General features: G+C 40.2%; 2 protein-coding genes across 5 annotated transcripts; one reads left to right on the forward strand and one right to left on the reverse strand.

The window, feature by feature from the left end:
* Positions 1-12658: 12658 nt before the first annotated feature.
* On the forward strand, positions 12659-31402 carry ASIC5 (acid sensing ion channel subunit family member 5). Its single transcript, XM_061582936.1, has 10 exons — positions 12659-12698; positions 13459-13765; positions 19158-19389; positions 20917-21039; positions 21713-21862; positions 25059-25206; positions 26689-26745; positions 27910-28078; positions 30359-30450; positions 31212-31402. Exons 1-10 carry the CDS (start codon positions 12659-12661, stop codon positions 31400-31402), a joined length of 1509 nt encoding a protein of 502 aa, XP_061438920.1.
* A 9799-nt stretch (positions 31403-41201) lies between these two features.
* On the reverse strand, positions 41202-118656 carry GUCY1B1 (guanylate cyclase 1 soluble subunit beta 1). Of its 4 annotated transcripts, none has more exons than XM_061584461.1 (14): positions 118512-118656; positions 117740-117813; positions 81373-81473; positions 80713-80831; positions 71458-71655; positions 62952-63182; positions 61983-62099; positions 61597-61730; positions 60468-60665; positions 57975-58212; positions 47898-48038; positions 46719-46873; positions 45891-46017; positions 41202-43274 (listed from the first exon to the last, which is right to left on the reverse strand). In XM_061584461.1, exons 1-14 carry the CDS (start codon positions 118512-118514, stop codon positions 43251-43253), a joined length of 1860 nt encoding a protein of 619 aa, XP_061440445.1. In that variant the 5' UTR covers positions 118515-118656; the 3' UTR covers positions 41202-43250. The 4 variants fall into 4 exon arrangements, with proteins under 4 accessions (XP_061440445.1, XP_061440446.1, XP_061440447.1 ...); XM_061584462.1 differs by lacking the exon at positions 118512-118656 and adding an exon at positions 116303-116450 and having other exon boundaries at positions 117740-117814; XM_061584463.1 differs by lacking the exons at positions 117740-117813; positions 118512-118656 and adding exons at positions 116303-116450; positions 117040-117057.
* Between the last annotated feature and the right edge of the window lie 6796 nt (positions 118657-125452).

The raw sequence follows: 125452 nt of genomic DNA on the forward strand, positions 1-125452 counted from the left end.
GATGGATCTCCAAAGAACACAAGAGCCCTTTCTCCCTTTTGTGTTTGCAACTTTAATTTTCTTTTACTTCATAGTAATGTATTATTCTAAAAGAATCAAGGTACAGTTTTACATGAAACAATTATATAAAAAATATAGAATACAAATGCAACTTAATTTTAATAATGACTTTGTAAAATCTGAAATAGCATTCATAGCTAGAGTACTTTCTCATCATTTCATTTGCTAAGGCTTTAATTTCATCTGAATAGATAGTATTTCTGTAGGAGGTTCCTTTATTTTTCCAGGAGATTCCTTTATTTTACTATTCCAGGAGGATTCTCTTTGCCAGGCCATGACTGATATTGTAGTACTATCCATAAAAGTAGTATGATTATGGTTAAACTAGCAATATCGCTCAGAACAATTTGTATGGAAAGTCAACCCTATGAGCCTTTGACAACTATCAAGCTGAATCTTAGCTAAAATAGACTTTGCTGCATGATACTCCTCTGAAGTAGGAATGAATGGACCAGCCTGTTTCTGTTCTAGGTCTGTTCCACAAGTGTTCATTCATAAATGTCTTTTACCCCATTTCTGCCTTAATCAGCACGGAAATTCATATTTAAAACATATTTTAATGTATTTTTCTACATAAAATGCACATTTCTAAACTTATTTGATCCCCTGCTGGAAGGGTGGGATATAAATAAATTAATAAATATGCATTTTAAACCTTTTTTGAGCTGAGAACTGCATCGCAAAATCTGAAGAAGTTTGAAATCCAAAGGATAACTGTTCCGTTCTGCATATAAATCTGGGAGGTGCAGATCACATCAGTTTATATTGAAATTTGCAAGAGAATGAATTCCTCAGGCATCTATATTCTGAACTACATAAAAACAAACACAGACTGATTTCATTAAACCAGTTGCTCCTAAATTTCCTTACTAAAAGGACCTACTAAGAACATTTCACATTTCTTCTGAACCCACCTACTTATCTGGAAGGCTATTGCAAAGAAAATCAGGATAGGCATGGAGGATACTAAGAGTTGGTGGAGAAGAACTGTAACTTTGTTGAATGGATCAATATTTTAATAGCCTACGCTTTGGATACATCAACTGTTGTGTCCCACAATTTATCTAATGTTAGATAAAGTAGATCCTGATTTAAGACTGGCCAAAAGCATGAGAGCAAAAAGTGTAAGTCTTTAAGACTTAATCCTTACAGTACTGTATAAGATGAAAAAGAACCATACATAATAATTTCTAATATAATTTATCAGGGGGGGAAATTGTAGGCTACATTTCTAGTCACACATATATTTAACTATAATAAAGGATTAGATCCAGACTTAATCATACTTAGAGTAGACCCACTGATACTAACAGGGCTTTTTCACTTAAGCCCCATTGCATTTAATGGGTCTGCTCTATATATGGCTTCATTTGAGATCCAACTCATATATTGAAATAAAGATACCAAAATAAAGAAAGAAAACATACTTACAGTTTACTCTTAGTTTTGTACTTGAAATTATTGTTGTGTAGCCTATTTCCTTATAATTTGGTTCATAGTATTGAAATGGCATTTTAAATGTGGCTATAAATTGTTTGTACACTATTCAACAAAGGGATTTAAATTTATAATAAAAATAATGCCATGTTTATTTCTTTTTCTTTTGTTCTTACATAACATATTGAATTGACCATAAGAGCAAAATCCCATATTTTTGTCTTCCAGAGACAGAGAAAGGTACATGTTGAGTTGGAGAGAAGCATGAAAACTAGGAATAGCTTTGAAAAGCTTACAGTCAGGGGTATCACTGGTGGCTCAAAAAAATGTAAAAAATGAAGAAATCTCATAAAATCTAATGAGACAGAAAAATATTGTTACACTGTTTTGTCATGCAAGTTCTGCTTCTTGAGGTTCCTCCCAGGCTATGGTCTGAAGGCACATAAGACTAGCTCCCTGCTGAAGCTAAGCAGGGTCAGGTCTGGTCAGTGCCTGGATGGGAGACCACCTGGGAACCATACGTAAGCCGCCTTGGGTTTCATGAAAAAGAAGGGTGGGGTATAAATGTAATAAATAAATAATAAATAAAATAAATAAATATTCTTCCTATAGATAAGAAAAGAATATATTCAGTTCCTCAGAACCAGGGCTGTGGAGTCGGAGTCGGAAGCAATTTTGGGTGGAGTTGGAGTCGGAGTTGGATTCGGTAGAAATGTACCGACTCTGACTCCGGCTTCAAAATAAATTTTGATTGACAAATTTTTAAGAATATAAATTCAAAATGTAAAAGAAGCTTCCCATGAAGTCAGCTGTAGTTGAGCATTTCACCATAACTCAAAATGGAAAATATTTTGTGTGTCAGTGTGTGACACAGGACCCAGATGAAGACAGATGCTGTGATGCCTAGATCAGCGCATATTCAGGCAGCAATAAAAATGCTCCTATGAGAGCTTACAATTTAAAAAGACTTTTACAGCCCTTTCCAGGCCTATGGAGTTGGAAGCAATTTTGGGTGGAGTCGGAGTCAGAGTTGGACAGTAGAAAAATAGAGGAGTCAGAGTCGGAGTCGGAAGATTTGGCATACCGACTCCACAGCCCTGCTCAGAACCCCAGTTCCTCAAGCTGTTCTGGAATAAAATTTTGTTGCTAAATTCATCACTTGCATAATGTTGCAGAGTACAGCATGATGCTTCAGATTATGATTGGCTTGGGGGGGACCTACTATGGAGAATGGGGTCTTGCTGACCCATGAATTGCACTGGACTTCATGGAGAATGTTTGCTTAAAGAATCCACTAACTTGGATCCAAAACTTTATGCATACCTTGTTTTTATGTACACCACTTAGAAATGCAAGTGATTAAGCAGTATATAAATGTTTTAAATACATAAATAAATAAAACGTCAGAGCAAATGTAAAACAAGAGGAAAGAAGAAAGTGAACCGAAACTGGGTGTTCCCATAGTGCTTTGCTTTCTGTGCTATTAGCCAGAATGGAAAAAACCATCCTTGGAAATCTGGGTGCATATTATATGGTTCAGTGAGTGAGGATTTGATTTTCTTTATTTTGCTTGTTAATATGTTATGCTACATGCTTGAATAAACCACATGCATTTACACAATATTGAGTAAGTTGTGTGTCTCTGTCTTTTTTCATTGGGATGAAAATAACTTGTATTTGACCCTGTCAACGGAGGGTCCTACAGGGAAAGACTGTTGAAAGAAGGAGCATCAAGCAACCCTAGAGGAACATGGCACTAGAGCTGAAGGACAGCTTAACCTGCGGGACTGGAGGTAGATGCAGGATGGGCCTGTTCTTATCTGCCAAGATATCATGTCCTGGCTTTGGCCTTTGCAACCTTGAGCATTTCCAAATGGAAAAACAGACACAGGCACAGCCTGCTACAAAAGTGCAAAGGTTACGTCATGGGCACAGGCCTCTCCCGTTTCAGTAACCAGGCTGTGGCTCAGGTCAGTTCCTGGCTTGTCCTCCCAGCCTTCCTATAGCATGGCCTCTTGTCTGAGTGCATCTTGTGCACACCTTGTTCCTTGGTTTAGCTCCATCTATGCTACTTTCTCTACAGTGATTTGGGGCAGATCATGATAATTTAGAAACACATTTTATACAGCGCAGCCTGAGGCTGTATCATCATCATAATCACAACTCCATTTATATCCCGCCTTTCCTCCACAGAACTCAATGTGGCATACATGGTTTTTCTCCCTCTCCATTTTATTCTCACAATAACCCTATGAGGTAGGTTAGGTTGAGAGACTGTGACTGGCCCAAGCTCACCCAGCAACGTTCATGGCTGAATGGGAATTTGAACCCTGGCCTCACAGGTCCTAGTCCAACACTCTAACCACTACACCACACTGTCTCTAGTTCACTGGCATGGGGAATGTGGGGGGGGACGAAGGGGAAGAAAGATTCTTAACCTTCTCGTATTTTTCTCTGAATATTGCCACACACAGCTGATTTAGAAATGCTAATGATTTAAGCAGTATATAAATGCCTCAAATAAATAAGAATAAATATAATTTTAGCCCTGCTGGAGAAGAAATATGAGTACCGGTGTCTTGAGGGGTGTTTTACAGTGGACAAACTGCACAAGGGGGAAAGGGCTATGAAGTCTCCTTTCCCTCGTGCCCCCCATGCCAGTTTTCCACTTCAAATTACAGCCTCAGTACTGGAAAGAAAAGTTCCCCAAAGAATCTTAGAACCACGTGTAATGTGTACTTTCACCCTCAGTCCAGGCTGCCTGGAATGTGCTCAGTCTTTCATTTATTTAGTTAAGGCATTTATATGCCACTTAATCATCAGCATTTGCTTGTTCACTACCTAATCACACCAGACAGCAGGATGGTATAAGAGGAAGAACAAAAAGAACAAGAACAAAGGGAGGGGGGGATGAGGCATAAGAATAAGCCAATGTGGGGCCCTTTTTGCTTTTGCCTGTGAACTGGAAAGCAGCTTACGTCTCCTGTTATTGGTAGTGCAGAGATTGCAAAATGGCAGAGAGCAAACAGCTGGTTCTGTGTCCCTCCTTTCACTGTGGGCCTTGAGCCGATGCCCAGGTTGCCCAGCCTCTGACAGTGGCAATGCCTGATCGGACTGCCTGGATAGGTCACACAGCTTCTGATGACATCAAGTTGACTTCAGACCAAAACAAACCTTGGATCTCTGGTCAGCTGACCAGTTCATTAAGTTAAAAATGAATAAAGGAGCCTCCTTCTGGTTGAGCCAATAGGAGCCATGGTAGTCCTGTATTAGCAAAACGTAAACTCTTAGTATATTTAAACAAGACAGCTGGAGCCTGATCTTATCAGAACCCAATTTAGGCTTCAGTCCTATACACACTTATTTGTGTAAGTCCCACGGAACTCAATAGGGATTACTTCTGGATAGGAGTGCCTAGAATTGTGCTGATAGTGCCATAAATACTTTTAAAAAATCTTGCTGAGGTGAAATGACATTTTGTAAAAAAAAATCCAGCTGATTTTTTCTGTATCTTTGGCTCCCTTTTACTGATTTAGAATTTAGATGATAATGATGAATAATAGTAAACAATTTAAAAAGTGTCTTTTAGGATAAAAAGTCTCCCAAGGTGGCTTTCAACAATCGGTATACAATGTAAATAACAATAAGCTTCAAAATTAATGAAGCATGCTACTAAATATTAAGAGCAGGTAAGAACCAGCAATATAAACCTATCAAACATTACATACACTTGTGTAATCCGTCACAATACTAGCACCCTTGTTTCTAGTGAGTAATAGAGACCATGTAGACATTTATCAGTGTTTTGAACAATATGTAGCCATCTCATGTTTGAAACCAGCAGTTCTGGGGGGAATAGCATGTCATTACCATCTAATTTCTACTTCAGTTCAAATTCATTTATGCTTCAGCCATCCTTTAGTGGTTTGGAGGCCATGGTTTCACTATATTGACAAATGTGGCAGTTGAGATACTGTTCACATCCTAAAAATATTGAAACCATGCAAGTGTGAAGGGATATGTTTCCACAAATCATAATTTTATACAGCTAGAGAGAAAGGAAAGGAGAACATCAGCATGACTCAGCACATTGACTGAATAGACTGGTGCAGGAGAATGCAACTGAAGACATAATTTGGCCTTTTTATCCAGAGATCATACTGCAGATTGTAACCCACATGTCCTCATCCGCACGTGTCTATGAGTCTACATGTGTACAGGAGGACAAACATGTGTCTGAGTTTTGAACCAAGAATCACAGTGCACCACAGATAGGGATGGAAAGATCTGGCAATTTCACTTCTCTCAGTTTCTCATTTTTCCAATCTTAAATGCAGTTCTCCACATTTCTGCAGCAATTTGCAATCTCCTCGTGAAGATTCTCCAGCATTTTAGTGTGAATTTCTCCTGATAAACACATTTTTGTAGGCAGTTTTGACTAATGTACACATTTTAGCAAGTCATTTCTCATCATATAATGCATTTTTATGTTATTTTCACTCATATATTCTTTTTAATGCACACTTTCCCCTAACATATGCATTTTTGTAAACCTTGTTTGTTTGGCCAACTGCACTGCAAAATTTGATATGGTTTCTTTAAATGGGCCTTTCTCCCTCTCTTTTCTGGTTTATCCCATACCCAAAAACAAAAGGGAAATGATAAGCAATATACTGAAAATTGTGAATGAAAACATCCTGGCTTTAAAAGTTGAATTCCATAAATACATTGTAACACCAATCAATATGAGATTATTTTAAACTATATTTGAGTATTTTTGTTAATGTTGTATGATTTCCATATGATGTTTTGACTCTGTTTAATTATGTTTAATAATGGTGTGAAATTAATAATGAATGGTTTAAAAATTGAATGTTCAAATTTGGAAGGATGGTTGTGTTTCAGTTCTCATATTGTTTCAGAAAGTGCAAATTTGATAGATTTGGCATGAAATGTGAACTGAATCTAATTTTTCACCCATTCCTAGTCACACAGAAACTGGGTCTTCATGTACACATTTTGGTCTTGATGGATGTGTTTATTGGTGGCATGGAGCTTTCCTGGTCAGGGCTCTAGAAGAGCCAGTTAAATGGGTGTTTTGGATCTCTTGACTCTATTAGGAACTAGGAAGGGGAAAAGGCATCTGTACATTCCAGGGGTTTCATGCCTCTTTGCATACTGGGTAGAAATCACTGCTGTGATTAATGGAGGACAACTAATAGTTACGGTAACTTTCTTGCCCCACATACTAAAGGTTTTGCTTTTTATTCTTTCTCAGACAAAATGGAGACTCTATAGTCAAGATACTAGAAGCATACTTAAGATGGCAGAGACGCCGAGCCTCTTGGTGACAATAATTTACACATAAGGGTAGGTAGTACCCTGTTGGGAAACAGACAATCAGGTTCTGCTCACATGACATATTCATGCATATAAAAATGTTGATATGGGGAACAGGATCGTCTTCACTGACGCTACTCTGGAACTCCCCCTGCCCTTCAATTCCATGGGAGGACTGAACTGAGCTGTTCATATACGCAACTGTATATGTGATCAGAGACTCTGCCTTTTGCACTTTTTCATCTTCAGCTAGTGTTCTGAGTCGTACTGATGTGCTGCAACTATTGTCATGTTCATTTTTCCTCTCTCCTTTGCTTTATCAAATTTAAATGGTTTGCTGAAGCACATCTCTTCACACTTCAGTCCTGACCTGTTTAAGGATGACAACAGCCCTCTTTTGAGGGGTTCCTAAATATGCTGAACCTCCAATGTGCATACAGCTATACAGTTCCGATCAAACTTAATGCTTGAATGTGTGGACATTGGTGCAGACCCAGCAGACACAATTCCAATCAGAGTAGGATCAGTGGGCACAATACTGTCATATTGGATGTCACCTAAATAGGGCTTCTGTTATCAGAAATTCTGTTTCCCAGCTGCATGTTAGTTTACTTTTGCAACATTCCATTTTGTCTCAGTTCTTAATTGGATCAAAGCACCTGATACTAATTTTCCATTCTTCATCCTTCTGCTGAGCATGCATAGTGTGAAATTAGCCACACCATTCCAGCAATAGAAATCTGGCTCACTTGCCACAGTTGTCACCAGTGATGGAACCACAGGTCCAAACACACGAGAACAATAATCTGCTGTGTGCCAGTAACTGTGGCCATCCGGTGCCTAAAAGGAATGCCTACACCACACTGGCTCACAATGTAGTGCCAAAAGAGACAGCATAATGGACCTTCCTGCTCCTTCAGTGTCTAGAACAGTAAACTTGGGTGTACTACTTTTTCCTCTGCCTGTATCCCTAGCATAGAGTTGTATGCATTTCTCTTACTGGATTAAAATCCCATGCCTTAAGGACACTCTGAGACTGGCACTATTTTTAAGTGGGATACCACTTGTTGGAAACCACAGGAAGGGAGAGTGCTGTTGTGTTCAGGTCCTGCTTGTGAGCTTCCCATGGGCATCTGGTTGGCCACTGTGAGAACAAGATGCTGGACTAAATAGGCCATTGGCCTGATCCAGCAGGATCTTCTTATGTTCTTATGTTCTTTGTCACATACCAGCAGATTCAGATTGCACAATTAAAGTTGATTCAGAGGTCTTGTACAACAAGACCACTCCCCCAAAAGATCGGATTTTTTGCAATAACAAAAGTGACAGGGAATGCACTGGAAAGTGTGATACAACACAGGCTTGACATAACATCATCTTTGATGTTTTTTAAAAATGTGTTTTTAAATTGTTATATTTGTTTTTAATGTTTTTAATTGTTGTAAACCACCCAGAGAGCTTTGGCTATGGGGCGGTATATAAATGTAATAAATAAATAAATAAAAATAAATAAATCATCTAATCACCATGCAAACAAATCAGGATGAATGCTAAATAAACAGGTTCTCTTGAACTGACCTAAATCTTAATTGTAGGCTCTCCCACAAGTACATGTTTGTTGTGCAAAATCCACAAATGAATAGCCATGAGCTAACAGGCTAGTCCCAACTTGCACCCAGGGTATGTGGAGGAGGAACAAGAGCCTTTCCAAATGGATGCCACTGTCTGACAGCCTTCTTCAAAAGTTAACACTGATATTCCTGTTAACTTTAACATCAAAGAATAATAGAATCATAGAACAGTAGAGTTGGGTGGGGCCGATAAGGCTATCCAGCCCAACCTGTCCAACCCCCTGCTTGATGCAGGAATCTAACTTAAAGCATACCTGACAGGTACCTCTCCAGCTGCCTCCTGAATGCTTCCAGTGTGGAGAGTCCACTACCTCCTTAGGTAATTGGTTCCATTGCCATGCCACTTTAACAGTTAGGAAGTTTTTTCCGATGTTCAGTTGAAATCTGGCTTGCTGTAACTTGAGCCCATTATTCTGTCCTGCACTCTGGGATGATCAAGAAAAGATTCTGTCCCTCTGTGTGATGACTTTTCAAATACTTGAAGAATGCTGTCATATCTCCCCTCGGTCTTCTCTTCTCCAGGCTAAACATGGCCAGTTCTTTCAGTCTCTCCTCATAGGGCTTTGTTTCCAGCCCCCTGATCATCCTTGTTGCCCTCCTCTGAACCTGTTCCAGTTTGTCTGCATCCTTCTTCAAGTACAGTGTCCAGCACTGAATATCATGGGGCACTTTGTCAAAGGTTTTGCTGAAGTCATGATATATTATGTTCACAGCATTTCCACAGTCTACCAGGGAGATTAACCAATTAAAAATTATGTCTGGCAGGAGTTGTTCTTGACAAACCCATGTTGGCTTCTAGTAATCACTGCATTGTTTGCCAGGTGCATACAGACTGACTGCTTTATAATCTGCTCCAGGATTTTCCCAGGGATTGATGTCAGGCTGACTAGTATGTAGTTCCTCCTTTTTGCTCTTTTTGAAGATAGGGACAACATTAGCCCTCCTCTAGTTATCTGGCATTTCACCCATCCTCCATGATTTCGCAAAGATAATAGACAGTGGTTCACAGAGTTCTTCAGCGAGTTCCTTCATTTAGGATGCAGTACATGCAGTTCACTGCAGTTCAGTAGTGAAGTTCCATTTCCATATTATTCAGAAGTACTTTCCAACTTTCCAGTGTATTTATTTTATGAAAACTAATAACAGGGAAGTGAAGATTACTTTATACAATTTGTCTCATACAAGTATATTAATTTGTACACATCTATTTATTTTCTGATTTAAAAAATAATAATGAAAGAAATTAATATCATTAAATCCTGGGCACTCCTCAATGTCTCTCCTGCAAGACACATCCATTATTTCTGAAATTAAAATTGTCAAGGTAAAATATTTTGAAAGATGTTACATCATGAAAGTATTAATGTCTATATATGCCTGTCTATAACAGCACTGTGGTTAAGTTTAAATTCTTCCTGTGTTCCCTGAGTATTTTGTAATTTCCGTAGACATGGTGCCCTTTACATTTAACCTCCATTTGTAATTAATAGTCTGCTTTAAGTAAATGGGAGATCCATTTACTCAAGGTTAAGTAAATACGGATAACAGTTGATGCAATATTAATAATCCAATCAGATACTCATTCTCAGTGGGAGGAATAAAGTTCAAGGTTTCACAAGCTACAAACTGGTTTGTAGCAAAGGAAGGCAGCAGCAGGACATTTTAAAAAATGGTACTCTGGGCTTAAAAAGGTATGTGTGTAGCATGGCTTTAGTTCTGCAGAAAGGGAGGCATCCTTTCTGGGTCCATCAGACACATCAGTAAAATATGGTCCAAAATCCTCTCCAGAGACACCTCTCCCAAACTTGACTTCATATTCTATTCCCTTGAAAGAGAAAAATCCCTGAGCACAGTAATTCTAGAAGACTGATTTTTACACTGCATGTTTTACTCAGATATGATTGCTCATGTACAAAACTGCATGGGCCTCTCACCAAGCCTGATGAAACCAGTAATCTGGTCTGCCTTCCCCCAGCCTGGTGCTCTCCAAATGTTTTGTACTACAACTGCCATTCTCCCTGACCCTTCACCATGCTTGCTGGGGCTAATGGGAGTTGTAGTCTAACAACATCTGGAGGGCATCAGGTTGAGGAAGGGTGAATTAAGGCATGCATTACCATGATTAAGTCATTCTTCTCCAGGAAAGGTCACAACTAGAGAACTAACCTGAGCTAGTAGACCGTAACCCTGGCTGCCACTGCCATATCCTTTCGTTGTGTTATTTTGAAATGGATTGCCCTCTCATTCCAGTAAAAATACTTTTAGCAGAAGTTATTCTTTGTCTTCAGAGCTACACTAAAAATTGATTGTCTCATTTTGAGCTCCCCAGGGGAGGCTGAAACGTCAGGACTGACCAATTAGATGTTCAGGGAGCAGGGCAGAATGGTACATTTAGTGTTGTTTGGGTGAAACAAAGGGCATGGGCTATAGTTCTTCAGCTTTCTGAAATAACAGTGTATGCCCTAAATATTAACTGACCTGTGGCTGGAGTTGTAATACACAAGAGCAATAAGAGAAAACCCATACTGATAACCAAACGATTGCAGTGGGACTTCTCTCAGCCATGATAGCTTGGTCAGCTATATCAACTTGCCAAATAGTAATGAGGGTTTTATCACACACTGGGTGCAGAGCTGCAGTAAATGCAGCTACCAAAGTCTGGCATCAGTATAAAACATATACTAATTGAGGTGTTCAGTAGAATGAAGCATTTGCTAGATTAATGAATTAGATCAATACATTATTTCACTCACTTATTTGCCTCCATAACAGGACAGAGATTTGGTTTGCCGGTGGATAGGTACTGTGCTCCCTCTAGTGTTATCCATGGAAATCAACTTTAATGCTTGATTTGCTTTCTGGGAATAGGTGGATGTTTCAGAGAGAAAATCAAAGGGAACCCCCTTGGATCCATTAAGTACAAAATTTGCAGGATAAATAACAAATATAAATTTCAGTAGATCCCATTATCCAAGGTAACCTTGAGGACTATGAATGTACTGAGCACCTTCATCAGATCCCCCCTCATTACAACAAAGATCCATCAATATTATTAATGCTTTTTCTGACAGTCCCACTAGGAAAATATGAACCAATGTGTCTACACCCCTTTGAACAACACAGTATAATTTGGGCTATAGTTTGAGTGAAGACATGCAGGGGCAATGTACCAGCTGCTGCTAACATTGTATTGTGCTTCCTTTATATTTGTGTTGATTGATGAGGTTATAAAAGAGGTCCAGATACTATGTCAATCATATTCTTCCAAAGATTCATCACTCATTCTCCCAAGTCCAGAGAAGGCTGGTCCATTAGGAGAAAGGGGGTAACTGCCCCACCAAGCTCATTCTGTCCTCAGCTAGCCCTGACCTGTCTTCCTCCTTACAACAACCAGTCTAGGAAGTGGCACTGGCTGTCAGTTTCCTCCTTGTCCTTGGTCTCAGTGTTGCCTTTGTAGAACTCAGCAGGGAGGGGGTGGGGGACAAAATGAGAATTAGTGGGCTCTGTCTATCATTGGCTCTGACTCTGCCTAATGTGTCCTCTCTGCCTTGTGCCCTCCCAGTCCCAACTGGCATCAGTCTCCACTGCTCATCCCAGTATATAGTATCGGATCATGATGTCCAAAAAGGGCACGCAGAGGATATTATAAATAGATCCTGTTTCTTCAGCTAATTGTCTGATAGCATCAATTTACAATATCCTCTAAACAACAGAACATCTTGTGATCATGCTGGATAATGTTCAGCAGCTACACATTCTGCAGTCGCAGAAATGGCTCCCAGTTCATACAAATCTCTGTTTTCACCCACAATCACATGGAGAAGTTTGTCGTGGTGGTCTATTGTTTAAAGAGGGGAAACAAAATAGGAAAATACCATTAATTGCTCAAATGTTCCCCCTTTCATTTAAACCCTTTGCATCTTGCAATGACACTTTGGGAAATTAATAGTTTAACATCTCACTTAGTTTTAAATTCTAGCAACTCTCCACTTTTCTCTAGCCTACTATACTTTGTTTACTGGAGTCCATGTGTTTGATCCTGTTCTTTATCCTGAGTATAGCAACAGAGGCAGGTGAATTGCCTCTTGATGTGTATACAATGTGATCCCCACCCCTTTCCTTATTTTATAAAAGCAATTAACTGCCACTCTTCTACAGCTGAAGCTTCCATTTCAAATAATATACTCCCAATGGAGAAGCTTAGAAAATTAAATGGATTTCATGGTAGAGGTATGTAACGATTGCTTTTACAACGCTATATGCCCTTGTCTTTTGGAGATGTCTTTTGTTTCTTTTGGAGGTGATGGGTTTTATTTGATTCATTTTCTGCAGATATAAATACTTTTCTTATAAAAAGAAACACGAGTTTATGAATTGTTTGAGCATAGTTTACAGGTATCAGACAATGGCTGCCATCCTAGGTACACTTGCCCCTTAGGAGTCATGTCCAATAAGATGGGTTGTTGTACTCAGTTTGACAACACATACATGGGGTCGGAGAGTAGACCTAGAAGTAAACAACGAAGCAATGGTACCATCCATTAAAAAAAAAACCTGGGGTAGTAGGAAAGTGCCTATCTGCTTCTTGTAAGATTTGAGTAGAAAATGCTAACTTTTACCATTAGAGTTTTAACTCAGACAATCAAAAAGCAGATCATTATCAGACAATATTCCATAAAGATCTTTTCATATATATTGCTTTGCACAATAAATATTTATTTGTTACTAAAAGCTTTTTTTAACACAAAGGGCAGATATATTATCTCAAGGCTGTGCTTCTTTTTCTTTTTCTTAATATTTGGAGATGTATGCCAAATATGTAAACCTCTGTAACAAATGAATTAAATCTGGCAATGCAACAGTCCGTTGTGACTTTGTTCTGTTAATGGGATGGTATCCTAGCTGGTGCAAAATCCACCCTGAAGGATCTTTTTCATTTGGTTTTGTAGGAAACCTGTGCCAATAATTTTTCCTCTTGTCAAATGTTAAGGATTGTTGGAAAAAGCCAGGCTCTATTTAACAAGAAAGCCACTGCCATCTCTGGAAGAGAGGAAGAAATATGATTATGAATTTGCAACTTCCACTTCATTCCACGGGGTGCACAATATTGTTCGTACCAACAGCAAGACACGTAAGGCACTGTGGATGTTAGTGGTCGCGGGCTCCATTGCTCTGGTTACCTGGCAAATCGGCTGTCGTTTCAACAATTACTTCAGCTGGCCCACCACAACATCTGTGGTAGTTCAGTATGTGGAAAAAATTGAGTTTCCTGCTGTAACTTTTTGTAATCTGAACAGGTAAGTCACCCCTCACGTCTTTATGCCATATATTCTTTGATGGTGCAGATAATATGCGTGAGTCTTCCATATAGGCCTGTAGTCGGGGGGGGGATAGGGGTGCTGCTGCCCTAGAGCTCTGCTTCACCCACCCACCCTAGGATTTTTTTTTTAGGGGGGGGAAATTTTTTTTTTTTTAATTGTGACATGATAAAATGAAAACCTCCATTTAAAGACTGATGGCTTGTTTTAAGAAGCAATTTAAGAATAGGACACTCTGAAAAATTCCAAGAATAAGGCAGGGTAAGTGCACAACAAAAGCCTCATCTGGAAGACCCCGCCCCCAAGGTCTGCTCAGTCAAGACTTTCCCTGACTTAGGGTGGATTTTTCATCATCACAATCACCCTAAGTTATCCTGAAAAAAGAAAGCTTGTACAATAACATGACCTTTGAAGAGTAAAATATTACACCTTTGTATTATGAGCTAGAGTTAGATTCACTAACAGGCAAAAAACACTTGCACTTTAAGAATGTACCTATAACCCACAGATATTTCTGTAAAACTTCAAAAAGCAGGGAAATTGGGCAGTTATAGTGAACACCAGGGGAGCAGGAGACTTTACTGCCCTACAAATTTGTCAAAATGCAAACACAATTTGAGTTGGGCTTTTACAGTGCAATCCACTTCCTGTGTAGCTTGGAAGGATTTGGTAACATGTGCCTCTAAGCATATGGTGAGTGGTGGCAATACCTGCCATCTCCAAAGATGGAGAATTACATTTTTGTATGTTTGTTGGTGTTCTTCTTACTTTGCTTCTTTCCTGTGTTACTATTGTTTCTACAGAGAATCTAACCTAGAAAATTTTGTTTCCCTCATTATTCATCCTAGAAATCTGTGTCAAATTTATTTTTATTAATTTCAAAGGCTTTTTATTGGTCAATGCCATATTATGGTGAAGACAGCCTTTTGTGTTTCAAATTGGAGGTTATGTTCTATTTCTATTTTGGGTGATTTAACAGTTCAGTCCAAAACTGCAGTTTGATGTAAAATCAGACTGATTACAATTTGTTGCTACTTCAGGAATGACTCTAACTGTTGGAAAAAACAAACTTGGCCTGCCCAAGATGCATGTTTTCAGCCTGCTATGTTTAAACCACTTCATTTAAGGCAAGGTGGGCATGGTCATTTAAAAACATAGAGCACATCTAGAATTTTGCTAGAATATATTTCACCTCCCACTGTTTTATCTTGTGCAAACTGAGACACTCCTGATGTCCAGTGGAGCCTATTCTGCAGTGCCATTATTCCACAATTATTTTTGGAGTTTATTTAGTGTAAATTTTGCGAAGAGTTGCTGTACTTAACATATTCACAGAAATAGAAGCAAAGAAAAATTATTTATGAAACTTCACTAAAATTGACTATCTGAACTATGTGAACTGTATCTTAATATTGTTGCTTCCTTCCTGCTAAAACAAGATCACAGCACATATCTTGTTTCTATCCTTTGGGCTGCTCAGAGGCACATGTTACCAAATTCTTCCAAGCTACACAGGAAGTGGATTGGACTGCGAAAGACCAACCCAAATTGTGTTTGCATTTTGACAAATTTGTAGGGCAGTCCAATATCTCAGAGCAGAGGTCAGGTCTCCTGCTCCCCTGGTGCATTCACTATAGCTGCCCAATTTCCCTGCTTTTAAAAGTTTGATAGAAATATCTGTGGGCTATAGGTACATTCTTAAACAGCAAGGGTTTTTTTGCCTATTATTGCATTTCTCTGCTTTTTAATCTGGGAGGTAAGAAATGGGATCCTGGGCAAGTCTGCTGATGATGGATCGATCATTTGCATGCTTATTGTGTTCAGTGGGATTTACTCCCCTGCAATCATGCTTAGGATAGGTGAAACTGACCACAAGGAATTGGGAGGGGAGGGAGGGGTGGAAGGGCAGAGGAGAGGAGGGGGAGGGGAGCAGGCAGGAGGGGGAGGGGAGGGCAGATTTGACCATTTGCATGTTTATTGAGTTCAGTGGAATTTACTCCTGTGCAATCATGCTTAGGATAGGTAAAACTGATGGGGGGAGGGAGGGCTGCAGTGGGCAGGACAGGAGGAAGAAGGAAGAGGGGAAGAGAGGAGGAAGGGAGAGGACTGGGGAAGGAAAGGCAGTCTGATCATTTGCATGGTAATTGAGTTCAACGGGATCTACTCCCATGCAATCATGGTTAGGATAGGTAAAGCTGACCATGGGGGAGGAGAAAGGGAGGGGAGAGGGGAGCAGAAGGTGAGGGAGGGGCAAGGGGAAGGAGGGGATTGGAAGGTGAGGGGCAAAGGAAGGAGGGGAGGGCAGGTTTGATCATTTGTATGCTTATTGAGTTCAATGGGATTTACTCTTGTGCAATCATGCTTATGATAGGTAAAACTGACCATGGGGAGGCAGAGGGGGAGAGGGAAGAAAGGGATTGGAAGGGGAGGGGAGGGAGAGGGAGGGGCAAGGGGAGGGAAGGAACAAGAGGAAGGGGATAAGAGGGAGGAGAAGGAAGGGTGCGTTTGATCATTTGCATACTTTTTGAGTTCAGTGGGATTTATTTCTGTGCAATCATGTTTAGGATAGGTGAAACTGACCTTGGGGAGGATCAGGGAGGAGAGGAGGAGGGGGAGGGGAGGAGATTGGATGGGTAGGCACTGGGCAGAGGGGAAGACCCTTTCCTTTCCAAAAGGAAAACATTGTGAACAGTATCATTGCTTTTCAGCGATTCCCCCACCTTTTTATTCTACAGCAGGCACATGTAGTCTCCCACCCAAATTTAAATCAAAGCTGTCACTGTCCACATCCACACAAGACCTTTATTTCACTTTAGACTGTCATGGCTTCCCCCAAAGAATCCTGGGAAGTGTAGTTAATGAAGGGTGCTGAGAGTTGCTAGGAGAAGCCCTGTTCCCCTCACAGAGCTTCAATCAGAGCAGCTGACCGTTAAACCATTCTGGCCACTGGAGTTCTGTGGGAATAGGAGTCTCCTGTCAGAACCCTTCACAAACTACACTTCCCAAGATTCTCTGGGGGAAGCCATGACTGTCTCAAGTGAAATCAAAGTCTGGTGTGGGTGTGGCCCCCTGATTAGCCAAGCCCAGCAGCTGTGAGTCTGGCTTTTAGAACACTGACAGTTGGTTCTTACTGAGCATACCCAACGTTGTAATAGATTTCATTGCAAAAGAAATTAAATTAATTAAAAATCAGCCAGGTATTTTTAAAACTTTTAAACTCCAGAAGTTGAAGGTCAGAGTATAGGGCAAGGTCAGTAATAAGATTACAGGTACTCTGTGAACATGGCTGATTTTTAATTAATTTCAACAAATTATGAGAATTCTGACAGAAAAAAGTCCAAAAGCGGTCTAGGTTTTTTTCTGTCTCTTTTTACACTTTGAACTCTCGATTCTCTCTGGCTGTTTTGTGTATTGCCATGAAAATTTAGAGGGTTGTTAAGCAAGCATTCCTGAGTTTAGGATGATAAGTTTTGTAAGTTTTTGTTTTGAAATGAGCTTGTGGGAAGAATCAGAATGGCATGGGGGTATTTTCAATTTAACATTGCAGAATGCAAAAAATCCTCACTGGCTATAGTCTACAGCTACTCTCGTGGCTGTATAATTCCACCCTTTGGACTTTCCTTTGCTCTGCTTTTCAGTTTTAGTCTCAGTTGTGCTGTCTACCCAACCAGCAATAAAGAAGCAAGTTTGTTTGCCTACAGTAAGAAGTGAGAGTTTGTTTATTGTCATCTTGGGAATTAAGATGGGAAAAATGAGGAACCGAGGGAAGCAAAATTGAGAGATCTTTCCATATTTGTACAGCAGAATTATTGCTAAAGGTTGAAATAAAGAGATAACTTTAAGTGATCTAAAAGAATGGCTTTTTACTCTTTTAAAGCACTCAAGGCCAGTGCTAGACATGAGTGGGCACTTGGGCACCAACTTGCCCCTGGGTCCATGGTAGCCCAACACCCTCCATACAGGTGCTGTGGGGCTAATAAGCTTGCCCATGCATTCCACCAACTTCTCACGTCATGTGAATAATGTGTGTGTGTAGCATAGATGCCTGACATCAAGCAAGATGGTGTGGGGGGTGTCAGCCTCTTAACGAAGTGTCCACTGCCATCTTGGTTGATGGCAGGCATGCACACACAGCACACACATCATTCACAGGGACAGGAAGGGTACGTAAAGCATGTGGATGGGCTTATTGAAGCCTGCACTGACTGTACTGGGGCTGTGCCTGGGAGGTCCCTCTCCACAATCTGGCAGGATTGGGTTGCAGGACCTGACACTGCCATGGATAATGGAATGGGAGTGCTACCCTCCCACCCTAAGGAGGGCCCTTCAGAAGCCCTTGACGAGGGCCTGACCTGGCTTCCCTCTGGCACCGGCCCTGAAACCACTCGCTATACTTATAATCATAGTGGCTATTTTTTTCTTGGTAACTTGATGGCAAAGGATGGAAACAGCCCTAGAGGAATAGAAATATTTCTGTGAGCTAGCTGGCCGGCTGGACACCTAGACTGTAACAGGCCTAATATTTTATTTTCCCAATATGTGCAGCTCAGCATGAGGCATTTTCAGGGTTTCTGGACAGAAAAAACAACCCAGTAACCAGTAAAAAAAAAATTCCACTTGCTTTCCACAATTAGTTTCCAATTGCTCAGTTCATCTTTTATGTAGCAGCCAGTTAAAAAGTTTTCCTTGATTGTCCAACAGGAAGGAAAATCTAAAGGCCAGGAACAAGACAAGAAAGAGAGAATCTCAAGGAGGAATTAACAAACACCCTATAATATTTTTTTTCTCTGCCCTTCCCTAAACTTCTAGTATGGACAAGTTTGTTTTTCAGGTGGAATCTAAAACTGAGCTATCTAATGCAGCATCAAAGCCAAGTTCAGGAGCTCACTGTCTTTATCAAATTAGTTCAATTCATTAAAAATCAGATCACAGGTGCAAGGGGACTGTAGCTATAGGCAGAGGTGAGCTTTTGAGACTGGTATTCCTGGGGATCTCTCAAAAAAGGGTGAGCCAATTCAACAGATTAAACTTCATTCACATAAATTAATACACACTCTGGATGGAGGAGGAATGACAGGAAAGGTCACTGCCTTCCCCTCACATCGTCTCCACCACTCAGAGAGGGTGTAGATTGGTTGGTGCTATGTGCTTCTCCCCCCCCCCAATACCCCACCTAGAAATGTGGCTGCCCCATCTAACAAGGAACGCTGGCTACAGGGCTGCTTCCATACAACTTCTGTAAATTGCAATGTTACAGCCAAAGGCCTGCATTGGGTTCCTTACTCAATTTTTTTAATAAGCTTTAAGAGCTGCCTTGGAATTTCCCCCAAGAATTCAAGGCTTACACTGCATTTCTGGTTTATGCTCACAGATTCCAAACCCAAGCAGTAGCTAACCTGAGCATCATTTTCTTCCTATGGAGCATAGTGTCTGGAGTACTACATATGTTCAGTACCAAATACAAGTTTGGCCAAGAGCTAACAGATTTCCTTCAAGGGAATCAAAATTTCAGCATCAAAGAATTTACAAGGAATAATGGCTTTTATCTCAACGACAGCACATTACTGGATTGTGAATATTTTGGGAAGCCATGTTATCCAGAGGTAATATTTTTGCTTTTTTTATAAGAGAAAATATAGATATTGTGATAGATTTGGGAGCAGGGGCACTGGGGTGGAGAAACATACAGATAACCTTGGCCACAATCTAATGATCTGGTCTGATATTAGAAAATACACCCATCATTTCATATGGAAAGGAAACTGCATTTATGGGTCTCACAATACAAAGGGCTAGATCACATACATTTTGCTGGGAGCTATAATTATGATAAGAATTTTCTTCACCTCAGGCTTTCCATAAGCTATGAGTGACCGTTTGGAAGTACAGTTCCATCAGTACAGATGTTGAAATATACCAACTGTGAGCCCCAAATACCAGCAATAGGTCTATAATTGCTTGCTTAGGACGTTATAAAGCTTAGTATGGCAAAATTAAAAAAGGAATGCTTCCAAAAGTCTAATCTGAATTTCTTCCCAGATTTTAAAATTCTGAATTGCTTGATCTGGTTTTAAAGTGGCAAGAATTATTCATTGTTTTGTTTCTTCGTTTCCAAATTCTATACACCACATTTCGCTGTGCAGTTTACATCCGTTTCCAGTTAGAAGACCATTCAGGGCTTTCCTTATTCAGGACTTTACCATCAAGGGTGTGCATGGATAAAACGCCACAAAAAGCATAATTGATGTCCTAAATCCAATATGAGAGTTAAGCTCAAGCCCATTGAAATCATCAGCATGCCTAACTCTATGTTGGGTTTACAGTAATGTGATAATGCACTTTGTTATATTAAGATTATTTTTGCATGATGTTTGACCAACATGCAGGAGTGCATTTTTGCATCGGTAAACATTGCACAAAAACAGAACATGGAAGCATCATTTGTACAATTACATCAAGACAGGGGTTTTTTGTTTTTGTTTTGCAGAGTTTCATAGATGCTCATGGACAAAATGTCAGGAGGAGATGATGCATAGGCACTGAAAGCTGTGACAAACCACACCTGTTCAGAATTAATTGTAGGCATTCTTCCAGTTTAATTGGCATTTAATTCAGGGCAAACTCAGAGTGAACCAGAAGGGAAAAAATGGGGAATATCTTTATAGCCCTGAAATAAATCTTTCATAGGGTTTCCTAATTTGTTTTAAGGTAAATGGTGAGAGAAGCATCTGTCATATAACATCAACAAGCACTGCTCTGATCTGGGGCTGCCCAAAACATTTTGCTGCTTCAGGCAGAACAGCAAATAGTTCCCAAGAGGCCAGTAAAGCTACCTGTTACCTGAAAATGAAAATACTACGCACACCTCTTCCTGCATGGCAGTAAAAATACGATAATAAATAAATAACAATTTGCTGACCCTTAATGACACCCCAAACTGAGGCAACCTCCTCACTCTGCCAGTTCTCACTTCAGTTAAGCCCTAGGAACCATTGGGCTGTGGGCTGGATTTCACATTTTCATCTGAAATAAATCTAAAATCCAAATCTATAGTTGCAATATACTGTGAATATGCTAATTTACAATTAGGTAAGATAATTTAATTTTTAATTTTTCTTTCTCCACTGAAGGACTTTGAACATGTCTTCACTGAATATGGAAATTGCTTTACCTTTAATCATGTTAACATTCCAGCAAAAAGAAGAGTGAGTGTCTCTGGAAGGGGCTTGAGTTTACTTTTTGATATCAAACAGGTATAGATATTCAAAATATTTCTGCAGCAAAATCTTGATGGTAAAGAACAGCATCTGTGGGTGACTGTAATGATAAAATATTATTTTATACTGTGTTTATGGATATGTTTATGGATATGGATATTGTTTATGTATTTTACTTTGTAAATTAGTTTGATATGTCTTTTTATTGCACCTTGTGTATTCTACTGTAAACTGCTTTGAGATCTTTTAGATAGCAAGCAGTCTATAAATGGAAATAATAATAATAATTATAATAATAATAATAATAGGTCTTTTTTTAAAAAACTCCCAAAATTAGTGTCACATATACAAATGTTTACAAGTTTCCCACAAAGTCAAATTTCATGAGCAAAACTGATCATTTATGAAATTCACAAAATGTAATTTGTATTCTGAAAATTAATTTGTGTTGAAAGAATTTGAATTGGTGTGAAATTTTGTTTCAGCTTTAATCTGCAGTAGAGTCTGATGATAAATGGCATGAAGATACATAGTAGATTACAAAATAAAGATGCTGTGTAAATAATACTGTTATTTGCTTAATGTGAATTACAGTTGTAGATTATTTTTTATCAGGGTCATTCACAGATCAAGGCGATAACTCCTTCAAAAGTGATTTGAAATTTATCCCCTCTATTTAACTGTAAGTCTTCAATGCTTTATGTACTAGGCGCAGTTCACTGATGATCCTGCTCTTGGTTTTGTTGATGCCGGAATAACTTTTGCTATCCACTCACCTAAAGAACCTCCTCGATTTGATGGTTTAGGTATATCTACACCAGTAGGTATGCATGCTCATGCTGCAATCAGACAGGTGAAGGTAAGCATTAGAGTAGGATATGGAGAAATAGAAGTAAAAGTATAACTAGCCGTTTAGAATTCTACTAAATTGCATTTGCAGTCATCATCTTAATCACAATTATTTATATATCAATATATATGGCAGCTTAATAGATGTGCAGTCCTATGCATGTCTTCTGGGAAGTAAGCTCCATTGACTTCAGTGGGGTCTCCTCCCAAATAATTATGTGTTTGGTTGCATCCTTAGTCTGCATCCCTATGCACAATTACATTGATTAAGTCCCACTGAAATTAGAGGGTCTTACTTCTTTTTTTTTTTTTAATAATTTTTATTCAAATTTTCATAAAACATAGAAAACAAAATCATAAAACATTCAAAGACAAAAAACAAAACAAAACAAAAATGATTAAACAAAAAAATAAAATAAAATAAAATGTTGACTTCCCATTTGTCACATATCAAATCAGTTATAGGTCTACAATATATAACAATCCTGTCTCTTAAATCATATTATAAAATCACTTTCCTCCAGTAGTTATCTTAATTAATCATCAAATCTCATAAACATTACTTTATTCTTTCCACAAAAAGTCAAAGAGAGGTTTCAATTCTTTAAGAAATATATCTATCAATTTTTCTCCAAATAAACATGTCAATTAATCCATCTCGTTAATAATTATAATAATCTTATTGTCATAACCATAGTCCAAATAAACATTTCGATTAATCCATCTCATCAGAATCTGTTAGGTCCAATAATTTCAATAGCCATTATTCCATTATCCCTATTAGTTCCATCTTCCATCTTCAATAGTCCTGTTAAGTCCAGTAATTTCAGTGTCCAATCTTCCATTATCAGTATTCCATAATAATCTTGCTGTTGTAGCCATAGTCATATAATAAGAGTCTGATGGGAATTTCCTCTATCCCAAATATTTTCTTGCCATCCATTCTGAATAAGTTGCTGAAATACTGTTGTAAAGTCATATCTGTGTTCTTCTTTTTTACAAAATGCACTGGCTCATCTCTTAAGAGTTTTTCCATTGTCACATGGCTGCAGTTAATTCCATAGATTTTCTCTATATCAAGCTCCATCACATCATTCCAGTCCAGAAGATTATCCAAGCCATTGATAACTTTATCTCTAATATCTTCATTAATTTCTTCAGAGATAATGTTAAATTCCAAACAGTAGATTTTATTTCTAAAATCCATAAACTCCAGATCTTTTTCCAATTCCACATTTGTTCCAATCTCCAGGGCTTGTATCTTCCCTTTATTTTTTCTTTTCTCATCTCTGATCTCATTCTCCTCTCTCACAGGGTCCCCTATTTCTTTAAGCTCCTGCGTCATTTTGCTCAGTTCAATTTTCAGCTCCTTACTACCCTGTCGCAGGGTTTGTTTCGTTATCTCAATCTCATCCATTATTTTCTGAAACATAATTACTTCCAGATTCTCAGCCACTTTCTTGATTGCCATTTTTAAAACCACGAAAACAAAGCAAAACAAAAATAAAGAAGAACCACTTCTTATTTCAGCAACAATTGGGTTAATATTCCAGGCTTGATGACATCACAGTATAAACAGAGCAACCTGCCTTATCTCTCTTGTGCAAGAATGCAAAACAAATTTAGTTCCCAGCATCAAAACAGTTAGTGGCGTCGTGAAGAAGCAGATTCGTCAAAATAAAATAGACCAAAAAAAGAATAGTCCCAGACAATATAATATTCCTCGGAATAGAAATCAGGAATAGAAATCCCTCTTCTGTTTATTATCTTTAGAATGCACTTCCAGGACAGCTTTTTGCGACAGAAACAGAGATAAGCTGTTAATTTCGTGAATAACAGAGAAGAGCTATATCTCACCCAGAAGTTGTCCAAAGCCGATCAATCTGACAAATCTCCTTTTGCTGCAACAATTTAAACCAAGTAAAAAAAATAATAGAAAGAAGGGTGCTTGCCTGTTAGTCCGTTCTCTCTTTGAAGAAAAGATAAACGTATCGCTTAAGCAGATAGAGCTTGTTAGAAAGTCCGTCCGGCATTGTTGGCTGGACCTTATCTCATAAATTAATGAAATCCAGTCCTCCCAACAAAAACAGGCTTTGAGGTTGATCTCTACGTTTCTCCCTGCCCGGGAGAAATTTCATCAGTCAGGGAAGGGTGACTTCGCTTGTGCCTGCTTTTGGGACGGGCTCCCGCCTCAAAAGAAGCTTATTCAGATATAAATCAGTCAGAACATTTTTTTTTAGAGGGTCTTACTTCTGAGTAAATTGGTCTAGGACTGCATTGTGGAACTCAGTCCTACCACAGCCTGATGATTATCTGCCTGTGGTGATGATGTTGAGGTGGGCTTTTTCACTGGTGGTACCACTGTGGTGGAATGCGCTCCCTGTAGAAAAACAAGAGGCCCCTTCTGTACTTGTAATTCACCAACTCTTGAAGATGCATCTGTTCACACAGGTATCCACTTGACCCTAGTCTCTTGTTTTAATGGGATTATTTTATTGTATGTCTTAACAATGGACATTTATATTTTAATGTTTTAATGGAATTGTTTTAATTGCATGTTTTAATTATGGTGTATCTTTAATTATTGAGTATTTTAATAAGATTTTGTCACTAGTTTTTATATATTGTATACTGTTTAGAAGCCTAGTCTGGTATTTAGTAGTATATTAATTATTTAATCAATTAATAATAGTTAATTATCCAATTGCACAATTAAATCTATTTATTTATTGTTGGTCCCAGGGCAGTATATTACAACAATATTAAAATACAATCTTAGAATCAGTTGAAACAATTAATCCTTGATTATTAATCATTTTAAAACTAAGCCAAGAGGATAAATGATAAGGTAGATAAGGAAGGGTAAAAAAGCAGAGTACAAACTTCATTTAATATAGGCCTCCAACTTAGCTTCCTGTTCTATGTGGAAACTCCAAGGTATACTTGAGCTTCCTACCCAGAAAGCCATTCCCATACATTTCAACAATCTGAGGGTCACAGTCTTCTCTGGGAGTTGTCCTACAGAACAAGCAAGTTTACTACAAAGCTTTGAATTTATTAAAGTTTGGTTTTGACTGAAAAAGTTTCTTTTACAGCAATTTGCATGTGTGTAGTGTGTGGGGTGGGTGGGCCATGTTCAATTAAAACATTGACAGTAGCAATGGATATCATTTTTCAATTAACTCATGGCATCTCTTTCATTCAAGACAATTATTCAGGAACACCCTTGGGGGGAATGCAACCCAAACCTCAAGCTTCAGCACCACAAGATCTATAGCACCTATGGATGCATACAAGAATGCAAGGCTCGCCATATACAAATGTGGTGTGAATGCTTACCATTCATGCTCCCAGGTATAACTTGGCAGATATAACTTCCTGTATTTATTTAGGGTCGTCAAAGAAATCCAGCAAGATTGTAGGAATCACAATTTGGGGGACATCTTTAGCTCAATGTGGGTGTTCTGCTCCTGTGTAAAACCTACACACATACAGGGAGAGTGGGAATGGCCATGCTAAGCTCTGGTCCCACCTCATGGAGCTCAAAGGTCTGAAGTGGCTTGTGGAAGCTTCCCCACAATTTGGAACCCTTATTATGCTTCACGCTGCTCCCCAGGTTGTAGGGCGATAGTGGTAGAACTTAATGTTCTAGTCCCACTGTCCCTGCACAACATGACGTTTTATGCACAGGCAGAATGTCCAAATATGATACTGCTGTTGAGTTTTTCCAGATCCACTTTCAGTAAGGGCAAATGGTGTTCAATGCCACCATCAACAAATCAGGCCTGATGCTGTCTGGTGCTGGCTATGAGAGCTGCTTGGGATCCAGCAGGGCCTGAGTCAGCTCAGACCCACCCTCACAATGGCCTGTTTGGGGGGGTTCTGCTGGGCTTTGCCTGCAGGAAAACTGCTTGTGGGCCACCTGCCTGCCCATTTGGCAGGCAAAAGGGGAAGGTCTGCACTGGTGGAGTCATGGTGGCAGCAATCTGCAAGAGGCCAGCTGAGCTGGCAGAAGGAAGCAGAGGGATGCCCCCGCTCATTCCAAAGCAGCCCAGCGTAAGGGGGGGTTGAATTGCACTCTAAGACAGAAGTAATATAAACCAAACAAATGGTCCTCAAAAGTACCATCTATAGGTTGTAATAATATCTGTTGTTGTTAGAATTTATCACCTGCCCTTTACCCTAAGTCTCAGGATGGGTTACAACAATTCAAAATACAACATTAAAAACAGTTTAAAACAAATCTATATTACATTGGCTGCATAGCCTATATATTTGTTACAGATTCTACACTGTAGGTTAGTTTCAAATATAGGACTTTAATTTCTTAAGAAATCACAGATGAAGAAAGAATCCCACAGCTGAGGATGGAGATGGGCAACCTGTAACCAAAGGGCCTAAATTTATGCAGCTTTCAGCCTAATTTCAAAAACCCTCAGCAAGCGATCATTTCAGACTTGGGTGAACATAGGGTGGGTTATAAGAATATGAAAATACAACATTAAAATCAAAACTATATTATCTCAGCTGTCAAAGGCCAGGGTAAAAAGAATGCCCACCCTGGCTTAAGATATGAGTGTTTCTACATGCTGTATACCTGTATGGCTCAAACTCAAAGGAGATGATTGATGAGCCTCAAGCTAGGCTGATACAGATATTCAGTTCTTCTTGTTATATCATGGAGGTGTGACTTGCTGCTTCCATACTTTGTGCCTGGCAATGAAAGTATTGTTTTACCAATTCTATTAGTGGAGAAAGCAAATGTATGTTTTGATACCTTTGTCTTTGTGTTTCTCTGTTTCTCTCTCCTACTTATTCCACATACCTGTTGAAAAGGAAATGGCACAGAATGTGACTTGGAAAAATTTTACAGTTGTGTTTCTCCTGCACTGTGTAAGTAAAACTGAAAACAAGAATCTGAAGACTAGAGCATCATGTTACAGTGATTGTGTCTGCAGTGGACAACCTGCTAGACCAGGGGGCTTGTGTTGTCACCACCTTGTGGAATCCCAATCACACAAAAGCATCATTCGCACCAGGACATGACTTAGTTTTTCTCAGAATGCTTTCAGTGCTCCTAGCTGAAAGTTGTGTTTAGACAAACCATAAATAACTAACCCTAACCGTGGTTTTCTAAATGCACCCTTCCCATCAACTGTATAATTTGGTTTTCATTTCAGAAATTCGAAATGCTCTGGAGCAAGGGTCTGTGCACCCCCAGTAGTTCTCAACCTTCATCAGGTGGTCCATGGCATGTCTGTCAAAATACAATTAAAAATCTTACAGTACCTAACACAGTGAATTACAATTATACAATAGACAGAAAAATCATTAAGTGAGCCACCAAGACCCTCAACATTTTTCAAGTGGACAGTGAGGGGGGAAAGTGTGGGGACCACTGTTCTGGAGAATTCATAGAGAAATAGAGGCACTTATTTCTAGTGGAAATCACATACTACGATCTTTCTGTGATTTATGCCAGAAAGTAAGGCTGCTGGTATAGATTCAGCTTTCCACCAAATCTTGCAATTGATAAAATATCCTAGGCAATGGATATGCTTTATTAACTCTTTTGCTTAGGATAATAAACCCAATCAATGTTGGTTGTTTTCATTACCATTCTTTGCAGATAATGCATGGATGTAGACATCTGTAGTCATAGTGGGGGATCTCAGACCTATTACTTTTTTGGGAGCAGCTTCCCAGCCAGGTCCCTATGTATGAGCCATTCAGCATAAAAAGAGAATGTGTTAGCCACTGAGAAGAGTCCTTATCCTTTCATGCTGATTGGAGCCAATCAGAATGAAAGGAAGTGAGTCAGTCACTCAGAAGACTCATACGGACATCTGTTGCAGTGGAGTGTGGACTCGCAAGATGACAGGGAGAGCAAAGGAGATGAGGGCAAGTGGAAAGGGGGTCATGGCTATGAAGGTGTGTGGAGTGACTGTCATGAAGGGACCCTGCACTTCTGAATGTGCTACTACACTACTGAAGACATGTGAGAGTGGCATTTTCTTTTGAGCAGGCATTAATTTATGAAATTGGTTCCCATTTTAGATAACATTGAACTCATGGGATTGTGTACAGTAGGAACACATAATTCCACTTGCCCAGTACCTTGCGAGGAAACAGATTACCCAACCACCATTTCCTATTCAACTTTTGCAAGTGAAAAGGCCTTGAAATTTCTTTCCATCAAGCTGAAGAAAGACCCAAAATATATCAGGTACTTTTCTTCTTAATTGTTATGCAGTCAAGAAATGTGTTTTTCACCTGCACATGAACAATCTTTATTAATGTAACTGAAGCCTCCTATACTAAGAAGATGCTGGCTGCTTTGCTGGATTCAAAGAATTACTATAACTTCAGATTTCTTTTATTATTTGTTTCTTATACTTATATACTGCTTAATACTAAAACAGTCTCTAAGTGGTTCACAAAAAGGACAAATATTACATAACACACAATGAAACGGAAACACCACAATACAATATAACACAAAATTAACAATACAATATAAAATAATAAAATCCACCCCAAAGCAAAAACATAGCAGCACATTTGGAAAACATTGTAACAGCCAAGAATCCCTTCCCTTTTTGCCCAATATAATCCAGTACAACTTCTATAAGGGCACTACAGAGCCTTGTGGCACCTTAAAAACTCTAATAGGTTTATTTTAGCATAAGATTATGCTATGATAAATGTGTTCATTTTTAAGGTGTCAGACTCCTTAAAATGTTTGTAATCTAACCTTCCCTGATAGGTTTCTGCCGGGCCCTGAAGACCTGGCTGTTCAGGCAGGCCTATGGGATCTCTGGGGTGGGTTGTTTTTAATATCGGTATATTAATTATTGTTTTGGTTTTCATTGGTTTTTATTGTATTTTATTATGTGAATGTACGTCGCCTAGAGTGGCCATTAATTCGGCCAGATAGGCGACTCATAAATAAAATTTTATTATTTATTATTATTATTAAGCATCACTTTTCTATAGATAAGGATTTCTTAGATTATATCATTGGTATGGTGTCTGATTTTAACAACACTGAAAGCAGTCATAGTAACGATGGTGTTATATTAATCTTATGAAGGCCAAGTACATGAGATATGGAGGATCTGTCTATAGTACTCCTGATTTAATTTTTTTTTAAATATAAAGCAGCTGTAGGGGGCTACAGCTTGGGGAAAAGTTTTTAACCCTTTTCCTCCTGTGCCATTTCCCAGTCTAACACCACCAGTAGTAGCTCTACTGATAGGAAAAGTAGAGGAATGGACTCCCACTGCCATTGCTCTGATCAAAATCGCATCTGATTTTAACTAAAGATAGAAATGCTATGGATCTTCCACATCTTGTGCAGTGGTGCCTTCATAACAACATTTTTATTTAGCTCCTTTTGACATTTGATTGCTGTTCGCAAATGGGGCACTATCTAGCAATTACTCACTGGAGCATGACAATTTACAGGAAAATGCCTCTGTTCCCAAGTGATTAACCAGTCAGAATCAAACAAACATATTAATGAATGTACACCATAAATGATCTAATAGTCATCAATTGATTTTTAAAAAACTTAAAAAGGTAGTCCCAACTATTTACAGCCATATATCAAATATGTGTATTAGGAGTGCCTCAGTTACATCAGGAAGCCTAAACAATGGGATCCATTAGCAGGGTCATTAGGTAATTATAGTGCAACATGTTCAGAATGGAGAAAGTACTCGCAGAAAGGAATTATAATGTCAATTTATCCTTCATTTTTAAAGCTAGGTAATAATAGGGAAGTTTGGTTTGTCTAACACTGTTTAATAAGCAAACAGACTTTAATGGTTCAATTCAAAATTCAGAAAATACTGCTGGATCAGAATTTCAGATTGCTATTTTAATAACTCAAAGCATGTCAACAACAATCCTTTGAATTGAGTTTAAGTATTTACTACACAAATGGTGTCATTCTTCATTGATATTTAGTGATCTTAGGAACATTCATATATTATGAAGCAACAAACGAGGATTGCCCTAAGTGTACACTCAACAGCTTCCACATGCATCTACCTGAAACCCATGTTCCCAGGCATCTGTTTGTCAGATTCACACACTATATTTTTAGATGTATACCTATTTTGTTTTTTTTAAAAAACATTGCTGTGTACCTAAAAAAAACAAGGAAATGATCCAGTCTGCCTGTTCACTTGTACTCTGCTCTGTGGACATTGACCACCTGCTACCAAGCCCTTCTCTCCACTGGGAATCTTCCCATGTATATAAATCTACACAGGACAGGTGCTCATGAAGGATTACTTAAACTGACCTCATAATATGTGAAGAGGCTCTGAGTACACTGGTATCAACTTCTAAGTTATCTCCCCCTGCCCATGACTTGGGGTCACTGTAATTTTGTTTAAAGAATAAATTATGTTGTTCATGGATGGGGATGGCTAGATTGATGATGATGATAAACAATAATGTGACAACAGCATAAAAAAGTGTGTCTTATTATCCCTAGGAATAACCTTGTATATATTGACATTAAGTATCATGATTTGAATTACAAAATGACCCAGCAGCAGAAGGCATTGAGTGTGTCTGAGTTACTTGGTAAGTGACCCCAGTGAACATTTTTAAAAATTATTTTTTGTGTGATCACAGCAATGTAGTAATCATTGACACAGTTACTTATATTCTGCATCACACTGGTCCTCTCTGTTTTCCAAATAAGCATCAATTGGATCATGATGGGACATGATGTATAATTATCTTTGTCAATATTTCTATATAATATATTTCAATTTGCTTGCTAACAGAAAAGTCAACTCTTATGTTACATTCAGTTGGATCTAGAGCAAGTTTCCAATAGGCGTGTATAGTCGCACTTAGATCTCAAAGAACCCCAGTGGGACTTAAATTAGTAATTTATTTCAGTGGAATTGGGTTGTGGAAGTGGTCACGCTGGTAAATAGTTTCATACTGAACCATACATTATATTCAATTTAGGAATGGATGATATCCAACATTGTGCAAGTGGATTTCTGCTTGTGCAATGGGACTTCCCCTTCCTCTCTGTCTCCAACCCCCTCTCTAAATCTGCTCCAGAGTATCTCCCAACCCTCCAGAGCAGATTTTGAGCAGCTGCATGAGTGAGGACAGGAAGTCCCACTGTGCCAAAAAAAGTACTTTCAATTGGTGGGCAGCCACAGTTGACTATCACCCCCTGTGTCAGTGACTTCAAGACTGAAGATGAAAATCCTGGTCCTATGCATATTTACATAGAATTAAATCATACTGATGTCAATGGGACTTTTTTCCAAATAAACAGGCACAGAACTGACAGACTGATCTGTTTATTTCTTTCATTGCAGCTGATGTTGGTGGCCAACTTGGTTTATTTTGTGGAGCCAGTATGATTACAATAATAGAAATTGTTGAATATATTTTCACCAACTTCTGTTGGGTGTGTGTCTTTCTTCTACTGAAAGCACCCGAAGTGCCCAAATGGAATACTTCAGATCAGAATCAACAAACACATAAGAGAAGAATACAAGAATGTTAAGGGCTTGCAGAAAAGGAATGAAAGTGTCAAGGGCTGCAGAAAAGCAAATGAAAGGTGAACCTTTCTTTTCTATAAATGACATTCATTCTGAAGATAATGCAAGAAAAAGTAGTATTCAGTGCACACTTATTTCTCTTATGCAATTTCAAGGAGGGAAGGGAAGGGAAGTTTTTAAAATGATAAATATAGGGCTTGCTCATTTTGGTAATCTTTCAAACACTGCAGCACCCATCAAGACCGCAGACAAGTTTCCTCGTGCACACTAGAATTCACATCGTTTCATATTTATGTCAGTGGGATTCAGGCATGCCACATTTTCACAGAATTGCACCTAATGACATTCTCACACCCCAATTCATAATTGTTCACTTAAAGTTTTTTTGGATAACTTTCAGAGGAAACGGGGGTTGAACTCTCCTAAGCTTGGAAAGACCCTTCACCATTGCTGGCCCTCTAGCTGCTAGTTTCCCTCTTGCCATCCTCTTTCCATCAGTTTCTCAACTATCTTACATTATGAGGGGAAGCAGACAAGCCTGGTGAAAGTCATGTACTCACTCTAAATTGCCACGGTGCCTATCTCAAATGAAGGCTTCTGAGCATGCCAGTGATGACGGGAGCCCTGGGAACTGTATTTTTTATTCCTCCATAGAAATCACAAGGCCAATTGTACAGCTAAAGCACATGCCACAACTTGCATGCATTCTGCCACTAACAGGCCAGTGGATGCTCAAAAAAAGCACCTCTATCTCCGTACTTCGATAAGCAAGTTTCTGCTCGTTCAACAGTCAAGATAAGCTTAATATATAATCATATTGTAAATCCCTGCTAATTAGATATATAGCCAAACACATAATAGGCATAATAGGCTTGTATAGGCATAATCGGCATAGGACTGTACATTTGAGAATGTGTGACTATAATAATGAAATACATAACTTGATAAAGGTGCAAACTGGTAAAATAATTGGCTGTGAATTTTGCTGCTTTTCGGAGAGTCTCTGCTAATTTTCCCATGTGAAAGCCAAGCTGGTCAGTATGTCACCTTGAATAATAAGCTGCAGACAAATAATGCTTGTTGTTGACTGTGGGTTATGATTCTGCACAAAGAGAATGGTCTGGAGCTAGGAATTTAGAGTTTCCCCCTAAATAGCTCCACAGTCTCTCAAACACTATATCCTCATCCTTACAAGGAGACACAGAGCCTCAGGCATCACTACTTGGTGACTTTTTCTGCCCCTGCCTTCCCTTGTATCTGAGAACATAAAAAGCTGCCTTATACAAAGTCAAACCATTGGTCCATCTAGCTCAGTACTGTCTACACTGGCTAGTAGCAGCTCTCTCCAAGGTTTCAGGCATGAGTTTTTTGCCAGCCCTCCCTGGAGACACCAAGGATTGAACCTGGGTCCTTGTGAATGCAAGGCAGATGCTCTAACACCGAGCTACAGTCCTAAATATCACAGAAGTGCATCACAGTATTATGCCTAGCCTCAGACAGCTTGAGTTGTCCTATTTCCCCTTGAATCGGCGACAGCAAATCCTTGAAAAGCTTCTCCTAAAGAGGTTTTCTTGATATATAGAAAATGGGGTTGTGGGGTCAAAGGGTATTGCTTCAAGGTAGGTTTGAGCTCTAGGGCCAGTCTTTACTCTGAAGCAAGTGCATAATATAAAGTATAATCTTTAGACATTATAAAAAATAATACTGTAATCAAGAGGAAAAATTACAGGACATGCCTAACACATTTCACATGATGAGAAAACACTTTTATTAAATATAATTTAAAATATATAGTACACAAACACCAAGAGGGAAATAAATAACAGAGAGAGTCTGTTTTAGATATGGGCATCGCCAGTTGCAATTTATGACCAGCAGATGTCCTTCTTACCTTCCTCTTTTTCAAGAGTAAACAGAGGTATTTTCAGGCAAAGAATTATCTTTAAAGTGCACATTATTCATGTGTAGTTTTATGTGCTCACTACTGAGGCTGCAGTTCAGTGACACAAAGGCTACATTGTTCAATAAAGGAAAGATTGTGACCAGCTGATCTGTGTGCCTGTTCAGTCTGCTGTCTAGGTGCTGATGGATGACATCAAAGTCCCTGCTCTTCCTTCTTTTAGTTTTTTGTCTTTAAACTGGACTTGGATTGAAACACCCTTCAAAGAGGAGACTTCTTCAGACAAAGGACTGTAAAGCTGGACCCATGGTCACCTTACATATAGTGTGCCCTACATATAGTGTGACAGGTCTCCAATGTCATTCAGAAGAGGTGGCGAGACAGTGTTGCCTGAACTCTCTGCTTTCACCCTGAGAAAAGTGACAACGTACAAGGTAGTAGAATTGATCTTTGGGGGAGCAGAGTAGCAATCATTTTTCTTCAAATAAATATCTGTGAATGATCCAGTGGAGTCAATGAGTTTATGTGAACAAAACAGTCTAAGTATCCTTGTTTGTGTTGGCAGATATTGCCAGATAAATCCTGAGATAACTCTTTTTCGTGCAGAAAGTCCTAGGTTTAATCCCCACTGTTTTCAGAAAGGGCTGGGAAAGATTCCTCCCTCTAGCAGGCCACTGCCAATCAGTGCAGACAATACTGAGCTAGATAGACCAATAGCACCAAGCTATGTAGCATTGTTCCCATGGGGCATTCTGTTCCTAATGACAAAAGGTATGTCTCAGGGTTATTGACAACAGCTAAAGAAGTGGCTAATTTTTTTTCTGTTAAAAAAACAAACAAACCATAAGCCACCTCATCTATAAAGAAAAGCCCATCATCACTTGAAAGTCATTTGATTCTGCATCCCCTATGCCAATACACTTTAATATTTTTTAATGTTTGAGACAAAAAGTAGCATCTTGGTTTGGCCTCTGAGAGACACATTCCTTTTGAATAGACAGATGCACAGAGACTGGAGGCAGGAGAATGGCACAAGTCCCTCTGGAGTTGGCAATCTTATCTTACCATGCATTGAAATGCTTGAGAGAGCAGAAATGGGTACAGTATTGCTGACCGAATGATACAATACTACCACCACCCCACCTAAGTTCATGTTTGTGTGTGTGTATTCCCATCATTTGGTGGACATCTTGCAAATTATAAAAATGTTTCCAGTCATCATAGGTATTTAAAACACTAAAGTTTCAAAATATTTCCATGATTCAGATTTCACTGGAACTATTTTTAAATAATTAGGTAATACTTATAGGAACTCATTGTCTGAGAGTGGGTGACATTTTAATTGTTTTGATTTGAATCCTAAACTATTTTATGATCAGTTTAGAATACCAATATATATCACATTCCTTGCCAGAATCCACACATAAGAGACAGGCTGGATTGATTGGTAAGAAAGAATTAAGCTAGTCTCTTCCAGCAAGGAGGAAACAGCTCTTTCATATTTCCCTACTCTTACATATATGTGAAACATGATATATTTTATTGATATCACAACCATCAGTCCTCTTCACTGTGATCAGTGTGGATGGGCAGCTAACAAAAAGCAGGCAGCCAACTGAGCCATTTAAAAAAATCTTTCTGCAGTCTCAATGCCATGACACTATCAAATAGAGATTTTTTTAAAAAATAGAACCTGTGTTTGATAATGCAGTGTAAATACTAAGTAGGAACTGTAGCATATCACCTCCTTTCATAAGAAAATAAGAAGAGCCTTGATGGATTAGGCAAAAGGCCCATCTAGTTCAGCACTCTGTTCTCACAGTGGCCAATCAGATGCCTATGGGAAGCCCGCAAGCAGAACCTGAGACCAATAGCATTCTCCCGACCTGCGATTCCCATCAACTGGTACTCAAAGGCGTATTGCCTCCAACAGTGATGGTAAAACATAGCCTTATCCTCCAAGAATTTGTCTAATCCTCATTTAAAGCCATCCAAATTGGTGGCCATTATTACCTTTCCTTTAAGACATTCTTTCTTCTGATGAATTCTAAGATCTTTCACAAACAAAAAAGGTTTAAGCCACAAGACTATCAGTTCCAGAGAGCACAAAGACTTTGTTCAACACCATACAAGTGACTCAGAAGATGACACGGTTCCTCAAACTGAGCATGAACCAATAACTATTCTTAGACAATATTTTATTGCTCTTACCCATTAGATTTTTATTTGCATCCTACAATATCTCCACTGATCCAGGTGCATGCAAGGAATGCAAGCCTCAGACCCACTCAGCTTCAGAGACAGATTTTAATCAGGAACATGCTCAACTGTCTTACATTGGTCTATCTGGTTCATACAACACTCCAGGATTTCAGGGATACCAGACTCAACTGGGACCTGCTGCATCCAAAGTAACTACACCCCCTTCAGATCATTATTTGAGGATGATGGTGTGTAAGACTTTTTCATACTAGCAACTGGCATGGCCTTCTTGTTTGCCAACCGAATTCTCTTGCAAACCCTTAAGGACTGAATGGTAAAAGGAAGCCCACATCATGACACCCTCTTAAACTGTGGAGTATGCTAGGGCTGTGCAGAAACTGCCCAATCTGGGGCTCTGGATTGGACAGGCCTGCCTTGTGCCGCCCTGGGGTCCACCTACCCCACCCCGTATCTAGGCACCAATCAATTTGGGGATGGTGCTCATGTTCAGTTGGTCTCCTTCCCTCCCCCCCGAGAACTAGAGATTCAATCCTGTGGGTGTTGCTGTTTCACGAGCACCTTCTTTGCTGGGAATCCACTTGCGAATGAGCAGGAAACTGCACCACACAGGATCAAATCCTCTGCGTTGCTGCTAGTTTGCGAGAGGCTTCCCTGCAGAGAATGAGCAGTACCCTGCAATCTGCAGGATGAACCCTCTGCTTGCAAACTGGTAACTACCTTCTCCAAGGAAGATGCAGCCAGTCATGTAGGTCCCTCTTGGTGTGGTTTTTCTCCTTTTTTCTGCCTTTCCATCCTCTTGATGCCTCACCCCCCGTCAACAGCCCCAGATCCCTCTGGGCTACCCAGCCTGACCCATAGTGATCTGAGGCTGTCTCTTCCTCACTCAAGCAATGTCTGGATCCCCCCAAATTGGCCTGATTTGGTGTGGAACTTGGCTGAATCCAATGCACAGCCCCAGTGTATACACCACCTCTTGAAATGTTATGGAACAGCAACTTTGTGCCATAGCTTAGCTAACTCAAGAACTCACACAACATAACCAGTTTTCAATGGACCTTACTGTTAACTGATCAGTTAAAATAAATAAATAAATTGGAATCCAAAGGCCTGCAAGGTTCCTTTCCCACATAAGCTATTTACGTACTCTGAAGTGTTTCTCCTGAAAGTTTGGGTAGCTTCAAGACAGACATCTAGTCAGAAATGTACATTAGGAAAATCCCCTTGTTATAAGTGCAGATGCTATAGGACTACAGAAAGGCTGTTCGGCAATATACAAGACTTAACTCTAGAACATTATCCCTTTCAGATAATACTTTCAGATTTCAAACAAGCCAGTCTCCAACATACTCATTTGTTTATATGGATGATTTCCACAATTTGTAATAACAGCACAAAATCTTAATCACATCATTCAGATGGATTTCATGTCAATTGAATCACAATCAGCGTCATGTGTACCCCCCCCCAAAAAAGGACTCACCACTTCAGAATGATAGGATGCATTTCATGCCAATTTTGAAGGGCAAAATCTGTATATGAGAATTGGTTATGTCAGCAAAGTTATCCAGCAGAAGTACACATCAACTAACTGTGACAAGAGCATAATGACAGCTCAGACAGGTCAGCTGGACAAGAGCCAACATGCCTATTCCAATGTGTATTGATTTTCCTCCCCTTTCTAAGATGACAGTGTGCTTTAAATAGAGTGTCTGGGTTTTTTTAACTGATATTTTTGGCTGCATTAATTATATAAAATGATGGCATCATGCCAATAATATACCCTTCCTTATTTGGAAATGAACATTAAAAACTGAGGAGTCATTTTTGTTTTGCTTAACAGTCATCTTCATTGCATCTGCCTGATCTCAGTTCAGAACATCAGTTCTTGAACATACGGCTTAATGTGGTTTTTTAACAGAACTTCTTGAGAACAGGAAGGAAATGACCTTTTAAAAATCACATATGTGGGGAAGTGATAGTAGTAGTTTTCAGTATCAGGCTTCATATAACCACTACACTTAACTTGCATTTTCATACCAAGAACCTAATAATTACTGGAGAGCCACATATATACCAATTAAAAAACAAGCATTCACAACCTCCCCATTTTGTGCAAAGCACTTCCTTTTTCTCCCATGTCTGTGGAGTTTTAGCTAAGACCTAAACCAAATCTGTGAAATCCTGGTGTTTTGACACATCTGTACAAAACCCTGCATTTAGCCATTTTATTTCTAAACTTTATACCCCACTGTTCACTTGCTGATCAGCATTCTCAGGGCAGGTATTATATGTAGACTAGTAGCTATCTGTGAAATTTTGTAGAAATGAGGGAAGAACCCACTTCAGTTTTTACTGTACCATTAAGCAAAGAAAGGCAGATGTTGGATGAGTTGAGAGTGGTGGCAGCCTTCCTTTGGCTCCTCCTCCTCCAGCTGTTCCCATCCTTGTCTGGTGCTCTAGTAGCACCGATTCTTGCTTGTTGCTGGCTGGTGGTCTCACATAATTGCCTTCTCGTAATGTGTTACAGACAGCACCATTAGGAAACACCCCGAGGCACAAGCAGGGAGAGGCAACCAGCTCTGGTTACACCCTCCAGTAGGCACTGTACAAGTGCACACACTGCTCTGCTTATGGGATGCATGTTGGCACCAACGGTGCTGCATTGCTGCATTGGAGCAGGCAGCTAGCAGGCACCAGGCACAGCGATGAGCCAATAGTAGTCTTGGAGAATAGAACTGAGTGTGCCACATGGCCTGCCCTGAGTCCCCTAAGCTACCTTGCTGCCCTCAGATGTGCCAGAGGATGCTGTCCTATCACCACTGTTAAAGTAAAATCCAACTTCCAGTTTGAGTAGTTTCTATTCTTGGCATGAGAGTGCAGGGCACCATCTTCTCTTCTAGCGGGAAAAGGTCTTTGATCAAACAACATACTTTAAACATGTCAGTTTGTGTTTTGTTTATATGAGAAGGGCAACATGATTAGAACAGATTGAACCGAGCAGCTCCTGCAGGTCACCTGATAGCCCAGTCAGCATTTCAGTCTGTGCCATGTTGCAATGAAGCTGATTAATAGTGTAATTCTATGTACACTTACTTGAGAGTTAGTGCCACTGAACTCAATGGGATTTATTTTTCAGCAAACATACATATGATTATACTGTTTGCCCTATTGATGTCACAGTTCTGACTGTTGCAAATAAGAGATCAAAATTAGAGCTCTGGCCATCCTTTTTTCAAAAGAAACTTAGTGACTGCAGGAGCATGGTCATAATTAGGAAGTGTGTAATAGATTTGCACCAGTGCAGAGCTTGGAAGATTACTTTTAAAAAGTAATAAATTACAGTTACAATTACATGGCCCAAAAAAGTAGTAAATATTGTTACAATTACAATTGCTCTGAAAGTAACTGATTACTTTACTTTTTCTCAAAAGTAGTCACTATAATTACATTTCAGTTACTTTTTAAAAAAAGACGCATACAAGGTGCTTGCCTTGGCTGCTGCACATCTAAGTAGCCTAAAACATAAAAAATAAATACACACATACAGAGGTAGTAGAATAATTCTTTTTATCCATAAGATAGCAGTGATGGTCTCTCCGCTGGTAAGGGAGGTGGGAAAGGTGGCAGAGGCCACTACTCAGATCTTTACATGTCAAACCAACTGCAACCCCCCCCCACTCAGCCAGCAAGCATAATCTCTGTCTCTTAACCACCTCCCAGACCCTGCCCTGCCACCAGCTAAGGGACACTCTCTCAAACAAACATTTTCCCCTGAGAGGCAAAAAAGTTAAAATACTGCAAATGCAGCACAGTAGCCAGAGCGGGTGGTGGAGGCAAGTGCAAACACACTACACACACACACATTGTCATCTTTCACCTCCACAGTTCTTTATCTCCATTCTGCTGCCGCCGCCTCCTCCTCCTTTATCCATGTTCTTGCCCTCCGGCTCCTTTTCCCCTCCATTCCATTCTTCACCATCACCATCCATTTTTTTAAACTTGTTTTCTCCACTGCACCCCATCTCACTCTCCAACTCTTCCCTCGTCGCCTCCTACCCACTCACAGAGCATGAGGGAAGAGCGATGCTGCACAGAAAACCAGTTTGAGGCACATGATTTTCATGCACAAATCAGAGGAGCAGAAGAACTCCCCTGCTTCTCCGCCCCCTCCAAGTAATGCCCAAAAGTAATGCTGGAAACATTACAATTACTCCTAGTTCTATTACAATCAAATTGTAAAGGAATTACCCACTCGTTCCTCAAAAAAGTAATGAATTACAAGTAATTCGTTACTTGTAACAAATTACTTCCAAGCTCTGCACCAGTGTTAATAGAACCTTGGAGCTGGAAACTTTACAACTCTTCCTGCACCCACCATGATCTGTCTCAAGTAACTACCCTGCGTTGCTTTAAAGGCTTTGAGTAATTGTTATATTTGTTGATAGCAGCTATTTCTGGCATCAATCAGCTCTGCAGTTTGGGTGGAATATTATGGACTGCAGAGCTGGAGGAAAATACAATATACTCAGCTGGTCAAGCTTTTATAGAATTCTTATGACAGGTTTTTGTTTGTCTTGTCAGTGTGGCAAATCATAGCATTTGGTTATAATACACGTTTCCTTTGGAATATAAAGTACAATGTAAATATGAACCTCATCCAACATAGCATGCAAATGATCATATAATTCCCCTCATCAAATGGACACAATGCAATCCTATGCCTGTTTATGTAAAAGTAAGTCCCCTAAGTGTGTTTGCGATTGCAGCCTAAATGAACAGCCCAAAGCTTCCCCTTCATAGAAGAAGGTCCATAGGTCAGTGGTAGAGCATCTTTCCATCAATCCTGGCATCTCCAGGTAGGGCTGGAAGAGAACCCTCACTGAAATCCCAGAGAGCTGCTGCCAGTCAGTGTAGACAATACTGAGCTAGATGGACCAATGGTCCAACTCAGTACAAGGCAGCTTTATCTATTCCTATACAATGCAGGGGTGGTGACAAAGAATGGGTCGCACACACCTTCTTCCTTGCTTAGCAGAACATCCAAATATACTCTAAAACAAATTTGATATGGTATATGCTAGCAGGTCCAACAGCCATAGATCTGGTCTATGGAATTCTTGAGATTGCATGGGCGCATAGATTTCTGTTGGTTCAGCTATCAAAATCTCAGATCTACAATGCTGTACAGCCCACAGATTTAGTGAATCTGAGATCTAGCCATGTGTTACAACAAGGGTGAGCAACCTTCTATAGCCTGAGGACCGCATTCCCTTCTGGGCAATCTTCTGAGGGCCACATGCCACTGATGGATGGGGCCAGAGGCAGAAGTGGGCGGAGCAACAAATATACATTTTTACCTTTGTACAATAGGCTAGTTTCTATACACACTCACACCCCTCCACTTGTTACTCCATTCAGGGAAGCAAGAGGCATTATCAGAGTTCAAAGACACATTCCAGCCAGGCAAAAACCCATGATATGTGAATCTGGGCCAGTGAGGCTTGCGGCCTCGGGAGAGAGGTATGACTTGGGAAGAGTTCCAAGGACCAGACAGAGAAGCCTAGAGGGCTGCATTTGGCCCCCAGGGCCTGAGGTTCCTCCGGGTTACAACATACGTAAAAAAGATAGACTGCATAGATAAGATTACAGATAAAGTGTATTTATTATATCATTTCCAATATTAACATAATTCTCCATTGTGGGGAAAACCCCTTTCAAACATCAGTGAGAAAAAGCCCATAATTTAAAGACCTTCCTGGTACACATTAACATAAAACATTTATACATATATTTTGTGTTGATAAGATATATATAAACTAGGTACTGACAAAGTTTATACATTACATTCATATTTATGTATATATACATGTATGTACACATTTATATTTTATAAAGGCATATTTAAAAATATGAAATAAATTGTCAATGTATTATTCTTACAATATATCGAAACTGATCGTATCAGTTCTGACAGGTTTAGAATACAGGATAATCAGAAGTTCATAAAAATACAAGTGCTGTTCACATGGAAGTTACATTTACGCATGTCTATATATACGAACATGTGACAACTCTGGATAATCAAGGTTATTTATATAACAATGGACATCTGTGGTTTTTTAAAGCAATAAAACAAGGATAATTATAAAAATGAGATAAACAGAGGCTCTGCTTGATGACCATCTCTAAAACATGTCTTTCACTTATGAGAAATTAGTAGGAAATTAATTTTTTGCCTCTGAACTTGACCCAAGGGAGCATTCTGACCAGATCCTTTGGGGAAAAGATTTCCAAAAGAACTTTCAAGAATTCATAGCAGGTTCTGCACTGTGCTAAGCTTAGACACATGCTTCTAGTCACTGGCATGTTACAATCATATGTGGTATGCTCTACAGCAGACCTTAGAAATCTTATGCAAGTTACAACTTGCATAGTGCATATATGGTCATTTCTGCTGTTCTGCCACTGCTGAGCTCAACCAAAGCAACAGGGCAACTGAAAAGGCTGTATTGTAGAAGCCTCCGTTTTAAAAATCCTAGTGCATTTCAAGGGTTCAACGCAGGTCATTTTCTTCAATCTTTGTTGTATTATTAGATACTTTTTTGGCAGCTACTTGATCCATTCTGTCTTGCAATGTGTACCTAATCCATACTTTGTAGGCTATAGCTGTGGTTTCAAGGTCATATTACACATGCCTATCCATGTCATGTAGGACATAGCCTTTGTCAAAGTGCAGAACGCTCAAGATCTGTGGATTATTATAGGTTCCCTGATTTCAGGATAAATTTGGCTGCCCCAGAGTTCTGCATTATTCTGGCACTCAAAAGTTGGGCTTCCAATTTTTTTTTGAAACTCTCATCCCCCACTCTACTACTACTACTACTACTAATAATAATAATAATTAATAATAATATCATTATGCATGATATAAAATGTTGTCCAGCAACATATTATGCAGGTATGCATGAATCATCTTTACTACTAGTAGTCAGTACAAGGAACAGAAGATAACACAATGAGATTTAGAATAGAAAGTGGCTCACATTTCCTACTATAACATAATATTAAACAACCTACCCTTCTCTTCCATATACAAAATGCATATGTTGCATCAGCAGACAGTCAGTACATAGCAAAAGAGCAATCAACAGCGGATTGAAGCTACCTTCTAGAACAAATGGCAATATTTTACAATAGCAGATTGGAGGAAAGCAGATGGATTTTTATGATAAGCTTGACAACAAAATGCCAAATCATGGCTATAAAAGTATCAGTTCTCTGAGCTCATGATTCTTGCTATCAATTAGAATTTCTTTCCTTGAAAAAACAGTTGTGAGTCACACCACCATAAAGATTGTGGTGATTAATCACTAAAGATGGAGATGAGAAGCACATGTGTGAAACACTAGATTCCTTATGGTTGGCAAGAGCACATGTAGCTAAAAAATTGTCATTATGTTAGGTTTTAAGATAAAGAAAGGGAGACGAAAGATCTTGGGATACACATACCCACAAAAGGCATATTTCAGTATCACCAGCAGAGCAAACAAAAAGCAGCAAGAGAGCCCAGAGGAGCCTGGTGAAAATGTTATTGTTTGGCACAAATCAGATGAGCAAATGGAAGAGACAAAAACGTAGCAACAGCAGTCACATCTAATTATTACCACCCTACATTAGTGGCAGGACACAATGTTCCACTCTGTTCTTTGTCCTCTTGCATTTTGCCTGGCTCAGTTAGCATCGTGTGTTACTTCCTTGAAGGCATGCAAGAAAAGTTTGAAAAGGAAGGAGGTGAGCTTATGGTAATAATGGGTGGTAAGTTAGGTATATACTTACATGGGTGAATTGCAAAGAATTAAAATGGTGTTCAAGGAAGCACACTTACTATTGCTAGGCCACAATCACACATTTTATGTATCTTGGTAGTGACACAAACTCATTGTTAGCCTTGAAAGTTACCCTCAAATGCACTTGATGGTATAAAATTCCTATAAAATAAGAAAATATCTCCTAATTCTGGCTTCCAACTGCCTTGTGAAATCTAAAACACTGAAAATGTATCACATGGAAGTCATGCAGCTATTAGAAGAAACGTAACTACAGAGTTCCCCATTCCTATAAAACTGGAAATACTTACTCCACCTTGAAAGTATAAGGATTGCAAAGATCTTGAGTATTGTTTATTTATAGTATTATTCTTACTAGCTGCATTTATAAAAGTGATTTTATTACTTGTTTCTTGACAAGAGAAGAGAGAAGATATATGGGTTGGTTCAATAAAGGGGGTGAACCTATTGTTATATTTTTAAAGAAGAGCTGTTTATTGAAAATGTGGTGGTTGCTATGATGCCATTATAGCCAAAGCATGCTAAGGAGCCAAGATGTTGGGGGCTGTGGCTAAAAACTACCAGACTAACTTATTATTTGGACAATTTATATACCACTTATATTCAAACAAAACTCTTAAGTGATTTACAACCTAAATTGAAACATCTTAACCTAACAGCAAGTAGAAACCCCCCCCCCGAGAATTTCTACATTTTATAATTTCTACACTCTAAGTTCAGACTCTTAGGAGGAGGAAGGATTGAAGAGCCACAAGCAATGCACTCCAATATTTGTGCCAAAATTCCATTTTAAAAACAGATATCAGAAGGTGACATTAGTGGGTTGTATTCAACTATGTCCTACTCAGAGCACACCCACTGAAATTAATAAACCTAAGTTAGTCATGTATGTGGGTCTACTCTGAGTAGGACTAACACTGAATACCAGCCACTGACAGACACACCATGAGCAATGCAGAGTTAATGCAGTTCTCATTTTTGCTTATGGGACTGCCTGATATGAAATCTTCTCTTCTTGCTTGTTTTCAACAAAAAAATTACTTCTCATCCTGATTTGATATTACCTTCTCTAAAATGTATATTATTGATCATTTAATATGATATGGAACCCCATGCTGTCTCAGTGGATGAGAGTGTAGATTAACTACTTAAAGCAATATTAGTTCATCAGTAAGGTATCAAAAACATTAGGACTCCATTGGCTAAATTTTTTCTTTACTTTGCAACGTAATGTTTACCCTCTTCTAAATGATGCAAGTGTGGGGGCTATTTTGCAGCTCCTTTATTTAATACAGTACAAATTACCACTAAAAATAACATTTAAGATTTACTTGCCCATATATCCCTAGCACCTCCTGAAAATAAGCTTGAAGCTGGAAAAAGCACTTTTGTTTTTAATTTTTGGTCCAGGGATCCATCACCCATGTACAATGGCTACATTGTGGGCAGAACAATTCCATCTCCCAGTTCACCATGCTGGAGGGGATTTGAATGGAGCAGGTGTTCCTCCACCCAGACCTGGCAGGGAAGCCCTAACAGTGAAGAATGCCCCAATGCACAGGCAAAAGCCACTACCAGCAGCATCAACACTGGTGCCATCCTCATCAGCAGTAACCAGCTGAAGCACCCAAAATGGCCTGGACGCAGGATCCACTGGATCTTTTGTGGATCCTGTTGCTGTTACATAGCAGCAATTGGCACAATCCAGACACCTTCGCTGGGCCAGACTGGGAGATTGTACTGCTTCATCAAGCCCCTTCCCAGCTAGTCAGCAGTTAGGATTGCACCCAGAGCTTGGAAAAGTTACTTTTTTGAACTACAACTCCCATCAGCCCCAGCCAGCATGGCCACTAACTAACAATTAGTTAGGTCCTTTAGCAAAATTACTGTTGCTGTTAGCAGGTTACTGTTAGAAGCTGTATAGTAAACCCTGTTCATTAGGAAACCATATTTACTGTGCACTTCACCACTTTAAAGTAGTTTATTTGGAGTGAAATGTTTTCAGCATTAGGGCTGTGACAAATAATGGCTTTCAGTTCCGTCAGGCTGAAGTGCAAATATGTTTTGGTAAAATGAAACTATTTCTGAAAGCAAGCCTTACGAAGGGGACATTGTGTGTCTGTTATAGGCACTGACAGCAATATTGTTTTTAAGTGAACAGAAGCAAGACTAGAAGCTTGAAATGATATTGGATGCTACTGCTAGGCACAGACCGAATAATATCAATTCGAGTACAGTAGGATGTAGAAAGTGTGTAAGATTAATATTAGGAACTTGACACTCCCTCAAAGACTTTTTAAAATATAAAGCCTAGTTTCTAACAAATGCATAAACACCAGGAACAAATTAATCTGCTGTCAAAATAACAAAAATATTAATACAACATTTTTTTAAAAAAATGGTTAATTCCTTCTTGGGGATATTCAGTTTTGCAAGTAAAAATGGGTCTCATGATTCTGACTCTTCATATGTATTCTATGGGTTGTGTTGTTTTTTTTAAAGGCACTTTTTGATTTGTCATACCTCTGTCTCTGTGCACTTTCTGGACAAAAACCAAACTTGCATTGGCTCTTTTTTACCCTTCATGGAAACAGGACCTCTGTGTTCCAGGTGGAATTGTGGGTCTGAATTTTCTGGAGACATCAGACATCTGTAATTAAAAATAGCTATATCAAAACCATTAACAACAAAAGATGCCTTCACAAACTACATCCTGGCCCATACTTGCAATAGTTCTATAATGTAAAGATGGTGGAATATGTTTTAAAGAGCCTTCAACAACCAGAGTATCTGAAAGTGATTATCTTCTCCCCCTCACGGAATAATTACTTACGCTAACAATGCAATCCTATCCCCCTGATCTTTGCAGTTGGAGGGGATTAGGATTTGGAGGAGGTAACCTTCTGATGGCCTCTGATGACAGGGGTAGGGCTCGGGCCACTGTGGAAGCCCTCAGTGTGCCTGGCTAGATGGGGAACTACCATCAGTGTTTGGTGGTAGCCTGCAAGAAGGCCAGAAGGCCCAGTAATTTTGGATCCAAAGTCTCATGGGTCAAGAGGTTCACATTTATGTGCCTCTAAACTCTGCCAGCCTACCCCACCGTCCACCCTGACTAGTGCAAGCCATCAGGGCTTCAGATATGTCAGTTGCTCTGCTGTTCCACTTTGCCCCCCAGCTCCCCAGCCAGGAGTTAGGATTGCTCTGTAATGCAAGTGTTTTTCATCCAAGCTGCTGATATAAGGAGCCATCTCTAAAATGAAAGAAAAAAGTGAATGCATTGCTCTGAGAAAGATAATTTAAAAGTTGTTGCCTAGTAATTCATATAATCAATCCGTAATTTTCCTTTCTCACCTGTAAGTATATTCAGAAATATTGATCCTCCCTTTCTCTCCAGTAGTTTCTGTTCTGCTTGTTAGATTAACAGTATTTCCAAAAAGACAATAACGGGGCATCCTTTGGCCAATGACACCCGTAACTACTTCTCCTGTGTGAATGCCTATTGTTATCTTTAAAAATAAACAAAAATATAAATAAATATTCACAATAACAAAAAGAAAATGTTATACAGAGTGCACTGCAAAGGCCATGTCTTAATTTTTTTCTGGTTTTAAATTGTTTTTTATGTATTGTATTTTATTTTGTCATTTTCAGACTTTTAAAATTGTATAAAGCAATTGATATATGAAATGAATAAATAAATACATGCAATTTCAGGAATCATTTTGTTTATTTTGGCCCCAGGAATAATTGCACAAGTACTGGGTGGCTTTCTTAGCATGTGGGGGAGATAAATTTAGCCATTGTACAACCAAGCTATCGCCTGAGTGCTTGTTGTGCAAAAGGGCTCCAGCAGAGACACAGTATCCCACAAAAGACAGGACAGGCACCCATGAGATACAACAGGCACTCCCTATCTGCATGTTCCGGAAACAACTTAAGACATTATTTTTCTGACAAGCTTTCCCAGCTAGATGAATAGGTCTCTGCCATATCATTTTTCAAAACTATCTGCTGTTGTTTTTTGTGTTGTTTTTAACTGTTTTAGACAGTTTTATTGTATTTTACACATCACCTTGAGATGTGTGTGGTAGATGATAAATAAATAAATAATATTAATAAAAATAATATGGACCAATGTTTCTGTATTATCTCATCCCATATTCTCCCACTGTCCCCTTCACCTATTCCAGGCACTAATATTGAGGGAGGGAGACAAACCACCATTCTGAGCATGACCCAGATCACCAACCTCAATATATACTATCAAGGGGGAGGGGGAGCATCAGCGGCAAGGGTGGAAGGAAAGGCAGAGTAATTCTCACATACAAGTATGTTTAGATTCATAGTATCCATTAGCCATTCATTAATACATTCTGCATCAGCGCCCAGGACTGATTTTGCAAATTGCTACTATTTTGTCCCATGTTTTCTAAACTTCACATATCTGAAAGTTTGCCCTTGAATGTGCTGAGAAAAGCTAGCGATGAGCTAATATCATATAATAACTAATTGAGAACCTCAGTTACTAACCTGTACAGACTCTCCATCAACTTGAACCTGTCCGGCTATTTCCATCATATCCAAAGCTAAATGGCAGATAGAACGTGCATGATGAATACATGGCTCTGGCAAGCCACTTACTGTCATATACTTGTCTCCAACTGTCTCAACCTAATGAAATGTGAAGTTGGAAGTTATTCCATTTTCTTGGTTACAGGGAAGCACTGGGTTGTTGTGAGGAAGGGTGAGATATAAATCAAATAATAAATAAATAAATAAACATAGTGCTAGTTTTTTAAATTTTATTTATTCATTATTACTATTATTATTATTATCTTTATTTATACCCCGCCATTTTTCCAAAACTGGAACTGATTGAATTTATATCCTGCTCTTCCTCCCAGAAGGAGCCCAGGGTGGCAAACAAAACACTAAAAACACTCTAAAACACCTTAAAAACAGAGTTTAAAATGTATTAAAACAAAACATCTTAAAAACATTTTAAAACAAAAAGATCTTTTAAAAAAAGCTTTAAAAACATCTTAAAGAGCAATTCCAGCAGACACAGACTGGGATAAGGTCTCTACTTAAAAGGGTTGTTGAAAGAGAAAGGTCTTCAGTAGGCACCAAAAAGATAACAGAGATGGTGGTGCCTATCTAATATTTAAGGGGAGGGAATTCCAAAGGGTCAGTGCCATTACACTAAAGATCCACTTCCTATGTTGTATAGTCCTGATAAGATGGTATCTGCAGGAGGCCCTCACCTACAGAGCACACTGATCCACTGGGGATACTATCTATCTGTCTGTCTGTCTATTACATTTGTATACTGCCCCATAGCCGAAGCTCTCTGGGCGGTTTACAACAATTAAAAACATTAAAAACAAATATACAAATATACAAATTTAAAAAACACTTAAAAAAAACAATTTAAAAACACATGCTAAAATTCCTGGGAGAAAAGTCTTGACCTGGCGCCGAAAGGATAACAGTGTTGGCACTAGACACACCTCGTCAGAGAGATCGTTTCATAATTTGGGGGCCATTCCATAATTTGGGGGATATAAGATGTAAGATGATCTTTCAGGTATCCTGGTCCCAGACTGCATAGGGCTTTGTACACCAAAAGCAGAACCTTGAACTTCTCCTGGTAGCTAATGGGCAGCCAATGCAATTCTTTCAGCAGTGGGGTGACATGTTGGCAACTGCCCCAGTGAGCAGTTGCGTGGTCACATTTTGCACCAGCTGCAGCTTCTGGACCAACCTCAAGGACAGCCCCACATAGAGCACATTACAGTAATCTAGCCTGGAGGTCACCACTGCAAGGACAACAGTGGTTAGGCTATCCCAGTCCAGAAACGGCTGAAGCTGGTAAAAGGCACTCCTAGCTACTGAGGTCACCTAGGCCTCTAGCGACAAAGATGGATCCAGGAGCCCGCCAGACTACAAACCTGCTCTTTCAGAGGGAGTACAACCCCATCCAAAGTAAGTAACTGACCAATTATCCTAACTCAGGAACCACAAACCCACAGTGCCTCTTTCCCCTCATCCAGCCCACCACTGAGTCCAGGCACCGGTCCAGGGCTTGCACAGCCTCTCCCAATTCAGTTGTTACAGAGAAACAGAGCTGGGTATCATCAGTGTACTGCTGTCACCTCACCCCAAATCTCCTGATGACCACTCTTAAAGACTTCATTTAGATGTTAAACAGCATCGAGGACAAGATGGTACCCTGCGGCACCGCACAGCACAACGGCCAGGGTACCAAAAGACAATCGCCCAATGCTATTCTCTGAAAACTACCCTGGAGACAGTATCAGAACAAATGTAAAACAGTGCCTCCAATACCCATCTCACCAAGTTGGCCCAGAAGGATACCATGCTCAATTGTATCAAAAGCTGCAGAGAGATCAAGTAAGAATAACAGAGTCGTACTCTCTCTGTCCTCCCAATAACGGTCATCAGAGCAAAGTTGCAGCAAACATTGCATTGGACACTGTGATGTTCCTGTATTAATGTATATATGGTAAGTGTTGTTTGTATAGAAGATACATGGTAAGTGGAATGAAAGAGGAGGGGGGAGTTAATGAGCAGTAGAATGCTGGATGATTGGCTGAGTGTTTGGATGGCTTAGAGTACAAATGGAAGGATGACAGTTGAATCTGGGTGGACGTTGGTGGGTTGTTGGGTGGACGTGAGTGGGTTGTTTTGGTGGAGTTTGGAGGTGGGTGTGAGTTGGTGTATGTCAGGAGAGTGCGGAGAAAGAGGGAGGTGGAGTTCAGATTAGTAATAAGTCAAATATCACAGTAATAGATGAAACCATAAGCTTGTAGATCATTATCAAAGTTATCTTGTTATTAATGTTATTTAATAATTTATTTATTATTTTATTTTATTCAGCTTATATCCCGCCCGACTAGCAAACAGCTCTCTGGGCGGCAAACATAGAAACATATACAATAATAAAATTACAAGATCAATATAAAAGTACATCATCTAAAATACCAATTACAACATTTACATAAATAACTTAGATTAAAATGCCTCAGAGAAGAGATATTTTTATTTATTTTATTCAAATAAAATACTATTAATAAATACTATTTTGGTTTACCAAAGGCCTGATCCTTGGCTGGGGTTTCACAGACCAGAAGGGAGGGTAAGGTAATAACCAAGGCTGAAGGGAAACAGTAACAAATGGTGGCAGCGGTGAAGAGGAGAAGATAACATTATAAGTATCCAGAGCAACCCCGAGTTATGAGTTATCTGCATTGATACAAGGGGGTTGGGAACAGCATAGGCACGCAGTCACGAATGTAACCGGATAGACTCAGGCAAGGTCTCTGGGAACATTGGTTGTAGAACGTGACTGGTGGTGCTGCCTAGCAAGGGGATCTATTGAGATCTGTGCTAGAGCGGAGAGAGAAACCATAAAAAAGGACAGTCCAGACTGGTGGAGTCCCTAGTGGTGCCTAGTGAAAGGCAGTAGCCACGAGCAGGTAGGAACCTGACAGGGAGAGCCAGGGAAGGGCGTCACAGGTGTTGGCTGTAGCAGTGGGATACGAACAACAGAGAATCCAGATTCGAATACTAGAGAATCCCTAAAAGTGGTGTGGCAAACAGAAATAACAAATAAAGATTACTTGTGAGAGTGACTGGCAAAGAGTGTGTGGAAAAGAGTGAGTGAACTCCAACACCATGGCTGAATATATAAAAATGAAAAGAGAGGAGCTGGTGGAGAAGTGCATAACATTCAATTTACCTCACGAGGGTAAAGGGGTAGATGAACTGAGGGTAGCACTAATAGCTTTTACAACTGTCCAGCAAAAACAACCTGTCAGGGAAGAGACCCCAGAAGGGTATTCAAGCAATCCCGCTTATATAGAGTACTTGAGAGAGAAGTTAAGATGGGAACGTGAGTTGGAAACTGAGAGATTGAGGAGGGAGGCTGAGGAAAAAGACAAGCATTTGAGGAGAGGGAGAAGCAATGAGCATTGGATGCTGAATTACAGGTGGAAAAGTTAAAGTTTGAAAGAGAGAAGTTTCATTCTGATGAAACAAGGAAGGACAGAAATGAAACTAAAATAAAGGTGACACCGAAAGATTTTGCAGTGTTTCAGCCTGGACAAGATCCACAAATTTACCTCAGCACTTTTGAAAAAGCGGCTCAAATGTGGGGGCTACCTGAGGATAAATATATGCAATATTTATCGAACTTGATCAAGAGGGAGTTGGCAGAGGTATACCAATATTTCCCCTCAGACAAGCCCATCACATATGCCGAGTTTAAAGAGGCAGTATACAAAAGGTTCAGACTGGGACCTGACCATTTTAGAAAGTTATTCCGAAACTGTCAGATCCAAGCAGGGAGGTCTTTTGTTGAACTGGGAGCAAAGTTGATGGATATATTTGGAAAGTGGATGAGTAGTGCCAAAGCTCAGTCAGTGGAAGAGGTGAAAAGCCTCATGATACTGGATCAATTATTCCATCAGTTACCACCAGAAATAAGGCTCCTTGTCAAAGACCGTTCCCCTACATCGGTGCAGGAGGCCACAGAGATGACGGATCACTTTGCCTCCAATAGAACTGGCTGGGTGGGGAAAACATCAAGAGAGTTTAAACCCAGACCATATAATGGCGGCAAAAAGGATGTGGTGCCACAGCGAGTGAGTCCTCCAGTAAAATCTGAAGGGCACAGGACACCCCAGAGTGGATCTGTGTACCCTAAAATGGAGGAGAAATTATGCTATAAATGTGGTAGACCGGGGCACCTACGTTTTCAATGTGAGGTTGCCAACCCCATTAGTAATCCTGCTCAGGCAAGGGCAGTAAAAACAGAACCAAAAGATCTAACAACGAAAAAGGTTCAGTTCTGCCAGATAAACTGGACAGAAGTAAAAGACCTTGATTCAAGTCTGAGAGAGGAAGTGAGTGTGCAAGGGGCAAATTATTGGGCATTGCTTGATACTGGTGTCGCTCAGACATTACTGAGGCCAGATTTAATAAAATCTGAGGAAATATTACCTCAGGAAACTGTGACTATTCAAGGAGTGAGGGGTAGACCAGAAAGCTTACCCATGGCCCTAGTGAAAATGCAGTGGAGAGGCAGAGAGGGAAAATATAAAGTGGGTATTAATGCCCAACAACAAGAGCCAGTGATACTGGGAAGAGATGTAATGGGGGCACAAGGAAAAATATATGTGGTAACCAGACAACAACTTGGCAGAGAAACAGAAGCCATGTTAAAAGGGGCTGAAGGAAACAGGGTGGAACCTGTTTTCAAGCCTACGGTCACCATAGCAACCCCTGGAAGGCCTGCTGAAAGAAACAACTTGTATCAAATGGTCTCTAGTGAAGAGGCAGAGCAGTTCAGAGAAGAACTGAATAGGGATACAAGTTTGAAGCAAATAAAGGAGCAAGCCCTGACACAAAAGATTCCCTTTACTGACAAGCTGAGGAATCAAATTGTGTGTGAGAATGGGATTTTATATAGACTGTGGATGCCTGCTGACAGAAAGAATGAATGTGAACCAGTGAAGCAATTGATAGTACCTAGCAAATACAGAACCAGATTGCTAGAGGTAGCCCACGATGTCCCATGTGCAGGACATCTGGGAATAAAAAAGACCAAGAGGAGATTGGCGGCACACTATTATTGGCCAAATATCTCCAAAGATGTAAAACAACATTGTCTATCTTGTGGTATATGCCAAAAGGTGGGGAAAAGTGGAGTAAAGACTAAGGCACCCTTAAAGCCCCTTCCTATAATTGGACAACCCTTTTATAGAGTGGGAGTAGATTTGGTGGGCCCTTTTTCCAAACCCACAAGGCATGGCAAGAAATATCTATTGGTGGTGGTGGATTTTGCCACCAGGTACCCAGACGCGGAAGCATTAAGATCCGTAGAAGCCCCTGTAGTGGCAGAGGCTTTGTTAAAAATCTTTATGAGGCTGGGTTTCCCTCATGAAGTGCTGACGGATCAAGGCAGTGTATTCATGGGAGAAGTGATGTGGTCTAAAACATCTAAAGACCACCACTTACCATCCAGCCACTAACGGATTGACTGAGAGATTTAATGGGGTTCTGAAGGGCATGATAAGAAGTTATGTTCAAGATCACCCACAAGACTGGGATGAACATTTGGGGTGCTTCTTATTCGCGTACAGAGAAGTCCCTCAGGAGTCAACAGGCTTCTCACCCTTTGAACTGATGTTCACTAGAAAAGTGAGGGGACCTTTGGAACTGTTAAAAAATTCATGGGAAGGAACCCTGGGAGAGTACAAAACATCTGTAGTTGATTTTGTATTAGACTTCCGCACCAAATTAACATTGATGATGGAAGCTGTACAAAAGAATGTGAGTCAAGCTCAGGAGAAGCAAAGTTACTGGTATGACAGAACAGCCAGGGAACGTGTGTATGATGTGGGAGATATGGTTATGGCATTCATACCCAGGAAACATGATAAATTACAGGCTAACTTGGAGGGACCATATACCATAAGAGAAAAGCTTGACACAGTGACGTATGTAATTACCACAGACCAATTAAACAAAAACAAAGTGGTTCATGAAAATATGTTGAAACCTTACCATACCAGGGATGCAAAGGTGTTGCAAGTTACCTTATTCCCTGAGGGAAGTGGGCCTGAACTTCCAGATTTGGTACAGGAAAGCAAAGACAAAGGAGGGGTAGATCAAGTGGAATGGTCGGAGGAGGTGAAAGAAGAAGTAAAGGAAGAGATTCTGAGAGTTTTGAAAAACTATGGAGATCTCTTTAGTAATAAACCTGGTCGAACCAGTATAGCCAGACATTCCATTGATACTGGAAATCATGCCCCAATCAGATCTGTTCCGTACCGTGTGAATGGGAAAATCACCCCCTTATGGAGCAAGGTGGAGGCAATACAAACGTGGCCTATCCCCTTAACTAAAAAATAAGTTAGGGCATTTCTAGGTGTGGCTGGTTTTTATAGAAAGTTTGTGAAAGATTTTGGGGAAATAGCAACCCCCTTGCATGAGTTGACAAAGAAAAAGTGTTCTGAGCGTGTGGTATGGACGGATGAATGTCAGAAGGCTCTTGATCTGCTGAAGCAAGCCTTGTGCCAAGGACCTATATTAATAGCACCAGACTATGAGCAACCATTCATCGTGGCTACAGATGCGTCGGACCTCACGCTGGGAGTCGTCTTGCTGCAGGAGAGAGAAGGCACCAGACATCCAGTGGCGTATCTGAGTCGCAAGCTGACGTCGAGGGAGAAAAACTATTCGTCGGTCCAAAAGGAGTGCCTAGCGGTCGTGTGGGTACTGAACAAGTTGCGCCCATACGTGTGGGGATGAAGATTTACAGTGACGACTGACCATCGGGCCTTGTTATGGTTACAGACTATGAAAAACCATAACACTATGCTGCAGAGGTGGTCCTGGGCCCTACAAGACTATCAAGTGGACTTCCAGTTCATAAAAGGCAAGGACAATGTATTGGCCGATGGACTTTCCAGGCAGGTGGCTGGGACTGCAGTGACATGATGCAGACGTAGGAACAAAAAAGACATTTTCCCCATAAAGACTTGGTTTTATTGTTAACGCGGTGTATGAATCCTAGAGCAGGAATAATACTCTGCCGTTATTTTTAAGGGGGGGGAAATGTGATGTTCCTGTATTAATGTATATACGGTAAGTGCTGTTTGTATAGAAGATACATGGTAAGTGGAATGAAAGAGGAGGGGGGAGTAAATGAGCAGTAGAATGCTGTATGATTGGCTGAGTGTTTGGATGGCTGAGAGTATAAATGGAAGGATGACAGTTGAATCTGGGTGGACGTTGGTGGGTTGTTGGGTGGACGTGAGTGGGTTGTTTTGGTGGAGTTTGGAGGTGGGTGTGAGTTGGTGTATGTCAGGAGAGTGTGGAGAAAGAGGGAGGTGGAGTTCAGATTAGTAATGTCAAATATCACAGTAATAGATGAAACCATAAGCTTGTAGATCATTATCAAAGTTATCTTGTTATTAATGTTATTTAATAAATACTATTTTGGTTTACCAAAGGCCTGATCCTTAGCTGGGGTTTCACAGACCAGAAGGGAGGGTAAGGTAATAACCAAGGCTGAAGGGAAACAGTAACAAATGGTGGCAGCGGTGAAGAGGAGAAGATAACATTATAAGTATCCAGAGCAACCCCGAGTTATGAGTTATCTGCATTGATACAAGGGGGTTGGGAACAGCATAGGCACGCAGTCACGAATGTAACCGGATAGAGAGACTCAGGCAAGGTCTCTGGGAACATTGGTTGTAGAACGTGACTGGTGGTGCTGCCTAGCAAGGGGATCTATTGAGATCTGTGCTAGAGCAGAGAGAGAAACCATAAAAAAGGACAGTCCGGACTGGTGGAGTCCCTGGTGGTGCCTAGTGAAAGGCAGTAGCCACGAGCAGGTAGGAACCTGACAGGGAGAGCCAGGGAAGGGCGTCACAGACACCCCACTGGGGACTACAGTAGATGTGGATGAGGCATCAAGATTGCTATGGAGGTGAGCAACTTTACCCTCAAAGTGCCTTGCAAACAATTCACAGTGGGCCTCCAGTCTAAAACTCCATTTCCTGGAGTTGATGTCAACAGACCCCTTACAATATGAAAAAGTTCCACTGGATGGCTACTTGAGGATGCAATGGAGGCACAGAAGTGGGCCTTCTTCGCCACCCTCACTGCCACACAGTTGGCACAGTTATGATGTTTTACTCATGCCCGGTCAGCCTCTTAGAACGTATTTCACCACTTGCGCTCTAGCTGTTGTCCAGCTTGTTTTGTTGCTCTTAGGTCACTGGTGTAGCAAGATGCAAACCGTGATAAGAGCTCAATGCACCTTGTTGTTCCACAACGTGACGAGAGCTTCAACAGGGTCACCTGCTTTATCTACTGGGAACTCCCCCAGGGCATTCAGGAATCCAGTGGATTCCATTAGTCTTCAGGGGCAGACTATCTTAATCTGTCCACCACCTCTGCAGGGGAGGGTAGGAGCTATACGTAAACTTCATCAAGAAGTGTCTGACCACAACAATGGGGTGACATCCACCCTCCCTATCTCCAGACCACCCCTTCCTCCATCTTGAGCAAAAACCAAGTTAAGGGTGTGCCCTGCCCTATATGTCGAACCGGGGACAACTTGAGATAGCCCCATGGTTGTCATGGAGGCAGTGAAGTAGTCAGAACACTAGAAGAAGCCTCAGCATGTGCACTGAAATCACCCAGGACTATTGTTCTGAGATCCTCCAATACCACAGTCAAGATGGCCTGTGCCAGCTCGGTCAGAGAAGCTGCCAGGCAGCAGGGTGGACAGTACACCCGCAGCAAACCTAGTTTACTGTCTCCTTGGCCCTCATAGCCAGCTCCAAGACAGAGTGGTTTCCTGGTGACAGATATGGAAATTCTATGGACCACCTCACTGCTAAGGTTCTGTCAGTGCAAGGATTTCTTCCTGTGCAACAGAACAATCTCCCCCTTTCCTCCCGCCATGCATCTCCTAAATTTGTTCTGGGTTTTCCCCCAACCCTCTGGAGCAGATTTGGGGATGGTACAGGGTATTCATGGGGCAGGAGTGGGGGAGAAATCCCACTGCGCTAGCACTAATCCTTGCACGAGTACAAAAGTTAGATGAATACCATCCACTGCACCATTCATTCTCCTTTGAATCAGAAAACAACCTAATTATAATGATATGAGAAGTATATAAATATGAGTAATATGAAAAGCATAGAGGGCCATACGTAACCTTCTCTGCCTTGCACTACCAGATGGCAGAGTTTAAAGGCTGTGCAACAAAGGAACCAACGCAACAGTTGTGCTAGTGGCACTTGTTGCACAACGGGTGATTCTTGTTCTGCAATCCATTGCGCAATCACCTTTGGTAATGTTTCTCCTTCAGCAAACCTTGGCTCCAGTTTGCCTGGAGGGAGACAAATGAGCCTGGGTTCAGATGAAACACCAAGTCAAACCACAGCTTAGCCTCGGGTAGCACAGCAGCAACAGCCCAGGGGAGGAGCACAGTGACGACAAACTTTGTTCTGCGAATCTGCACATTTGCTCATTCATGCTAAGACATGGTTTGGCTTAGTGTTCAGAGCTTGGAAAAGTTACTTTTTTTGAACTACAACTCCCATCAGCCCTAGGCAACATGGCCACCGGATTAGGCTGATGGGAGCTGTAGTTCAAAAAAGTAACTTTTCCAAGCTCTGTTAGTGTTACATGCAAACCAAGTCACAATGTCAACAATATGCCAAAAATGTGCTTCATGACAACCGGTAGCTTGGAATTCAATATTAGTTTGTTCCTGTAGAAGAACCTCCAGTGAGGTGTGCAAGCATTGTGCATAGCCTACTAAGTTGGACCATGAGTCTTAGCGTCAATACTGTGAAGGTTACCAATGAACAGAGAACATCTGGATTCAGAGTGAAGCTTCAGTAAAATGTTTTGGCGACAGTAGCTCATTTTCTCTAATTTCCTACATCTTACAAAGATTTTCATAATTTCATCATTACACAGAGTTGTTTTTACATTAATTTTCAATTAAAGCAGCAATATAAAAAATAAAATGTTCAGAAACAGAACAATGGTGCTTACCTTATAAACAAAGGGATTCCTTCGTGAATCTGTCAGAATATCAAATCTTGTGTAAAGGTCATTTAAGAGATTGACAATTTTCATGGCTCCCTCTCCAGAAGCATGTTTGCTGCAGAAGGCATTAAACCCAACAATGCCACTAAAAAGTATGGACACATTATCATAACGCTTTGCTGGCACGGGACGCTTGTGCCTCAGCTCATTGGCCACAGATGGAGGAAGGACAGAATACAGCAAGCTATACAATATTGGACAGTAATAGTAAAGAGAGAGAGAGAGAGAGAGAGAGAGAGAGAGAGAGAGAGAGAGAGAGAGAGAGTTGTTTTTAGTTTATAAAGTTCTCATATGGGAGTTGATTTTATACATTATGGCCTTCCAAGAGTCACTGATTAAAAATGTTAATAGTGGACTTAACAAAGCAGAAGACATTTGTGTGCATTAAAAAGGTTCCTATAGTAACTGAAGGATTAGACAAAACAATAGGTATAAGAAAGTACTGCTAAATTCTTAGGGGTAATCCAGCCATAGTGAAGTGTTTTATGTCCCATTTTAAAGCACGTTATTACATCTCTGTAGTTGAAGATGATACATAAAAATACTTAATGTTCCCTGGACTGTACCCCTAATCTTTTGCATAGAAATCATTTATATACGTTCTAGATTTATTTGGAGAATGGTTGGGGGCAAGCAATAGGTGAAAATGGCATGACAGAGGCATTGTTAACATGTTATATGCATTCATTTCATTTGTCACCAATGCCTATGGTCAAACAGACCACAGTGGAATGAGCAATGATGCCTTTTTAATAACCAATTCCACTTTGGGATAGATTGATATTTCTGTTCTGTAGCATTTATCAGCTCAAGGGTCTGACTTTCAAATTTTATTTTTTATTGTCACATAGCACAATATTCACAGAGAAAATGAAACGTTTCATTCTAAAGATTACACATAAAAGGAGCTTAGATTCTATGGTCCTAACTAGATGAGATGAATGCCATGGACACAATTAGGAATTACATGAATGGCTTGTTAAAAGTAAATTGGAAGTGTGGGAGTCCTGATACAGATCAGATTCACTCCTAATGATTGCTAATCTTGTGAATGGTGCCATGACTAGCACAGCCCTAAAGTTATGTGCATACAAATTTATCACAAATTTATTAGAACTAGCTGTCTTTCTAAGTTTTTAGTGATAGCCAAAAATATTTTGTAATATTTTGATGATTAAACAAGATAGGATGTTACTATTCTGAAAGCTCAAATGATGCAGGTTGTGGTAGATATTGCCATTAAATAAACATTAGCATCCAAGATTGAGGACATAAAAGCTAATGAGACAAGGGGAGAAAAAACAGACATGAAAGATCACAAAGAGAGATGATAATAAAAGTGGATGCATTCCCTTCAAATACTAGTACATGAAGTCTTTCAGAATGCCTTCATTTTGAGCCCATCAAAACATAGTTTATACAAACACTGATATAGTTTTCTAAATGAGTTAATATGGATTAATTTCCGTATAACTTGTTTGTCTCCTAATTTTCTTAGACCAATTCCAATTTGTAATCATATTCAGATTGTTGTATTATTAAACTATATTAAAGTATGTCAGTGAATATTACACACTCACCATAGGGATGTTGCTGAAGGCAACAATCCCTGGGTGACTTATCCAGTTCAGAACAGCTTACAAGGTAGATTGCCACCATCACAATGAAGACCTCCATGCACCTGTTGAATATTCCTAGTGGTTGCTCTCTCCACCAGTGTAATGTGTTCATCAGCCTTATGTCTGATACCAAGACAGAGTAGGCTATTCTATTCAGTGTAAAAGCTCTGTAGAACAAAAGCTCTGCACTCATGGAGGATAGATACTAAAACTCTAATTTCTAATGGAGGACTTAAGGGGTCTTGTTTTTCATCCTGTTGTGTAGATTCTTTCCCTCTCAGAGAAGGCTGCTATATAATAATAATAATAATAATAATAATAATAATAGTTATTATTATTATTACCAGAGCGGGTTACAACAGTTTGAAATTCTGGGTCAAAAACAAAACAGATTACAATCAGAGCAATTCCATGGGCAAAATGCCAGCATTTCCAAAATGAAACATAATCATTTCATAATTATGTTTCACAAAATGTTAACTACTCCACTAACTTAAACCAGTAATTATTAGCTCAATATAGCTTGCCTCTGTGGAGAAGAAGAAAATATAAGGGCATGCATGATCTTCAACTTTTAACCGATCAGAATCAGCTGTTAAAGAAAGATTGCCATGGACATCATCAGTTCAAGAAGGCCATCTTGCAGTGATGTCTATGTAAGAATATGGCAAAGATGCATGCAGCAAAGATTCATTAACCGACAGGACAACTTAAAATCAGATGAGCTGGTGAATCTTCAAAATACCAGACAGTAAGGTGAAAATCATTCCCCTACTTTATTATACTGCTTCTTATATATAGTTGAGAGATAGAGTCTTACGTGTCTGTCTTTTTCTTTTCATCTTCCAGTGCTCTTAATGTGTGCTGAAGCCTGTCTGTTAGTATCTCCAACTCTTGTGTCAGCTTGTATTCCTCTCTGAACTGCTCTCCCAAAAGGACCAAATCACGGGTAGCATCATGCAGTGGAATGTCACTTAGGTAAAGTCCTCTCCTGGTTAAATCATCCAAATTCATCACACTGTAATACAAATAATTATCAAATCAAAGGTGAGATGAGAAAATGGTGGGTTAAACCTGGCACTCAGACTTGTCTTGCTCTGGTGTATAAAGCACTGGTGAAGTTATTTTGCAAATACTTTGAAATTGAGAAAAAGTAACAAAGCTTTTCTACCTTGTTATTTAATATGCACTGAATATACCACCTTTTCAACTCTGCTAACACAACACAGGGTTGAAATATAAAGCTTTGAGTATAAAGGAGGAGTGCAGTTATCTAAAATAATTAAAGTCACTACAAAAACATCCATGATGTGATGCTATTGTGCTGTGAGTTTACCCACTAGGCAAAGATATGGGGCGGGGATAGGAGGCGCATGTCATTTCACACATCGTAACAGAGATTATAGGGAAGAGGAAGCAGAAAGCCACAGAGCCAAAGCAGATCAGGGTATCTGGAAAGAACTATTTCAATGCGTTTTCGTTACTGTGTCAGAAGAATGTTGTCCAGGAAATGCTTAAGTCAAATGGCCAAAACAGATGTGTTGCAGGAGGGCCATGTCAGGAAATTCCATCAAAGCAGTGGTAGTAAGAGAGAGGCTTTAAACATTTCCACAGTGCCCTTTCCCAAATCTAAACCATTCCAGGTTTAGAATGAACACTAGCAGGAGCTGCTAGTATTAGCTCCTCTGGGGGGGGGGGGGAATACAACAAGAAGTATTTTTTTTTCTCCAGCAGTGGGACTAACAGCACCTTGACAAATAATTTAGATTAGGGAGATGGTGCAGGGTAAAAAGGATTAAATACCCCCTCACCAAGTACCACTGCTCTTATCAAAATGGGAACCTATGTATATATGCATCATGGTTATACTAGCCCACAGAGTCTGTAATGTTAGGTTTTGTAACAAATCTAACAATGCACTATAATATACATAGATTGTGTTCGCTTACCTTGGAGAACAAAGAAAGAGAATACTATCTGCTTCAGGTAAGTAGATCATTTGACCCTTAAGACGTAAGCAGCTTATTTCTGTACCAGTTAATTCATCTTCGCACTCCAACTTTTCCACATCCAACAGCCCTTCCTTGTAAATAATAAAAAATAGCAGCTAAAGGTGTCATAGTTATGTGTGTATGTTTTCCTATGCTTCCACAAATCACTTTAATGCAATCCACAGTCCAATGTTTTTATTTGTTTTACCACCCTTAACCCAAACAGAAACATGTCAAGAATGTGGTTAAGAAACTAGGTAAAGAATTTTGAGATTCTGTTATTCATCCAAGTAAAGCTTGATTATCCATTGAAAAATGGCAGGTGAACAGTATAGTATGGTTACCTTGCTCCTCAGCACAAAGACAGTGTTGATATGTGAGAGGATTCCATGGAAACTAATATCAATATGAGGACGAACCAGTGAAAACACTGACAAAAGATTGCAATACCCTGGCTGGAGCTGAAATATAAATAAGACAGACAAATTTCATTTTAAAGGTATGAAATTAGTTATGCTCTGTATCACATGTAGCATTTGCATTCTATTCTCTTATGCTCTATCTGTGCTAATTTTCAGGACAATATTAAGGAATGCCCTCCACCTTACTACCCACACTAGTATTTTGGTACTAGTTTTAACTATTTTAGTACATGGCATCATGACTTTATCAAATCTCTCATTTTCACTCCAATCATATTGATTTTGGAAGGGACATAAAGAAACGTATCAGAAGTTGTTCCCGTGCTTTCACTGCTTTTTGTGTCTGTGTCAGCACGACTGCGCAGGGCTTTCAAGATTGGCTTGAAAACCATCACTAACTGGGAGACATCTGATTTCCCACTGTTGTATGTTCAGTTCTACTGAGCCCTCCCAGCATGATTCAAACTTCCCCAACACTTTCTTCTGGCAGGGAGGGCAGGTCATCACCTTCCTGTTAAAGGTAGTGCCCAGCCTGTTGGCGACTTGTAACAGGGAGCTACAAGCTCCAGACATTCAGGCAACATAGCTTTAGGGAAGAGTCCTGTTACCTCTGTTGCCTCCTTTGCTCAGAACTAACATATTCAAAAAAATAATTTTAAAAGATTGGTTAAAAGGATGTTGAAAGAAAAGACTGTGGCACTTTATGAAGACACAGATGGAATTAGGTAAAGGTATTAATGTGAAATGTGTTTCAGACTTTTAGTAGTGCTTACAAAATTTACCTGTGCAGCACACCACAACTAGTATAAACAAGTGAATAGGAACAACTGGGCATGATGGCGGGAGCAGAGAGGCATAAAAAGACAGTTTTCAATAAAGAATAGTTCTCACTTGTGGAAGAACTCTGTATATTGCATTGCCACACTGGGTGACAACTAGTTCTCTATCAAATATAATATGGAAAGGGAAAGCCTTGCAAAAAGTGTAAGGACTGATGCGAGACTCCTGGGTACCATTCTCTTCAAATCTATCCAGGTCTTCATAAAAATCTTCTTCCTTAGACTCCTTCTCTTCAATTAAAAACTGAATATGATCACACTCTTCGTTTCTTTGTTGAATGACCTAAACATAATTTAAAAAATGGGTGATTTTAGCCTTCTTGACTTGTATGGGTGTTGTTATTCTATAGCAAGGAACAAGAGTTGCTCTTTATTCCAAATTAATTCCAAATTTTGGCACTGGATTTGAGGGTCCATTGACTACCAATCCATTTCATTATTTTAGAAGTGAAAGGCATATAGAAATATTTTTGTATTGTTATTTTATTTTCGCAAATAAAACAGAGAGAAAGAAACATCATCAGCTGATATTAACAATAAAAGTATTCCATCAATCCTGACTTAAACTTATAATAAGCAATCCATATGCTCAAACACGTATCCAAAGATTGATGATTATAAGTTATACATTCAAATGTAGAAAGAGCAATGAGATCTTCAGACCACTGAGTAGCAGATTAAGTAAAATCAAAATAAATAAAATCCAGACCATCAGAACTCCATGGCTGCTTTGAAATGAATTGGAATCCTAGGCACTGCTATACCTATGCAGAAGCCTTCATGTCTTCACATGTCTGCCATGCATGATGGCCAGAGGGTTTGAAAACTGGAAGCTATGAAGGGCTGAATGTGGGTTAACAAACTAAAACTTAATCCAAACAAGCTGGAAGTGTTGCTGGTCAAGGGGAAAGCTGTGCCACATATAGAGCTGCAACCTGTTCTGGATGGGGTCGCACTCCTTGAAGGAGCAGGTCCACAGTTGAGCAGTACTCCTGGATCCTGTCCTGCTGCTTTAATATCAGGTGGCTGTGGTAGCCAAGAGTGCTTTTAGCCAACTCAAACTGGTCTACTAGCTCTGCCCATTCCTGGAAGCAATTGACTTTGCCACAGTGACACATGCATTGGTGACATCCAGGCTTGATTATTGTAGCACACTCTGCATGGGACTGCCTTTGAAAACGTTTCGCAAATTGCAGTTGGTTCAAAATGCGGCAGCAAGAATGGGGATAATACCCTTGTGCTTCATTGACTCCACTGGCTACCAATTTGTTTGCAGGCCCAATTAAAAGTGCTGGTTTTGATCTTTAAAGCCCTAAATGGCCTTGGACCAAAGTACCTGAGGGACTGCTTATGCTCCTATATACCTGCCCATGATTTAAAATCAGATGCCTATGGTCTCCTCTGCATGCCTGGAATGAAAGTAGTTAGACTAGCAGGCAGGGGGAGAGAGCCTTTTCAGGCATGGCTCCCGAGCTCTGGAATACCCTACCCCAAGAACCCCACTCTGCTCCCTCCCTGATGGTGTTCCAAAGACTTCTGAAAACAATCTTGTGGTGGAGAGACTTTGGGAGGGACTGAAGGTATAGCGTGAAACTGATTTTATCCCCCCCATTTTTAGTTTTACCTTTTTAGTCCCCTTTTAATAACTCTCCCCTAGATTTCTTAACTGTATTTTATGTACTTTTATCTGTTTAAATTTTGTTGTGCATTTTTATTGTGTATGATTTTATTGTGAGGTGCCCTGAGTGCCCTATTGTAGGGTAGAAGGGCAGGTAGAAATATTTTTAATAAAATAATAAATAAAATAAAATACCTCAGCTTTCTGAGGCCTCATCACACCCTCAATTCCTCTCCCAGATCAGGTGACCTGCCAGAGATTTGGGGGGGGGGGTTCCAGTTTATAGCACAGAAGGCTGCAGGCCAAAGGACTTTAGAAATTAACTGAAGAGAACAGCTCTAAAACTAACAGAACCAGTTCCACCTGTGGTTCAGTCCATGGCACTGAAGTTGATTCTCATTATTAGGACTGCAGAAAAGCATATAATGTTTTTTAAGTGCCAACATTTTGAAAACCAAACAATTCAACTTATCATTGTCATTACCAAATGGCAATATATCACTGCTTTAAGAAACTTCCTGATTATGTTTTCATACCCATTTTAATAATCTATTAAAATAAAAACTGCCACCTTATTAACAAAATCATAGTTGATTATATATATTTATTAAATTTAATTTTAAAAAATCTGTATATTAAAACAACACTACTGAAGAAATAAGCATAATTTCCTAATTTGTAGGTGATCAAGCCCATGTCACCACAGGCACCATCTTATACAGGGATATAAAAAAATAAGAACTTAACAGTTTTCTTTTTTTAAAAATCTGCTGCCTAATTAACTGGGTGCACCTTTTTAGTTTGTCAAGGGGGTGTCTGGTAATAAAGCAACTAATTAATTTACTACAGTTTGCAGACCCAATTAAAATAAAACAATACCCAGGTTTTACAAAATCAACATGGCTGAAATGCTGAGCCTGAAATCTCAACAAGTATAGCTTAGGGATAGTAGGTCTCTGTCTAATCAGAGTCCATCCCTCACAGGATAATGCTGAAAATGTATGCAAGCTAAATGATTTGAATGTTATAAATGTCCCTGCAGAAAAACAGCAGCATCACCCTGCCACTTCACTTATGGAAATATCTAGTTTGTTTCAAAAGGTGACACTAAGTCTTCACAGTTTGTGAAAACCAATCTGCTGTTTCATTCAAGTGCTCTGCAGTCTCCAAAAACCTCTGCAGAGGAAATATGTGTCAATAATAGTACAGTTGCAACTGTAATTTACAGCACTGAATTGCAATAAAAGGGAGCAATTGTAAGAAAGGAGGAGAAAGAAGTACATGAACGAGTCAGAAAATTGAAAAATAAGTAAGTGCTTGAGCCGAAGCACAGCTGAATTCAATAGAAATATTTCTACAGTATTCTGGATCAGTATGCAAAAAAGGAAGACGTTAAACTAGCCTGTTAAAACAGATTATATGATTAGCAGAATATGCATTGCTGAAGGCGCAGGTCACTTTAAAGAATTGTACCTTAAAAAGTACATAATGCCTACTAAAAAGAGTAATTTAGAGCTGAATGCAAAAATGCATCAAAATGTAAAGCTCTAAAACTCAGAATATTATCACTGAAAAAACCCTGTATTTTCCCTTCAGCTTGTTATTGGAATTGTAGAGTACAGCCAGTTGCACATCCGCTTCATTCTTTTACATTTTCCATCAGGAATAATAATAATTCTCTTATAAAGGGGGGCGGCTGTTTTAATTGTTTTGCTTTTTATTACACTTTGATTAAGAAATGAGCTAATTTGTTTAATCTGTTATGTTTAAAAATAAGCTTGTTTAAACTTGTTTTTTTCCTTAAAGCTTAGGGAATATTCTGTTTAGTCTAATATGTATGTTATGATTTTTTTCTTGTATTTCTTGTACTTAATTTCATATGCAATGTTTATATTATGTTGATACTAGAGAGGATGTTTTGTTCAGTTAATTGTATTTTATTGATTGTATTTTTGTATCTGCTGTTTTAACTTATACACTGCTTCAGAGTTTTATTGAAATATAAACGGTATATAAATGGTCTAAATAAATAAATAATTGCTTTATTGGTCAATATGTGTTTGCTTGTTCTGTTTATATGTCTACTCAGAAGCAAGTCCCATTGAGTTTACTGAAGCTTCCTCCTGGGTAGGTGGCTATAGAATTGCAACCAAAAATCTCCTAAAGTAGAACACCTGACCCTATTATTTATTAGACTTGTTAGCAACTTGTTACTCAAAGGTCTCCAAGCAACTTACAACACATTTAAAAACATAAATATATTATGCCATTAAAATTCATACAAAACACCTACAGTGTGTGTGTACACATACATATACACACATGATTGTGAGCTAAACATCTGAAGTACATCAAAGCAGAATTAGATAACCCCTTCTTTTAAAAAGAGGGTACATCAAGGAAGACTGCTTCCCAAGTTTATATGGCTGCAAATAAGTTTAGGAATTTGCTAAACACCAGACTGAAATATTTAATAAATGAAAGAGCATCACCAACAGTGACAGAGCCAGGAATAAAGTTTGATTCTTGTTTCCCCTGTGGGCATTGCTAGCAAGTTACGTCAATGAGTCGTGTGTACGTACTCTTTCACCATGGTAACAGCAGTAAAACCAAAGACAAATCACCCTTCAAGTTTCAAAGAGATATGTAACAGATTCACCCTTCTGTGATTTGCAGCAAAATGGATCTTCTGCAAAATGGATGATCCTGCTTGGCTATGTGAAAAGCGGCATTCGTAAGGGAGAGAGTTTTGAAAATGACTTCATACTGCTACACACACAGAGCCTTTAAAACGATCTCTAGGTGTTTGAGAAACAGGAATGATTTTATATCATTTCATGGTATGTTTGTTGTATTGTTTTATAATTACCTTTTCAAAATTCAAGCTATGCAGTAATATGTCCCACGTTTTCACCTTTTAAGTAAGATAGGTATATGATTGTTTATCATACAACTGAAGATATGAGGAAGAGGCAAGGATATATGCTGTGCGACATTTCACATGTATGTATGTGTTACTGGTGGGTATGATGGGGGGGAAACACATGTAAAGAAACACTAAAGCTCACTAATAAATGATGATGATGATGATAAAAAATATACATGGGTAGTTTTATAGTTTAGAAGACCAGAAATACCAATTCAGTTTCAAAGGGACTTTATGCTTCTGGATTATACAACTAGATCAAACCTCCTGAGCTAAATTTAACTCAGTGCTCAATTGCAGTAGTTTAGATCAATGGTAGCTTTAAAAGACACACAGCAGTAATGAAACATTTCACCAAAATGGATGTCCTTTAAGGAGACAAACACATCTCATCAAATGTTTTTTTTTCTTATGGGACTTAAAGGCTAACCGATTTATCATCGATTTAACACTGCATCAAATAAAGTAGACTTTAGTCCACAAAAGCTTATATTACAATAAATTCATTAGACATTAAGGTCTCACAAGACTCTGTTGTTTTTCCTGCAGCAGACTAACAGGGCCACCCCTCTGGAATATCATGAGACGGAGGCTGCATTCAAACATAACAATAAACTACAGTTTATCATTATATGAATGCGCCTTTAGGAGCCCATGTGCTTGTGAACTCTCCCTTCTCTTCCAGAGTTGCCCTAAGGAAGAGATGGAAGTTTTCACTTCAACTTTTCTAACCACAGTTTAGCACATTCGATCTGAAGCTAGTAGTCTACACTATGGTTTACTGTCACAAGCTAAGTACAAACCTTGTTTTATGAAGCTGCTTTATTTTAATAAACCTTAGTTAAGATTAGCTATAGTTTATAGTTCACATGCAATGCTAAATTGTGAATAACATCCTTGTGGCCATATTAGAGAAGATAGAGATGCACAAGCTCAAGACTTGTTAATGTAAAATTAAACCAGTTTATCATTATGTCCAAATGCATTAATGTTCTAAGGTAAGGTAAAACAATTATAAACATTATGCACATCTTAGTAAACTAAGCTTTAATTGAAAAGCTAGACTCAGATATCTAGACACGTTTAAAAGTGCCTAGATTTTTGCTTGCTTCAGTCAAACCATTATTCATTCCCAAGACTAGCCAGGACCCCCCACTTAAATCTTACCAGGCTACAAAAGTATGCAGAGAAAGACAAATCAATAAAAATTCAACTATTCTCACAATTTTTCTTAAGACAGTCTATGTACCATTTTGCCCTTGCTTGCCTCCCCATCCTCCAACTGGCATTGCTCATTCTGCCTGGAGCTAAAAGCATTGTGACTACTGAGGTAATATGAGCATTGAGCATTCTGATTTCCAGGTGAAATTGCAGGCCACATATTTTTATATGCTATTTCTCTGAATTTAGTGCTATTGCATAATTTCCCGAGATTTAGCAAAAGCAAAACTGTCAAAAAACAAAACAAAAAACACCAACATTTTAAAAATAGCAATCTATGAAGGCTGCAGACAAAACAACCCCCTTTGTCAGTGATGTAAAGGAATAAGATGAAACTGACAAAAACAAAGTTCTTTCTAAGATTTTTTCCCGTTCCTTTAATTTCTTACCCTCCAAAAACCATTGTGTATATGAAGAAATTTACCTCCAGATCAATTTGGCTAGTGACTTAGACATTTTCATATTTCCATAGCATTATGTCACAACTTTCTGGCTTGAGACATTAGGTGTAGTTTGACTTCCACATGACCTGTGTTTGTGGCAGACTATAATTTGATTTAATCATAGATGTCTGCTATACAATTCATCTGGTGTGAAAAATTTGAGTTTTGTGGTCCAAGTTCCTCTGCAATAATGCCTTATGTCCTCTTGATTTCTCTTGCTTGTGACACACTATGATTTTGACTATATATAGTATCATTTCATATGTGTTAACTTGTTGAAAATCACAAGAAATTCAAATATGTGTGTCCTCCCTACTTATCTGCAGCGTTGGTAGCATGTTTTATAAAGAAACAAATCAATAAAATACTAATCATGAATACATCTGAGACAACAAATCCAATTTTTTAGTATATAAAATATATTTGTGTTCTTCTTCCTTTCAGTAGATTCCTGAAGGTTATCCTGACAAATGCGCAGACGTGGGAGTAGCACAATCAGCCCCTCCTACTTGGGGGGACAGGAGGCAGCAGGACCCTGTACATTGCTAATAGAATTCTTACTATCCATAGTCCATCATGAAACATGAAAACCACAATGTTCCACAGGATATGTATTGGGGGTGTGTGTGTTTCTTCTATAGAAAACACATCCACAATAGAGAAAAGTGAAGAGGCCCATTGTATTATCTGTTGCATTCTCAATGAATTCCAATGTGGGTTAATCATTCCCTTTCACTGCAAACTCAGATGGTTGTCCCCATCAATTTGAAAGTAAAATAGGACCACCACATAATAAGGTAGTGTGGAGCCAGGAGACGGTTTAAAGAAGTGAGGCAGGCTGGGAGAATCTGTCAATTAGAAGCTTGAGATACTGAAAGTTCTTTTGTTGGCTAAAAGAAAATAGGACAACAGAGGACAGGAAAAGAGAAATAACCTGCTCAAGCCCCTGACTTCTTATAGTAAGCATCCTGGAGAGGAGGATTATGATTAGGAGGATGCCTTTCCAACATTCAGAACTGTGTGTGCCCTGCCTCCCATTTTGTAATTATAAAATAGCTAGGTTTGGAGCTGGCAGCCCTCCAGTGCCATGTGGCACAGTAAAAAAAAGTCACAGTAGGTATCCTTTCACCACATCTGAAATATCCCATTGAGGCTCCTGTTCCAGGCTAGCTGATCCAGTGTGTGGCAGCTGTGAAAAAGGTGAATCCCATGTTACGAATCATTAGGAACAGAACTGAAAATAAAACTGCCAATATCATGATACCATTATACAAATCTATGGTACGACCATGCTTAGAATACTGTGTAACGTTTCTGGTCCCCTCACCTCAAACAGGATATTGCCTAGCTGGAAAGGTTTCAGAAAAGGGAAACCAAAATGATCAAGGGGTTGGTGTAGTTTTCCTATGAGAAAGATCACATTGTTTGAGAGAAGTTTTTCTCCCTCTCTCATAACACTAGAACCTGGGACTATCCAGTTCAGCTGAAATACAATGAAGGTGACTGTTGGAAGAATAGGACAGACAAAAGAAAGTCCCTCTTCCCACAGCACATAATTAAACTATGAAATTTGTTCCCACAAGATGCAGTTTAAACGAGAATTAGACAAATTCATGATGTATAAAATTACTACTAGCCATGGTGGCTATGTTCTACCTCCCTGGTCAGAGGCAGTATGCCTCTGAATACCAGCTGCTAGGAATCACAACTGGGGAGAGTGCTGTTGCGCTCAGGTTCTGTTTGCAGGCTTCCCATAGGCATGTGGTTGGCCACAGTAAGACTAGATGTCCTAAATGAGTCTTTGGTCTGATTCAACAGTGCTCTTCTTCTCATGTTAGTCTGAAAAAGAGTACTGCTCTCAGGGCATGAGGGATACACAACTACACTTCATTGCAGATCCCGCTTTGTAATGTCCATACTGCAATTTCTTTGACTTGGACATTAATCTAGGCTATGTTGAAGCCAGTTTGGACTAATCTTCCACCAAAACCAAATGTATGATTTCAAAATGGTGGGTTGTGATACATTGCCAAACTGCTATAAAGTGGATACTAATTAAAAGTAGCACTGTGAAAAGTATCTAGAATGGGGAAAAAAATCTGCATCATGGCCTGAGATGATTGCTACTGTTATAAATCAAGCTAACTCGAGATTTTTACTATAATAATTTTATTAGTAGTACGTGTCAAAGTACTTTTTGTGTCTATCAACGGGAGGACAGCACAATGGAAATACGATGTTGCTTGTTTTTTCCCTGTAGAAAAAAAATTATTAAGATAAACAATATTAAAGTACCTACGTCATTCATATTTTTGGCATGCCAGCAGTAAAACTATATTTTAAACCTTACCTTCATATCTATTTCTGTGCCATGGATTTGTTGAGCAACTGTTTTGATGATTCCAATGACAATATCTTGGAGCCCTTCTCTCTCTGAATAGTAATGCAGAATGAGTCCCTTCCCCTTTTCTGCATCAGTACATCTAAAGGAAGGGGCACGCATACCTGGGTATATTGTAGCAAGATGGTCATGAAGGGCATCAAGGTTCTGCAAGAAGATTATTTAATAAGCAGAAAACCATTACAATCTAATTTTCCAGCACTAGAGAATCTATGCCCATGTTGAAGCCAATATTTTAGCTTCAAAAACATGTCTGGTGCCTATAATACCTTTCATTTAGTTAATAAAATGTAGCCCAGTAACCTAAAAAATGTGTTGGATGCTTAATAAAACTGGATTTAAATAGTAGATGTGATAAGGAAGAAAACAAAGCCAATAATTGAAATCTATTCACTCCCACAGATCTTTTTTACTACTCTCTTAATAAGTATCTAAGGGGGGGAAAGGTAACATAACAACTGCTTGAAAAGTATTTGTACTAAATTCTACTTCCCATACAATACACCAAGTTTTGCTACATCCCCCCCCATTCCTTCTGCATTTTCTAATGCCCCTAATACTCAGTGTTTGTTTGGGTATTGTTTTTTAAACATATTACTACTCTCTTAATGTATACTATAGTCAGCGGGGATTTTTCGCATTCCGCAATGTTAAATGGAAAATACCCCCATGCCATTCTGATGCTTCCCATAAACTCATTTCAAAACAGAACCTTACATAACTTATAGTCCTGAACTCAGAAACGCTTGCTTAACAACCCTGTCAATTTTCATGGCGATACACAAAACAGTCAGAGAGAATAGACAGTTCAAAGTGTAAAAAGAGAGAGAAAAACCTCAGAGCCTTTTTGGACTTTTTTCTCTGAGAGTTATAATCTGTTGTCATTCATTAAAAATCAGCCATGTTCATAGAGTACCTGTAATCCTAATACTGACGTTGCCCCATACTCTGACCTTCATCTGCTGCAGTTTAAAAGTTTAAAAAATGCCTGGCTGATTTTTAATTAATTTAATAAATTTTGGCTGGGACCCAATCATAGCGCGGAGCATGCTCAGTAAGGACCAACTGTCAGTGTTCTAAAAGCCTCATAGCTGCTGGGCTTGGCTAATAAGAGGGCCACACCTACACCAGACTTGATTTCACTTGAGACAGTCATGGCTTCCCTCAAAGACAACTGGGAAGTGTAGTTTGTGAAGGGTGCTGAGAGGAGACTCCTATTCCCCTGAGAGAAAGGTTTAACAGTCAGCCACTCTGACTGAAGGTCTGTGAGAGAAACAGGGCGTCTCCTAGCAACTCTCAGCACCCTTCACTAACTATACTTCCCAGGATTCTTTGAGAGAAGCCATGATTGGCTTTGAGAGAAGCCATGATAAATTGTTTTAAATTGTTTTTAAAAGATGTGTTTTTAAATTTGTATATTTGTTTTTAATGTTTTTAGTTATTGTAAACCACCCAGAGAGCTTCGGCTATGGGGCGGTATATAAATACACTAAATAAATAGATAAATAAATAATGATTGTCCAAAGTGTAATAGAGGCCTGGTGTGGATGTGGCCAGGGACAGCTTTGTTTTAAATTTGGGTGGGAGGTAGGGTTGCCAGGTTCAGGGCCTGAGACTGATCCTGTATCTTTAGGAGAAGAGAAAGTCAGCCAAGTGCCGGTGTTCTTGCAACATTGTAATGGGAAAAACCACAAGGTAGAATTCTCCCTTCCCCCTGCCCAACTGTGAAAGATACAGAAGACGTCTTGGTTGGCAAGCCCAGCCTGGTCAGTTTTACCTATCCTAATCATGATTGCATAGGAGTATATCCGATTCAACTCAATAATACAAATGATCAGACCTGCCTTTTCCCTCCTTCCCCTTTCCTCTCCCTTTCTCCTCCCCTCTTCCTTCTTCCACCTTCCCCGCCCACTCCATCCCTCCATCCCTCCCCCCCAGTCAGTTTTACCTATCCTAAGCATGATTGCACGGGAGTAAATCCCACTGAACTCAATAATCATGCAAACAACCACATCTGTCCTTCTTCTCCCATCCCCTTCCTGCCTGCTCCCCTCCCAGTCCTCCCCTCTGCCTTTCCACCCCTCCAGCCTCCCTCTCCTCCCTTCCCCATCCCCTGTGATCAGTTTCACCTATCCTAAGCATGATTGCCTGGTGTGTGTGTGTAATTCCCACTTAACTCAATAAGCATGCAAATGATCAATCCATTCAGTTTAAGAATGTACCTATAGCCCACAGATATTTCTACCAAACTTTAAAAAGCAGGGAAATTGGGCAGCTATAGTGAATGCACCAGGGGAGCAGGAGACCTGAACTCCTCTCTGAGATATTGTACTGCCCTACAAAGTTTTCAAAATGCAAACATCATTTGGGTTGGTCTTTCACAGTCCAATCCACTTGCTGTGTAGCTTGGAAGAATTTGGTAACATGTGCCTCTGAGCATATGGTGAGTGGTGGCAACACCTGTAATCAGCCCAAATAATAGAAGATATGTCCTGTGCTAATCTTGTTTTAGCTGGGAGGAAGCAACATTATTAAGACAGTTGATATAGTTCAGATGGTCACTTTAAATATGTCTGATTTACTTTGCAATTTTAGTGAAGTTTTCTATAGGAAATCATTTTCTTTTGCTTTTGTTTCTATGAATATGTGTACAGCAACACTTTGCAAAATTTATACTAAAAAAACTCCAAACATAATTGTGGAATAATGGCACTGACGTCTGCAAAATAATCTCCAGTGGACCTCAGAAGTGTCTCAATTTGCACAAGATAAAACAGTGGGAGGTGAAATATATTCTAGCAAAATTCTAGGTGTGCCCTATGTTTTTAATTGATAGTGAACACCTTGCCTTAAATAAAGTGGTTTAAACATAGCAGGCTGAAAACATGCATCCTCTTTTTTCCAACAACTAGAGCCATTACTAAAGTAGCAGCATATTGGAATCAGTCTGATTTTACATTAAACTGCAGTTTCAGGTCCAACTGTTAATGCACCTAAAATAGAAATAGACCATAACCTCCAGTTTGAAACAAAAAAGGCTATCTTCACCATCATATGACATTAACCAATAAAAAGGCTTTGAAATTAATAAAAATAAATTTGACACAGATTTCTAGGATGAATAATGAGGGAAATAAAATTTTCTAGTTTAGATTCTCTGTAGAAACATTAGTAACACAGGAAAGAAGCAAAGTTAGAAGAACACCAACAAACATACACAAATATAATTCTCCATCTTTGGAGATGGCAGGTGTTGCCACCACTCACCATATGCTCAGTGGCACGTTACCAAATTCTTCCAAGCTACACAGGAAGTGGATTGGACTGTGAAAGACCAACCCAAATGGTGTTTGCATTTTGACAACTTTGTAGGGCAGTACAATATCTCAGAGAGGAGTTCAGGTCTCCTGCTCCCCTGGTGCATTCACTATAGCTGCCCAATTTCCCTGCTTTTTAAAGTTTGGTAGAAATATCTGTGGGCTATAGGTACATTCTTAAACTGCAAGGTTTTTTGCCTGTTAGTGAATAAGTATCTAAGGGGGGGAAAGGTAACATAACAACTGCTTGAAAAGTATTTGTACTAAATTCTACTTCCCATACAATACACCAAGGTTTGCTATATCCCCCCCCTAATTCCTTCTGCATTTTCTAATGCCCCTAATACTCAGTGTTTGTTTGGGTATTGTTTTTTAAACATACCAAGGAATGAAATTGTTTTATAAGTGCAAGTTGTATCATAGAGCATCTGCAGATCCTCAATACTTTGGAAATAGCTTGAACTTTATCTCCTGTGAGTTATGAAAAGCCTCAACAGCTGTTTCTTCTCTTGGGAGGTCTCCAAAGGAAATGAGTGTCTTGTAAATTCATTCCTTAGGCTAAATTCAGCCTAGAGCTTCCTGGCTCACTTATTTGCTTGTTTGAAATTTACATTTTTACTGAGATTATATTTATCAATGACCAGGATGCTAATCCTTGCATTTGTCTGAATGGATTACTTTGATGGCTGTAGGGAAACGCCAGCCATTCTAAAAAGCCCTTTGAGGATTGTTTCGTTAAATAGAAGCCCAGTTCAACTAGAATTCTGTGCATGCCCAAGACTGTGCATGCATTTTGGTTTTCTCTGAGTAACGACCACAGTACTCTTCCATAGGAGTCAGGGAAAGCTACAGTAGTTCAAGCTAAGTCCTTCACAACAGAGGTGCTCAACCTATCAAGGGAAGTCCCAGTGATTCCTGTCAAATATCTTTCCCATAGTGATGGCTATACAGGGGAATTTTCCCACAGTGACCAATAAGCTTTAGACTCACATAAATGCATGCCTAACTGGTGCTTTTTTGGAACTTTCACTAAACCTACTGCAAATACACACTGTTACATAGCATTAAATTAAATCAATTCTGAATAGTAATCAGGGAAAGTCTTCAGCACAGCCTCCTACTAGGAACTGAATAGCTGAAATTACATTTCCTGGGAAATTCTCTCAATGTAGGTAAAGTTGTACCTTCACAGCATCCTCTGATTGGCCCAGAGACCTCTGATGACTTCCCTTCCACTTTCTGGCAGGAAGAATCAGTTTGTGGTAATGAATTACAACTCATTAATTGCATCAGCAGGGCTTCCGTCTAGCTTCCCAACATCAGGGGTTCTGCCACAGACCAAGAGGAGGAGGAGCGAGGTGTGGTGTTTTCCACATGGTGCATAGTAGTGAAACTAATCGGATGCATCTTCTGCTATGCACCCCACCAAGCTCCCCAAGCCTCGCCCCTCCTGCTCAGCAGCAGGGACCCACAGTGTTGGAAAGCCAGGAGACAAAGGAGCCCCGACAGTGCTGCCCCAATGGCAGCTATGGCAACTCACTACATGCTTTTTTGTTGTTTAATGTCCCTTACATCCAATCCTGTCTTCAACAAAATCATCCTCTGTCAGAGTCCCCACCTACCAGGAAGTCCTTTTCTATATCTGGGCACCCCTCACTCCCCATTTTTTTTCATCTTCCCCACTCAGGCTATTCCATGCTCCTGATTCTCTGCAGTTCAGTCTTGTGGGTTGGACACTTGCTGCTCTTTGCCTCTGTTTTCCAAGATGCTCCAAATAGTAATTCGATGAACATGTCTTTAAGATATAGGTTCACGTATACATGTGTATAGATACACAAAAAGACTTGATGACAGGTTCTTAGGGATAAAGCAGACAATTCATAGGAGATATATGACCCTGTTAGGTAAACGGCAACTGCAGGAAGCTGCCAGTTTCAGCAGAGGAATGACAGGAGAAGGGACTAATTAGCTGTTTTCTTTTCTGCCATTTGACCTCTCAGAATCATAATGTTTTAGGCTAGCTTCTCTTTTCTATACTGTGGACAAGATATGGGGACCTGATATCTTTTCCTATGTGAGTGGAAAAGCAGCTTGAGGGTGCAAATTTTGAATGGGAAAATGGCAGAAAGGGTTGGGGTTAAGAAACACCTGCCTCTTTTACGCCTGCATTCCAAATTGCAGCTTCTGATGCAGCTCTTCAGTTTGTGTATTTATTTATTTATTTATTATTTGATTTATATCCCACCCTTCCTCCCAGCAGGAGCCCAGGGCAGCAAACAAAAGCACTAAAAACACTTTCAGACATCATAAAAACAGTCTTTAAAATACATTAAACAAAACAACTTTATAAACATTTTTAAAAAGCTTTAAAGACATCTTTAAAAAAGGGTTAAAACATTTTTTTTAAGTTTTTAAAAAATATTAAAAAGCAATTTCAACACAGACGCAGACTGGGATAGGTCTCAACTTAAAAGGCTTGTTGAAAGAGGAAAGTATTCAAAAGGCACCGAAAAGATATGGCACCTGCCTAATATTTAAGGGGAAGGAATTTCACAGTTAAAAAGTATTAAAAGGGAAACAAGGAACCTGGAAGGGGGATAATGTGGGACACTGGTAACAAATGAAGACAGTAAAGAGTAAATCTTGGCAAATGGCACAGGTAGTAACAAAGGCAATGAAGTGACTACAAAATAAAATATTTTGAATACAATTCCTTTAGCAAATGAATATTATGACCAAGGGAAGGTGGGGAGAAGAAGGTGGTGGATGCGCCATGGTCTTACTGGCATGTGCTGAATGGGACCAGCAGGGCAGGGGTGCATTTGGGACATCAACTGGGCTCAAAAAGTCAACCTATAGAGTAATGGACAATGGAAAGGACCAGGGTGGAGCTGCATTGCTTACCTGGCTTCCCAACACAAAGTTCACTCCTGTTAACTTAGAGGGAGAGGGGCAGGGCAGTGGTGAGGTGGGTGTGGTGTGGGTGCAGTGGCAGGAATGGCGGATTGGCTCTACCACTCTGCCCCCACTGTGCTGACCTCTCTGCCACCTCACCCCTCATCTCTCTTGTTTGGTTACTAGCAGTGACCTCCACACTAGGAAGCCAGGTGAGTAACCCAGCCCCACCCTGCTCTGCCGGCTGCTACTGACCCTAAATGGTTGTTAAATGCCCTATCAGTTGCTGCCAAGCTGTGATAGCCTTTTCCTACTCTTCATACAACGCACCAGAGCAAATGGGAAAGATCACAAAGATTCCACTTATTAGTAGCCTCTAGTGACAAAGGGATGTTCCTTCAACGAACAAAAAATTAAATTTTCCTATGTATCATCTTTTAAAACAATGGAAGCATTTTTCTAGGCCAGGCAGAAATAATCCTATTGTATGAACATTCAAGCTCTTTCCACACATTAATCAAATGTACAATGAGCACACACAGATAAGGAGGGGAATCATGATCCTCCCCCCAAAAAATGTGTTCATTCCACACATGATAAATTTGTAAAAATACTAGCATTGCTACAAGACCTGGAGGGGAAGACACCCAGAACACATAAACCCCTCCAGTATCTTTCAAAGGATAGGAGGCTACATACACTGTTCCCATTCACACGTAGTGCTAAGCCAAATCATGGCTAATCATGAATACATGGGTACTCACAGAAAAAAATTATGGCTGCTTTGCTCCTCCCCCAGTCATTATGTTATCATGCTGCTCAGAGCCAATCCATGGTTTGACTTAGCATTACACCCAAACCCAGGCTTGCGGTTTGCCTTGCTCCTGACAAACCATGAGCTGTAGCCAAGATTTGTGATAGGAGGTGGCTCTGCAGCTGCCAGGAGGATTGATTAGACTACCAAAAGGGAGGGATCCTTCTCTGAGCAATACAGTCAGAGCTCAGGAACGTACACAGCTGAAGAATAAAAAGGCAGCTAGCTGCATTTCCCGGGAAGTGACCAAACAGAGAGAGAGGAAACAGGTAGAGGTGACAGCTTTGAGGACGGGGAAGCCAGAAAGGTGGAGAATGGAGATACCGCATGAGAAAGAGGCTGGGAGGAAGGAAAGCAGGGGCCTGAAGACAGGGACAGAAGGAAAAGCTGGTAGGAAGCTTTAAGACAGAGAGGGAAGAACAGAAGTAGCAGGGGTTGGTAAGAAAGGTCTGGGGGCCAGGAAACTTCCAGAGGTAGGCTTCAGGGAGCAGAGAAGGGATTCCATACATCTGGGAACCTATGCTAAAGGAAGGCCAGGGAACAGTAACAGGGAATACTTACCTCTGGGAATAAAACAAGCAGATGGGATCAATATGAGCACCCAGGCTTGTAAGAGGAAGGGGCTTGTCAAGTGGTCTCTGAAAGTAAGAGACCCCCTGGGGTTCTGGCGATCATAGAGCCTGGCAGAGGGGGCAGGACCTAGCAGTTTGTTCTTTGTTTACTGCTCATAGTTTGTGTGGGGGTGACAAACCAAAAGCCTGCGTTCAGAAATAATACTAAACCAACCATGGCCTACCTCTGGGTAGTACAGCAGCAGAATGACTGAGGAAGGAGCTATGCTGCTGCCATTTTTATTGAGTATCTACACACTTGCATATTCATGCTTAGCCATGCTTTGGCTTACCACTACTGCAAACTGGTCAGCGTGTTTCTTAAATAGATGTTTGGGGTATATGAAGCTTTAAAACTCAAACATAAGCTGCTGGGCATATTGTTGGACATATTTGCAAGCAGTTCTTTGGAGTGCTATAACATGCCAGAGAACATATACTGTGCTGCTATTTTCAAAATGCAAGAAGGCAAATAAGTTACTCCCTGAAGTATCTTAAGTTAACCACCATTTTGTGTTTGATTGATTTTTTGTGTGTGTGGTTTTAATGTAATAATGCCCTTGGGATTTCTCTAATTGCACTTATCTAACAGCTGCCTCTGTTTCATACGCTGCTGTGTATCGTCACCGGCAATATTTTCAGCCCCACATGATATACAAAAGAAGAATTGTATCTTTTTTTCAAAAAGACTAAATTCAATTCACTATTTATGCTTGCCCTTCAAATTAAGTTTCACTTATTTATATTCTTTTACATTTAAAACATGATATCATTTAAAGTTCAAATAAAGGAGTATTAATTAAATAAATATTTGCAACATTTTTTAAAAGATGAAAAATAAAGATATGCAATGGCTGCTACATTTTAAAATGTGTTTAATTCAACTATAGATGTTAACCCAGGTATATGAATTGAAACTTTGTAATCTGCTTATGTATTTTCATATACATCTCATGAAAATGGGATTCTAGCCAGCTTGAAGCCTTTGAGCAATTTTGTATTACGAATTAATACATTAGTAACAGCTATAATCATGTCTACAAGTTTGTAGAACAATACATTTTGGATAATCATAGCTGTAGTTTGAGTTTATTTGAAGTCTCTCATCAATAAGGAATAAAATCAGCCCCACCTTCTCCCTTACCCCTGGATTTATTAATGAACACATATCATGGATAATGAAATCAGCTTAAACTAGATTTCAAAATAGTTCCTTGCATCTATTTTATGTGTTCTTAGTGCCACTGAAGTCAATGGACTTAATATGTGTAACTTAGTGCACAACTGAAATCTTAACTTGAGATAATACAAATGCAAGCTAATAGGAAGGATTTCCCGAGTGAGTGTGTTAATTCTGTTCTTAAATGTGAATTGTTTAGCCAATTTATTTTAGGAACAGGTAGTCAATGTAGCAAAGTACAGATTACTGTGTAAGAGGACTGCCATTACTGCTAGAGTAAGTCCCACTGAATTCAGCAGGGCTTGCTTTTGATAAACATGGATCACATCTTTCATGCTAAAATTACCCTTGAGTTTGCCCACTGATAATTTGCCAAGGATCACTTACCTGTAAAAATTCTCTAACATTTGAGCCCAGCACACGCAAGATGGTGTCATAACCAGATTCTTGACAAAACACAAAAAACATCTTCCCAAACATCTGAAGGATTTCTCCAGCATTAAGGTCTACAGAAAACATGAAACATTTTATATTACCTGAAGGCATCAAGGCCCTTGGAGAGCCAACAAATCACACTTAACGCTTTCTAATGATGTCACAGTTCAGCTTTGGGGAAATGAAGGGATGGCATGTTCCCTGAAGGACTTGGGAGCTTACAGACCATCAGGGCAATTAATGCAGACTGTCTTCCAGCCCGGGGAATTCTTTCTGGTATGATCATGTGAACATGTAACATTGTGTCAAACCAGGAACAGACTGGTATGACAGCCTGCAAAGAGGTCCACACCACTGGGGATGAGTACAGGACTTTCCTACAACTTCTAAGTAGAAATTAAGACAACTAGACCCGTCAAGCCACCTCATTAATATAAGCTAAATACAAAAGCCTTCCCTTTCTTTTATCAATGAAAACTGACATTTCCAGGATGATCACATGGTATCAAAAACTACAAACCACCGGATGTATTAAAGCAAATCAACAAACGCTATGACCTAATTGCATAAACTTCCATTTTTCAATGCTGAAAAAAATAAAGGTATACTCACTAAGGACTTTGCTTGCTGCAGCAACGAGATCATATGTTTTAGAATCATCATAAATAATTCTGACTAGAAACTGCCCTTCTTCATCCAATTGTGCCTCCCGCCTAAAATAAAGTACAACAAAAATATAAAATAGATACATATATGTCAAACATGTCGAAAAATTCAATATTATTGGTGCTTAATAATTCTGAGAACAAAGAGATACTGTTCTGATACTATGAGCAGCTAAGATAACTTTGTTTCAATATTGGAATGAGAAACATATGAGCATTAATAGTTGGATGGATTTTCTACATTTACAAGTAAAAGGCAATGTTTAATGTATTGATGTAGCTGTGTTGATGAACTGATAAAATGAAATAATCATTTTTGCTATAACTGTATGTTAAATAATGTAATTGTAACATTATGGGTGGTATCCAACTAGGTCATTCTCCTAGTAGACCCAGTGAAATCAGCAGACTTAATTTAGATTAACCTTGATTTCAGTGAATGTACTCAGGGTATAACTTAACTGAATATTACCCTATATGATAACAATGTGTGTGAGGGGGTTGTGTATTAAATGTATTTGTTGTTGTTGTTATGTGCCTTCAAGTCGACTACGACTTACGGCGACTGTATGAATCAGCGACCTCCAACAGTATCTGTCATGAACCACCTTGTTGATCTTGTAAGTTCAGGTCTGTGGCTTCCTTTATGGAGTCAATCCATCTCTTGTTTGGCCTTTCTCTTTTTCTACTCCCTTTTGTTTTCCCCAGCATTATTGTCTTTTCTAGTGAATCATGTCTTCTCATGATGTGTCCAAAGTATGATAACCTCAGTTTCATCATTTTATCTTCCACTTATAGTTCTGGTTTAATTTGTTCTAATGCCCAATTATTTGTCTTTTTCGCAGTCCATGGTATGCGCAAAGCTCTTCTCCAACACATTTCAAATGAGTTGATTTTTCTCTTATCTGCTTTTTTTTTCTGTATATATACATTTTAAAATTTAAAACCTTAACAAAATATAATTGTTATTAATAGCCAGTGTTAAATCACCTAAAATCTGGAATAGGCCTGGCCTTTTGTAAATGCAGTCAAGCAGTTAGTTATCTTTGAAAAGGTTAGCTATAGCTAGGTTGCTCTTTGGAGTACATGTGAAACAACTTTACAATGGGCTAAATCCAGTTGGTCTCTTTGCACATGCTGTAGGACTTTTGATCCAGCAGGAGGAATCTTCCAATACAGGAAGGGGTCTGCCAACCCTCCAAAACAGACTTTTGGGGTGCTGGAAACTCTAGGAGGGAGAGGGAATTGGTAAAAATAATTTCCCCTTTTCCTCTTAGCGGACACCTTTGCTGGAGCAACAGTGTTAAGATGACTAATTGGATATTAAGAGGGAAAAGAAAGATTCTGTTGTGGTGCTGACTGATTTATCAAGACAACAATTTGCTGTCAGAAAATACCAGATAGGATATAAGGTAGGTAGATGAATAACATAATTTGTGACCAATTATGGTCATATGGTCTCCAACATCCCTAAATGCAAAACACAAGTGCAACAGTGTCTACTTCAGGTGTAGCCCTCCTGGCTGTCTCATTCCTAGCATGTATAGAACAGGGTATGTAACATGGCGCCCTGCAGATGTTTTTGGACAACTCCCATCATCCCTAGCTACTGGCCATAGTGACTGGGGCTGATGAGAATTATCATCCACATCTGGAAGGTACCACATTGGCTATCCAATGGAAAGTGGGGGAGCACTTTGAAACATTTCATCTGGAGATAAGGGGGAGCATACACCACAACTTCATTGAGATTTAACACACTGGAAATTTTCTAGGAGACTCTTAGCTAGGTTAGACTAGGGATAGTCAATGTGGAATCCTCCAGGTGTTGTTGGGACTTAAACTCACATCTTTCTTGAACATTGCCCGTGCTGGCTGTAGCTGATGAGGAGTTGCAGTCCAAAACCATCTGGAGAGTACCTGGTTGTCTACTCCTAACCTACACTCTGGATGGTTGGGTTTGCTAAACCAGGCTGGATGTTTCTAACAACTCCATTTGTGGTGTTTGGCTGAAATAAGAAGGAAGCTGTTGAACATTAAGGACTATACTAGCAAAAGTCCCAGTATGTCAGCAATGTTAACATCATAATCTATCCCCACCCACTGAACAGAAAGTAGCCTTTTTGCAGAAAGAAGGCACTACTATAGGAGGATAGTTTCTTGATGCTTTCAGGTAAGATGTGTGTTCAGCAACATCTAAGTGTCACCCAACTGAAGAAGAAAAGACGGAGAAATAAGTAAGAGAAATGGCACAATGTAACTCCGAGAAGCCCATTTTTTTCTATTTTTTATTGTGAAGGGCAATATGAGCCCATCCCCCATGCTATAACAAAAAAGCATGAGCTTCAATGTTAAGAGAAATTATGAAAGTAATCCAAGTCTAAAAACTCCCCAAACTACAGTGCATTATGTGAGTTGGGCAGGAGTTGCTTTCCAAATTACCAGCAATGTAACAGATTTCAAAATGTGCCTAACAGATTTGCTCATCCATATTTCACACATTCCATTTGCTACTATGACTGATTTATCAGCTAAGCAGAAGAAGAGACTTGCATTTTTCCTAGCAACAAAATACTGTAGTCTGTGTGGTAATGCTGGGAAAATGCTATTTCCCTAGAAGACTGCTATGTTGTGAAAAATATTTTGCCTCCTTGCTTATACCATTTAAGAAATCATTTTAACCAAATTGTGTTCATTTTGATAAGAACAAATCTTTTTTTTAAAAAGATACTTTTTACATTATTATGCTTCTTACTTTAAAACAAAGCAAACCTTAAAAACAATGGTCTCAATAAATGGTTAATTATTAAGCTAGCTAAATTTGCAGGCTCCCACACCTGCCTCTATTGTTTTTTCTACCAATAAATTAGAACGCACAAATACTATGGCATGAAAAGTCACAGCTTTATTTATGCAAACATTTGGGGCTGAGAGTGAGGCAAGGCAGCAATAAACCCTACAAAACATGCCATTCCCATTGTAAAATAATCAATTGTAATCATAGTAACTGGCAATTTTTCTAAGTCTGAAACAAGTAGATGCATCCTCCAAACATGTTGTCCTTTGGCTGGGAAATCTAATATGTTCCATCAGTGATTTCTTACAACTCTCACCTCTGTAGTATTTGAGCATCAGAGAATTCTCATATGAAAAGCAAAAAACTGTTATTACTGGAAAGTGCTCATCAAGAAGGATTGCTCCAGAAACTTATCAAAGAAAAGATATTTCAGTTTATTGGATAAACTGCTAGCCTAGTATAAATACCAAAAGAAGGTAGCCAGCTTTTCCTGCTTATTGCCAAATGCCCCTCAAGCACAAGCAGCCTAGACAAGGGAATATGGTCAGGTCAGCTGCAAAAATCAGCACACAGTAAGCAGGTTGCACATTAGCATTAAAGCTAACTGAACATGATATGGAGAACAAGCTATGTCACAGTACTTTTGGTGGTTAGTAAAGCTTAGATAGATATTAATTAACTGGTGCACTTAACTGTGCTTCTTTGACACAGATTGAAAAGCATGGTTTTAATTGTTTCTATATATGTTTAATTTTCTCTTAGAAGAAAAACATAATGACTGCTGTTTTTCCATTATGAAGGTTTGTCTTCTAAGCTTTAGTGTGTCAAGCAGATGCTACAGCAGGGAATGCAAGGCCAAACAACTCCTCTAAAGAGTTAAAAGGAAAAGCAGTCGCTTGAAGGCTCAACCTGTTCAACACATGCTTGATATTTTCTCTATGCAGAAAATGTAGCAACAGACTACTGGTTATTTCCTTTGTTTATTTGGCCATTATCAGACTCTAGAGAAAGTGGCGACTCCCCAAAAAAACTTTACAGAATGTCTCGACTATATTAGCAAGTTGTGAAATAAGCCTTGAAATAACGGATGTTGTCCTTACATTTTTCCTTTACTTACTTTTAATCTACACATAACCTAGATTTACCATTTTTCATTTGGAAAAAAGAGCTTAATATCAGAGGACACAATCTAGCTTAAGTTAGGAATATTTAAATCTCAGTAACTGCAAACAGAAAAGTTATGCACGTGCCAAACTCCCTACCTTTGACATCTGTGGGACTATTAACTGTCTGAATCATGTCTACAATAAGCAGTCTCCATGCATTCTTCTCCACACTAAGCATGTGCTGAAATTAGACACCTACTGAAGACATTTCTGTTTAAGAAGGCTTTCCCTGAGGTATAACTCAGTCATTCATAGAATATCAATGGTATATCTGCACCTATTGTTTTATTGTTTTTAGAATCTGTAAATATGGTTTCTTGGGCTTTTTAGAGTTTGTTGAAATTATTTTATATTGTTTTTAGAACAAAATTAATGCTATGGACTATGAATTTGTTAAATAAATAAACAGTTGAATCTTTATCTTAAGAGCTGCCACCAACTTTTTTTTTCTAATCCATTTCCCTCTCTCCCCTGCCTTTTGTAGGAAACTACAATGGCTTGACATTTAATTTTCAAAGAGGTAATCTTGGGCTTTGGCAAATAGCTCTCAATTCCAGTTGTGGAGGGTTGGTACTAACCTCTTATATAGTATCTATCTGTCTATCCATGATATGTTATATGGCAGGGATGGGGAGACTCTGGGCCACACTCCAATCTGGACAACCTTCCAGAGGCCACATGCTGGTGGTGGGCAGAGCTAGAGGCACAAGTGGGTGAAGCAACGAATGCAAATTTAACCTTTGTGCAGTAGGCTAGCTTCTATGCACACTTACAGATTCTTCTTCTCTGTCCTCCATCTAGGCAACCAGAAGGCATTATCAGAAGTCAAGGACACATCAAGAAAGGTATGAAGTACGGCTGGTGAGGGGTGTGCCCTGGGGGAAGGGGTGTAGCTGAGGAAGAAGTGGGCCTGGGGCGGAGTCCCAAGGGCCAGATAGAGAGGCCTGGGGGTCTGCATTTGCACACACAAACCCCAGGCCTAAGGTTCTCCATCTCTGTCATATAGTGTGGAAGATGATGCTGATGATTTATTAGACTTGCTAGTTGCTTGTTACCCAAAGATCTTCAAGCAACTTATGGCACATTTAAAACATAGTACATTAAGCCACAAAGACATAACAAAACAACCCCCATAACAGTCACAAGAAGCTTTGGTAGCACACTAGTAACAAAACATCATCATCTTTGTCTATCAAGAGACTGGAGAAAATAATATGATGAAACATCTATAACTGCACATCTATACACTGGTTTAAAATCAGCTGTGCACCAAATGGACTGTGCATCCTGCACTTAGGGTAGTCTGATTTACAGAGAATAGGCCAGTATTTGAAGGAGCCCTCTATCTGAAGAGCTGCCTGGTCCAAATCGACCTTAAAGATGAAGAATCATAAGAGGGAAATAGGGGCCTTGAAGTAACCCACCAATAGCTAGCACCAGGACAGCAAGGTACACAGGTCACGTGGTTAGTTTTCCCTACTATTGTGAGATATACTGCATTTCTAATTAAATTATAGTAATTATTTCCAAATCTGCATCTATAGGTATAAATTAGCATATGCAAATCTGTGTCCTCTTTTCGGGGGGGTGCTGCATAAGCCTTATCTGCATTGCACCACTGGTGTCTGGCTGATACAGTATGTAATCACTGGTACAACTGTTTGTTGAAATGTGGCCAGGTCTGGTATTGGCACCAGAGTCAAATTGTCTGGTGCCACAAATGCATATTTAGAGGGACAGGGTGTGGGAAACTGTTCCTTTTATCCTGGAGCTGCAGCAACTGAGGAAAGGGCTATATCTCAGTGATAGAGCACATACTTTGCCAGCAAAAGGTCATAAGTTAAATCCCTGGCATCTCCAATTAGTGTTGAAAAAGACTCCTGTCTGAAACCCAGAGAGCTGCTGCCAGTCAATGTAGATGGACCAGTAAGACAGCTTCCTGTGTGCAAGCACAGTCCTCTCATAGCATGAGTGATACATAAAAGGTAAGTTTATTTAGACCCTTTTCAATCAGGCTTCAGGCCTGGTCATGGGACAGAGACTGCCCTGGTTGCCCTGTTTGATGACCTACACCGGGCATCGGACAGGGAGAGTGCATCCCTGTTGGTGCTGCTGGACCTCTTAGCGGCCTTTGATACCATCGATCATGGTATCCTTCTGAGCCGACTTGCTGGGATGGGTCTAGGAGGCACTGTTCTACAGTGGCTCTGTTCCTACCTAATGGACAGGACCCAGAAAGTAGTGCTGGGAGACTACTGCTCGACCCCCTGGCCATTGGCCTACAGGGTACCTCAGGGTTCCATTCTGTCTCCCATGCTCTTTAACTTTTATATGAAACCACTGGGAGATGTCATCCGGAGATTTGGAGTGTAATGTCATCAATATGCTGATGACACTCAACTCTATCTCTCCCTTCCATCTGATGGCAAGGTGGGAGTGCTCATCCTAAACCGGTGCCTGGAGGCTGTGAAGGGCTGGATGTGGGAGAACAAACTGAAACTTAATCCAGACAAGATGGAAGTGTTGCTGGCCAAGGGAAAAACTGCCCCAGGGATAGGGTTGCAACCTGTTCTAGACGCGCTCCCCTTGAAAGAGCAGGTCTGCAGTCTGGGAGTTCTTCTGGATCCTGCCCTGCTGCAGGAATATCAGGTGGCTGTGGTAGCCAGGGGTGCTTTTGGCCATCTCAAAATGGTCTACCAGCTGCATCCATTCCTGGAAGCAGCTGATTTGGCCACGGTGACACATGCATTGGTGTCATCGAGGCTTGATTACTATAACACACTCTACATGGGGCTGCCTTAGAAAACAATTTGGAAACTACGGTTGGTCCAAAATGCAGCAGCCAGAATGTTAACTGGAGCACGGTGAGGGAGCAAATCACCCCTGTGCTTTATCAACTCCACTGGCTCCCAATTTGTTTCCGAGCCCATTTCAAAGTGCTGGTTTTGACCTTTAAAGCCCTAAATGGCCTTGGACCAGTGCACTTAATGGACCGCTTACGTCCATATGTTCCTACCCTGGATTTAAGATCATCTACCTCTGGTCTCCTCTGCGTGCCTGGAATGAAAGAAGTTAGATTGACAAGCACACAGGAGAGAGCTTTTGCAATGGTGGGTCCCAGACTTTGGAATTCCCTGCCCCAAGAAGCCTGCTTTGCTCCCTCCCTGATGGTCTTCCGGAAACTTGTAAAAACTATTTTGTTCCGGAGAGCCTTTGATTGGGACTGACGGGTCAGCCTGACACTGTTTTATGTTTTTTATCTTTTATTTTTATCTTTTAAGTTCTTTTATTCTCACTTTCTCATATGTGTATGCATATACATGTATGTATGTTTGTATGTGTATGCATAATGCATTTTGTGTATTTATGTGCATAATGCATTTTATATATTTTAATAGTATTTTATGCATTTTAAAGTTAAAGAGAAAAACACGAAAGCAGGACTACAGCTGAACATTAAAAAGACTAAAGTAATGACAACAGAAGATTTATGTAACTTTACAGTTGACAATGAGGACACTGAACTTATCAAGGGTTATCAATACCTCGGCACAGTCATTAACCAAAATGGAGAAATCAGAAGAAGGTTAGGACTGGGGAGGGCAGCTGTGAGAGAACTAGAAAAGGTCCTCAAATGCAAAGATGTATCACTGAACACTAAAGTCAGGATAATTCAGACCATGGTATTCCCGATTTCTATGTATGGATGTGAAAGTTGGACAGTGAAAAAAATGGGTAAGAGAAAAATCAACTCATTTAAAATGTGGTGTTGGAGGAGAGCTTTGTGCATACCATGCATGGACTGCGAAAAAGACAAATAATTGGATGTTAGAACAAATTAAACCAGAACTATCACTAGAAGCTAAAATGATGAACCTGAGATTATCATACTTTGGACACATCATGAGAAGACATGATTCATTAGAAAAGATAATAATGCTGGGAAAAACATAAGGGAGTAGAAAAAGAGGAAGGCCAGTCAAGAGATGTATTGATTCCATAAGGAAGCCACAGACCTGAACTTACAAGATCTGAACAGGGTGGTTCATGACAGATGCTCTTGGAGGTCACTGACTCATAGGGTCGCCATAAGTCGTGGTCGACTTGGAGGCACATAACAACAACATGCATTTTAATTTACTGTAATGTTTTGTATTTTTATTGTGTATTTTATTACAGTGGTTCCCAACCTTTATGAGCATGGGACCCCCTTTATAAGCTGAAATGTTTTTGTGACCCCCTCCCCCCAGGGAGGCGGGCTGGCTGCCAGGAAGGAAGGGGGAAAGCAGCCTTTCTTTGCAGGCTTGCTTCTTTTTGCTTCACAGAAAGCTCTCTCCTCTCATTCTAAGTAAGGGCATTGCCAGTACCGGCAGTGCAAGGAGACAGGAATCAGTGATAGTAATCCCCTCTTCTTCCTGGTAGCTCCACCCTCAGCCTCCTTTGGTATCTGCCATGTATTTTATAGGCAGATGCCTGCCCTTAGTGCACCTGAAAGACACTCTGGTGCTTCAGCAAAAGGCCTCCCCTCTCATTTGGAGCAAAGGGGAGGTGTCGTCTGCAGCGGCAGTGGAAAGCAAACAGTGTAGAAGGAGTGAAGACTTTTTAAAAAAATTAATAACTAATTCATTTCTTTACTGTTCACAGCCCCCTCTGGATTACTTCCCAGCCCTCAGGTTGGGAACCATTGTTTTATTATATATGTGTGCGATTTTATTGTAGCCACCCTGAGTGCCCTATTGAAGGATAGAAATATTTTAAATAAATAAATAAAATAAAGTTTTGCATTTATTTATATAAAACTTTTACTGTTCTATCCTATAAGTAGAGCTGCAGCCCTTCATCAATCAATCTAAAACTTTTTGATCAACCAAACAAGCATCCCTGATTAATTGGACAACCTTTTTTATATATAAATTATGTTAATTTTGTTTCGTTTAAGTCCATATGAAAACTGCCAATGTGAGTCCCCATCTCAGAATAGGCATTCTCCTTTCACTCTCACATAGGAAGGAGTGCCTCTAAGATGGTACCTCGGGGAAAGACAATGTACAACATGCTCTATTTACAACAGCATAGTTCATTTACAGAAAAAGGAAATATGCCCACAAAGACGGTGCTTCCTTTCCCTCTGCCCTTCTACATTGCTCCCACATTCTACTCTTTAGACCAGTTTTCACCAAACCACATCCACCTGACATATGTGACATCCACTGTGGGGTAGGTATCATACAATAAAACATTCTAGAAAATCTTTTTTTAAAAGAAATGACCCTTGGATGAAAATCAAAGCCTCAGTGCATATTTTCTAGAAATATGAAAGAATGTAAAATGCTAGTCCTTCACATGAGAAGAGTGCTACTGGAGAAAGCAGTCATCCACAAGATTTTCATTAGATACCTCCAAAAGAATAAAAATATTCTGCATCTAGTCTGAAGGAAAAAGCTGCAACGTATATGTTCCTAAACTCAATGACAATGAAAAATGCTATTAAACTAAGCAGCTGCAATACTGAGGGGGAAAAAACTTTTACAGAAATTCTTAGGCAATGGAATTTGTGTTCTCAGTCTATGGGCATTACTCTGATCTCTCATCACTAACAAAACATTTTATCTAATAAAAGTTAATGCACTTGGTTTTCTTAACTTGTATGATGGATTTCTCCCCCTCCTACCATCAGCCTTTCCTTTGTTCTATACTAACTACACTGGCGTTATAACCTAAGAGTCTGAAATTAGCTAAAATATAATCCATCTGTGTCTTCAGAGAAGATTAAATTGATGACAGAAGCATAATTTTCTTTTCAGTATTGGCATTGTTAACTCCCTGAAGCATTACTTTAAAAATGCATGGAGGAAGAAAAAACAATTGTGGCCATTAATTTTTGGTTACTGAAAAGACCTCATGGCCTCTTGGGCTGCATACTGAAAAGAAAAAACACAGATACACACAAAAGATTTCATGATTCAATTCTTATTAGGATTAGTCTTCTGGTTAACCCGCCCCTTCTTTTCCATCTCTGCCAACATTTGAGAGAATTCCTTGAAAACAGTTCACCAGTGATATTTTAACCCCGGTTCAATTGTCCTACATGCCTCAGTCAGGATCTTCTCTCTGTTGCAGGGATGTGGGGAAAGGGGCACTTATTTTCACTTGACGTGGGAATGCAGATATGTGCAAGAGTTCTGGTATTTAGTTGTCAAAGAGATTAGCCTAATTGAAGGCCAAAACTTTTTTTGAGATCCCAGACTATGTTTGTTATCTTTGTTTATTGATCCGAGATTATGGTTTGCCTTATAAAACATCAATAATTTATTTGTTGACTAGTAATGTCTCAAGGTCGGAAAGATACCTCAATATGATAATTAGTTTAGCAAAGCATTTTTAATAGCTATTTCAGAGAAATTGATTCACCAGGTGCAGATGGTTAGAGGGAGTGCCAATTCAATGGCTTTTGCAGAAACTTGATGGCCTTTTGTGTCTTTCATAGCTTGACAGACATATGATTAGCCCAACAAAATACTAATTTATTTGGCATTCCTGATGGTTTGTAAAGATGACTGTTAAATTGCTAAGTAAAATATTTTACCCCCATTCTGCCCAATGTATTTTAAGTTGAAATTGGTTATGTTGCAATTATGCACTCTTCCAACCTCTTCTTATGTATTGTACTGAATTGCAATGTTTGGTTTCCTCCTTTTGTTATTTGTGTGTTTGTGTACAGTGTTGTTTGTGGTATCTTCTAATAAAATAACTGAACATTTTTTTTTAAAAAAGGATTAGTCTTCTGCTCTCACTGCAGATGAGCCATTCAGTAATAAGATGAAAAATCGTATCACTGCATTGCTGTACCTGCTTTATGGAAGGAGTCTGGTGAGTCTACACCACTTACAAAACCAAATTATTGATGCTATGGATCAGGATGGGTTTTGCTGCCTTTGCCACTATACTCCAATGGCAATTGGCCAATACTTGCATTAATATAAAACAAAAGTTTGGTAGATGCTTCAGCAGCAATAGTATTTATTTCACTGTGCCTGTACTGGTTTCGGGTTTAGGATCTTTTGCCTCCTTTCAGCATGAGGTCCAGTTATAGAACACAGTACAAGGTGTCAGGACCAATGCTCATAGCATGAATTAAACTGAGGAAACAGCCCTTAGACTCTGATCCAAATTAGGGCATATGCACACCATGGCTATTTTAACTGAAGAAAAAAGCATGGGAGATCCAATCACAGATCTCCCACATCATGTCTAGTTTGACCCCAACTTGCTTGCTAAAAGCATAAAATACATTTTTGTACACCCAGAAACATCTCAATGAAGCCCAAGGAGTGGCATACAGAACTGCATCTTCTGCTTAAATGAATGAGAATAGAATAGAAATACATGCAGAGAAGATGGTCCATACAGACATCAGCTACAGATTTGTGAAACAGTGCTAAAGCTAACACTTCTCTGGCATCAAGACCTCACTTAAAATGCATTATAATTCGCTGTCCTCCAAGTATTGCCAGGTGTGTGGATTGAGAGAAACTTTATGTAAATTGTAATGGGATTGTCCAGAGGTAGAGAGATTACGGTTTTACATTCAAGGCATCATCTCAGATTTGATTAAACAAGTGCTCACCTCTGAACATTTGCTAACATTACTTACTGACCCTTGGAAAAATAATTCTGCAAGAATTTGGTGTTAATATTGTTAGAAGCTCCCTGCATTGAGGTAGCACATCACTGGAAAATACAAGCAAATTGTGCTACCACAGGATGATTTGCCAAGACATGGCAACTGATATTCTCAGAATCCTTAACTCATCAGAATAGGCTGGACAGGAGCCTAACCAAGCAGGACTTTACAGAAATATGGTATCCATTTGTGTCATGTATAAATGTGAGAACCAGTACTCAAGGGACTCCAGGCTGTCACAACTCATTTTGGAGAGATTTGCTGTCCTAAAGGGATGTGTTACTATCACAAGGGGGGTGTTATATTGTATGCATTTTTCAGTAGTACAAAAACATGACTCTTTGCAATACTTGTTTATATTGTTTTTTTATTGCTATACACTGAAAACTACAATGAAATATATTGGGGGAGAGAAAGAATGAGCAGCTATCACAAGCAGGATGGTTATGTCTATCCTCTCTCAGTAACTCCTAAACCTTAGTAGACTATAAACAATCTCATCCCACTTCACCACAAAGAATATGGGACTAAGATATCATTTAGCCAACTCTTCACATCATTCGGATTCCTTTGGAACAAGAGTCATAATTCAATGAATCAAGATCACTGTTTTTCAAGTAGATAGACACTTTCTAAATATTTTTAAACTGTAGGAACATGCACAGGGACAACCAGCTTTAGTTATTTGAAGAGAACAGGGTTTGTATAGATAAGAAACAAGGGGGGGGAATGTGGAACAATCCCCTGGAACACCTAGTGTAGAGACTGTTTGTTGCTAAAAGCAAAGTTGTAAAGGTTGGCTGAACATCTTTGCTTCTCACACATGCTCTCTCTCTCTCTCTCTCTCTCTCTCTCTCTCTCTGTGTGTGTGTGTGTACAAATGAGAACAGCAGGCAGCTAACTTTTCTTTTTTGCCAGAGGGCTGCATCTCCTTCCAACAAATCCTCAGGTGGCCATTGGCCACAGTTGGCATGGCCAAAAAGTGGTTGGGGCCACCCCATGTCTCTCACCTGCCTCCATTAGGAGGCTCAGTTTGCTATAGAATGTATGGCTGAAATATGAAAATAGAAACAATCTTGTCTATCATAGCCTTCTGAGATTTCATCTATACTTTCAATGCAAAAATCCTTCCTAAAGACATGAACACTGTTTTGGAATGCAAATTGATAAGCGGTCTGTAAATTCTGTAAACAAACAAAAAGAAACTCCTATTCTTCTGTATTTTATATTATATAATAAGTGAATTAAATTTGGGAAGTTACAGCTTCAAAAAAACCTCACAAACTTCATGGGGAAAATGTATTTTCTTCAAATTGAGGACCCACTAATAATTGATGCACTCTTCAAACAACTTTCAGTTGGCATGTAAAACTAGTCTGAATTAGCCTTAAGGATTGAACCTGAAAGCGTCTGGGAACCTCACAGAAACCTCACAATTTTCAACCTTAGAAAAAGGTTAGTTTTGCTCTCTCTTTGGCTTCAGTGGTTGCACCAGATGCTCAAGAATTCTTATTTGATTTCAAGCTGAAACAAAGGAATGACAACTGTTTGCATAATGGAAGGTATGTTTTACACCTTCCCAAACCATTTGCAACAATGCAATTATCACCACATGATAGTGTCACTACATATCATGCTGTGATGTTCCACACTTGTATGTTAAAATGTTGTATGTGTTAGTGTTGTTACATAAGGCGAGTTAGTATATTAGAATGAATAAGGTAAGTGGTGAGTGTTGGGAGGGGGAATGAGTGAGACAGAATGTTGGCAAATGCTGTTTGTGATTGGCTGGGGTTGAGAGTTTTGTACTTGAGCGTTTGGCAGTTGAACTTCAGCAGTTAGGGGATTGACTTGGAAGAGATAGGGCACAGACTTGAGAGGGATAGAGTTGGAAGGGTAGTTACTAGTGGGTAGTGAGGCAGGGTCGTACTTAAAGTAGTTATGGAACATAGTGTATCATATGAACTGAAGAACAACAATCTGTAACCACATACTTGAGAAACTGAGTTAAAACTATTCTTGTTTTGTTCATATTTTCTGTTAAATAAATCTGTTGGTTTTAAAAGACACTCCTGGTTCTTAGCCAGCTAGCACAAGGAATGCAAGTGTTGGCAAAACAGAAACAAAGGTGGAAACAGTATCAAATGGTGGTAGCGCAGTTTACCATAAAGAGTAACTGTAATAGGTAACGGGGGATCAACCCAGGGCTGTGATCTTTTAGAGACATAGAGGTACACAGGCTTGACTGTATACCTGGACATTTGTTAGCAAAGGCTGGGGAGGAAATAAGGAAAAGACCATAATAGCAGCATTGTTATAGAGCATGTGACTGATAAAAATGCTTAGCAGCTATTTGCAGGATTAACAGGTCTTTTGGACTGGGCCTAAAGGTTCAGTACTGTTATGGGTTTGAGATGGATGATTTCTATGAGTCCCTTTCCAGCCTCTGATTTGGAACCCTGCAACCTGGGAGTGAGAAACCCACTCTGCTGGTCAGAGGAGTTCCCTTTGTTAGTCTAACAGAGTGGCCAGGTGAGTAAATGGGCCTATCAAGTGCCCATTAACTGGGCCAGGGAGATCCTATTGTTATTGAAACTCTTCAGGAGAAGAGGCCAAGGAGAGGCTTGTGTTTTTAGATGAGGCTGAGGAAAGGCTGAGAACTGGAAGCAGGCAGAGAGGCTGGCTCCCTGCACCATGGCTTTAGGGTGCCTCTTGTAAGCCTGATGGAAAAGCAACATACTGGACTGCTGATGCCTTGAACCCCTCCAACTTAAGCTCAGGTTGGAATGTGTGTAAATAAATAAATCATTTCATAAAGACACCAAAGTCTCCTCCGACCTTCTTTCCAAGGAAACCAAACCCTGGGTAAATGCAGAGACCCCTGGAGATCTTGCTGCTCGGACATTGGGGTGGCACACAACAGTACTATGAAATAAAGCTCAATCCAATCTAACTCTTTCTGCTGGCTTCATCAGATATGGGATCAGATTTTTTGTTTTGTTTAAAGCATGGCTAAATTCCTTTGCTACATCTGCAGAGCCTCCTTTCTATCCTTTGACTATTCTGAATGACAGACAAAATTTAGTGATAATTGTGGTCAAGTACTGGAATTCCTATGCAAATCCTAGTATCTAACCACAAAGGTATTAACATCAGTAACTGTAATTTTCTTAATATGCTGGTTAGAAACCAGCCTGGTGCAACAATCTTTGGAAAACTCTCATCTGCAGCTGGGCCTGGTTTCTCATAAAGTTCATCCGGTATAGTAGCAAGCTTTTTATGTCTACATGTGGGAGGTTTTCTTTGACAATGGCTTCCAAGTTAAACAAATAGAAAAACAATGTCATCTATGATTGATGTCATTGTTATACTTTTCTTTTCAAAACAGGGTGTGCTTCAGTGCCTAGCTACATAGATTAATGTATAGAAAACCCAATAAATAACTTCAGCTCCAGAACAGAAAAAGGAGCTTAACTTCTGCCTACTCTCCATAATCAACTTGTCTTTTGAAAATGCATCTATTTTTGAGAATATAATATATTATTATATATGTCAAATGATAGCTGTGCTGTAAATAAATACAATTAACTAAATCCCTGCCAAGTATTTGAAAATATATATTTGTCTCAAATCATTTGTAGTGGAGGTATTAATTTACAACAATGAATAAATGTTTGGCAACTCTTTCAAGCCCTGAAGTATTTTTATATATCACCAGAACATGAGAATGAAAAAATAAAAATGAATAGAATACATTGTTTTCATAATTGCCCTCTACCTTGCAGAATGATTCTTCTAAAACACCTCAGCAGAAAGTAGTCATCAAGAGACAATGGGGTTGACTAGGCCAAAGAGTAGGCAACTTGCAGACTGTATCTGACTCATCAAGGCCCACACTACCCTGTTGCTCTCCCTACAACAGGAAAACTTAGCTGAGGATTTGGAAGACAGCAGAGTTCAGTAACAAGTTTGAGCACTCAATGTTATTTCACTCTGAGGAAGAAGGATAACTTTAGGCTGCAACCCTAAGCATACACTATGGAAAATAATTCCTAATGAGACACATTTCTTCTTCAAAGTCATTTGTTCAGCATTCACACATCTTTTCTTCCAGCGCCCAAGTAATTTTGCTGCTTGAAGCAGAGCACCCCCCCACTAGGTCAAACTTTTAAAAGTTCAGATAACAATTGGTTCCTTAATCAGTTCCCCAAATTCCATCATATGAAGCAGCTTGTTTCTTCTTACGTCGTGGTAGGGCTAGTCCTGTTTTCTTCCAATTATATTTTATTTTCCTCCTATCTCAAGATATTTTATACCTGGCTTTCTTGGTTTACTTCTCCAATTAGGTTTACTCTGGAAAGGGAAGAGGTGAGTGTGAGGCGTCCTTCCCTGGCTCTCCCTGTCAGGTTCCTACCTGCTCGTGGTTACTGCCTGTCTCTAGGCACCACCAGGGACTCCACCAGTCCGGACCGCACTCTCTTATGGTTTACCTATCCACTCTAGCACAGATCTCAACAGATCCCCCTGCTAGGCAACCACCAGTAATGTCCCAGTACTAGTATTCCCAGAGACTCTGAATACTGGTATTGTTATTCTCTTCACCGCTGCCACCATTTGTTACAGTTCCCCTTCAGCCTTGGTCATTACCTTACCCTCCCTTCTGGTCTGTGAAACCCCAGCCAAGGATCAGGCCTTTGGTAAACCAAATTAAGTATTTATTACAGATAACAAAGCTAACAAGATTAACAAGATTTCTTCTTAAGGCACATAAGCATATGGTTTTACTCAATACTAATCCGAACTCCACCTCCCTCCTGGCAAACAACTCTCTAAACCCCACCAACCAACCCACTCAGTTCTCTTCTCCCCCCCGATTCCACTCTCACTCTTCCTTTTATACATTCAGCCATTTTAAACACTCAGCCAATCATCTCGCATTCTACTGCCCATTCACTCCCCCTCCTCTTTCACTCCACTTACCATGTATCTTCTAAAACAACAACACTTACCATACATACATTAATATAGGAACATCACATTTCCCCCCCCCCCTTAAACAACAGCAGAGTATTATTCCTGCTCCAGGATTTATACGTCGCGTTAACAAATAAAAGTCTCTATGGGGAAAATGTCTTTCTTTGTTCCTCTGTCTGGTCACGTCACTGCAGTCCCAGCCACTTGCCTGGAAAGTCCATCGGCCAGTACATTGTCCTTGCCTTTTATGAACTGGAAGTCCACTTGATAGTCCTGTAGGGCCCAGGACCACCTCTGCAGCATAGTGTTATGGTTTTTCATAGTCTGCAACCATAACAAGGCCCGATGATCCGTAGTCACTGTGAAGCTTCGTCCCCACACGTATGGGCGCAACTTGTTCAGTCCCCACACGACCGCTAGGCACTCCTTCTGGACCGATGAATAGTTTTTCTCCCTTAGCGTCAGCTTGCGACTCAGGTATGCCACTGGATGTCTGGTGCCTTCTCTCTCCTGTAGCAAGACGACTCCCAGCGCCAAGTCCGACGCATCTGTAGCCACGATGAATGGTTTCTCATAGTCTGGTGCTATTAATATGGGTCCTTGGCACAAGGCTTGCTTCAGTAGATCAAAAGCCTTCTGACATTCATCCATCCATACCACACGCTCAGAACACTTCTTTGTTAATTCATGCAAGGGGTTGCGATTTCCCCAAAATTTCTCACAAACTTCCTATAAAATCCAGCCACACCTAGAAATGCCCTTACTTGTTTTTTGGTTGAGGGGATCGGCCACGCTTGTATTGCCTCCACCTTGCTCCATAAGGGGGTGATTTTCCCACTCTCCACCTTATGTCCTAAATAGATTACTTCCTTTAGTCCAAACAGGCATTTCTTAGCTTTTATTGTGAGGCCTGCTTTTCTTAAGGCCTCCAATACTGTTGTCAGGTGTTGGACATGCTCAGGCACCGACTTGCTAAAAATGGCCACGTCATCGATATAGGCCACTGCAAAATCTGACATGCCTCGCAACACAGTATTGATTAGCCTCTGAAATGAACTTGGTGAGTTCCTTAGTCCCATGGGTAAAGTCACAAACTCATATAACCCATCTGGTGTACTGAAGGCAGTTTTGGCTCTGGATTGCTCGTCTAGTTCCATTTGCCAAAATCCTTTACAGAGATCTAGTGTAGAGATAATGGTTGCTGCCCCCAATAACTCTAACATTGCGTCTACCCTAGGCATAGGATACGCATCTGGGACCGTGATTTTATTGATTAGCCGATAATCAATGCAAAACCTTGTCGTTCCATCTTTTTTTGGAACCAGGACAATACTTGAGGCCCAGGGACTGATGGATTCCCTGATCACTCCTAATTCCAGCATATCTTCCACCTCCTTTTTGATCTCATTCAAAACTTTCCCATTCACATGGTACGGAACAGATCTGATTGGGGCATGATCTCCAGTATCAATGGAATGTATAACTATACTGGTTCGGCCAGGTTTGTTGCTAAAGAGATTCCTATAGGTTTTCAAAACTCTCAGAATCTCTTCTTTTACTTCCTCCTCTACCTCCTCTGACCATTCCACTTGATCTACCCCTCCTTTGTCTTTGCTTTCCTGTACCAAATCTGGAAGTTCAGGCCCACTTCCCTCAGGGAATAAGGTAACTTGCAACACCTTTGCATCCCTGGTATGGTAAGGCTTTAACATATTTACATGAACCACTTTGCTTTTGTTTAATTGGTCTGTGGTGATTACATATGTCACTGTGTCAAGCCTTTCTCTGATGGTATATGGTCCTTCCCAGTTAGCCTGTAATTTGTCATGTTTCCTGGGTATGAACGCCATAACCATATATCCCACATCATACACACGTTCCCTGGCTGTTCTGTCATACCAGTAACATTGCTTCTCCTGTGCTTGACTCAAATTCTCTTTCACCACTTCCATCATTTGTTTCACTGGTTCACATTCACCCTTTCTCTCAGCAGGCATCCACAGTCTATATAAAATCCCATTCTCACACACAACTTGATTCCTCAGTTTGTCAGTGAAAGGAATCTGTTGGGTCAGGGCTTGTTCCTTTATCTGCTTCAAACTTATATCTTTATGCAGCTCTTCCCTGAATTGGTCTGCTTCTTCCCCAGAGACCACTTGAGACAGTTTGTCTCCTTCAGCAGGCCTGCTAGTGGTTGCTATGGTGACCTGAGGCTGGTTAACAGATTCCACCCTGTTTGTTTCAGCCCCCCTTAATATGGCTTCTTTTTCTCTGCCAAGTTGCTGTCTGGTCACTACATAGATCTTTCCTTGGGTGCCCATTACATCCCTTCCCAGTATTACTGGTTCTTGTTGCTGGGCATTAATGCCTACTTTATATCGGCCCTCTCGGCCTCTCCAAGTCATATCCACCAGGGCCACAGGCAAACTTTCTGGTTGACCTCTCACTCCTTGGATAGTCACAGTTTCCTGAGGTAATATTACCTCAGATTTTATTAAATCTGGCCTCAGTAATGTCTGAGCGGCACCAGTATCAAGCAATGCCCAATAATTTGCCCCTTGTACACTCACTTCCTCTCTCAGACTTGAATCAAGGTCTGTTACTTCTGTCCAGTTTATCTGGCAGAACTGAACCTTTTTCGCTGTTTCTAAAGCCTTGGGCTCTGTTTTCACTGTCCTTGTCTGAGCAGGATTACTAATGGGGTTGGCAACCTCACATTGAAAACGTAGGTGCCCCGGTCTACCACATTTGTAGCATAATTTCTCCTCACTTTTAGGGTACACAGATCCACTCTGGGGTGTCCTGTGCCCTTCAGATTTTAATGGAGGACTCACTTGCTGTGGTACCACATCCCTTCTGCCAGCACTATATGGTCTGGGTTTAAACTCTCTTGATGTTTTCCCCACCCAGCCAGTTCTATTGGAGGCGAAGTGATCCGCCATCTCTGCGGCCTCCTGCACAGATGTAGGGGAACGGTCTTTGACCAGGAGCCTTATTTCTGGTGGTAACTGATGGTATAATTGATCCAGTATCATGAGGCTTTTCACCTCTTCCACTGACTGAGCTTTGGCACTACTCATCCACTTTCCAAATATATCCATCAACTTTGCTCCCAGTTCCACAAAAGACCTCCCTGTCTGTATCTGGCAATTTCTGAAAAGCTTTCTAAAATAATCAGGCCCCAGTCTGAATCTTTTAAACACTGCTTCTTTGAATTCAGCATAGGTGACGGGCCTGTCTGAGGGGAAATATTGGTATACCTCAGCCAATTCCCCTTTAATCAGATTTGATAAATACTGCATGTATTTATCTTCAGGTAGCCCCCACAACTGAGCTGCTTTTTCAAAGGTGCTGAGGTAAATTTGAGGATCTTGACCAGGCTCATAGACAGCAAAGTTCTTTGGAGTAATTTTTATTTTTGGTCCATCTCTGTCCTTTCTTGTTTCATCAGAATGAAACTTCTCTCTTTCAAATTTTAACTTTTCTACTTGTAATTCGGCATCCACTGCTCGTTGCTTCTCCCTCTCCTCAAACCCCATTCTCATTCTCTCAGTTTCCATCTTCAACTTCTCAGCTTCCATCCTCAATCTCTCAGCTTCCAACTCTCGCTGTTTATCTTTTTCCTCAGCCTCAAAGACCCGCTGCTTTTCTTTCTCATCAGCCTCCCTCTTCAATCTCTCAGCTTCCAACTCCCTCTGCTTGTCTTTTTCCTCAGCCTCCCATCTTAACTTCTCTCTCAAGTACTCTATATAAGTGGGATTGCTTAAATATCCTTCTGGGGTCTCTTCTCTGACAGGTTGTTTTTGCTGGGCAGTTGCAAATCCTATAATCCTATCCTCAATTCATCTACCCCTTTACCCTCGTGAGGTAAATTGAATGTTATGCACTTCTCCACCAGCTCCTCTCTTTTCATTTTTATATATTCAGCCATGGTGTTTGAGTTCACTCACTCTTTGCCACACACTCTTTGCCAGTCACTCTCACAAGAAATCTTGTTTTGTTATTTCTGTTTGCCACACCACTGTATCTGGATTCTCTGTTGTTCGTATCCCACCGCTACTGCCACCACTTGTGATGCGTCCTTCCCTGGCTCTCCCTGTCAGGTTCCTACCTGCTCGTGGTTACTGCCTGTCTCTAGGCACCACCAGGGACTCCACCAGTCCGGACCGCACTCTCTTATGGTTTACCTATCCGCTCTAGCACAGATCTCAACAGATCCCCCTGCTAGGCAACCACCAGTAACGTCCCAATACTAGTATTCCCAGAGACTCTGAATACTGGTATTGTTATTCTCTTCACCGCTGCCACCATTTGTTACAGTTCCCCTTCAGCCTTGGTCATTACCTTACCCTCCCTTCTGGTCTGTGAAACCCCAGCCAAGGATCAGGCCTTTGGTAAACCAAATTAAGTATTTATTACAGATAACAAAGCTAACAAGATTAACAAGATTTCTTCTTAAGGCACATATGGTTTTACTCAATACTAATCCGAACTCCACCTCCCTCCTGGCAAACAACTCTCTAAACCCCACCAACCAACCCACTCAGTTCTCTTCTCCCCCCCGATTCCACTCTCACTCTTCCTTTTATACATTCAGCCATTTTAAACAGTCAGCCAATCATCTCGCATTCTACTGCCCATTCACTCCCCCTCCTCTTTCACTCCACTTACCATGTATCTTCCAAAACAACAACACTTACCATATATACATTAATATAGGAACATCACAGTGAGCATGAGGGTGGAGTTACAGCAGGCTTATGACCTAGAGCTGGTTCACACATAACACTAAGCCAAATTATGACTTAGTGTAAACATGCAAGCATGCAGGCTCCCAGAGAAGAGATTGTGGTTGCTTTGCTTCCATATGGTCTCACAGCTGCTGCTCTCAGGTAAACCATGGTTTGGCATAATGTGTCATCCAAATCAGGCTTGTGGTTTGACACATTCCAGACAATCCATGAGCTTTAAACAAGGAGCAAAGCAGCCATGATCTCCTGTCAAGGAACCATCACTCGTGCATTTGCCCTAAGCCATAATTTGGCTTAACATCACAAGCAAACTTACTTGTGATGAGTGCTGAACTCACTTCAGTTGACACAATCTAGACAAAGCTAACCACATTTAAGATAGTTAAAGTCAATGGGAGAAATTTAAAACATGTATTTAATTCCTACCTTTGGTAAATTTAGTTCTTAACTTTGGTAGAATGTCATCATATGGGAGTGACTTGTCTGATGGAAAAAAATGATACAAGCCCAAACCGTAGAGTGTGAACTTTGGCATCTCAACAAATCTAGTGAGGAGGACTAAATACCATTTCCAGCAGAAGTCAAGTCAGTCTGGTTGTTTTGCTGCTTGTTGTTTACCTTTTTACAAATTCAAGTATAAACTTCAGAGTTGGCAGTGTTTCTCCTTACTATAATGTTAGAAGCCTTTCAATCCTGTGACATAGAACCTTGACATTTTATCTAGAAAAAGCATTTCCTATTCACTATGAAATTCCTTACAATAAATGTTTAATATAAAGAGGAAGAGCTCATTTGTAGGAATGCTCCCAAGAGAACAATTGTAAAGCAGAATAGATACAATCCGAGAAGGGGAAAAGAAAGTGCTACAAACTTCATAGATGTAAATATACTCAGGTTTCTCTGGGACAACTAATGTATCATGCTATCATAAACAATTAAATATGGCACAGAGCTGTATCCCCTTGCAATTAATTTTTTCCTGTGTATGTGTATACCACGTTAAACACGTTCATTTAAAAAAATTGCCAAGGCTGCTCCTGCACGACAGGGATTGTTTCTGCTGGGCTTTCTGCCACTATTGTGTGTAAGTAGCCCTGTTTAATTAATACCATCCTGTAGCCATTTCGAAACTGTTTTTTTAAAAGTCATCTCAATTCAGAATAATGTTTATCTCAGAACAAACCTCTATACATCTGGCCTAGCAGTCTTGATACTGCAGGTCTGATTCCCCCTGCCTTCAACACGCATACTCTGAATTACTATATTTACACGTTGTTTCTCTGAAAATTTTATTATCAGTAGCCTTAAAATGTAAAGAGAGAGAGATTCCTGAAAACTTATGTCCTGGCCAAGCAACTTACAATGGATGTGTCCTACTGAAGTGATGGGGATTGTTGTTGTTATGTGTCTTCAAGTCAACTACGACTTATGGCAACCCTATGAATCAGTGACCTCCAAAAGCATCTGTCATGAACCACCCTGTTCAGATCTTGTAAGTTCAGGTCTGTGGCTTCCTTTATAATTTAGGTCGCAATGTTATACCAACTCTCCTGAGCCTCAATGGAACTTACATTAGAATTGACATGTACTGCTAAAGACTGCAGTCCAATTTCATGAAATCAATAATTATAAACATGTCCATTTGAAGATGAATTAAATTATGAATTAAAATTTAAAAATTATTTTTGAGAAACACTCTTCTAACAAATTACCTGGCCACTACTTCTTCTACAGTGCTATTTACTCTAGATATATCATAAGCTTAAAAAATGCCTAAAGCAATGCAATTATAAAAGTTCACCCACATGTGAACCCCTTCATGACAGAGTTGCTCATGCAATTTTCACCATGGATTCAGTGTTTCAGAACCTCAGTTTGCTGGCAGGTCTTGATACATGTATGTAATATAACTTCACATGTTAATGCTGGCTCAGCCTGGCTGCCAGAAGAACTCAAACTCGCAGCAGGGCTGAAGACCCTTCTACCTTATCTAGAGCTAATAAGACCCAAAGCTTTGCATCTCACTATATGTGCATGGCAGTACATTTGGGGCTCACATACTTTTCAAGAGCATGGTAAACCAGAAGGTAATACAGTGAATGAAAAACATTTAGAGATCAACAACCTTGGAAGAGATGGATTGAAAAAAAATTAAAGCAAATGTTATGTCACTTAAGGTCTTTCTGGATTCACTTTTTAAGACTTTTGGTGATCTCTGTATATACTCTGAAACAGACAGTGTGTTGGAATATCATGCCACTAGTGTATTAGCATCATAAAAATAGCAGCCACACCTAAGGGTTGGTCATTCCCCAAGGAAATATTAAAAGAAAAGGTGCTTCTTTTCCTGCCACCCATCCACAGATTTTCCTCTAGCATAGTGCAGTAGCTAAGATGTTGAGTTTCCATGTTAGCAAAATGGAAATGGACTGCCTTCAAGTCAATCCCGACTTATGGCTACCCTATGAATAAGGTGTTCATGGTAAGCGGTATTCAGAGGGAGTTTACCATTGCCTCCCTCTGAGGCTAGTTCTCCCCAGCTGGCTAGGGCCTTCTCAGCTTGCCACAGCTGCACAAGCCAGCCCCTTCCTTGTCCGCAACTGCCAGCTGGGGGGCAACTGGGCTCCTTGGGACTATGCAGCTTGCCCATGGCTGCACAGGTGGCAGGGCATGTAACCCCTGAGCCACTCACTGTGGGGGGGATCTTTAGCTGGCCCTTGACACCCAGAAGACACAAGCGGGGATTTGAACTCACAGATTCTGAACTCCCAGCTAAGGTACAATTCCCCACTTGAAGAAGCTCACTGGATAGCCAAACTGATCCCATAATGTAAAGATAAAAAGCTGCTCTGCACTTCTTATATGAAGGATGAAATACAAATTAATCTAGAATATATTTTAAAACCAATTTAGTATCATCATAAAAGAAGATAGAGCTACGCAATTCAGAGCAGGACTGATTCTGATTGTGATCTCCAAGGTACAGAACTGGGTGAGCTGTTCCACTGAATTCTGCCATCCTTTTACTGTTTACTATAGGAGTGAATGACATTCATTTATGTGAGAAAGTAAAGTGCTGCACATATGGAAGCTTGCAACGAGTGCAAACCTGACCCCTTCTCAATACTGTGGGCCCCACCCCCCAATGAAAATGATTTCCCAAAGGGCAGTGTGCACAGAAATCCAATACATTGCCCTGTAGCCCTTGCAATATACAAGTATGCTTTGGCCACCTATTAGAATGGCAGTCATTTTACTAGCAACTAAAATATGAGAATAAAGCCTGAATTCTATGTGGCAGGCATTTAACACAGGTCACAGTGCGGTCCCAAGTCAAACCCAGAAGCGACTCTCCAAAAATACCACTTAGAAAAGTGTGGTGACAAAAGCAAAGGAGGACAGGGTTCCAGTACCTGTCATATTATATAGAAGATGGGGATTCAGCTTCTCTCACTCTTGCATGAGAAAATTCACCTGCTAAAACTCCCTCTTCTACACAATTATTAAAGCTACATAAGCCCTGTTCACCTTTGCCTCCAGTTTCCTCATTGGTAGGTCAAACACAAGACCACATGTGCTTCATATGCTGGGTGTATCGCCTGCCTCATTCCTAAACGTTCCGTAAATACTGCAAGCATTCAATTAGTGTGGGGGGGGGCATATGAGTAACAAAATTAAATAAAATGGGAATCTGTCCAAGGAACTGACTTTCTGCATAAAGGAAATATACTTATTGGATTCAGAATGCATGGGTATTTTTGCCAGTTCTCTGGACTGTGGATGAATGTCCTTAATGTATATAATTTTCTGAAGATAAAATCAGATGTAACATAGGTTGCATGTTAGTATTCCAAATACACTTTTTCTTCCTTCATAAGACAAATTAATTTAAAAGTATGCTACATTTTGTCACAATGATCTGTCTACAAAGGTGGTGAAACTAAGAGTTTGTTGGATCAGGCCAATGGCCCATCTAGTCCAGAGTCCTGTTCTCAAAGTGACCAATCAGATGCCTTAGGAAAGCCCCAAAACAGGACATCAGTACAATAGCACTCCCACTTGTGATTCAGAGACATACTACTTTCAACAGTGAAGACAGAACCTAGCCATTGTGGCTCGTAGCCACTGATAGCCTTTTCCTCCATTAATTTATCCAATCTTCTTTTAAAGACATCCAAGTTGGTGGTCATCACTACCTTTTCTAGAAGTTTAAATATTCCATAGTTTAACTATGTGGTATGTGAAGAAGCATTCTTTATTAGTTTGTCCTGACTCTTCCAACATTCATCTGCATTGGATATCCAAGGTTCTAGTGTTATGAGAGAGAAAAGCTTTTCTCTACCTACCTTCTTCACATCATGCATAATTTTATAGACATCTATCATGTCTCCTCTTACTTGCCTTTTCTTTAAACTGAAAACCCCCAAATGTTGCAACCTTTCTTCATAGGGGAATTGCTGCATCCTCTTGATTATTTTGGTTGCCCTTTTCCAGCTCTACAGTATCCTTTCTGAGATGAAGTGACCAGAGTTGTACACAGAATTCCAGGTGTGGTCACACCACAGATTTGTATAATGGTATGATATTGGCAGTTTTATTTTCAGTTCCTTTCCTAATGATCCTGAGCATGGAATTCAGCTTTTTCATAGCTGCCACAAACTGGTTTGACATCTTCGAGTTGCCCACTGCAACCCTAAATAATAATAATAATGTCTGATTCCTGGTCAGCCACCTACAGTGCAGACCCCAGGAGTATATATGTGAAATTAAGGGGTGGGGTTTGCTCCAACATGCATCGCTTTACACTTATTTATATCTATAATCACATACCCAGCCAAATTGCAATGTCATATTATTTAAAGCGTTTAAAAACAGTAGAATGACAAATTTCTAAAAGTGGTTTCAGCTCTGACCCTATCTGCTACTATTGTTGTATTAGTAAATTGAGTATGTTTTGCTTAGTCTGTTTCAAAAAAGTTTTTGTCTACATTCACTGTCAAGACAATCAAGCCTGCTACTTTGTGAAACTGCTACATAACAACCAACAAGGCTGACTTTAGCTATCACTTGGTAGCCTATAACAGAGAACAATGGCTCATAATGATGTCCTTGCTGGTAGCAACCGACTATACAGTTATATTGCCATATGCAATTACTTATCTAGAACCCTGTCCCAGTTGGCAGGTAAAATAGGAAAGAACTAGAGTCTATGCCCATGTTCCATGAGTCCCTATACTCAATGTGGTAAGAATGGCATTCCCACATTAGAGTGGGGGCGGGTTTGCCCTCACCCCATATGGGTAAAGAAAGAATTAAGCCTATTTTTTTTATCTACTACAGTTAAGTTTCTAGGAACATAGGAAGCTGCCTAACTCAGTATTGTCTACACTGACTGGCAGTATTGTCTACACTGACTGGCAGTATTGTCTACACTGACCAGCAGTGGCTCTCCAGGGTTCCAAGTAGGGTTCTCTCCCAGCCCTACCTGGAGACACCAGGGATTGAACCTGAGGCCTTCTCTACCACTGAGCTACAGCCCCTCCCATTGAGCTGTGGCACTACAAGAATGCTGATGGACAATATTCAGTGACAGAAGAATTTTTTTATTACCGAGTTCTTTTTGCATTTTCAGTGCAGTAGATAGTATTGTTCATGAAAACCCACCTATGGTTTTTGACAGGAGTGGGAGGAGTAATACCATTGACCATGGTATCCTTCTGGGAAGACTGGCTGTGTTGGGAGTGGGAGGGACTGCATGGAAGTGGTTCCACTCCTACTTGGTGGGTCAGCTCCAGAAGGTGGTGCTTGGGGAACATTGCTCGGCCCCTGGACTCTCCAGTATGGGGTACCACAGGGGTCAGTTTTGTCTTCCATGCTGTTCAACATCTACATGAAACTGTTGGGTGTGGTCATCCGGAGCTTTGGAGTGCGTTGCCATCAGTATGCTGATGACAAGCAGCTCTATTTCTCCTTTTAAATCTTCTTCAGGTGAGGCTGTCAATGTGCTGAACTGGTGCCTGGTTGCGACAATGGACTGGATGAGGGCTAATAAACTGAGGCTCAATCCAGACAAGACTGAGATGCTGCTAGTGGGTGGTTCTTCTGACCAGATGGTGGATGTCCAACCTGTCCTGGATGGGGTTGCACTCCCCCCAAAGGAGCAGGTTCGTAGCTTGGGGGTTCTCCTAGAACCATCTCCATCACTGGAGGCTCAGGTAGCCTCGGTGGCACAGAGTGCCTTCTACCAACTTCGGTTGGTGGTCCAGCTACACCCCTATCTGGACAGGGATAACCTGGCTTCAGTTGTCCATGCTCTGGCAACCTCCAAGTTAGATTACTGCAATGTGCTCTACGTGGGGCTGCCTTTGAAGATGGTTTGGAAGCTGCAGCTTGTGGAAAATGCAGCGGCCAGATTGGTAACAGGGACCAGACGGTTCAAACATATAAAACCGATTCTGGCCCGCTTACATTGGCTGCCTGTATGTTTCCAAGCTCAATCCAAGGTGCTGGTTTTAACCTATAAAGCCTTATATGGCTTAGGACCACAATACCTGATGGAACACTTCTCCCGACACGAACCCACCCGTACACTAAACTCATCAAAGGTCCTCTTCCAGGTGCCTCCTCCGAGGGAAGCTGGGAGTCTGGCAACAAGGGAAAGAGCCTTCTCAGTGGTGCCCCCCAAATTATGGAATGATTTCCCTGACAAGATGTGCCTGGCGCCAACACTGTTATCTTTTTGGCACCAGGTCAAGACTTTCCTCTTCTCCCAGGCATTTTAGCATGTGTTTTTAAATTGCTTTTTAAAAATGTGTTTTTAAATTTGAATATTTGTTTTTAATGTTTTTAATTGTTGTAACCCGCCCAGAGAGCTTCAGCTATGGGGCGGTATACAAATGAAATAAATAAATAAATATTTATCTGCGTGGGTTCAAAGCTTCATATTGGGGAATTATTTCTTCAATCCATGAGCTTTATTCTGTTGACTCCTACACATTGGCTTGGTGCAACTGTGTGTGCGTGCCTGCATACTTGCATATATTAGAGCCATTATTCAATTTTAAAAGGATTATTAATGTAAAAGAACTGCAATGACTGATCAATTGGTTAAATTTGCATATGTGTGAAATCAAAATTTCTGATGAAAAACGGCATGATTTCTTAGAGCACACTTGGTTTTGCAGTCTTCTCTTCAGTGTCAATCAAGTCTTTTACGTGTGCTTAGAAGTATTAATGCAACTGCTCTTTCCCTTTTGTTCATATTTACAGCAGCCAACATTCGGAGGTATTTTACCTACATACTAACCTTCTTTAAAAGAAAATAAGAACTATCTTACTGGACAAAGTTCTATCTGGCATAGCATAGCACTACTAGATGTACACACTTATCCCCTCAACCTTCTCCCACTTTATGTACAGGGTCTGCCACCAGAGTTGGGAAAAGGATACTATTCCTCTTTCATTGCCTAAAACAGAAGTCTTCAACCTTTTCAAATCCAGGACCCATGTTTAACTTAAAAGACATTTGGGGACCCACTTCTTAATTTTTTACCATGTTCGTAACACCACTGGGGTGACTCTTTGGGTTGGGCTTCAACCAGCTTGGAATCATGCTGTGGACAATTTTGCCCTGCCCAATCCTTCTGGCTACAACTTCAGGATCTGCACACTGCTATATCAGGACTCAGAGTCCTACCATGCTAGGAGCAGCAGCCTCTACCCACTTTACTAGATTGGCTTCTGGGACAGAGGTAATTGGGACTATTATTTCAATCAAAACAGATAGCTTTAATTCATTCTTTGGTTCAATTAATGTTTCAGCCCTACATTTTATTATTGTCTTTATTTATACCCCGCCATTTTTCCAAAACTGGAACTCATGGCGGCTTCCAGATAAAAATACATATAATTAAAAACATACAAAGTCTACATTAAAATAACATTAAACTATTTCCAATATTAAAACCAGACACACATATAGCTAAAAGAGTTCAAACTAGTTTAAAAATAATATAATAGACATTAGCAATGCAGCACCCTTCACGCCCTATCCTTAACAGCCTTCAATTCCAAAGGCTTGTTGGAATAAGAAGGTCTTTGCTTGTCGGCAGAAGGACTGCAAGGAGGGGGTCATTCTTACCTCCCTAGGAAGGGAATTCCAAAGCCTAGGGGCAGCCACCAAGAAGGCCCTCTCATGCGTCCCCACTAGTCGTACTTGAGAAGATGTGGGTATTGAGAGAAGGGCCTCTCCTGAGGATCTCAGGGCCCGGGCAGGCTCATACAGGGAGACACGGTCTGATAAATAGCCTGGACCTAAGCCATATAGGGCTTTATAGGTCATCACCAGCACTTTGAATTGTGTCCAGAAACAAACTGGCAACCAGTGGAGCTTTTTTAACAGGGGGGTAGTACAATACAATACCTTTGGGAGAATTTGCCGAGAGTTCTGAACTGCAATAATAATACTAACCCATCTATATTTTTCAGTAAACTCAGCTGTAGAAGCAGCCGTCTCAGTTCTTAACCTGTGATTGGGGGATGCGTCTGGGTAGAGGAGAAGGAACAAACAAGGAGTCCAAAGACAGAAGCTGTTCTGGCCAGGAACTCCATATGGAGCCACCTTGATGACGTGATCCTATTGTTGGTGAATAAAATGTGGTTTGGGACTTCAGATGTATAAGTAACAGCAATATCAAGATGCAAGCTTTCCAAAGCTAAAAGGATAATGAGTTAGGGAACAATGGGCCAGGAAACCTCTAGACCATTACCTGGCTTTTCAGTCTGCACATTTAATCATTATATGAAGGATTATTTCTACCATGTGGTTTCTCCCATCACTGCACCACTCTAAATGGGCAAATTTAAGAGAGACTATGAAGGCTAAGAAGCAGTAGGGTAGGAGTGAAAATTAAATGTACTAACTAGCCCCTAACTTGACTTCAAACTTATTCTATATGAGTTATTTCCTTTTGCATGGGGGGTACTTTAATTTCACAAACACTTTCCAAGTGCGCATTTGCCAAGGTAAGATAAAGAGAAATATTTACAAGGGAGACCAAGCTAGCAGAAAGAGAGTGTTTAATCCTTCATACAACCACTGATTCTCACCCACAATGCCTCCTCTCCACCAGCCACCCTCAAGTCAGATGTATTTCCAGTCTCAGATCCTGCCTAGTGAAAAAATGGGGGTGGAGCTTGCAATGGAGAAGTCACATGAGCAGGCCTCCATATAATCATCCATTTGATTGAAGATTTTGTCTGTTGGAGAAGAGGGATGCATGCTGCTCCTTCAACATGCTTTTCACCACTAGTCCCCAGTATACATGAACTGGGGCTTAGGTATTATGTCATCACATGACAAATATCCTTAATTAATCAAGCTAAGAAACTCCACTCAAAGTCCTACTAACAGCTTAGTTAAACTAGGAGCTGAATGGTAAGAGATTCAGGACAAACAAGAGGAAGTACTTTTTCCACATAACACATAGCTAAACAATGGTTTCAGTGTTTCGAAATAAAATGCCATCCAGAACAAAATTACAATGTACCATTTGTAATTCAGTAATATGAGAGCACTGGTCAGGGGTCTGATTACTTTTGCAAGGCACTGTATATTATTTAGCTTGCAATAACAAAACTGTAAACAACAGAAGATAAAGTTGTGAGCACTGCTATGCTATTATAAAAGTGAAGAAAATATTCAGTCTCAAATCTGTATATGCTTGAAGCTGATATAAATATTTATTTAAAAAATCTCCTGCTACTCTGAGACCTAGAATTATCATAGACACAGAGGTATTCTCTTACAATAGATTTAAGGTGAGAGGAAAGGAATAGAATGTAGTAAGGTGTGAACATCCTGGGCAGAGACAATACAGCAATAGCAAATGAGACCTTTAGTCACTTTTATACAACACTTTGTAATAGAGAGGGGCTGGGATACAAGTGGGAGGAATGCTCTCTCACGTTATCTGAGGTAACATGATTTTACCTTGTTTAAACTGAGTTTTTGTAGACAGAGCAATTTCTTTTTGAACAATGCAATTACCTACCCTACCCCCTTAGGAAATGGTGGGCCATAAATCAATGAAGAACATATATAAAATAAGTTGGTATTTATCACGTTACTTTATTAACCTGTTTTTTTTACAATTTTAAATAACCATGACATTATAAATTTTGAAGATGTTTAATATGAAACAAAATTCAGCATTTATATTTCTAGCTTGTATATATAGAAACACACATTACTAAATTTCTTGCTTTATCATAACTTCTAGGTAAGTAAATCTGGAGCCATGATGTAAGCCCTAACTGGAGGCTAAAACAGGCAGCCAGGTTGAACCTGTTGTGAGAAAGCTTGAAAGAAACACCTTGATCAATTTAAACAGGATGCATAAAGAGTGCCTATTCATGCTATTCATGTTTTTTCAGTACATTGTTTTATTTCTGCCTTATGAACGTCATTCCTTTGTTAATGTATTTTCTTGTGGTTCACTATGTAAACAAAAAAATAACAACAATCTGAATTCTTGTGAATTTTAATGAAATTTAGCCTGCAATCCTATACATACCTACCTGAAAGAAAGCCCCACTGAACTAACGTTACTTCTGAAAAGACATACATAGGGTTGTATTATTAGTTGTTATGCTTATGAAAGACTTAACCCATTGGACAAATTCTCACAGAAGAACTGGAATGGTTGCATAAAGCTGTAGCCAAATGGACCTCTTTTTATGCACCCCCTCCAACAATTAAACTAGTATAATTCACATTTAATTGATACCATACATTGCTCAAATTTAATTAAGAAAACTGAGGCATGTATTAGAAACATGAGGCATGTATCAGAAATATGTCAGTCCTTGACAGAAGTTAAAACCAGACATGAGACTTCATCACCACTACAATCCACATCAGGAACATAAGGGTACAAAATTTAAGAGATTTCAAACTAGAATTAGAGAGATCACGTATTGAAGCAAAAAAGTATCTTCCAAGGGAGCTCACAGCTACAGGAATCCATAGTTGCTATGCTATCATAAAAGGAGAAAGAGCTTCCCTTGCCTGCCAAAGTGATGTGAGGGAAAGTGTTTCATTCTTGTCCAGTCTCCTGCACATTTGGTGACATCCTTCTAGCTCTTATCCTTTCCCCCTCTTTTGCCTCAGCTTGATTGTCAGAGGCCTGACCAATGTGAAGTCAGTAAACACTTTGTGAAAAGGGGGGGAGGGAGGAAGTAGAAGTAGGACTTTAGGAGGAAAGCTTCCAATAAATACTCGCAACTTGGTCCCCATGCAAATCATGGGCAATGGGCAGGCTTGGCGGGAACAGGCAAATGTGTGATGGAGTGGCATCTCTAAGAGCAATCATTTGGTGCAACTAAATCAGAAAGACCAAGTTAACCACAGTCCTAGGCACTTCCTACTCCTCCACTACCACCCCCGAAAAAACCCCACCCTTGCTACTCTTGCAGCATCACAATTGATAAATTGAATGTGCTGAGTTCCTTGGAACGGACAGAAGCATTGAGATGGGGTAATTGTATTTCCATCCCTCTTTTCTATCTATTTAGATGAAAGAAAACAATGCGGGCAGAGTAGATTTGAGAGAGGGTAAATTAATCAGTCTCTTTGCCACATTTCCACTATATGGCATATAAAGTATGCCAAGATTATGTAAAGCAAGGTTTGCCCCTCTGGCTTGATTCAGCCCTGGTTACTCACTGATGTGAAATATGCATTCAGCACATGATTAAATCAATCCCTTATAAAGTGTAGATTCTGAGAAACTACATAGAACATCTTACCCTGGCCTTTGAAACCTGAGAGATAGATATATTTAGACCCACCCTATTCTTGTGACTGTAATTGTTTTAAACTGTTTTTAATAGTGCATTTCAAATTGTTGCAATCTGGGATCGTATACTGAAGAACAACTAATGAACTGAAATAATAATCATCATCATCATCGTCCCATGCATGTGTGTATATGAATACAAGATACACAACTTTACCACAGAACAAACAGTATGTTTGAGTGAGGGATAATGCTAAAGAAAAAAATGTAAGCGTACATGAAAATAATAAAACAGGAAGTGTGCATTTCTGTTTATTAACGAAAGGCATACAGAAAAAGTGTGACTTGTAAAGTAACCCTGAGAAGGTAGCAAAATGCAGTAGTGAAAGATGTGTGCATGTGTTGTTTGTGCAAAAGACAACTGGATCATACAGAACAAAGCAAGTTTATATTACTGAGTTTTTTTAAAAAAGGTCACAGAAAAAGTGTATGGCAAGAGGAGTATAAATGATAAAACCAGGATAAAGTTGCATTGGATAGTGTAATATTTGGAATTTATTAATCAGGACTAACTGAGGTTATGCTTGGACACATAATGAGAAGACATGATTCACTAGAAAAGATAATAATGCTGGGGAAAACAGAAGAGAGTAGAAAAAGAGGAAGGCCAAACAAGAGATGTATTGATTCCATAAAGGAAGCCACAGACCTTGAACTTACAAGATCTGAACAGGGTGGTTCATGACAGATGCTCTTGGAGGTCACTGATTCATAGGGTTGCCATAAGTCGTAATCGACTTGAAGGCACATAACAACAACAACAAATCAGGCCTAAATTCCAGCACCTCAGAATTACTAAGGGTCTTACTCAAGAGCAGCGTTACCCCTTAACACCATTTTACCACCTTGTTAAATTTAACATGAGAACTTAAGAACATAAGAAGAGCCTGCTGGATCAGGTCAATGGCCTATCTAGTCCTGTATTCTGTTCTCACAGTGGCCAACCAGATGCCCATTTGAAGCCCACAAGAAAGTCCTCAGTGCAGGAACACTTTCCCCTCCTGTGGTTTCCAGCAACTGGTATTCAGAAGCATACTGCCTCTGACTATGGAGGCAGAGCATAGCCATCATGACTAGTAGCCACTGATCACTTTTTCCTCCATGAATTTGTGTAGTCCTCTTTTAAAGCCATCCAAGTTGGTGGCCATCACCACTTCTTGTGGGAGTGAATTCCAAAGTTTAACTATGCACTATGTGAAGAAGCACTTTCTTTTCTCTGTCCTGAATCTTCCAACAGGCAACTTCCTTGGATGCCCATGAGTTCTAGTGTTAGGAGAGAAGGAGAAAAACTTTTCTGTATCCACTTTCCTCATGCATCAGCAAACCTGGCCACTTCACTGCTCACCCCTAACTCCAGATCATTTATGAGCAAGTTAAAAAGCACAGGTCCCAACACCTATCCTTGGGGGATTCCACTTTCTGCATCCCTCCATTGGGAAAACTGTCCATTTATTCCTGGTCTCTGCTTTCTGTTTCCTAGCCAGTTCCTGATCTACAAAAAGGACCTCTCTTATTCCATGACTGCTAAGCTTACCCAGATGAAAGATTTTTGAAAGTCCAATTACATTATGTCCACTGGATCACCTCTATCTATATGCTTGCTGACACTCTCAAAGAACTCTAATAAGTTAGTGAGACAGGACTTACCCTTGCAGACGCCATGCTGGGTCTGCTTTAGCAAGGCTTGTTCTTCTACACACTTGGTTATTTTATCTGTAACAATACTTTCCACCAGTTTTCCTGGGATAGATGTTAAGCTAACTGGCCTGTAATTTCCAGGATCCATTTCTAAATTCTTGGGAATTAATTAACACAGAAAACAAGGCTGTAATGTTGTGCCTATTGCATAATGCAGATAAGAATACTTCTTGATCCTTATGTATCCATAGGAAGTTCACTCTTACAATCACTCACCCCACATTAAAAGACCCTTTTGCTTTCCCCAGATCTTCAGCTAGAATGCAGAAGACAGAAATGACCATTTGACTGAAAAGTATTCTCTTATATGCTTTAATTCCTAGTGCATCAACACACACAAAACAATAAGGAGAATCACAAAAGCTATTCAGTAATGTTTTATAGCCCCCTTCTATGAATAACTCACCATAAAATTTATTATTAGAACCAACCCAAACATTATATAGTAATCAAGCTTTCCAGTTCTCCAGAACTCTCCTTCCAGCTGCATGTTAAATAAAACAAGGTGACAGAGGGGTGACAGAAAAAGCTCAGTATGGTGTCCAAGCCCCTCTTTACATACACAGCCCCCCCTTCCCCCCCCAGAAGAGTTCTGGAGACACTGCAAAGTTGTTCATTACTTTGCCACATTTAGTTGGTTATAGTAATTAAGTTGGCTCTACGAAGACTTTTTAGTGCATATTTACTTTCTCGGAGGTAGTCCACAATGAGGACTGCACCCCGGTAAGGGCGTTAGCCCCCTGCCTCGGGGGCCTTCTCGCCCTCAAGGCACAGCATGGGAGTTGGGAGCTCAAGGGCCTCCTCTCCTAGAAGGAAACAGCCGTGGGAAGCGTTGAAAGCTCACAGACCTCCTCCTCCTCCTGCCTCGCCAGGACTCCCAACCCTAGAAGTCGCGGCCCACGTCGTTTTCCCACCAGCTGCGCAGCCGGAGATCATGGAGGCGGCTGGGTTCGCCTCTTCCCACGAGCCCGCGGCAAGTACCCGGGAGACCAGGGCTACCCTCCTCGCCTCTTTCTCGCTCTCTCCCTCTCCCGGGGGAGATGTGCCTCGGCCTTCCGCCGTCGGTTCTTTCCCTCCTGCGCCCTTCAGAGCGTGAGAACCAGGCAAGGCTACGCCAGAGCCGGACCGGAGGGGGGGGGGAAACAAAAAAAGTCCCCACAGGCGGAACGCGCGCTCCGCCTCGACCTCGACTAGGAGGCGGGAGATGTCGGTGTGGAGCCCTTCGCCCAGGATCCCTCATAGAATGAGGCGGGGAAAGGCGCGGCAGTTCACGGCGGGTGGGTTTTAGCGGTGGTGGTGGGAGAAGGGAAAGATGAGCAAGAGCCATGAGGCGCCCGCGCGTTGTTGCTGGTGAAGGCAGAAGTCGACGGGGGCGCGCCTACTTACTTGATGTCCTCCCAGACCTCGGGGCCGTAATTCCTAATCACCAGCAGCTCCAGGGCGTGATTGACGAATCCGTACTGCCGAAGGGAAGAAGAAAAAAAAGCGGGAAAGCAGCGTTGATGGCAGGAGGGAGCCCTAAAATGTACAAATGAACAGCCAGGGGCAAGGGACGGAGCCAAGAGGGGCTGGTGTGCGTGTAAACGTGTAAACAGAGGGGCTGGGGCGTGAGTGTGTGTGTGTGTAAACACAAGTACGACTCCGGGCTAGTTTAGGGAAAAGATGACTAGGAATGACAGCAATTATCATCCTCCCCTCACCTGATCCAGGTGGATGATGCCTACAGATGGGAAACGTGAGCGCCCTGCTCAAGGCAAAACCACAAAGCTAAGTGGAAGGGGGGATTAGATGGGTACCAACCCAGACACTCATTTAAAAAGGGAGGGAATAAGATGTCAATATTCCCCTTACCCCCCCCTCCAGCTGGATCGTGCTTGGAAAAGGTAAAATCGCATTCCGTTGTGCGGGAGCCCCAACTGCGGCCGCATCTCCCTTCTTTCCCCTTGCACCCTCCTCTGTCGCGTCCCTCTTTGCAAAGCTGTTCCCGTTCCCTGTGCCACCGTCCCTCAGTATCGCGCATCTTTCCCTTCCATATCTTCCCATCCATGCTAGAAGAGCTGGGAAGCCTCCTCTCCCCCCCCCTTTTCTGAATAAAGGCGACCCGGTTGCATCCATCCTCCCTTCTCCGCGAAGCATTTGTCTTCCTCCTCGCACTCACCATCGCGCCTGCCTGAGCCCCCCTCCCCGACTGCTCGGGGACACCGCCTCAGCAGCTCCGCAAGGCAAAGGCTGGTGATGAGGAAGACGACGACGACCAGGCAAGCTGCGGCTTCTCGCGCTAGCCTCCCTCGATGTGCCCTCTGATTGTCACCGGACCGCAGCCAATCGCAAACGCAGCCCGGAAGGTGGCTTCCAATCGGAAGCAGAGGAGGGAATTCGGATGCTGCTCGGGGAGAAAGGGGAGGGGGACAAATTGATTGGGAAGGCAGGACAATGGGCTGATTTATATGATACGTGAAAAGGCGGCATCAGATGCAGAGACCTGATCGCCTTGACAAGGGGGGGTGGGAGAGAGAGCTACTGCTGATACAAACCAGGCTGCCATAAAGTCACCGTGTGGGAGGTACATGTGCAGTGATGGCAGGTTTCTCTCCCCCGCCCCGTATTTTTAGTTACTTCCCATTGGCTTACTCACCTGTTTGCTTTACTTTGATTAATATGTAGACTCACTTTGCTGGTCATTGGCTTTCCTGAAGCTTGCATGGTAAATATTTAACAAGCTTGATTGCACCTCACAATGTTCCCACAGTCTTCCTCATTTTGGCCCATCCATCATGCATTATTATTAAGCATTTTCGGTAGCATTCTCTGTATTTCAGAAGCATCACAACGATTGTCTTTGTCTTCATTTTCACAGCAATGGCTCCATTAGGATTTTTTGTTTTGTTTTGTTGTTGTGATTCCAGTTTTCCAGATGGTGAAAAGAGAATGCAGTGGCTTACCCAAGGTAATCTGTGGTTACACTGTGGTATTGCTCCTGGAAACCTGCTAGTCAACTGTTATTTTCCAGCTGTCAGTAGAACAAATAAAGGGTGGATTTCATGGAAGACTGCTGTTAGCCATATTGTTCTCATTTCAGTAAACTTTCTTTCTGTATGTTTCAAATTCCACATCTCCAACAGGGTCGCTGACATTGCCTCTTGGATATTCTACCTCATCTCAAACTGAACATTATTAATTTTAAGTTTCTAATCTTTCCACCCAAATGCTTCTTTACTCCCTTATTCCTGTCACCACTGAATTTACTGATTTCTCCCCCATCATTAGTGATCAAATCCAGAAGAGAACATAAGAACATAAGAAGAGCCTGCTGGATCAGGTCAGTTGTCCATCTAGTCCAGCATCCTGTTCTCACAGGCCAACCAGATGCCTATGAGAAGCCTGAAAGCAGGACCCGAGTGCAACAGCACTCTCCCCACTTATGATTTCTAGCAACTGGCGTTCAGAAACATACTACCTTCAACAATGGAGGCAGATTATAGCCATCCTGGCTAATAGCCATTGACAGCCTTGTCCTCTGCGAATTTGTCTAATTGTTCTTACAGCCATCGAAATTGGTGGTGGTTGCTACTTCTTGTGAGATTGAATTCCATAGTTTAACTATGTGCTGTGTCAAGAAGTACTTCATTTAGTCTGTCCTGAATCTCCCAACATTCCGTTGCACTGGATGTACACAAGTTATAGTATTCTGAGAGAAACTTTTCTCTGTCTGTCCACACCATGCATAATTTTATACACAACTATCATGTCTCCTCTTACTTGCCTTTTATCTAAACTGAAAAGCCCCAAATGTCATAACCTTTCCTCATAGGGAATCACTCCATCCCTTGGTCATTTTGGTTGCCCTTTTCTGAATCTTTTCCAGTTTTACAATATCCTTTTTGAGCTGAGGTGACCAGAACTGTACACAGTATTCCAAGTGTGGTTGCACCATAAAGCTGTATTAAAACCAATTCAAAAACATTTAATCAGGGCCAGGATTGCTGGAACTCCAAGAGACTGGCAACACTGGCCAAGATCATTCCTATGTGAAAAACAGTGTAGTTTCTAAATCTGCTAAATCATTAAAATGGGGGGTAATAACCATACAGTTCCAAATCTAAGCATTTGTAGATCTGGAGAGGGCTGAGAGGTGTCCTGTATATTAAAAAATACTTTCTTAAAATCCCATTTATGTTTGAAAACTGAAAGTCTTCTGAGACAATGAAAAGCAGGATGCTCATTAACCAAGACAGACTTTTAAGGAAAGGAATTAATTACTGTTTTCTTGCAATACATACTCACGAGCCCCCAGAGGTTTTCATGATTACAGAGAAATGAAGGTTGAATAAACTATTCTCTTGGCAGAAAGATACCAATAGGGAAATGATCCAAACAACTGGTGTCTTCAGCTGTTCAACTGTAACAGGCAAAGGTCAGAAGGGTCAAGTGTAGCAGCATGAATTTAAAGTTGTGTGTGTGTGTACATGTGTGTATACTTTGAATGTTAGACTTGCATGTAGATGGTAATGATTAACACTGCTGACCTGTTCAGAGCTGCGTAGGCAGGCGGAATGAGAAAGGATAGATTGAGAAATATATTAGATCCAGTCAAAGCAATTGGTGTGTGCTGTTTTGAGAAGCGCAGCAAACTCATATAGTAACCCTCATTATCTGCACTTCCACTATTCAAATTTCTATTTGAGTTTGTTATATTCCGATGTAAACTTAACTGTGTTTTAACTTAGATTTAATATTAGAACAATGTGGAAAAATTATTCAGTTAAATCAAAGTTGTTTTAAAGATGATGCTTCTGTCCATTTGCTGGAGAAAGCAATTTTGAAAATGGTTAAATTACATGGTTATCATAATTCTTAGACCACCTGTATGAGTCTCTTTATAATCAATGAGACATAACAGAGGAAATATATATGCTACAGACATGCGGCACAGGTTTATCAACATTTACTCAGAAGTAAGTCCCACTGATGTAAATAGGACTGAGTGTGTGAGGATGGGAATTCAACCTAAGACTGTTATCCTATGCACACATATAGGATTAAACCATACATAACTCATCAGGACTTATTTCTGAGTAACCATACAGAGGGTTATGTTGTAAAATATATATTTTTATTGGGAACAGCTTCCTATAAACAGGCAGTAAGATGGCCATCAAATTCCCTGCAAGACACTCTTTCAGTCTGGTCATCTATTGCTGTACACCAGTTTTAGTTTAGGAATAGTGCCACATTTTGGGAGGAAATGGATTCCCTTAAGTTAGAAATCTGCAGCTTTTACAGATCAAGCAAAACACCCATTCAGTGTTCTGCTTGGCTTGTAATTAGCTTGTCTTGTGCCAGTCTTCCCTAGTCTTTGGCTGTGAGCACACTAGTCGCCTACAGCAAAGTGTATCTATTGGTCACACCTGGAGGTGTAACAGGTTGATCTGCCGATCAACTGCAAACTCTCTTTGAAACTGATTTTTTCAAAAAATCACTCAAGCTGATCCCACCAGGTTTTACAGTAAAAAGAGGGGGGTTGACTAGTATGTTGTGCCCCCATTTTCAGAAAAGAGAGGTGGAGATGCACAGAACAGTAAGTGTGTCACTACCCTTCCTTGTTCAGTAACCCTCCCTCTCCTCCTTGCCCAAGCATACCTTGAAATGCATCAGGATAAGCTGGAGGCTGCAGAGGGACCATCTTTAAGTTTCCCCTTTCCCTGTGATGCTATGCAGAATATTCAGAAGCCTCCATTGCATCAATGGGAATGCTGGGATTTATCATTTTTAACTCTTCCTGGCGTAGTCCATTCAATCAGGAGGAATTAAAACTACAGATCCCAGGATTCTAAGTGGAGATGAAGGCATTTGACCTGATCCTTCTAGACATTTAGAAAGCTCTCTGAAAAGCCTGGAAATGCCAGGCTCATTCCAAATCAAATTATGGCATTTGCCCATCTGTAGTTTTAGTTAATTCCAATTAAAACACTTCACCATTAATGCCTCTCCCAAATTCAAAACTGCAAAATTGGCTTCTTACTGTATCTCTGTCCCCTCTTTCTAGTTAAAGGGTATCACATTCCAAAGGCAGGAGAGAGATTCCTAGATAGCAAGCAATGTTTCTTTTGTTTAAGTATTTGACTAATTAACAATGTGTCCAAACTCACAACATTTAATATAATTACTTCAGTGTCACTAAATGATTAGTACATTATTTTGTAGTAATGTTATCTAAAAGGGGAAAAAAACTGGGTACCCACAGTAATGGTCTGACTTAGTTCCTGTTTGTCATTGATGTCAGTCCAGTCAAGTAGAGCCTTTACTCTAACCAATATAACATAAAATATATTGTTTGATTTATGTCAATATCTTACAGAATTCATTCATAATACTGAGTTCATTATTGACAGAAGATAAGTCTTTATTCAAATGTATATTGTTGTACTTTCTGACTATATGAATCTAAATTGTATAATCAGAGCAACTTTTAATGGAGGAGCCCCTCCAAACAGATCACAGATCACACAACACAGACTGCCTTCAGCATATCCAGCATATTAAATGAGATGCCAAAATAGTCACTGTTGAAAGGCTTGAGAAAGCACTGTTGCCAAGTCAATTACTCTTCTTACACAGACATCTCAACTTTGTGATCTGTACCGGATGGAAGATGAATCCATTCCAAATGATCTTCTAACCAGAGAACGTGCAGATGTTCAAAAGCCATAGAATCAAACACAGGTCAGGTTTTGAGGATGTTTGCAAGTTAAGAGGGGCCTAAGGCTGAAAAGGAACATTGCAAACTGGGAAATTTCAGCTGGCAACAGGCTATGTAAAATATCAAAATACAACAGAGAGACAGAAAAGAATGGAAGGAAAGCAAATAGAGAACAAAGGAAAGATCAGTCGTTAAGGGCTTTCTTCACCATCACACATGCAACCTTATCCAAGGCACATAAATGCTATGTTCACTGGCCTTTCTCCCAGATAAGCGTGCATAGGACTTTAGCCCAAATGTGCCATAAATATATTTTACTTATTGGGGAAGGGCCATAGCTCAGTAGTAGAGCAGCTGCTTTTAATGCAGAAAGTCCCAGATTCAATCCTCAGTGTCTCTAGGAAGGGCTGGGAATGTTCTCTCTGTGAAACCCTTGATAGGCACTGCCAGCCAGTACAGACAGTACTGAGCTAGATGAACCACTGGTTCCAATGTTCCATAGTCCTTCTGCAAGTCACAAAACCATAATATACTGTTAAAGTGTCATGGTGAGATGGCCTTGCGGGGAGAGGACACCAGTGCTGCCTTGGCTGCATACACACTCAATATTTAAAGTACATCTGTCCTGCCCCCCAATAATTCTGGGTACTGTAGTTTACCCTTACAGAGCACAGTGCCTTGCACCAGTCATGTAGCTAGCCTTCCTTGTTAGGTCGGGCATCCACATTTCTGGGTGGGGCATTTGGGGGGGAGACGTGTGTAGCACCAGGCAGTCCCCCCTTCCTCACTGGTGGAGATGACAAGAGGGTTAGGCCAGAGGAAGGGAAAGGCAGTGACCTTCCCCCTCTCTCCTCCTCCATCCAGACAATGTGTTAACGTACATGAATGATGTTTAATCTGTTGAATTGTCTTGCCCTTTTTTGAGAGATTCCCAGAGTGTGAAGAGTAGTTTAGTGTGCTTTACATTGTGCTTCCATTAGGTTCTGGTGTGAGAAATTCCACATGCCATTCATATTACATAAGAATTTACAGTAAGCACAAAATGTTCAAACTCTCTTTAGTAAAAGCATCTGCAGGTGTCCCTTGACTCAAATAGGGACCACAGCACAGAAGTTAGCCCTTTCTCTGCATACTAGCAGACTATTTTCCTCAAAGGTGCTACTTGCCCCAAAGGTGCTATATGCTGCATAGAGCAGCTTTAGGGGCAAAGAGCATGTTCAAGAGAGGGATTTTCAGCAAGGAACCAGTGTGAAGGGTCAGGGTTAAAACATTGTGCCATACCCCTGATCCAGATCAGAGTTAAGGGTGGTTGTTAGGAAATGTGTAGTTTGGTTATCAGTGCACCATTCATCAATTCATGGGGTCTTTAATCTGTTTCTGTCAGTATAAATCTACCATGCCTTGAGATTTTCTTTTCTCTATGTTGTATTTTAGGGGGCAAAATGGGCAACATTTGCCACATTTTCTGTTATTTTTCCTATAGATTGGAATTTTCAGCTCTGATCAAAGCCACATGTATAGCAGGCTATAGGGCATTCATTTCATTTTCTAGTCCCTGCAGTCCTCACAGCTTTTTGTATTCACTCTCTGTGTTCCACCTATATCCACTGGAACAGCAGTTCCCAAACTTTTTTCTCCCATGGACCACTTGAAAATTACCGAGGGGTTTGGCGGACCACTTAATGATTTTTCTGCAATGCAGAATAATCTGAATGCTCATTTTCACTTTTCACAGCTTTTCCTTTTCATACCAATGTTCATGAAGACTTTAGCTGAGGGACACCATGTAGTATTTGGGGCTGCAACCTTTGTATAATGACTGAAGTGTGACACAAATGAAACTTACTTAACATTGTGTAGACATACTACATGGATCTTATAATGGGTCCTTGCCTAGGTTTCCAGTCTCTGCTGGTTTTCCCCAGAATAACTTTTCTCATTGAACCCCCTGATGGAAGACTCTGGTCAATTATATAGTGCTAAGAGGTGTGATTTTTGTCTTGCCTATTTGTCATTGTCTAGATGAAAATGGAGGAGCTGTTTGACTGACTTAGTTCTGTCTCTCTTCTTTCCCCCCTTTCTCCATTCAGAAGACAAAAGCCCCCTAACTTATTCCATAGGGCAGTGGTTCCCAAACTTTTCCCCCCATGGACCTCTTGAAAATTACTGAGGGTCTTAGTGGAGCACTTACTGATTTTTGTCTGCCTATTGTAGCCATTGCAATTTGCTGTGCTAGATGCTCCATGAATTTTATATTACAATATGAATTCCAAGAATTCAAATTGTAATACAATAACACGCAATGTGTTTCTGGTTCCTAATCCTCTTTCTCCCATTTTAAAGTCACTTCTTCCTGCTTGTCACTTCCATTCCATCCCAGAGCAGACGCTGCTGCCACT

The sequence above is a fragment of the Rhineura floridana genome, chromosome 9, assembly GCF_030035675.1.
Source record: "Rhineura floridana isolate rRhiFlo1 chromosome 9, rRhiFlo1.hap2, whole genome shotgun sequence".
Classification (NCBI taxonomy): Eukaryota; Metazoa; Chordata; class Lepidosauria; order Squamata; family Rhineuridae; genus Rhineura; species Rhineura floridana.

Excerpts from the sequence above, each read along its gene's own strand:
- ASIC5 (XM_061582936.1), top strand. The coding sequence starts at position 12,659 with ATGGAGAAGCTTAGAAAATTAAATGGATTTCATGGTAGAG. Across the intron at positions 13,766-19,157 it reads ACTTTTTGTAATCTGAACAG|ATTCCAAACCCAAGCAGTAG; the intron begins GTAAGTCACCCC and ends TTATGCTCACAG. Across the intron at positions 21,863-25,058 it reads CTGCAATCAGACAGGTGAAG|ACAATTATTCAGGAACACCC; the intron begins GTAAGCATTAGA and ends CTTTCATTCAAG.
- GUCY1B1 (XM_061584461.1), bottom strand. Across the intron at positions 63,183-71,457 it reads GCACAGAAATAGATATGAAG|GTCATTCAACAAAGAAACGA; the intron begins GTAAGGTTTAAA and ends AATTATGTTTAG. Across the intron at positions 58,213-60,467 it reads GAAAAGAAAAAGACAGACAC|CTTGCTGTATTCTGTCCTTC; the intron begins GTAAGACTCTAT and ends AATATTGTATAG.